At 43.9% G+C, this 144,179-nt stretch overlaps 1 protein-coding gene across 4 annotated transcripts; it reads right to left on the bottom strand.

Annotated features, from left to right (window-relative positions):
* Positions 1–62,757: 62,757 nt before the first annotated feature.
* On the bottom strand, positions 62,758–121,947 carry LOC139260339 (solute carrier family 22 member 15-like). 4 transcript variants are annotated; one of them, XM_070876835.1, is made up of 12 exons: positions 121,768–121,947; positions 115,656–115,802; positions 102,916–103,048; positions 95,039–95,203; positions 93,546–93,675; positions 89,702–89,923; positions 86,863–87,003; positions 82,738–82,823; positions 82,303–82,426; positions 74,717–74,789; positions 69,606–69,770; positions 62,758–64,214 (listed from the first exon to the last, which is right to left on the bottom strand). In XM_070876835.1, the coding sequence occupies exons 1-12, from the start codon at positions 121,849–121,851 to the stop codon at positions 64,182–64,184; spliced, it is 1,503 nt and encodes a 500-aa protein (XP_070732936.1). In that variant the 5' UTR covers positions 121,852–121,947; the 3' UTR covers positions 62,758–64,181. The 4 variants fall into 4 exon arrangements, with proteins under 4 accessions (XP_070732936.1, XP_070732937.1, XP_070732938.1 ...); XM_070876836.1 differs by having other exon boundaries at positions 82,303–82,423; XM_070876837.1 differs by lacking the exon at positions 121,768–121,947 and adding an exon at positions 116,481–116,635.
* Positions 121,948–144,179: the final 22,232 nt, after the last annotated feature.

Below are 144,179 nucleotides of genomic sequence, written 5' to 3'. Positions count from 1 at the left end.
ACTGCGGAGAGTAGTGTAGTTAAGCAGCACAACACATACGCAAGATGAGAACCTTCGAAAAACTCAAATAAGTAATGACATAACTCGAAAACCTCTAAAACAGCGGAGAGTAGTTGAGAACCCAGCACAATCCATATGCACCAGGAGAAACTTCGAAAAACTCAAAAAAGTAATGGAATAACTCAAAAACCTCTGAAACAGCGCAGAGTAGTTTACAACCCAGCACAACATATAGCCACCAGAGCAAACTTCGAAAAACTCAAAAAAGTAAAAAAATATCTCAAAATCTTCTGAAACAGCGGAGAGTAGTTTAGTGATAAACACAACCCATATGCACTAGGAGAAAGTTCGAAAACCTCAAAAAAGTATAGAAATAACTCGAAATCTTCTGAAACAGCGTAGAGTAGTGTAGAACCCAGCACAACACATATACACCAGGAGAAACTTCGAAAAACTCAAAAAAGTAATGAAATAACTCGAAAACCTCTAAAACAGCGGACTGTCGTTGAGAACCTAGCACAACACATCCGCAAAATGACAAACTTCGAAAAACTCAAAAAAGTAATGAAATAACTCGAAAACCTCTAAAACAGCGGACAGTCGTTGAGAACCTAGCACAACACATACGCAACATGAGAAACTTCGAAAAACTCAAAAAAGTAATGAAGTAACTCAAAAACCTCTGAAACAGAGCAGAGTAGTTTAGAACCCAGCACAACACATAGGCACCAGGAGAAACTTCTAAAAACTCAAAAAAGTAAAAAAACAACTCATATTCTTCTGAAACTGCGGAGAGTAGTGTAGTTAAGCAGCACAACACATACGCAAGATGAGAACCTTCGAAAAACTCAAATAAGTAATGACATAACTCGAAAACCTCTAAAACAGCGGAGAGTAGTTGAGAACCCAGCACAATCCATATGCACCAGGAGAAACTTCGAAAAACTCAAAAAAGTAATGAAGTAACTCAAAAACCTCTGAAACAGAGCAGAATAGTTTAGAACCCAGCACAACACATAGGCACCAGGAGAAACTTCTAAAAACTCAAAAAAGTAAAAAAACAACTCAAATTCTTATGAAACTGCGGAGAGTAGTGTAGTTAAGCAGCACAACACATACGCAAGATGAGAACCTTCGAAAAACTCAAATAAGTAATGACATAACTCGAAAACCTCTAAAACAGCGGAGAGTAGTTGAGAACCCAGCACAATCCATATGCACCAGGAGAAACTTCGAAAAACTCAAAAAAGTAATGGAATAACTCAAAAACCTCTGAAACAGCGCAGAGTAGTTTACAACCCAGCACAACATATAGCCACCAGAACAAACTTCGAAATACTCAAAAAAGTAAAAAAATATCTCAAAATCTTCTGAAACAGCGGAGATTAGTTTAGTGCGATGCACAACCCATATGCACTAGGAGAAAGTTCGAAAACCTCAAAAAAGTATAGTAATAACTCGAAATCTTCTGAGACAGCGTAGAGTAGTGTAGAACCCAGCACAACACATATACACCAGGAGAAACTTCGAAAAACTCAAAAAAGTAATGACATAACTCGAAAACCTCTAAAACAGCGAGGAGTAGTTGAGAACCCAGCACAATCCATATGCACCAGGAGAAACTTCGAAAAACTCAAAAAAGTAATGAAATAACTCGAAAACCTCTAAAACAGCGGACAGTCGTTGAGAACCTAGCACAACGCATCCGTAAAATGAGAAACTTCGAAAAACTCAAAAAAGTAATGAAATAACTCGAAAACCTCAAAAACAGCGGGGAGTAGTTGAGAACCCAGCACAACACATACGCAACTTGAGAAACTTCGAAAAACTCAAAAAAGTAATGACATAACTCGAAAACCTCTAAAACAGCGAAGAGTAGTTGAGAACCCAGCACAACACATAGGCACCAGGAGAAACTTCTAAAAACTCAAAAAAGTAAAAAAACAACTCAAATTCTTATGAAACTGCGGAGAGTAGTGTAGTTAAGCAGCACAACACAAACGCAAAATGAGAACCTTCGAAAAACTCAAATAAGTAATGACATAACTCGAAAACCTCTAAAACAGCGGAGAGTAGTTGAGAACCCAGCACAATCCATATGCACCAGGAGAAACTTCGAAAAACTCAAAAAAGTAATGGAATAACTCAAAAACCTCTGAAACAGCGCAGAGTAGTTTACAACCCAGCACAACATATAGCCACCAGAACAAACTTCGAAAAACTCAAAAAAGTAAAAAAATATCTCAAAATCTTCTGAAACAGCGGAGAGTAGTTTAGTGCCAAGCACAACCCATATGCACTAGGAGAAAGTTCGAAAACCTCAAAAAAGTATAGAAATAACTCGAAATCTTCTGAGACAGCGTACAGTAGTGTAGAACCCAGCACAACACATATACACCAGGAGAAACTTCGAAAAACTCAAAAAAGTAATGAAATAACTCGAAAACCTCTAAAACAGCGGACAGTCGTTGAGAACCTAGCACAACACATCCGCAACATGAGAAACTTCGAAAAACTCAAAAAAGTAATGAAGTAACTCGAAAACCTCTAAAACAGCGGAGAGTAGTTGAGAACCCAGCACAATCCATATGCACCAGAACAAACTTCGAAAAACTCAAAAAAGTAAAAAAATATCTCAAAATCTTCTGAAACAGCGGAGATTAGTTTAGTGCGAAGCACAACCCATATGCACTAGGAGAAAGTTCGAAAACCTCAAAAAAGTATAGAAATAACTCGAAATCTTCTGAAACAGCGTAGAGTAGTGTAGAACCCAGCACAACACATATACACCAGGAGAAACTTCGAAAAACTCAAAAAAGTAATGACATAACTCGAAAACCTCTAAAACAGCGAAGAGTAGTTGAGAACCCAGCACAACACATACGCAACATGAGAAACTTCGAAAAACTCAAAAAAGTAATGAAGTAACTCAAAAACCTCTGAAAGAGAGCAGAGTAGTTTAGAACCCAGCACAACACATAGGCACCAGGAGAAACTTCTAAAAACTCAAAAAAGTAAAAAAACAACTCAAATTCTTCTGAAACTGCGGAGAGTAGTGTAGTTAAGCAGCACAACACATACGCAACATGAGAAACTTCGAAAAACTCAAATAAGTAATGACATAACTCGAAAACCTCTAAAACAGCGGAGAGTAGTTGAGAACCCAGCACAATCCATATGCACCAGGAGAAACTTCAAAAAACTCAAAAAAGTAAAAAAATATCTCAAAATCTTCTGAAACAGCGGAGAGTAGTTTAGTGCCAAGCACAACCCATATGCACTAGGAGAAAGTTCGAAAACCTCAAAAAAGTATAGAAATAACTCGAAATCTTCTGAAACAGCGTAGAGTAGTGTAGAACCTAGCACAACACATATACACCAGGAGAAACATCGAAAAACTCAAAAAAGTAATGAAATAACTCGAAAACCTCTAAAACAGCGGACAGTCGTTGAGAACCTAGCACAACACATCCGCAAAATGGGAAACTTCGAAAAGCTCAAAAAAGTAATGGAATAACTCAAAAACCTCTGAAACAGCGCAGAGTAGTTTACAACCCAGCACAACATATAGCCACCAGAACAAACTTCGAAAAACTCAAAAAAGTAAAAAAATATCTCAAAATCTTCTGAAACAGCGGAGAGTAGTTTAGTGCCAAGCACAACCCATATGCACTAGGTGAAAGTTCGAAAACCTCAAAAAAGTATAGAAATAACTCGAAATCTTCTGAAACAGCGTAGCGTAGTGTAGAACCCAAAACAACACATATACACCAGGAGAAACTTCGAAAAACTCAAAAAAGTAATGAAATAACTCGAAAACCTCTAAAACAGCGGACAGTCGTTGAGAACCTAGCACAACACATCGGCAAAATGAGAAACTTCGAAAAAATCAAAAAAGTAATGAAATAACCCGAAAACCTCAAAAACAGCGGGGAGTAGTTGAGAACCCAGCACAACACATACGCAACTTGAGAAACTTCGAAAAACTCAAAAAAGTAATGACATAACTCGAAAACCTCTAAAACAGCGAAGAGTAGTTGAGAACCCAGCACAACACATACGCAACATGAGAAACTTCGAAAAACTCAAAAAAGTAATGACATAACTCGAAAACCTCTAAAACAGCGAAGAGTAGTTGAGAACCCAGCACAACACAGGAGAAACTTCTAAAAACTCAAAAAAGTAAAAAAACAACTCAAATTCTTATGAAACTGCGGAGAGTAGTGTAGTTAAGCAGCACAACACATACGCAAGATGAGAACCTTCGAAAAACTCAAATAAGTAATGACATAACTCCAAAACCTCTAAAACAGCGGAGAGTAGTTGAGAACCCAGCACAATCCATATGCACCAGGAGAAACTTCGAAAAACTCAAAAAAGTAATGGAATAACTCAAAAACCTCTGAAACAGCGCAGAGTAGTTTACAACCCAGCACAACATATAGCCACCAGAGCAAACTTCGAAAAACTCAAAAAAGTAAAAAAATATCTCAAAATATTCTGAAACAGCGGAGAGTAGTTTAGTGATAAACACAACCCATATGCACTAGGAGAAAGTTCGAAAACCTCAAAAAAGTATAGAAATAACTCGAAATCTTCTGAAACAGCGTAGAGTAGTGTAGAACCCAGCACAACACATATACACCAGGAGAAACTTCGAAAAACTCAAAAAAGTAATGAAATAACTCGAAAACCTCTAAAACAGCGAAGAGTAGTTGAGAACCCAGCACAACACATACGCAACATGAGAAACTTCGAAAAACTCAAAAAAGTAATGAAGTAACTCAAAAACCTCTGAAACAGAGCAGAATAGTTTAGAACCCAGCACAACACATAGGCACCAGGAGAAACTTCTAAAAACTCAAAAAAGTAAAAAAACAACTCAAATTCTTATGAAACTGCGGAGAGTAGTGTAGTTAAGCAGCACAACACATACGCAAGATGAGAACCTTCGAAAAACTCAAATAAGTAATGACATAACTCGAAAACCTCTAAAACAGCGGAGAGTAGTTGAGAACCCAGCACAATCCATATGCACCAGGAGAAACTTCGAAAAACTCAAAAAAGTAATGGAATAACTCAAAAACCTCTGAAACAGCGCAGAGTAGTTTACAACCCAGCACAACATATAGCCACCAGAACAAACTTCGAAAAACTCAAAAAAGTAAAAAAATATCTCAAAATCTTCTGAAACAGCGGAGATTAGTTTAGTGCGATGCACAACCCATATGCACTAGGAGAAAGTTCGAAAACCTCAAAAAAGTATAGTAATAACTCGAAATCTTCTGAGACAGCGTAGAGTAGTGTAGAACCCAGCACAACACATATACACCAGGAGAAACTTCGAAAAACTCAAAAAAGTAATGACATAACTCGAAAACCTCTAAAACAGCGAGGAGTAGTTGAGAACCCAGCACAATCCATATGCACCAGGAGAAACTTCGAAAAACTCAAAAAAGTAATGGAATAACTCAAAAACCTCTGAAACAGCGCAGAGTAGTTTACAACCCAGCACAACATATAGCCACCAGAACAAACTTCGAAAAACTCAAAAAAGTAAAAAAATATCTCAAAATCTTCTGAAACAGCGGAGATTAGTTTAGTGCGATGCTCAACCCATATGCACTAGGAGAAAGTTCGAAAACCTCAAAAAAGTATAGTAATAACTCGAAATCTTCTGAGACAGCGTAGAGTAGTGTAGAACCCAGCACAACACATATACACCAGGAGAAACTTCGAAAAACTCAAAAAAGTAATGACATAACTCGAAAACCTCTAAAACAGCGGAGAGTAGTTGAGAACCAAGCACAACACATACGCAACTTGAGAAACTTCGAAAAACCCAAAAAAGTAATGACATAACTCGAAAACCTCTAAAACAGCGAAGAGTAGTTGAGAACCCAGCACAACACATACGCAACATGAGAAACTTCGAAAAACTCAAAAAAGTAATGAAGTAACTCAAAAACCTCTGAAACAGAGCAGAATAGTTTAAAACCCAACACAACACACAGGCACCAGGAGAAACTTCTAAAAACTCAAAAAAGTAAAAAAACAACTCAAAATCTTCTGAAACTGCGGAGAGTAGTGTAGTTAAGCAGCACAACACGTACGCAACATGAGAACCTTCGAAAAACTCAAATAAGTAATGACATAACTCGAAAACCTCTAAAACAGCGGACAGTTGTTGAGAACCTAGCACAACACATCCGCAAAATGAGAAACTTCGAAAAACTCAAAAAAGTAATGAAATAACTCGAAAACCTCTAAAACAGCGGACAGTCGTTGAGAACCTAGCACAACACATACGCAACATGAGAAACTTCGAAAAACTCAAAAAAGTAATGAAGTAACTCAAAAACCTCTGAAACAGAGCAGAGTAGTTTAGAACCCAGCACAACACATAGGCACCAGGAGAAACTTCTAAAAACTCAAAAAAGTAAAAAAACAACTCATATTCTTCTGAAACTGCGGAGAGTAGTGTAGTTAAGCAGCACAACACATACGCAACATGAGAACCTTCGAAAAACTCAAATAAGTAATGACATAACTCGAAAACCTCTAAAACAGCGGAGAGTAGTTGAGAACCCAGCACAATCCATATGCACCAGGAGAAACTTCGAAAAACTCAAAAAAGTAATGGAATAACTCAAAAACCTCTGAAACAGCGCAGAGTAGTTTACAACCCAGCACAACATATAGCCACCAGAACAAACTTCGAAAAACTCAAAAAAGTAAAAAAAATCTCAAAATCTTCTGAAACAGCGGAGAGTAGTTTAGTGCCAAGCACAACCCATATGCACTAGGAGAAAGTTCGAAAACCTCAAAAAAGTATAGAAATAACTCGAAATCTTCTGAAACAGCGTAGAGTAGTGTAGAACCCAGCACAACACATATACACCAGGAGAAACTTCGAAAAACTCAAAAAAGTAATGAAATAACTCGAAAACCTCAAAAACAGCGGAGAGTAGTTGAGAACCAAGCACAACACATACGCAACTTGAGAAACTTCGAAAAACTCAAAAAAGTAATGACATAACTCGAAAACCTCTAAAACAGCGAGGAGTAGTTGAGAACCCAGGACAACACATACGCAACATGAGAAACTTCGAAAAACTCAAAAAAGTAATGAAGTAACTCAAAAACCTCTGAAACAGAGCAGAATAGTTTAGAACCCAGCACAACACATAGGCACCAGGAGAAACTTCTAAAAACTCAAAAAAGTAAAAAAACAACTCAAATTCTTATGAAACTGCGGAGAGTAGTGTAGTTAAGCAGCACAACACATACGCAAGATGAGAACCTTCGAAAAACTCAAATAAGTAATGACATAACTCGAAAACCTCTAAAACAGCGGAGAGTAGTTGAGAACCCAGCACAATCCATATGCACCAGGAGAAACTTCGAAAAACTCAAAAAAGTAATGGAATAACTCAAAAACCTCTGAAACAGCGCAGAGTAGTTCACAACCCAGCACAACATATAGCCACCAGAGCAAACTTCGAAAAACTCAAAAAAGTAAAAAAATATCTCAAAATCTTCTGAAACAGCGGAGAGTAGTTTAGTGATAAACACAACCCATATGCACTAGGAGAAAGTTCGAAAACCTCAAAAAAGTATAGAAATAACTCGAAATCTTCTGAAACAGCGTAGAGTAGTGTAGAACCCAGCACAACACATATACACCAGGAGAAACTTCGAAAAACTCAAAAAAGTAATGAAATAACTCGAAAACCTCTAAAACAGCGAAGAGTAGTTGAGAACCCAGCACAACACATACGCAACATGAGAAACTTCGAAAAACTCAAAAAAGTAATGATGTAACTCAAAAACCTCTGAAACAGAGCAGAATAGTTTAGAACCCAGCACAACACATAGGCACCAGGAGAAACTTCTAAAAACTCAAAAAAGTAAAAAAACAACTCAAATTCTTATGAAACTGCGGAGAGTAGTGTAGTTAAGCAGCACAACACATACGCAAGATGAGAACCTTCGAAAAACTCAAATAAGTAATGACATAACTCGAAAACCTCTAAAACAGCGGAGAGTAGTTGAGAACCCAGCACAATCCATATGCACCAGGAGAAACTTCGAAAAACTCAAAAAAGTAATGGAATAACTCAAAAACCTCTGAAACAGCGCAGAGTAGTTTACAACCCAGCACAACATATAGCCACCAGAACAAACTTCGAAATACTCAAAAAAGTAAAAAAATATCTCAAAATCTTCTGAAACAGCGGAGATTAGTTTAGTGCGATGCACAACCCATATGCACTAGGAGAAAGTTCGAAAACCTCAAAAAAGTATAGTAATAACTCGAAATCTTCTGAGACAGCGTAGAGTAGTGTAGAACCCAGCACAACACATATACACCAGGAGAAACTTCGAAAAACTCAAAAAAGTAATGACATAACTCGAAAACCTCTAAAACAGCGAGGAGTAGTTGAGAACCCAGCACAATCCATATGCACCAGGAGAAACTTCGAAAAACTCAAAAAAGTAATGGAATAACTCAAAAACCTCTGAAACAGCGCAGAGTAGTTTACAACCCAGCACAACATATAGCCACCAGAACAAACTTCGAAAAACTCAAAAAAGTAAAAAAATATCTCAAAATCTTCTGAAACAGCGGAGAGTAGTTTAGTGCCAAGCACAACCCATATGCACTAGGTGAAAGTTCGAAAACCTCAAAAAAGTATAGAAATAACTCGAAATCTTCTGAAACAGCGTAGCGTAGTGTAGAACCCAAAACAACACATATACACCAGGAGAAACTTCGAAAAACTCAAAAAAGTAATGAAATAACTCGAAAACCTCTAAAACAGCGGACAGTCGTTGAGAACCTAGCACAACGCATCCGTAAAATGAGAAACTTCGAAAAACTCAAAAAAGTAATGAAATAACTCGAAAACCTCAAAAACAGCGGGGAGTAGTTGAGAACCCAGCACAACACATACGCAACTTGAGAAACTTCGAAAAACTCAAAAAAGTAATGACATAACTCGAAAACCTCTAAAACAGCGAAGAGTAGTTGAGAACCCAGCACAACACATAGGCACCAGGAGAAACTTCTAAAAACTCAAAAAAGTAAAAAAACAACTCAAATTCTTATGAAACTGCGGAGAGTAGTGTAGTTAAGCAGCACAACACAAACGCAACATGAGAACCTTCGAAAAACTCAAATAAGTAATGACATAACTCGAAAACCTCTAAAACAGCGGAGAGTAGTTGAGAACCCAGCACAATCCATATGCACCAGGAGAAACTTCGAAAAACTCAAAAAAGTAATGGAATAACTCAAAAACCTCTGAAACAGCGCAGAGTAGTTTACAACCCAGCACAACATATAGCCACCAGAACAAACTTCGAAAAACTCAAAAAAGTAAAAAAATATCTCAAAATCTTCTGAAACAGCGGAGAGTAGTTTAGTGCCAAGCACAACCCATATGCACTAGGAGAAAGTTCGAAAACCTCAAAAAAGTATAGAAATAACTCGAAATCTTTTGAGACAGCGTACAGTAGTGTAGAACCCAGCACAACACATATACACCAGGAGAAACTTCGAAAAACTCAAAAAAGTAATGAAATAACTCGAAAACCTCTAAAACAGCGGACAGTCGTTGAGAACCTAGCACAACACATCCGCAACATGAGAAACTTCGAAAAACTCAAAAAAGTAATGAAGTAACTCGAAAACCTCTAAAACAGCGGAGAGTAGTTGAGAACCCAGCACAATCCATATGCACCAGAACAAACTTCGAAAAACTCAAAAAAGTAAAAAAATATCTCAAAATCTTCTGAAACAGCGGAGATTAGTTTAGTGCGAAGCACAACCCATATGCACTAGGAGAAAGTTCGAAAACCTCAAAAAAGTATAGAAATAACTCGAAATCTTCTGAAACAGCGTAGAGTAGTGTAGAACCCAGCACAACACATATACACCAGGAGAAACTTCGAAAAACTCAAAAAAGTAATGACATAACTCTAAAACCTCTAAAACAGCGAAGAGTAGTTGAGAACCCAGCACAACACATACGCAACATGAGAAACTTCGAAAAAAAGCAATGAAGTAACTTAAAAACCTCTGAAACAGAGCAGAGTAGTTTAGAACCCAGCACAGCACATAGGCACCAGGAGAAACTTCTAAAAATTCAAAAAAGTAAAAAAACAACTCAAATTCTTCTGAAACTGCGGAGAGTAGTGTAGTTAAGCAGCACAACACATACGCAACATGAGAAACTTCGAAAAACTCAAATAAGTAATGACATAACTCGAAAACCTCTAAAACAGCGGAGAGTAGTTGAGAACCCAGCACAATCCATATGCACCAGGAGAAACTTCAAAAAACTCAAAAAAGTAAAAAAATATCTCAAAATCTTCTGAAACAGCGGAGAGTAGTTTAGTGCCAAGCACAACCCATATGCACTAGGAGAAAGTTCGAAAACCTCAAAAAAGTATAGAAATAACTCGAAATCTTCTGAAACAGCGTAGAGTAGTGTAGAACCTAGCACAACACATATACACCAGGAGAAACATCGAAAAACTCAAAAAAGTAATGAAATAACTCGAAAACCTCTAAAACAGCGGACAGTCGTTGAGAACCTAGCACAACACATCCGCAAAATGGGAAACTTCGAAAAGCTCAAAAAAGTAATGGAATAACTCAAAAACCTCTGAAACAGCGCAGAGTAGTTTACAACCCAGCACAACATATAGCCACCAGAACAAACTTCGAAAAACTCAAAAAAGTAAAAAAATATCTCAAAATCTTCTGAAACAGCGGAGAGTAGTTTAGTGCCAAGCACAACCCATATGCACTAGGTGAAAGTTCGAAAACCTCAAAAAAGTATAGAAATAACTCGAAATCTTCTGAAACAGCGTAGCGTAGTGTAGAACCCAAAACAACACATATACACCAGGAGAAACTTCGAAAAACTCAAAAAAGTAATGAAATAACTCGAAAACCTCTAAAACAGCGGACAGTCGTTGAGAACCTAGCACAACACATCGGCAAAATGAGAAACTTCGAAAAAATCAAAAAAGTAATGAAATAACCCGAAAACCTCAAAAACAGCGGGGAGTAGTTGAGAACCCAGCACAACACATACGCAACTTGAGAAACTTCGAAAAACTCAAAAAAGTAATGACATAACTCGAAAACCTCTAAAACAGCGGAGAGTAGTTGAGAACCCAGCACAATCCATATGCACCAGGAGAAACTTCGAAAAACTCAAAAAAGTAATGGAATAACTCAAAAACCTCTGAAACAGCGCAGAGTAGTTTACAACCCAGCACAACATATAGCCACCAGAACAAACTTCGAAAAACTCCAAAAAGTAAAAAAATATCTCAAAATCTTCTGAAACAGCGGAGAGTAGTTTAGTGCCAAGCACAACCCATATGCACTAGGAGAAAGTTCGAAAACCTCAAAAAAGTATAGAAATAACTCGAAATCTTCTGAGACAGCGTAGAGTAGTGTAGAACCCAGCACAACACATATACACCAGGAGAAACTTCGAAAAACTCAAAAAAGTAATGAAATAACTCGAAAACCTCTAAAACAGCGGACAGTCGTTGAGAACCTAGCACAACACATCCGCAACATGAGAAACTTCGAAAAACTCAAAAAAGTAATGAAGTAACTCGAAAACCTCTAAAACAGCGGAGAGTAGTTGAGAACCCAGCACAACACATACGCAACATGAGAAACTTCGAAAAAAAGCAATGAAGTAACTTAAAAACCTCTGAAACAGAGCAGAGTAGTTTAGAACCCAGCACAGCACATAGGCACCAGGAGAAACTTCTAAAAATTCAAAAAAGTAAAAAAACAACTCAAATTCTTCTGAAACTGCGGAGAGTAGTGTAGTTAAGCAGCACAACACATACGCAACATGAGAAACTTCGAAAAACTCAAATAAGTAATGACATAACTCGAAAACCTCTAAAACAGCGGAGAGTAGTTGAGAACCCAGCACAATCCATATGCACCAGGAGAAACTTCAAAAAACTCAAAAAAGTAAAAAAATATCTCAAAATCTTCTGAAACAGCGGAGAGTAGTTTAGTGCCAAGCACAACCCATATGCACTAGGAGAAAGTTCGAAAACCTCAAAAAAGTATAGAAATAACTCGAAATCTTCTGAAACAGCGTAGAGTAGTGTAGAACCTAGCACAACACATATACACCAGGAGAAACATCGAAAAACTCAAAAAAGTAATGAAATAACTCGAAAACCTCTAAAACAGCGGACAGTCGTTGAGAACCTAGCACAACACATCCGCAAAATGGGAAACTTCGAAAAGCTCAAAAAAGTAATGGAATAACTCAAAAACCTCTGAAACAGCGCAGAGTAGTTTACAACCCAGCACAACATATAGCCACCAGAACAAACTTCGAAAAACTCAAAAAAGTAAAAAAATATCTCAAAATCTTCTGAAACAGCGGAGAGTAGTTTAGTGCCAAGCACAACCCATATGCACTAGGTGAAAGTTCGAAAACCTCAAAAAAGTATAGAAATAACTCGAAATCTTCTGAAACAGCGTAGCGTAGTGTAGAACCCAAAACAACACATATACACCAGGAGAAACTTCGAAAAACTCAAAAAAGTAATGAAATAACTCGAAAACCTCTAAAACAGCGGACAGTCGTTGAGAACCTAGCACAACACATCGGCAAAATGAGAAACTTCGAAAAAATCAAAAAAGTAATGAAATAACCCGAAAACCTCAAAAACAGCGGGGAGTAGTTGAGAACCCAGCACAACACATACGCAACTTGAGAAACTTCGAAAAACTCAAAAAAGTAATGACATAACTCGAAAACCTCTAAAACAGCGGAGAGTAGTTGAGAACCCAGCACAATCCATATGCACCAGGAGAAACTTCGAAAAACTCAAAAAAGTAATGGAATAACTCAAAAACCTCTGAAACAGCGCAGAGTAGTTTACAACCCAGCACAACATATAGCCACCAGAACAAACTTCGAAAAACTCCAAAAAGTAAAAAAATATCTCAAAATCTTCTGAAACAGCGGAGAGTAGTTTAGTGCCAAGCACAACCCATATGCACTAGGAGAAAGTTCGAAAACCTCAAAAAAGTATAGAAATAACTCGAAATCTTCTGAGACAGCGTAGAGTAGTGTAGAACCCAGCACAACACATATACACCAGGAGAAACTTCGAAAAACTCAAAAAAGTAATGAAATAACTCGAAAACCTCTAAAACAGCGGACAGTCGTTGAGAACCTAGCACAACACATCCGCAACATGAGAAACTTCGAAAAACTCAAAAAAGTAATGAAGTAACTCGAAAACCTCTAAAACAGCGGAGAGTAGTTGAGAACCCAGCACAACACATACGCAACATGAGAAACTTCGAAAAAAAGCAATGAAGTAACTTAAAAACCTCTGAAACAGAGCAGAGTAGTTTAGAACCCAGCACAGCACATAGGCACCAGGAGAAACTTCTAAAAATTCAAAAAAGTAAAAAAACAACTCAAATTCTTCTGAAACTGCGGAGAGTAGTGTAGTTAAGCAGCACAACACATACGCAACATGAGAAACTTCGAAAAACTCAAATAAGTAATGACATAACTCGAAAACCTCTAAAACAGCGGAGAGTAGTTGAGAACCCAGCACAATCCATATGCACCAGGAGAAACTTCAAAAAACTCAAAAAAGTAAAAAAATATCTCAAAATCTTCTGAAACAGCGGAGAGTAGTTTAGTGCCAAGCACAACCCATATGCACTAGGAGAAAGTTCGAAAACCTCAAAAAAGTATAGAAATAACTCGAAATCTTCTGAAACAGCGTAGAGTAGTGTAGAACCTAGCACAACACATATACACCAGGAGAAACATCGAAAAACTCAAAAAAGTAATGAAATAACTCGAAAACCTCTAAAACAGCGGACAGTCGTTGAGAACCTAGCACAACACATCCGCAAAATGGGAAACTTCGAAAAGCTCAAAAAAGTAATGGAATAACTCAAAAACCTCTGAAACAGCGCAGAGTAGTTTACAACCCAGCACAACATATAGCCACCAGAACAAACTTCGAAAAACTCAAAAAAGTAAAAAAATATCTCAAAATCTTCTGAAACAGCGGAGAGTAGTTTAGTGCCAAGCACAACCCATATGCACTAGGTGAAAGTTCGAAAACCTCAAAAAAGTATAGAAATAACTCGAAATCTTCTGAAACAGCGTAGCGTAGTGTAGAACCCAAAACAACACATATACACCAGGAGAAACTTCGAAAAACTCAAAAAAGTAATGAAATAACTCGAAAACCTCTAAAACAGCGGACAGTCGTTGAGAACCTAGCACAACACATCGGCAAAATGAGAAACTTCGAAAAAATCAAAAAAGTAATGAAATAACCCGAAAACCTCAAAAACAGCGGGGAGTAGTTGAGAACCCAGCACAACACATACGCAACTTGAGAAACTTCGAAAAACTCAAAAAAGTAATGACATAACTCGAAAACCTCTAAAACAGCGGAGAGTAGTTGAGAACCCAGCACAATCCATATGCACCAGGAGAAACTTCGAAAAACTCAAAAAAGTAATGGAATAACTCAAAAACCTCTGAAACAGCGCAGAGTAGTTTACAACCCAGCACAACATATAGCCACCAGAACAAACTTCGAAAAACTCAAAAAAGTAAAAAAATATCTCAAAATCTTCTGAAACAGCGGAGAGTAGTTTAGTGCCAAGCACAACCCATATGCACTAGGAGAAAGTTCGAAAACCTCAAAAAAGTATAGAAATAACTCGAAATCTTCTGAGACAGCGTAGAGTAGTGTAGAACCCAGCACAACACATATACACCAGGAGAAACTTCGAAAAACTCAAAAAAGTAATGAAATAACTCGAAAACCTCTAAAACAGCGGACAGTCGTTGAGAACCTAGCACAACACATCCGCAAAGTCAGAAACTTCGAAAAACTCAAAAAAGTAATGAAATAACTCGAAAACCTCAAAAACAGCGGAGAGTAGTTGAGAACCCAGCACAACACATACGCAACTTGAGAAACTTCGAAAAACTCAAAAAAGTCATGACATAACTCGAAAACCTCTAAAACAGCGAAGAGTAGTTGCGAACCCAGCACAACACATACGCAACATGAGAGCCTTCGAAAAACTCAAATAAGTAATGACATAACTCAAAAAAAGTAAAAAAATATCTTAAAATCTTCTGAAACAGCGGAGATTAGTTTAGTGCGAAGCACAACCCATATGCACTAGGAGAAAGTTCGAAAACCTCAAAAAAGTATAGAAATAACTCGAAATCTTCTGAGACAGCGTAGAGTAGTGTAGAACCCAGCACAACACATATACACCAGGAGAAACTTCGAAAAACTCAAAAAAGTAATGAAATAACTCGAAAACCTCAAAAACAGCGGAGAGTAGTTGAGAACCCAGCACAACACATATACACCAGGAGAAACTTCGCAAAACTCAAAAAAGTAATGACATAACTCGAAAACCTCTAAAACAGCGAAGAGTAGTTGAGAACCCAGCACAACACATACGCAACATGAGAAACTTCGAAAAACTCAAAAAAGTAATGAAGTATCTCAAAAACCTCTGAAACAGAGCAGAGTAGTTTAGAACCCAGCACAACACATAGGCACCAGGAGAAACTTCTAAAAACTCAAAAAAGTAAAAAAACAACTCAAATTCTTCTGAAACTGCGGAGAGTAGTGTAGTTAAGCAGCACAACACATACGCAACATGAGAACCTTCGCAAAACTCAAAAAAGTAATGGAATAACTCAAAAACCTCTGAAACAGCGCAGAGTAGTTTACAACCCAGCACAACATATAGCCACCAGAACAAACTTCGAAAAACTCAAAAAAGTAAAAAAATATCTCAAAATCTTCTGAAACAGCGGAGTTTAGTTTAGTGCGATGCACAACCCATATGCACTAGGAGAAAGTTCGAAAACCTCAAAAAAGTATAGTAATAACTCGAAATCTTCTGAGACAGCGTAGAGTAGTGTAGAACCCAGCACAACACATATACACCAGGAGAAACTTCGAAAAACTCAAAAAAGTAATGACATAACTCGAAAACCTCTAAAACAGCGAGGAGTAGTTGAGAACCCAGCACAATCCATATGCACCAGGAGAAACTTCGAAAAACTCAAAAAAGTAATGGAATAACTCAAAAACCTCTGAAACAGCGCAGAGTAGTTTACAACCCAGCACAACATATAGCCACCAGAACAAACTTCGAAAAACTCAAAAAAGTAAAAAAAATCTCAAAATCTTCTGAAACAGCGGAGAGTAGTTTAGTGCCAAGCACAACCCATATGCACTAGGAGAAAGTTCGAAAACCTCAAAAAAGTATAGAAATAACTCGAAATCTTCTGAAACAGCGTAGAGTAGTGTAGAACCCAGCACAACACATATACACCAGGAGAAACTTCGAAAAACTCAAAAAAGTAATGAAATAACTCGAAAACCTCAAAAACAGCGGAGAGTAGTTGAGAACCAAGCACAACACATACGCAACTTGAGAAACTTCGAAAAACTCAAAAAAGTAATGACATAACTCGAAAACCTCTAAAACAGCGAGGAGTAGTTGAGAACCCAGCACAACACATACGCAACATGAGAAACTTCGAAAAACTCAAAAAAGTAATGAAGTAACTCAAAAACCTCTGAAACAGAGCAGAGTAGTTTAGAACCCAGCACAACACATAGGCACCAGGAGAAACTTCTAAAAACTCAAAAAAGTAAAAAAACAACTCATATTCTTCTGAAACTGCGGAGAGTAGTGTAGTTAAGCAGCACAACACATACGCAACATGAGAACCTTCGAAAAACTCAAATAAGTAATGACATAACTCGAAAACCTCTAAAACAGCGGAGAGTAGTTGAGAACCCAGCACAATCCATATGCACCAGGAGAAACTTCGAAAAACTCAAAAAAGTAATGGAATAACTCAAAAACCTCTGAAACAGCGCAGAGTAGTTTACAACCCAGCACAACATATAGCCACCAGAACAAACTTCGAAAAACTCAAAAAAGTAAAAAAATATCTCAAAATCTTCTGAAACAGCGGAGAGTAGTTTAGTGCCAAGCACAACCCATATGCACTAGGAGAAAGTTCGAAAACCTCAAAAAAGTAAAAAAACAACTCAAATTCTTATGAAACTGCGGAGAGTAGTGTAGTTAAGCAGCACAACACATACGCAACATGAGAACCTTCGAAAAACTCAAATAAGTAATGACATAACTCGAAAACCTCTAAAACAGCGGAGAGTAGTTGAGAACCCAGCACAATCCATATGCACCAGGAGAAACTTCGAAAAACTCAAAAAAGTAATGGAATAACTCAAAAACTTCTGAAACAGCGCAGAGTAGTTTACAACCCAGCACAACATATAGCCACCAGAACAAACTTCGAAAAACTCAAAAAAGTAAAAAAAATCTCAAAATCTTCTGAAACAGCGGAGAGTAGTTTAGTGCCAAGCACAACCCATATGCACTAGGAGAAAGTTCGAAAACCTCAAAAAAGTATAGAAATAACTCGAAATCTTCTGAAACAGCGTAGAGTAGTGTAGAACCCAGCACAACACATATACACCAGGAGAAACTTCGAAAAACTCAAAAAAGTAATGAAATAACTCGAAAACCTCAAAAACAGCGGAGAGTAGTTGAGAACCAAGCACAACACATACGCAACTTGAGAAACTTCGAAAAACTCAAAAAAGTAATGACATAACTCGAAAACCTCTAAAACAGCGAGGAGTAGTTGAGAACCCAGCACAACACATACGCAACATGAGAAACTTCGAAAAACTCAAAAAAGTAATGAAGTAACTCAAAAACCTCTGAAACAGAGCAGAATAGTTTAGAACCCAGCACAACACATAGGCACCAGGAGAAACTTCTAAAAACTCAAAAAAGTAAAAAAACAACTCAAATTCTTATGAAACTGCGGAGAGTAGTGTAGTTAAGCAGCACAACACATACGCAAGATGAGAACCTTCGAAAAACTCAAATAAGTAATGACATAACTCGAAAACCTCTAAAACAGCGGAGAGTAGTTGAGAACCCAGCACAATCCATATGCACCAGGAGAAACTTCGAAAAACTCAAAAAAGTAATGGAATAACTCAAAAACCTCTGAAACAGCGCAGAGTAGTTTACAACCCAGCACAACATATAGCCACCAGAGCAAACTTCGAAAAACTCAAAAAAGTAAAAAAATATCTCAAAATCTTCTGAAACAGCGGAGAGTAGTTTAGTGATAAACACAACCCATATGCACTAGGAGAAAGTTCGAAAACCTCAAAAAAGTATAGAAATAACTCGAAATCTTCTGAAACAGCGTAGAGTAGTGTAGAACCCAGCACAACACATATACACCAGGAGAAACTTCGAAAAACTCAAAAAAGTAATGAAATAACTCGAAAACCTCTAAAACAGCGGACTGTCGTTGAGAACCTAGCACAACACATCCGCAAAATGACAAACTTCGAAAAACTCAAAAAAGTAATGAAATAACTCGAAAACCTCTAAAACAGCGGACAGTCGTTGAGAACCTAGCACAACACATACGCAACATGAGAAACTTCGAAAAACTCAAAAAAGTAATGAAGTAACTCAAAAACCTCTGAAACAGAGCAGAGTAGTTTAGAACCCAGCACAACACATAGGCACCAGGAGAAACTTCTAAAAACTCAAAAAAGTAAAAAAACAACTCATATTCTTCTGAAACTGCGGAGAGTAGTGTAGTTAAGCAGCACAACACATACGCAAGATGAGAACCTTCGAAAAACTCAAATAAGTAATGACATAACTCGAAAACCTCTAAAACAGCGGAGAGTAGTTGAGAACCCAGCACAATCCATATGCACCAGGAGAAACTTCGAAAAACTCAAAAAAGTAATGAAGTAACTCAAAAACCTCTGAAACAGAGCAGAATAGTTTAGAACCCAGCACAACACATAGGCACCAGGAGAAACTTCTAAAAACTCAAAAAAGTAAAAAAACAACTCAAATTCTTATGAAACTGCGGAGAGTAGTGTAGTTAAGCAGCACAACACATACGCAAGATGAGAACCTTCGAAAAACTCAAATAAGTAATGACATAACTCTAAAACCTCTAAAACAGCGGAGAGTAGTTGAGAACCCAGCACAATCCATATGCACCAGGAGAAACTTCGAAAAACTCAAAAAAGTAATGGAATAACTCAAAAACCTCTGAAACAGCGCAGAGTAGTTTACAACCCAGCACAACATATAGCCACCAGAACAAACTTCGAAATACTCAAAAAAGTAAAAAAATATCTCAAAATCTTCTGAAACAGCGGAGATTAGTTTAGTGCGATGCACAACCCATATGCACTAGGAGAAAGTTCGAAAACCTCAAAAAAGTATAGTAATAACTCGAAATCTTCTGAGACAGCGTAGAGTAGTGTAGAACCCAGCACAACACATATACACCAGGAGAAACTTCGAAAAACTCAAAAAAGTAATGACATAACTCGAAAACCTCTAAAACAGCGGGGAGTAGTTGAGAACCCAGCACAACACATACGCAACTTGAGAAACTTCGAAAAACTCAAAAAAGTAATGACATAACTCGAAATCCTCTAAAACAGCGAAGAGTAGTTGAGAACCCAGCACAACACATAGGCACCAGGAGAAACTTCTAAAAACTCAAAAAAGTAAAAAAAACAACTCAAATTCTTATGAAACTGCGGAGAGTAGTGTAGTTAAGCAGCACAACACAAACGCAAAATGAGAACCTTCGAAAAACTCAAATAAGTAATGACATAACTCGAAAACCTCTAAAACAGCGGAGAGTAGTTGAGAACCCAGCACAATCCATATGCACCAGGAGAAACTTCGAAAAACTCAAAAAAGTAATGGAATAACTCAAAAACCTCTGAAACAGCGCAGAGTAGTTTACAACCCAGCACAACATATAGCCACCAGAACAAACTTCGAAAAACTCAAAAAAGTAAAAAAATATCTCAAAATCTTCTGAAACAGCGGAGAGTAGTTTAGTGCCAAGCACAACCCATATGCACTAGGAGAAAGTTCGAAAACCTCAAAAAAGTATAGAAATAACTCGAAATCTTCTGAGACAGCGTACAGTAGTGTAGAACCCAGCACAACACATATACACCAGGAGAAACTTCGAAAAACTCAAAAAAGTAATGAAATAACTCGAAAACCTCTAAAACAGCGGACAGTCGTTGAGAACCTAGCACAACACATCCGCAACATGAGAAACTTCGAAAAACTCAAAAAAGTAATGAAGTAACTCGAAAACCTCTAAAACAGCGGAGAGTAGTTGAGAACCCAGCACAATCCATATGCACCAGAACAAACTTCGAAAAACTCAAAAAAGTAAAAAAATATCTCAAAATCTTCTGAAACAGCGGAGATTAGTTTAGTGCGAAGCACAACCCATATGCACTAGGAGAAAGTTCGAAAACCTCAAAAAAGTATAGAAATAACTCGAAATCTTCTGAAACAGCGTAGAGTAGTGTAGAACCCAGCACAACACATATACACCAGGAGAAACTTCGAAAAACTCAAAAAAGTAATGACATAACTCGAAAACCTCTAAAACAGCGAAGAGTAGTTGAGAACCCAGCACAACACATACGCAACATGAGAAACTTCGAAAAACTCAAAAAAGTAATGAAGTAACTCAAAAACCTCTGAAAGAGAGCAGAGTAGTTTAGAACCCAGCACAACACATAGGCACCAGGAGAAACTTCTAAAAACTCAAAAAAGTAAAAAAACAACTCAAATTCTTCTGAAACTGCGGAGAGTAGTGTAGTTAAGCAGCACAACACATACGCAACATGAGAAACTTCGAAAAACTCAAATAAGTAATGACATAACTCGAAAACCTCTAAAACAGCGGAGAGTAGTTGAGAACCCAGCACAATCCATATGCACCAGGAGAAACTTCAAAAAACTCAAAAAAGTAAAAAAATATCTCAAAATCTTCTGAAACAGCGGAGAGTAGTTTAGTGCCAAGCACAACCCATATGCACTAGGAGAAAGTTCGAAAACCTCAAAAAAGTATAGAAATAACTCGAAATCTTCTGAAACAGCGTAGAGTAGTGTAGAACCTAGCACAACACATATACACCAGGAGAAACATCGAAAAACTCAAAAAAGTAATGAAATAACTCGAAAACCTCTAAAACAGCGGACAGTCGTTGAGAACCTAGCACAACACATCCGCAAAATGGGAAACTTCGAAAAGCTCAAAAAAGTAATGGAATAACTCAAAAACCTCTGAAACAGCGCAGAGTAGTTTACAACCCAGCACAACATATAGCCACCAGAACAAACTTCGAAAAACTCAAAAAAGTAAAAAAATATCTCAAAATCTTCTGAAACAGCGGAGAGTAGTTTAGTGCCAAGCACAACCCATATGCACTAGGTGAAAGTTCGAAAACCTCAAAAAAGTATAGAAATAACTCGAAATCTTCTGAAACAGCGTAGCGTAGTGTAGAACCCAAAACAACACATATACACCAGGAGAAACTTCGAAAAACTCAAAAAAGTAATGAAATAACTCGAAAACCTCTAAAACAGCGGACAGTCGTTGAGAACCTAGCACAACACATCGGCAAAATGAGAAACTTCGAAAAAATCAAAAAAGTAATGAAATAACCCGAAAACCTCAAAAACAGCGGGGAGTAGTTGAGAACCCAGCACAACACATACGCAACTTGAGAAACTTCGAAAAACTCAAAAAAGTAATGACATAACTCGAAAACCTCTAAAACAGCGAAGAGTAGTTGAGAACCCAGCACAACACATACGCAACATGAGAAACTTCGAAAAACTCAAAAAAGTAATGACATAACTCGAAAACCTCTAAAAGAGCGAAGAGTAGTTGAGAACCCAGCACAACACAGGAGAAACTTCTAAAAACTCAAAAAAGTAAAAAAACAACTCAAATTCTTATGAAACTGCGGAGAGTAGTGTAGTTAAGCAGCACAACACATACGCAAGATGAGAACCTTCGAAAAACTCAAATAAGTAATGACATAACTCCAAAACCTCTAAAACAGCGGAGAGTAGTTGAGAACCCAGCACAATCCATATGCACCAGGAGAAACTTCGAAAAACTCAAAAAAGTAATGGAATAACTCAAAAACCTCTGAAACAGCGCAGAGTAGTTTACAACCCAGCACAACATATAGCCACCAGAGCAAACTTCGAAAAACTCAAAAAAGTAAAAAAATATCTCAAAATCTTCTGAAACAGCGGAGAGTAGTTTAGTGATAAACACAACCCATATGCACTAGGAGAAAGTTCGAAAACCTCAAAAAAGTATAGAAATAACTCGAAATCTTCTGAAACAGCGTAGAGTAGTGTAGAACCCAGCACAACACATATACACCAGGAGAAACTTCGAAAAACTCAAAAAAGTAATGAAATAACTCGAAAACCTCTAAAACAGCGAAGAGTAGTTGAGAACCCAGCACAACACATACGCAACATGAGAAACTTCGAAAAACTCAAAAAAGTAATGAAGTAACTCAAAAACCTCTGAAACAGAGCAGAATAGTTTAGAACCCAGCACAACACATAGGCACCAGGAGAAACTTCTAAAAACTCAAAAAAGTAAAAAAACAACTCAAATTCTTATGAAACTGCGGAGAGTAGTGTAGTTAAGCAGCACAACACATACGCAAGATGAGAACCTTCGAAAAACTCAAATAAGTAATGACATAACTCGAAAACCTCTAAAACAGCGGAGAGTAGTTGAGAACCCAGCACAATCCATATGCACCAGGAGAAACTTCGAAAAACTCAAAAAAGTAATGGAATAACTCAAAAACCTCTGAAACAGCGCAGAGTAGTTTACAACCCAGCACAACATATAGCCACCAGAACAAACTTCGAAAAACTCAAAAAAGTAAAAAAATATCTCAAAATCTTCTGAAACAGCGGAGATTAGTTTAGTGCGATGCACAACCCATATGCACTAGGAGAAAGTTCGAAAACCTCAAAAAAGTATAGTAATAACTCGAAATCTTCTGAGACAGCGTAGAGTAGTGTAGAACCCAGCACAACACATATACACCAGGAGAAACTTCGAAAAACTCAAAAAAGTAATGACATAACTCGAAAACCTCTAAAACAGCGAGGAGTAGTTGAGAACCCAGCACAATCCATATGCACCAGGAGAAACTTCGAAAAACTCAAAAAAGTAATGGAATAACTCAAAAACCTCTGAAACAGCGCAGAGTAGTTTACAACCCAGCACAACATATAGCCACCAGAACAAACTTCGAAAAACTCAAAAAAGTAAAAAAATATCTCAAAATCTTCTGAAACAGCGGAGATTAGTTTAGTGCGATGCTCAACCCATATGCACTAGGAGAAAGTTCGAAAACCTCAAAAAAGTATAGTAATAACTCGAAATCTTCTGAGACAGCGTAGAGTAGTGTAGAACCCAGCACAACACATATACACCAGGAGAAACTTCGAAAAACTCAAAAACAGCGGAGAGTAGTTGAGAACCAAGCACAACACATACGCAACTTGAGAAACTTCGAAAAACCCAAAAAAGTAATGACATAACTCGAAAACCTCTAAAACAGCGAAGAGTAGTTGAGAACCCAGCACAACACATACGCAACATGAGAAACTTCGAAAAACTCAAAAAAGTAATGAAGTAACTCAAAAACCTCTGAAACAGAGCAGAATAGTTTAAAACCCAACACAACACACAGGCACCAGGAGAAACTTCTAAAAACTCAAAAAAGTAAAAAAACAACTCAAAATCTTCTGAAACTGCGGAGAGTAGTGTAGTTAAGCAGCACAACACGTACGCAACATGAGAACCTTCGAAAAACTCAAATAAGTAATGACATAACTCGAAAACCTCTAAAACAGCGGACAGTTGTTGAGAACCTAGCACAACACATCCGCAAAATGAGAAACTTCGAAAAACTCAAAAAAGTAATGAAATAACTCGAAAACCTCTAAAACAGCGGACAGTCGTTGAGAACCTAGCACAACACATACGCAACATGAGAAACTTCGAAAAACTCAAAAAAGTAATGAAGTAACTCAAAAACCTCTGAAACAGAGCAGAGTAGTTTAGAACCCAGCACAACACATAGGCACCAGGAGAAACTTCTAAAAACTCAAAAAAGTAAAAAAACAACTCATATTCTTCTGAAACTGCGGAGAGTAGTGTAGTTAAGCAGCACAACACATACGCAACATGAGAACCTTCGAAAAACTCAAATAAGTAATGACATAACTCGAAAACCTCTAAAACAGCGGAGAGTAGTTGAGAACCCAGCACAATCCATATGCACCAGGAGAAACTTCGAAAAACTCAAAAAAGTAATGGAATAACTCAAAAACCTCTGAAACAGCGCAGAGTAGTTTACAACCCAGCACAACATATAGCCACCAGAACAAACTTCGAAAAACTCAAAAAAGTAAAAAAATATCTCAAAATCTTCTGAAACAGCGGAGAGTAGTTTAGTGCCAAGCACAACCCATATGCACTAGGAGAAAGTTCGAAAACCTCAAAAAAGTAAAAAAACAACTCAAATTCTTATGAAACTGCGGAGAGTAGTGTAGTTAAGCAGCACAACACATACGCAACATGAGAACCTTCGAAAAACTCAAATAAGTAATGACATAACTCGAAAACCTCTAAAACAGCGGAGAGTAGTTGAGAACCCAGCACAATCCATATGCACCAGGAGAAACTTCGAAAAACTCAAAAAAGTAATGGAATAACTCAAAAACTTCTGAAACAGCGCAGAGTAGTTTACAACCCAGCACAACATATAGCCACCAGAACAAACTTCGAAAAACTCAAAAAAGTAAAAAAAATCTCAAAATCTTCTGAAACAGCGGAGAGTAGTTTAGTGCCAAGCACAACCCATATGCACTAGGAGAAAGTTCGAAAACCTCAAAAAAGTATAGAAATAACTCGAAATCTTCTGAAACAGCGTAGAGTAGTGTAGAACCCAGCACAACACATATACACCAGGAGAAACTTCGAAAAACTCAAAAAAGTAATGAAATAACTCGAAAACCTCAAAAACAGCGGAGAGTAGTTGAGAACCAAGCACAACACATACGCAACTTGAGAAACTTCGAAAAACTCAAAAAAGTAATGACATAACTCGAAAACCTCTAAAACAGCGAGGAGTAGTTGAGAACCCAGGACAACACATACGCAACATGAGAAACTTCGAAAAACTCAAAAAAGTAATGAAGTAACTCAAAAACCTCTGAAACAGAGCAGAATAGTTTAGAACCCAGCACAACACATAGGCACCAGGAGAAACTTCTAAAAACTCAAAAAAGTAAAAAAACAACTCAAATTCTTATGAAACTGCGGAGAGTAGTGTAGTTAAGCAGCACAACACATACGCAAGATGAGAACCTTCGAAAAACTCAAATAAGTAATGACATAACTCGAAAACCTCTAAAACAGCGGAGAGTAGTTGAGAACCCAGCACAATCCATATGCACCAGGAGAAACTTCGAAAAACTCAAAAAAGTAATGGAATAACTCAAAAACCTCTGAAACAGCGCAGAGTAGTTCACAACCCAGCACAACATATAGCCACCAGAGCAAACTTCGAAAAACTCAAAAAAGTAAAAAAATATCTCAAAATCTTCTGAAACAGCGGAGAGTAGTTTAGTGATAAACACAACCCATATGCACTAGGAGAAAGTTCGAAAACCTCAAAAAAGTATAGAAATAACTCGAAATCTTCTGAAACAGCGTAGAGTAGTGTAGAACCCAGCACAACACATATACACCAGGAGAAACTTCGAAAAACTCAAAAAAGTAATGAAATAACTCGAAAACCTCTAAAACAGCGAAGAGTAGTTGAGAACCCAGCACAACACATACGCAACATGAGAAACTTCGAAAAACTCAAAAAAGTAATGATGTAACTCAAAAACCTCTGAAACAGAGCAGAATAGTTTAGAACCCAGCACAACACATAGGCACCAGGAGAAACTTCTAAAAACTCAAAAAAGTAAAAAAACAACTCAAATTCTTATGAAACTGCGGAGAGTAGTGTAGTTAAGCAGCACAACACATACGCAAGATGAGAACCTTCGAAAAACTCAAATAAGTAATGACATAACTCGAAAACCTCTAAAACAGCGGAGAGTAGTTGAGAACCCAGCACAATCCATATGCACCAGGAGAAACTTCGAAAAACTCAAAAAAGTAATGGAATAACTCAAAAACCTCTGAAACAGCGCAGAGTAGTTTACAACCCAGCACAACATATAGCCACCAGAACAAACTTCGAAATACTCAAAAAAGTAAAAAAATATCTCAAAATCTTCTGAAACAGCGGAGATTAGTTTAGTGCGATGCACAACCCATATGCACTAGGAGAAAGTTCGAAAACCTCAAAAAAGTATAGTAATAACTCGAAATCTTCTGAGACAGCGTAGAGTAGTGTAGAACCCAGCACAACACATATACACCAGGAGAAACTTCGAAAAACTCAAAAAAGTAATGACATAACTCGAAAACCTCTAAAACAGCGAGGAGTAGTTGAGAACCCAGCACAATCCATATGCACCAGGAGAAACTTCGAAAAACTCAAAAAAGTAATGGAATAACTCAAAAACCTCTGAAACAGCGCAGAGTAGTTTACAACCCAGCACAACATATAGCCACCAGAACAAACTTCGAAAAACTCAAAAAAGTAAAAAAATATCTCAAAATCTTCTGAAACAGCGGAGAGTAGTTTAGTGCCAAGCACAACCCATATGCACTAGGTGAAAGTTCGAAAACCTCAAAAAAGTATAGAAATAACTCGAAATCTTCTGAAACAGCGTAGCGTAGTGTAGAACCCAAAACAACACATATACACCAGGAGAAACTTCGAAAAACTCAAAAAAGTAATGAAATAACTCGAAAACCTCTAAAACAGCGGACAGTCGTTGAGAACCTAGCACAACGCATCCGTAAAATGAGAAACTTCGAAAAACTCAAAAAAGTAATGAAATAACTCGAAAACCTCAAAAACAGCGGGGAGTAGTTGAGAACCCAGCACAACACATACGCAACTTGAGAAACTTCGAAAAACTCAAAAAAGTAATGACATAACTCGAAAACCTCTAAAACAGCGAAGAGTAGTTGAGAACCCAGCACAACACATAGGCACCAGGAGAAACTTCTAAAAACTCAAAAAAGTAAAAAAACAACTCAAATTCTTATGAAACTGCGGAGAGTAGTGTAGTTAAGCAGCACAACACAAACGCAACATGAGAACCTTCGAAAAACTCAAATAAGTAATGACATAACTCGAAAACCTCTAAAACAGCGGAGAGTAGTTGAGAACCCAGCACAATCCATATGCACCAGGAGAAACTTCGAAAAACTCAAAAAAGTAATGGAATAACTCAAAAACCTCTGAAACAGCGCAGAGTAGTTTACAACCCAGCACAACATATAGCCACCAGAACAAACTTCGAAAAACTCAAAAAAGTAAAAAAATATCTCAAAATCTTCTGAAACAGCGGAGAGTAGTTTAGTGCCAAGCACAACCCATATGCACTAGGAGAAAGTTCGAAAACCTCAAAAAAGTATAGAAATAACTCGAAATCTTTTGAGACAGCGTACAGTAGTGTAGAACCCAGCACAACACATATACACCAGGAGAAACTTCGAAAAACTCAAAAAAGTAATGAAATAACTCGAAAACCTCTAAAACAGCGGACAGTCGTTGAGAACCTAGCACAACACATCCGCAACATGAGAAACTTCGAAAAACTCAAAAAAGTAATGAAGTAACTCGAAAACCTCTAAAACAGCGGAGAGTAGTTGAGAACCCAGCACAATCCATATGCACCAGAACAAACTTCGAAAAACTCAAAAAAGTAAAAAAATATCTCAAAATCTTCTGAAACAGCGGAGATTAGTTTAGTGCGAAGCACAACCCATATGCACTAGGAGAAAGTTCGAAAACCTCAAAAAAGTATAGAAATAACTCGAAATCTTCTGAAACAGCGTAGAGTAGTGTAGAACCCAGCACAACACATATACACCAGGAGAAACTTCGAAAAACTCAAAAAAGTAATGACATAACTCTAAAACCTCTAAAACAGCGAAGAGTAGTTGAGAACCCAGCACAACACATACGCAACATGAGAAACTTCGAAAAAAAGCAATGAAGTAACTTAAAAACCTCTGAAACAGAGCAGAGTAGTTTAGAACCCAGCACAGCACATAGGCACCAGGAGAAACTTCTAAAAATTCAAAAAAGTAAAAAAACAACTCAAATTCTTCTGAAACTGCGGAGAGTAGTGTAGTTAAGCAGCACAACACATACGCAACATGAGAAACTTCGAAAAACTCAAATAAGTAATGACATAACTCGAAAACCTCTAAAACAGCGGAGAGTAGTTGAGAACCCAGCACAATCCATATGCACCAGGAGAAACTTCAAAAAACTCAAAAAAGTAAAAAAATATCTCAAAATCTTCTGAAACAGCGGAGAGTAGTTTAGTGCCAAGCACAACCCATATGCACTAGGAGAAAGTTCGAAAACCTCAAAAAAGTATAGAAATAACTCGAAATCTTCTGAAACAGCGTAGAGTAGTGTAGAACCTAGCACAACACATATACACCAGGAGAAACATCGAAAAACTCAAAAAAGTAATGAAATAACTCGAAAACCTCTAAAACAGCGGACAGTCGTTGAGAACCTAGCACAACACATCCGCAAAATGGGAAACTTCGAAAAGCTCAAAAAAGTAATGGAATAACTCAAAAACCTCTGAAACAGCGCAGAGTAGTTTACAACCCAGCACAACATATAGCCACCAGAACAAACTTCGAAAAACTCAAAAAAGTAAAAAAATATCTCAAAATCTTCTGAAACAGCGGAGAGTAGTTTAGTGCCAAGCACAACCCATATGCACTAGGTGAAAGTTCGAAAACCTCAAAAAAGTATAGAAATAACTCGAAATCTTCTGAAACAGCGTAGCGTAGTGTAGAACCCAAAACAACACATATACACCAGGAGAAACTTCGAAAAACTCAAAAAAGTAATGAAATAACTCGAAAACCTCTAAAACAGCGGACAGTCGTTGAGAACCTAGCACAACACATCGGCAAAATGAGAAACTTCGAAAAAATCAAAAAAGTAATGAAATAACCCGAAAACCTCAAAAACAGCGGGGAGTAGTTGAGAACCCAGCACAACACATACGCAACTTGAGAAACTTCGAAAAACTCAAAAAAGTAATGACATAACTCGAAAACCTCTAAAACAGCGGAGAGTAGTTGAGAACCCAGCACAATCCATATGCACCAGGAGAAACTTCGAAAAACTCAAAAAAGTAATGGAATAACTCAAAAACCTCTGAAACAGCGCAGAGTAGTTTACAACCCAGCACAACATATAGCCACCAGAACAAACTTCGAAAAACTCAAAAAAGTAAAAAAATATCTCAAAATCTTCTGAAACAGCGGAGAGTAGTTTAGTGCCAAGCACAACCCATATGCACTAGGAGAAAGTTCGAAAACCTCAAAAAAGTATAGAAATAACTCGAAATCTTCTGAGACAGCGTAGAGTAGTGTAGAACCCAGCACAACACATATACACCAGGAGAAACTTCGAAAAACTCAAAAAAGTAATGAAATAACTCGAAAACCTCTAAAACAGCGGACAGTCGTTGAGAACCTAGCACAACACATCCGCAACATGAGAAACTTCGAAAAACTCAAAAAAGTAATGAAGTAACTCGAAAACCTCTAAAACAGCGGAGAGTAGTTGAGAACCCAGCACAACACATACGCAACATGAGAAACTTCGAAAAAAAGCAATGAAGTAACTTAAAAACCTCTGAAACAGAGCAGAGTAGTTTAGAACCCAGCACAGCACATAGGCACCAGGAGAAACTTCTAAAAATTCAAAAAAGTAAAAAAACAACTCAAATTCTTCTGAAACTGCGGAGAGTAGTGTAGTTAAGCAGCACAACACATACGCAACATGAGAAACTTCGAAAAACTCAAATAAGTAATGACATAACTCGAAAACCTCTAAAACAGCGGAGAGTAGTTGAGAACCCAGCACAATCCATATGCACCAGGAGAAACTTCAAAAAACTCAAAAAAGTAAAAAAATATCTCAAAATCTTCTGAAACAGCGGAGAGTAGTTTAGTGCCAAGCACAACCCATATGCACTAGGAGAAAGTTCGAAAACCTCAAAAAAGTATAGAAATAACTCGAAATCTTCTGAAACAGCGTAGAGTAGTGTAGAACCTAGCACAACACATATACACCAGGAGAAACATCGAAAAACTCAAAAAAGTAATGAAATAACTCGAAAACCTCTAAAACAGCGGACAGTCGTTGAGAACCTAGCACAACACATCCGCAAAATGGGAAACTTCGAAAAGCTCAAAAAAGTAATGGAATAACTCAAAAACCTCTGAAACAGCGCAGAGTAGTTTACAACCCAGCACAACATATAGCCACCAGAACAAACTTCGAAAAACTCAAAAAAGTAAAAAAATATCTCAAAATCTTCTGAAACAGCGGAGAGTAGTTTAGTGCCAAGCACAACCCATATGCACTAGGTGAAAGTTCGAAAACCTCAAAAAAGTATAGAAATAACTCGAAATCTTCTGAAACAGCGTAGCGTAGTGTAGAACCCAAAACAACACATATACACCAGGAGAAACTTCGAAAAACTCAAAAAAGTAATGAAATAACTCGAAAACCTCTAAAACAGCGGACAGTCGTTGAGAACCTAGCACAACACATCGGCAAAATGAGAAACTTCGAAAAAATCAAAAAAGTAATGAAATAACCCGAAAACCTCAAAAACAGCGGGGAGTAGTTGAGAACCCAGCACAACACATACGCAACTTGAGAAACTTCGAAAAACTCAAAAAAGTAATGACATAACTCGAAAACCTCTAAAACAGCGGAGAGTAGTTGAGAACCCAGCACAATCCATATGCACCAGGAGAAACTTCGAAAAACTCAAAAAAGTAATGGAATAACTCAAAAACCTCTGAAACAGCGCAGAGTAGTTTACAACCCAGCACAACATATAGCCACCAGAACAAACTTCGAAAAACTCCAAAAAGTAAAAAAATATCTCAAAATCTTCTGAAACAGCGGAGAGTAGTTTAGTGCCAAGCACAACCCATATGCACTAGGAGAAAGTTCGAAAACCTCAAAAAAGTATAGAAATAACTCGAAATCTTCTGAGACAGCGTAGAGTAGTGTAGAACCCAGCACAACACATATACACCAGGAGAAACTTCGAAAAACTCAAAAAAGTAATGAAATAACTCGAAAACCTCTAAAACAGCGGACAGTCGTTGAGAACCTAGCACAACACATCCGCAACATGAGAAACTTCGAAAAACTCAAAAAAGTAATGAAGTAACTCGAAAACCTCTAAAACAGCGGAGAGTAGTTGAGAACCCAGCACAACACATACGCAACATGAGAAACTTCGAAAAAAAGCAATGAAGTAACTTAAAAACCTCTGAAACAGAGCAGAGTAGTTTAGAACCCAGCACAGCACATAGGCACCAGGAGAAACTTCTAAAAATTCAAAAAAGTAAAAAAACAACTCAAATTCTTCTGAAACTGCGGAGAGTAGTGTAGTTAAGCAGCACAACACATACGCAACATGAGAAACTTCGAAAAACTCAAATAAGTAATGACATAACTCGAAAACCTCTAAAACAGCGGAGAGTAGTTGAGAACCCAGCACAATCCATATGCACCAGGAGAAACTTCAAAAAACTCAAAAAAGTAAAAAAATATCTCAAAATCTTCTGAAACAGCGGAGAGTAGTTTAGTGCCAAGCACAACCCATATGCACTAGGAGAAAGTTCGAAAACCTCAAAAAAGTATAGAAATAACTCGAAATCTTCTGAAACAGCGTAGAGTAGTGTAGAACCTAGCACAACACATATACACCAGGAGAAACATCGAAAAACTCAAAAAAGTAATGAAATAACTCGAAAACCTCTAAAACAGCGGACAGTCGTTGAGAACCTAGCACAACACATCCGCAAAATGGGAAACTTCGAAAAGCTCAAAAAAGTAATGGAATAACTCAAAAACCTCTGAAACAGCGCAGAGTAGTTTACAACCCAGCACAACATATAGCCACCAGAACAAACTTCGAAAAACTCAAAAAAGTAAAAAAATATCTCAAAATCTTCTGAAACAGCGGAGAGTAGTTTAGTGCCAAGCACAACCCATATGCACTAGGTGAAAGTTCGAAAACCTCAAAAAAGTATAGAAATAACTCGAAATCTTCTGAAACAGCGTAGCGTAGTGTAGAACCCAAAACAACACATATACACCAGGAGAAACTTCGAAAAACTCAAAAAAGTAATGAAATAACTCGAAAACCTCTAAAACAGCGGACAGTCGTTGAGAACCTAGCACAACACATCGGCAAAATGAGAAACTTCGAAAAAATCAAAAAAGTAATGAAATAACCCGAAAACCTCAAAAACAGCGGGGAGTAGTTGAGAACCCAGCACAACACATACGCAACTTGAGAAACTTCGAAAAACTCAAAAAAGTAATGACATAACTCGAAAACCTCTAAAACAGCGGAGAGTAGTTGAGAACCCAGCACAATCCATATGCACCAGGAGAAACTTCGAAAAACTCAAAAAAGTAATGGAATAACTCAAAAACCTCTGAAACAGCGCAGAGTAGTTTACAACCCAGCACAACATATAGCCACCAGAACAAACTTCGAAAAACTCCAAAAAGTAAAAAAATATCTCAAAATCTTCTGAAACAGCGGAGAGTAGTTTAGTGCCAAGCACAACCCATATGCACTAGGAGAAAGTTCGAAAACCTCAAAAAAGTATAGAAATAACTCGAAATCTTCTGAGACAGCGTAGAGTAGTGTAGAACCCAGCACAACACATATACACCAGGAGAAACTTCGAAAAACTCAAAAAAGTAATGAAATAACTCGAAAACCTCTAAAACAGCGGACAGTCGTTGAGAACCTAGCACAACACATCCGCAACATGAGAAACTTCGAAAAACTCAAAAAAGTAATGAAGTAACTCGAAAACCTCTAAAACAGCGGAGAGTAGTTGAGAACCCAGCACAATCCATATGCACCAGAACAAACTTCGAAAAACTCAAAAAAGTAAAAAAATATCTCCAAATCTTCTGAAACAGCGGAGATTAGTTTAGTGCGAAGCACAACCCATATGCACCAGGAGAAAATTCGAAAAACTCAAAAAAGTAATGAAATAACTCGAAAACCTCAAAAACAGCGGGGAGTAATTGAGAACCCAGCACAACACATACGCAACTTGAGAAACTTCGAAAAACTCAAAAAAGTAATGAAGTAACTCAAAAACCTCTGAAACAGAGCAGAGTAGTTTAGAACCCAGCACAACACATAGGCACCAGGAGAAACTTCTAAAAACTCCAAAAAGTAAAAAAACAACTCAAATTCTTCTGAAACTGCGGAGAGTAGTGTAGTTAAGCAGCACAACACATACGCAACATGAGAACCTTCGAAAAACTCAAATAAGTAATGACATAACTCGAAATCTTCTGAAACAGCGTAGAGTAGTGTAGAACCTAGCACAACACATATACACCAGGAGAAACTTCGAAAAACTCAAAAAAGTAATGAAATAACTCGAAAACCTCTAAAACAGCGAACAGTCGTTGAGAACCTAGCACAACACATCCGCAAAATGAGAAACTTCGAAAAACTCAAAAAAGTAATGGAATAACTCAAAAACCTCTGAAACAGCGCAGAGTAGTTTACAACCCAGCACAACATATAGCCACCAGAACAAACTTCGAAAAACTCAAAAAAGTAAAAAAATATCTCAAAATCTTCTGAAACAGCGGAGAGTAGTTTAGTGCCAAGCACAACCCATATGCACTAGGTGAAAGTTCGAAAGCCTCAAAAAAGTATAGAAATAACTCGAAATCTTCTGAAACAGCGTAGCGTAGTGTAGAACCCAAAACAACACATATACACCAGGAGAAACTTCGAAAAACTCAAAAAAGTAATGAAATAACTCGAAAACCTCTAAAACAGCGGACAGTCGTTGAGAACCTAGCACAACACATCCGTAAAATGAGAAACTTCGAAAAACTCAAAAAAGTAATGAAATAACTCGAAAACCTCAAAAACAGCGGGGAGTAGTTGAGAACCCAGCACAACACATACGCAACTTGAGAAACTTCGAAAAACTCAACAAAGTAATGACATAACTCGAAAACCTCTAAAACAGCGAAGAGTAGTTGAGAACCCAGCACAACACATAGGCACCAGGAGAAACTTCTAAAAACTCAAAAAAGTAAAAAAACAACTCAAATTCTTATGAAACTGCGGAGAGTAGTGTAGTTAAGCAGCACAACACATACGCAACATGAGAACCTTCGAAAAACTCAAAGAAGTAATGACATAACTCGAAAACCTCTAAAACAGCGGAGAGTAGTTGAGAACCCAGCACAACACATATACACCAGGAGAAACTTCGAAAAACTCAAAAAAGTAATGAAATAACTCGAAAACCTCTAAAACAGCGGAGAGTAGTTGAGAACCCAGCACAACACATACGCAACATGAGAAACTTCGAAAAACTCAAAAAAGTAATGAAGTAACTCAAAAACCTCTGAAACAGAGCAGAGTAGTTTAGAACCCAGCACAACACATAGGCACCAGGAGAAACTTCTAAAAACTCAAAAAAGTAAAAAAACAACTCAAATTCTTATGAAACTGCGGACAGTCGTTGAGAACCTAGCACAACACATACGCAACATGAGAAACTTCGAAAAACTCAAAAAAGTAAAAAAATATCTCAAAATCTTCTGAAACAGCGGAGAGTAGTTTAGTGCCAAGCACAACCCATATGCACTAGGTGAAAGTTCGAAAACCTCAAAAAAGTATAGAAATAACTCGAAATCTTCTGAAACAGCGTAGCGTAGTGTAGAACCCAAAACAACACATATACACCAGGAGAAACTTCGAAAAACTCAAAAAAGTAATGAAATAACTCGAAAACCTCTAAAACAGCGGACAGTCGTTGAGAACCTAGCACAACGCATCCGTAAAATGAGAAACTTCGAAAAACTCAAAAAAGTAATGAAATAACTCGAAAACCTCAAAAACAGCGGGGAGTAGTTGAGAACCCAGCACAACACATACGCAACTTGAGAAACTTCGAAAAACTCAAAAAAGTAATGACATAACTCGAAAACCTCTAAAACAGCGAAGAGTAGTTGAGAACCCAGCACAACACATAGGCACCAGGAGAAACTTCTAAAAACTCAAAAAAGTAAAAAAACAACTCAAATTCTTATGAAACTGCGGAGAGTAGTGTAGTTAAGCAGCACAACACAAACGCAACATGAGAACCTTCGAAAAACTCAAATAAGTAATGACATAACTCGAAAACCTCTAAAACAGCGAAGAGTAGTTGAGAACCCAGCACAACACATACGCAACATGAGAAACTTCGAAAAACTCAAAAAAGTAATGACATAACTCGAAAACCTCTAAAACAGCGAAGAGTAGTTGAGAACCCAGCACAACAGAGGAGAAACTTCTAAAAACTCAAAAAAGTAAAAAAACAACTCAAATTCTTATGAAACTGCGGAGAGTAGTGTAGTTAAGCAGCACAACACAAACGCAACATGAGAACCTTCGAAAAACTCAAATAAGTAATGGAATAACTCAAAAACCTCTGAAACAGCGCAGAGTAGTTTACAACCCAGCACAACATATAGCCACCAGAACAAACTTCGAAAAACTCAAAAAAGTAAAAAAATATCTCAAAATCTTCTGAAACAGCGGAGAGTAGTTTAGTGCCAAGCACAACCCATATGCACTAGGTGAAAGTTCGAAAGCCTCAAAAAAGTATAGAAATAACTCGAAATCTTCTGAAACAGCGTAGCGTAGTGTAGAACCCAAAACAACACATATACACCAGGAGAAACTTCGAAAAACTCAAAAAAGTAATGAAATAACTCGAAAACCTCAAAAACAGCGGGGAGTAGTTGAGAACCCAGCACAACACATACGCAACTTGAGAAACTTCGAAAAACTCAACAAAGTAATGACATAACTCGAAAACCTCTAAAACAGCGAAGAGTAGTTGAGAACCCAGCACAACACATAGGCACCAGGAGAAACTTCTAAAAACTCAAAAAAGTAAAAAAACAACTCAAATTCTTATGAAACTGCGGAGAGTAGTGTAGTTAAGCAGCACAACACAAACGCAACATGAGAACCTTCGAAAAACTCAAATAAGTAATGACATAACTCGAAAACCTCTAAAACAGCGGAGAGTAGTTGAGAACCCAGCACAATCCATATGCACCAGGAGAAACTTCGAAAAACTCAAAAAAGTAATGGAATAACTCAAAAACCTCTGAAACAGCGCAGAGTAGTTTACAACCCAGCACAACATATAGCCACCAGAACAAACTTCGAAAAACTCAAAAAAGTAAAAAAATATCTCAAAATCTTCTGAAACAGCGGAGAGTAGTTTAGTGCCAAGCACAACCCATATGCACTAGGTGAAAGTTCGAAAACCTCAAAAAAGTATAGAAATAACTCGAAATCTTCTGAAACAGCGTAGCGTAGTGTAGAACCGAAAACAACACATATACACCAGGAGAAACTTCGAAAAACTCAAAAAAGTAATGAAATAACTCGAAAACCTCTAAAACAGCGGACAGTCGTTGAGAACCGAGCACAACACATCCGTAAAATGAGAAACTTCGAAAAACTCAAAAAAGTAATGAAATAACTCGAAAACCTCAAAAACAGCGGGGAGTAGTTGAGAACCCAGCACAACACATACGCAACTTGAGAAACTTCGAAAACTCAAAAAAGTAATGACATAACTCGAAAACCTCTAAAACAGCGAAGAGTAGTTGAGAACCCAGCACAACACATAGGCACCAGGAGAAACTTCTAAAAACTCAAAAAAGTAAAAAAACAACTCAAATTCTTATGAAACTGCGGAGAGTAGTGTAGTTAAGCAGCACAACACAAACGCAACATGAGAACCTTCGAAAAACTCAAATAAGTAATGACATAACTGGAAAACCTCTAAAACAGCGGAGAGTAGTTGAGATCCCAGCACAATCCATATGCACCAGGAGAAACTTCGAAAAACTCAAAAAAGTAATGGAATAACTCAAAAACCTCTGAAACAGCGCAGAGTAGTTTACAACCCAGCACAACATATAGCCACCAGAACAAACTTCGAAAAACTCAAAAAAGTAAAAAAAAATCTCAAAATCTTCTGAAACAGCGGAGAGTAGTTTAGTGCCAAGCACAACCCATATGCACTAGGTGAAAGTTCGAAAACCTCAAAAAAGTATAGAAATAACTCGAAATCTTCTGAAACAGCGTAGAGTAGTGTAGAACCTAGCACAACACATATACACCAGGAGAAACTTCGAAAAACTCAAAAAAGTAATGACATAACTCGAAAACCTCTAAAACAGCGAACAGTCGTTGAGAACCTAGCACAACACATCCGCAAAATGAGAAACTTCGAAAAACTCAAAAAAGTAATGGAATAACTCAAAAACCTCTGAAACAGCGCAGAGTAGTTGAGAACCCAGCACAATCCATATGCACCAGAACAAACTTCGAAAAACTCAAAAAAGTAAAAAAATATCTCAAAATCTTCTGAAACAGCGGAGATTAGTTTAGTGCGAAGCACAACCCATATGCACTAGGAGAAAGTTCGAAAACCTCAAAAAAGTATAGAAATAACTCGAAATCTTCTGAAACAGCGTAGAGTAGTGTAGAACCCAGCACAACACATATACACCAGGAGAAACTTCGAAAAACTCAAAAAAGTAATGACATAACTCTAAAACCTCTAAAACAGCGAAGAGTAGTTGAGAACCCAGCACAACACATACGCAACATGAGAAACTTCGAAAAACTCAAAAAAGTAATGAAGTAACTCAAAAACCTCTGAAACAGAGCAGAGTAGTTTAGAACCCAGCACAACACATAGGCACCAGGAGAAACTTCTAAAAACTCAAAAAAGTAAAAAAACAACTCAAATTCTTCTGAAACTGCGGAGAGTAGTGTAGTTAAGCAGCACAACACATACGCAACATGAGAAACTTCGAAAAACTCAAATAAGTAATGACATAACTCGAAAACCTCTAAAACAGCGGAGAGTAGTTGAGAACCCAGCACAATCCATATGCACCAGGAGAAACTTCAAAAAACTCAAAAAAGTAAAAAAATATCTCAAAATCTTCTGAAACAGCGGAGAGTAGTTTAGTGCCAAGCACAACCCATATGCACTAGGAGAAAGTTCGAAAACCTCAAAAAAGTATAGAAATAACTCGAAATCTTCTGAAACAGCGTAGAGTAGTGTAGAACCTAGCACAACACATATACACCAGGAGAAACATCGAAAAACTCAAAAAAGTAATGAAATAACTCGAAAACCTCTAAAACAGCGGACAGTCGTTGAGAACCTAGCACAACACATCCGCAAAATGGGAAACTTCGAAAAGCTCAAAAAAGTAATGGAATAACACAAAAACCTCTGAAACAGCGCAGAGTAGTTTACAACCCAGCACAACATATAGCCACCAGAACAAACTTCGAAAAACTCAAAAAAGTAAAAAAATATCTCAAAATCTTCTGAAACAGCGGAGAGTAGTTTAGTGCCAAGCACAACCCATATGCACTAGGTGAAAGTTCGAAAACCTCAAAAAAGTATAGAAATAACTCGAAATCTTCTGAAACAGCGTAGCGTAGTGTAGAACCCAAAACAACACATATACACCAGGAGAAACTTCGAAAAACTCAAAAAAGTAATGAAATAACTCGAAAACCTCTAAAACAGCGGGCAGTCGTTGAGAACCTAGCACAACACATCCACAAAATGAGAAACTTCGAAAAAGTCAAAAAAGTAATGAAATAACTCGAAAACCTCAAAAACAGCGGAGAGTAGTTGAGAACCCAGCACAACACATACGCAAGTTGAGAAACTTCGAAAAACTCAAAAAAGTAATGACATAACTCGAAAACCTCTAAAACAGCGAAGAGTAGTTGAGAACCCAGCACAATCCATATGCACCAGGAGAAACTTCGAAAAACTCAAAAAAGTAATGGAATAACTCAAAAACCTCTGAAACAGCGCAGAGTAGTTTACAACCCAGCACAACATATAGCCACCAGGACAAACTTCGAAAAACTCAAAAAAGTAAAAAAATATCTCAAAATCTTCTGAAACAGCGGAGAGTAGTTTAGTGCCAAGCACAACCCATATGCACTAGGAGAAAGTTCGAAAACCTCAAAAAAGTATAGAAATAACTCGAAATCTTCTGAAACAGCGTAGAGTAGTGTAGAACCCAGCACAACACATATACACCAGGAGAAACTTCGAAAAACTCAAAAAAGTAATGAAATAACTCGAAAACCTCTAAAACAGCGGACAGTCGTTGAGAACCTAGCACAACACATCCGCAAAATGAGAAACTTCGAAAAACTCAAAAAAGTAAAAAAATATCTCAAAATCTTCTGAAACAGCGGAGAGTGATTTAGTGCCAAGCACAACCCATATGCACCAGGAGAAACTTCGAAAAACTCACAAAAATAATGAATTAACTCGAAAACCTCTGAACCAGCGGACAGTCGTTGAGAACCTAGCACAACACATCCGCAAAATGAGAAACTTCGAAAAACTCAAAAAAGTAATGAAATAACTCGAAAACCTCAAAAACAGCGGAGAGTAGTTGAGAACCCAGCACAATCCATATGCACCAGGAGAAACTTCGAAAAACTCAAAAAAGTAATGGAATAACTCAAAAACCTCTGAAACAGCGCAGAGTAGTTTACAACCCAGCACAACATATAGCCACCAGAACAAACTTCGAAAAACTCAAAAAAGTAAAAAAATATCTCAAACTCTTCTGAAACAGCGGAGAGTAGTTTAGTGCCAAGCACAACCCATATGCACTAGGAGAAAGTTCGAAAACCTCAAAAAAGTATAGAAATAACTCGAAATCTTCTGAAACAGCGTAGAGTAGTGTAGAACCCAGCACAACACATATACACCAGGAGAAACTTCGAAAAACTCAAAAAAGTAATGAAATAACTCGAAAACCTCTAAAACAGCGGACAGACGTTGAGAACCTAGCACAACACATCCGCAAAATGAGAAACTTCGAAAAACTCAAAAAAGTAAAAAAATATCTCAAAATCTTCTGAAACAGCGGAGAGTAGTTTAGTGCCAAGCACAACCCATATGCACCAGGAGAAACTTCGAAAAACTCACAAAAATAATGAATTAACTCGAAAACTTCTAAACCAGCGGACAGTCGTTGAGAACCTAGCACAACACATCCGCAAAATGAGAAACTTCGAAAAACTCAAAAGAGTAATGAAATAACTCGAAAACCTCAAAAACAGCGGAGAGTAGTTGAGAACACAGCACAATCCATATGCACCAGGAGAAACTTCGAAAAACTCAAAAAAGTAATGGAATAACTCAAAAACCTCTGAAACAGCGCAGAGTAGTTTACAACCCAGCACAACATATAGGCACCAGAACAAACTTCGAAAAACTCAAAAAAGTAAAAAAATATCTCAAAATCTTCTGAAACAGCGGAGAGTAGTTTAGTGCCAAGCACAACCCATATGCACTAGGAGAAAGTTCGAAAACCTCAAAAAAGTATAGTAATAACTCGAAATCTTCTGAAACAGCGTAGAGTAGTGTAGAACCCAGCACAACACATATACACCAGGAGAAACTTCGAAAAACTGAAAAAAGTAATGAAATAACTCGAAAACCTCTAAAACAGCGGAGAGTAGTTGAGAACCCAGCACAACCCAGATGCACCAGGAGAAACTTCGAAAAACTCAAAAAAGTAATGACATAACTCGAAAACCTCTAAAACAGCGAACAGTAGTTGAGAACCCAGCACAACACATACGCAACATGCGAAACTTCGAAAAACTCAAAAAAGTAATGAAGTAACTCAAAAACCTCTGAAACAGAGCAGAGTAGTTTAAAACCCAGCACAACACATAGGCACCAGGAGAAATTTCTAAAAACTCATAAAAGTAAAAAAACAACTCAAATTCTTCTGAAACTGCGGAGAGTAGTGTAGTTAAGCAGCACAACACATACGCAACATGAGAACCTTCGAAAAACTCAAATAAGTAATGACATAACTCGAAAACCTCTAAAACAGCGGAGAGTAGTTGAGAACCCAGCACAATCCATATGCACCAGGAGAAACTTCGAAAAACTCAAAAAAGTAATGGAATAACTCAAAAACCTCTGAAACAGCGCAGAGTAGTTTACAACCCAGCACAACATATAGCCACCAGAACAAACTTCGAAAAACTCAAAAAAGTAAAAAAATATCTCAAAATCTTCTGAAACAGCGGAGAGTAGTTTAGTGCCAAGCACAACCCATATGCACCAGGAGAAAGTTCGAAAACCTCAAAAAAGTATAGAAATAACTCGAAATCTTCTGAAACAGCGTAGAGTAGTGTAGAACCCAGCACAACACATACACCAGGAGAAACTTCGAAAAACTCAAAAAAGTAATGAAATAACTCGAAAACCTCTAAAACAGCGGACAGTCGTTGAGAACCTAGCACAACACATCCGCAAAATGAGAAACTTCGAAAAACTCAAAAAAGTAATGAAATAACTCGAAAACCTCAAAAACAGCGGAGAGTAGTTGAGAACCCTGCACAACACATACGCAACTTGAGAAACTTCGAAAAACTCAAAAAAGTAATGACATAACTCGAAAACCTCTAAAACAGCGAAGAGTAGTTGAGAACCCAGCACAACAAATACGCAACATGAGAAACTTCGAAAAACTCAAAAAAGTAATGAAGTAACTCAAAAACCTCTGAAACAGAGCAGAGTAGTTTAGAACCCAGCACAACACATAGGCACCAGGAGAAACTTCTAAAAACTCAAAAAAGTAAAAAAACAACTCAAATTCTTCTGAAACTGCGGCGAATAGTGTAGTTAAGCAGCACAACACATACGCAACATGAGAACCTTCGAAAAACTCAAATAAGTAATGGAATAACTCGAAAACCTCTAAAACAGCGGAGAGTAGTTGAGAACCCAGCACAATCCATATGCACCAGGAGAAACTTCGAAAAACTCAAAAAAGTAATGGAATAACTCAATCACCTCTGAAAAAGCGCAGAGTAGTTTACAACCCAGCACAACATATAGCCACCAGAGCAAACTTCGAAAAACTCAAAAAAGTAAAAAAATATCTCAAAATCTTCTAAAACAGCGGAGAGTAGTTTAGTGCCAAGCACAACCCATATGCACTAGGAGAAAGTTCGAAAACCTCAAAAAAGTATAAAAATAACTCGAAATCTTCTGAAACAGCGTAGAGTAGTGCAGAACCCAGCACAACACATATGCACCAGGAGAAACTTCGAAAAACTCAAAAAAGTAATGAAATAACTCGAAAACCTCTAAAACAGCGGGCAGTCGTTGAGAACCTAGCACAACACATCCACAAAATGAGAAACTTCGAAAAAGTCAAAAAAGTAATGAAATAACTCGAAAACCTCAAAAACAGCGGAGAGTAGTTGAGAACCCAGCACAACACATACGCAACTTGAGAAACTTCGAAAAACTCAAAAAAGTAATGACATAACTCGAAAACCTCTAAAACAGCGAAGAGTAGTTGAGAACCCAGCACAACACATACGCAACTTGAGAAACTTCGAAAAACTCAAAAAAGTAATGACATAACTCGAAAACCTCTAAAACAGCGGAGAGTAGTTGAGAACCCAGCACAAGCCATATGCACCAGGAGAAACTTCGAAAAACTCAAAAAAGTAATGAAATAACTCAAAAACCTCTGAAACAGCGCAGAGTAGTTTACAACCCAGCACAACATATAGCCACCAGAACAAACTTCGAAAAACTCAAAAAAGTAAAAAAATATCTCAAAATCTTCTGAAACAGCGGAGAGTAGTTTAGTGCCAAGCACAACCCATATGCACTAGGAGAAAGTTCGAAAACCTCAAAAAAGTATAGAAATAACTCGAAATCTTCTGAGACAGCGTAGAGTAGTGCAGAACCCAGCACAACACATATACACCAGGAGAAACTTCGAAAAACTCAAAAAAGTAAAAAAATATCTCAAAATCTTCTGAAACAGCGGAAAGTAGTTTAGTGCCAAGCACAACCCATATGCACTAGGAGAAAGTTCAAAAACCTCAAAAAAGTATAGAAATAACTCGAAATCTTCTGAAACAGCGTAGAGTAGTGTAGAACCCAGCACAACACATAGGCACCAGGAGAAACTTCTAAAAACTCAAAAAAGTAAAAAAACAACTCAAATTCTTCTGAAACTGTGGAGAGTAGTGTCGTTAAGCAGCACAACACATACGCAACATGAGAACCTTCGAAAAACTCAAATAAGTAATGACATAACTCGAAAACCTCTAAAACAGCGGAGAGTAGTTGAGAACCCAGCACAATCCATATGCACCAGGAGAAACTTCGAAAAACTCAAAAAAGTAATGGAATAACTCAAAAACCTCTGAAACAGCGCAGAGTAGTTTACAACCCAGCACAACATATAGCCACCAGAACAAACTTCGAAAAACTCAAAAAAGTAAAAAAATATCTCAAAATCTTCTGAAACAGCGGAGAGTAGTTTAGTGCCAAGCACAACCCATATGCACTAGGAGAAAGTTCGAAAACCTCAAAAAAGTATAGAAATAACTCGAAATATTCTGAAACAGCGTAGAGTAGTGTAGAACCCAGCACAACACATATACACCAGGAGAAACTTCGAAAAACTCAAAAAAGTAATGACATAACTCGAAAACCTCTAAAAAAGCGGAGAGTAGTTGCGAACCCAGCACAACCCATATGCACCAGGAGAAACTTCGAAAAACTCAAAAAAGTAATGACATAACTCGAAAACCTCTAAAACAGCGAAGAGTAGTTGAGAACCCAGCACAACACATCCGCAAAATGAGAAACTTCGAAAAACTCAAAAAAGTAATGAAATAACTCGAAAACCTCTAAAACAGCAGACAGTCGTTGAGAACCTAGCACAACACATCCGCAAAATGAGAAACTTCGAAAAACTCAAAAAAGTAATGAAATAACTCGAAAACCTCAAAAACAGCGGAGAGTAGTTGAGAACCCAGCACAACACATACGCAACATGAGAAACTTCGAAAAACTCAAAAAAGTAATGACATAACTCGAAAACCTCTAAAACAGCGGAGAGTAGTTGAGAACCCAGCACAACCCAGATGCACCAGGAGAAACTTTGAAAAACTCAAAAAAGTAATGACATAACTCGAAAACCTCTAAAACAGCGAAGAGTAGTTTAGAACCCAGCACAACACATACGCAACATGAGAAACTTCGAAAAACTCAAAAAAGTAATGAAGTAACTCAAAAACCTCTGAAACAGAGCAGAGTAGTTTAGAACCCAGCACAACACATAGGCACCAGGAGAAACTTCTAAAAACTCAAAAAAGTAAAAAAACAACTCGAATTCTTCTGAAACTGCGGAGAGTAGTGTAGTTAAGCAGCACAACACATACGCAACATGAGAACCTTCGAAAAACTCAAATAAGTAATGACATAACTCGAAAACCTCTAAAACAGCGGAGAGTAGTTGAGAACCCAGCACAACATATAGCCACCAGAACAAACTTCGAAAAACTCAAAAAAGTAAAAAAATATCTCTAAATCTTCTGAAACAGCGGAGAGTAGTTTAGTGCCAAGCACCATCACACTGTACCCAGACACTGCTGTAATACTATACATCACACTGTATCCAGGCACCACAGTAATACTCACATCACACTGTACCGTGACAAAAAACAAATGCTCCCTATCATACTGTACCCAGACAACACACTAATACTCCATATTACACTGTACCCAGACACCACTAATACCCCCATCTCATTTTACCCAGACACCACACTAATACTCCCATCACACTGTACCCAGCCACCACATTAATACTCCCATCACACTGTACCTAGACACTGCAGTAATGCTCCTCATCACACTGCACCCAGACACCACACTAATACTCGCCATCACACTGTACCCAGACACCACACTAATACTCCCCATCACACTGTATCCAGACGCTGCAGTAATACTCCCCATCACATTGTACCCAGACACCTCGGTAATACTCCCCATCACACTGTCCCTGGGCACCACAGTAGTACTCCCCAGCACACCGTACCCAGACACCACACTAATACTCGCATCACACTGTAACCAGACACCGCAGTAATACTCACCATCACGCTGTTCACAAACACCGCAGGGATATTCCCCATCACACTGCACCCAGACACCACAGGAATACTTCCCATCACACAGTATGCTTACGCCACACCAATATTCCGCATCACACTGTACAGACACGCAGAATAATATTCCCGATCACACTGTACCCAGACACAACAGTAATGCTCCCCATCACACTGTACCCAAACACCGCACTAATAGCCCCCAATCACACTCTATCCAGTCACCGGACTAATACTCCCCATCACACTGTACCCAGACACTGCAGTAATACTCCTCATCACACTGTACCCAGACACGGCACTAATACTCACCATCACACTGTACCCAGACACCACACTAATATTCCCCATCACACTGTATCCAGACACTGCAGTAATACTCCATCACACTGTACTGACACCTCGGTAATACTCCCCATCACACTGTCCCTGGGCACCACAGTAGTACTCCCCAGCACACCGTACCCAGACACCACACTAATACTCGCATCGCACTGTAACCAGACACCGCAGTAATACTCATTATCACACTGTTCACAAACACCGCAGGGATATTCCACATCACACTGCACCCAGACACCACAGGAATACTTCCCATCACACAGTACGCTTACACCGCACCAATATTCCGCATCACACTGTACAGACACGCAGAATAATATTCCCGATCACACTGTACCCAGACACAACAGTAATGCTCCCCATCACACTGTACGCAGACATCACATTAATACTCACCATCACACTGTAACCAAACACTGCAGTAATACTCCCCATCACACTGTACCCAGACACCACATTACTACTCACCATCACACTGTCCCCAGACACTGCAGTAATACTACCCATCACACTTTACCAAGCCATCACAGTAATACTCGCCATCACATTGCACCAAGACACCGCACTAATATTCCCCATCACACTGTAATGAGACACTGCAGTAATACTCCCCATCACACTCTACCCAGGCACCGTAGTAATACCGCACTAGTACTCCCCATCACACTGTACCCAGACACCACACTAATGCTCTCCATCACACTGTACCCAGACACAGCAGTAATGCTCCCCATCACATTGTACTCAGACACCGCACTAATAATCCCCATCACACTCTACCCAGACATCGCATTAATACTCCCCATCACACTGTACCCAGACACAGCGGTAAAACACCCCATCACAATTTACCCAGACACCGCATTAATACTCGCCATCACACTGCACCCCATCACACTGTAGCCAGACATCGCAGTAATACTCCCCATCACACTGTACCCAGACACAGCAGTAATACACCACATCACAATGTACCCAGACAATGCATTAATACTCGCCATCACACTATACCTAGACAGCACACTAATACACCCCATCACACCATAGCCAGACACCGCAGTAATACTCCCCATCACACTGTACCTAGACACCACATCGATACGCCCCATCACACAGTACATAAGAACAGAAGAATTAGGAACAGGAATAGGCCATTTAGCCCCTCGAGCCTGCTCCGCCATTCAACAAGATCATGGCTGATCTGGCCGTGGACTCAGCTCCACTTACCCGCCCGCTCCCAATAACCCTTAATTTCCTTATTGGTTAAAAATCTATCTATCTGTGATTTGAATAGATTCAATGAGCTAGCCTCAACTGCTTTCTTGGGCAGAGAATTCCACAGATTCACAACCCTCTGGGAGAAGAAATTCCTTCTCAACTCTGTTTTAAATTGGCTCCCCCGTATTTTGAGGCTGTGCCCCCAAGTTCGAGTCTCCCCGACCAGTGGAAACAACCTCTCTGCCTCTATCTTGTCTATCCCTTTCATTATTTTAAATGTTTCTATAAGATCACCCCTCATCCTTCTGAACTCCAACGAGTAAAGACCCAGTCTACTCAATCTATCATCATAAGGTAACCCCCTCATCTCCGGAATCAGCCTAGTGAATTGTCTCTGTACCCACTCCAAGGCTAGCATATCCTTCCTTTAAGTAAGGTGACCAAAACTGCACGCAGTACTCCAGGTGCGGCCTCACCAATACCCTGTACAGTTGCAGCAAGACTTCCCTGCTTTTGTATTCCATCCCTCTCGCAATGAAGGCCAACATTACATTTGCCTTCCTGATTACCTGCTGCACCTGAAAACTAACTTTTTGGGGATCTCAAAAAGAGTTTCATGCACAAGGACGCCCAGGTCCCTCTGCACCACAGCATGTTGTAATTTCTCCCCATTCAAATAATATTTCCTTTTACTGTTTTTTTTTCCAAGGTGGATGAACTCACATTTTCCGACATTGTATTCTATCTGCCAAACCTCAGCCCATTCGCTAAACTTATCTAAATCTCTTTGCAGCTTCTCTGTGTCCTCTACACAATCCGCTTTCCCACTAATCTTTGTGTCATCTGCAAATTTTATTACACTGCACTCTGTCCCCTCTTCCAGGTCATCTATGTATATTGTAAACAGTTGTGGTCCCAGCACCGATCCCTGTGGCACACCACTAACCACTGATTTCCAACCCGAAAGGACACATTTATCCCGACTCTCTGCTTTCTGTTAGCCAGCCAATTCTCGATCCATGCTAATACATTTCCTCTGATTCCGCGAACCTTTATCTTCTGTGTGGCACCTTATCGAATGCCTTTTGGAAATCTAAATACACCACATCCATCGGTGCACCTCTATCCACCATGCTCGTTATATCCTCAAAGAATTACCATAAATTAGTTAAACATGATTTCCCCTTCATGAACCCATGTTCCGTCTGGTTGATTGCACTATTCCTATATAGATGTCCCGTTATTTCTTCCTTAATGACACCGCACTAATACTCCCCATCACACTCTACCCATACTCCACAGTAATACTCCCCATCACACTGTACACAGACACAGCAGTAATACACCCCATCACACAGTACCTAGACACCAAACTAACATTCCCCATCACACTGTACTCAGACACCACAGTAATTCTCCCCATCACACTGTACCCGGATGCCTCAGTAATATTCCCCATCACACTGTACCCAGACACCGCAGTAATTCTCCCCATCACACTGTCCCTGGATGCCACAAAAATACTCCCCATCACACTGTACCTAGACACGACACTAATATTCCCCATCACACTGTACTCAGACTCCGCAGTAATACTCCCCATCACACTGTACCCAGACACAGCAGTAATACACCCCATCACACTGTACCCAGATGTCACAGTAATACTCCGCATCACAGTGTGCCCAGACGACACTCGCCTGAGCACTGTACCCAGACACCACACTAATACTCCCCATCACACTGTAACCAGATACCGCAGTAACACTCCCCATCATACTGTATCCAGACACCACAGTAATACACCCCATCACACTGTACCCAGACACCTCACTAATACTCCCCATCACATTGTTCCCGGGCACCACAGTAGTACTCCCCAGCACACTGTACCTAGACACCACACTAATACTCAACATCACACTGTCCCCAGACACTGCAGTAATACTCCCCATCACACTTTATCAAGACATCTCAATAATACTCCCCATCACATTGCACCAAGACACCGCACTAATATTCCCCATCACACTGTATCATAGAAACATAGAAAATAGGTGCAGCAGTAGGCCATTCGGCCCTTCGAGCCTGCACCGCCATTCAATGAGTTCATGGCTGAACATGCAACTTCAGTACCCCATTCCTGCTTTCTCGCCATACCCCTTGATCCCCCTAGTAGTAAGGACTACATCTAACTCCTTTTTGAATATATTTAGTGAATTGGCCTCAACAACTTTCTGTGGTAGAGAATTCCACAGATTCACCACTCTGGGTGAAGAGGTTTCTCCTCAACTCGGCTTGCCCCTTATCCTTAGACTGTGACCCGTGGTTCTGGACTTCCCCAACATTGGGAACATTCTTCCTGCATCTAACCTGTCCAAACCCGTCAGAATTTTAAACGTTTCTGTGAGATCCCCTCTCATTCTTCTGAACTCCAGTGAGTACAAGCCCAGTTGATCCAGTCTTTCTTGATATGTCAGTCCCACCATCCCGGGAATCAGTCTGGTGAACCTTCGCTGCACTCCCTCAATAGCAAGAACGTCCTTCCTCAAGTTAGGAGACCAAAACTGTACACAATACTCCAGGTGTGGCCTCACCAAGGCCCTGTACAACTGTAACAACTCCTCCCTGCCCCTGTACTCAAATCCCCTCGCTATGAAGGCCAACATGCCATTTGCTTTCTTAACCGCCTGCTGTACCTGCATGCCAACCTTCAATGACTGATGTACCATGACACCCAGGTCTTGTTGAACCTCCCCTTTTCCTAATCTGTCACCATTCAGATAATAGTCTGTCTCTCTCTTTTTACCACCAAAGTGGATAACCTCACATTTATCCACATTATACTTCATCTGCCATGCATTTGCCCACTCACCTAACCTATCCAAGTCACTCTGCAGCCTCATAGCATCCTCCTTGCAGCTCACACTGCCACCCAACTTAGTGTCATCCGCAAATTTGGAGACACTGTACTCACACACCGCACTAATACTCCCCATCACACTGTTGCCAGACACTGCAGTAATACTCCCCATCACACTGCACCCAGTCACCGCAATAATTCTCCCAATCACACGGTACACAGACACCTCACTAATACTTCCATCACACTGTAACCAGACTCCGGAGTAATACTCCCAACACACTGTACCATGACATAACCCTAATACTCCCCATCACACTGTACCCAGACAACACAGTAATACTCCCTATCACATTGTACCCAGACACCACACTAATACTCCCCATCACACTGTACCCAGACACCACACTAATGTTCCCCATCACACTGTACGCAGACACCACACTAATGCTTCCCCATCACACAGTACCCAGACACCGCAATAATACTCCCCATCACACTATACTCAGACACCGCTATAATACTCCCCATCACACTCTATCCAGTCACACACTTATACTCCCAATTACACTGTACCCTGACAACAAACTAATACACCCCATCACACTGTACCCAGACACCGCACTAATACTCCCCATCACACTGTACCTAGACATCACAGTAATACTCCCCATCACCGTGTAGCCAGACACCACACTAATCCTCCACATCACATTGTACCGAGACAACACACTAATGCCCCACATCACGTTCCACCCAGACACCACACTTATAGTCGCCATCACACTGTTCCCAGAGACTGCAGTAAAACTCCACATCACACTTTACCCAGACATCGCAGTATTATTCCACATCACACTGTACCCAGGCAACACACTAATACTCCCCATCACACTCACCCAGATACCACACTAATACCCCCCATCACACTGTACCCATCAACAAATTAATACTCCCCATCACACAGTACCCAGACATCGCAGTATTATTCCACATCACACTATACCCAGGCAACACACTAATACTATCTATCACACTGTACCCAGACACCGCAGTAATACTCCGCATCACACTGTACCCATACACCACATTAATAATGCCCATCACAGTGTAGCCAGACACCACACTAATACTCCACATCACATTGTACCCAGACATCACACTAATACTCCACATCACACAGTACACAGACACTGCAGCAATAATCCACATCACACTGTATCCAGGCACCACAGTAATACTCCCAACACACTGTACCATGACATAACACTAATACTCCCCATCACACTACCCAGACATCACACTAATACTCCCCATCACACTGTACCCAGACACCACACCAACACACCCCATCACACTCTACCCAGAGACCACAGTAATACTCCCCAGCACATTGTACCCAGACACCATACTAATATTCCCATCACACTGTAACCAGACACCGCAGTAATACTCCCCATCACACTGTACCCAGACACCACACTAAAACTCCCCATCACACTGTACCCAGAGATCACATTATTACCCCCGTCACACTGTACCCAGTCACCTCACTAATACTCCCCATCACACTTTACGCAGACACCACACCAATACTCACCATCACACTGTCCCCAGACACTACAGTAATACTCCTCATCACACTTTACCAAGACATCACAGTAATACTCCCCCACACATTGCACCAAGACACAGAAACAGACACAGAAACATAGAAGTAGGAGTAGGAGTAGGCCATTCAGCCCTTCTAGCCTGTACCGCCATTCAATGAGTTCATGACTGAACATGCAACTTCAATACCCCATTCCTGCTTTCTCGCCATACCCCTTGATCCCCCTAGTAGTAAGGACTTCATCTAACTATTTTTGAATATGTTTAGTGAATTGGCCTCAACAACTTTCTGTGGTAGAGAATTCCACAGGTTCACCACTCTCTGGGTGAAGAAGTTTCTCCTCATCTCGGTCCTAAATGGCTTACCCCTTATCCTTAGACTGTGACCCCTGGTTCTGGACTTCCCCAACATTGGGAACATTCTTCCTGCATCTAACCTGTCTAAACCCATCAGAATTTTAAACGTTTCTATGAGGTCCCCTCTCATTCTTCTGAACTCCAGTGAATACAAGCCCAGTTGATCCAGTCTTTCTTGATAGGTCAGTCCTGCCATCGCGGGAATCAGTCTGGTGAACCTTCGCTGCACTCCCTCAATAGCAAGAATGTTCTTCCTCAGGTTAGGAGACCAAAACTGTACACAATACTCCAGGTGTGGCCTCACCAAGGCCCTGTACAACTGTAGCAACACCTCCCTGCCCCTGTACTCAAATCCCCTCGCTATGAAGGCCAACATGCCATTTGCTTTCTTAGCCGGCTGCTGTACCTGCATGCCAACCTTCAATGACTGCTGTACCAGGTCTCGTTGCACCTCCCCTATTCCTAATCTGTCACCATTCAGATAATAGTCTGTCTCTCTGTTTTTACCACCAAAGTGGATAACCTCACATTTATCCACATTATACTTCATCTGCCATGGGAGTATTACTGCGGTGTCTGGGGACACTGTGATGGAGAGTATTAGTCTGGTGTCTGAGTACAGAGTGATGGGGAATATTACTGCATTGTCTGGGTACTGTGATGGGGAGTATTAGTTTGGTGTTTGGTGCAGTGTGATGAGGAGTATTAGTGTGGTGTCTGGGTACAGTGTGATGGGAAGTATTAGTGTGGTGTCTGGGTACAGTGTGATGGGGAGTATTAGTGTGGTATCTGGATGCAGTGTGATGGGGAGTATTACTGCAATGTCTGGGTTTAGTGTGACGGGGAGTATTAGTGTGTTGTCTGGCTACAGTGTGATGAATTATATTATTGCAGTGTCTGTATACACTTTGATGGCGAGCATTACTGCAGTGTCTGGGGACACTGATGGAGAGTATTAGTGTGGTGTCTGGGTATAGTGTGATGGGGAGTATTAGTGTGGTGTCTGGGTACAGTGTGATGGGAAGTATTAGTGTGGTGTCTGGGTACAGTGTGATGGGGAGCATTAGTGTGGTGGCTGGGTACAATGTGATGAGGAGTATAAGTGTGGTGTCTGGGGATAGTGTGATGGGGAGTATTACTGTGGTATCTGGATGCAGTGTGATGGGGAGTCTTACTGCAATGTCTGGGTACAGTGCGATGGGGAGTATTACTGTGGTGTCTGGGTACTGTGTGATGGGAAGTATTAACTTGGTGTCCAGGTACAGTGTGATGGGGAGTATTAGTGTGGTGTCTGGGTACCGTATAATGCAGAGTATTAGTGTCGTGGCTGGGCACAGTGTGATTGTTAGATCTCTTAATTTCCAATGAAATACGAACTCCGATGGTAGTTTTAACTTTTTAATCTTGGCAGAGAGTAACAAGCTGCTGGCTGATTGCCAGTTCCTTTGTCTTACTGAAACCACATGGCCAAAATGGCTGTATTTATACCTGGATCAATTTACAGAAAAGAACTCGCCTTCTTTGACCTTATAGGCTCACTACCCAAGGCCCGAAAATGTCAAGTTGATTGATGGCTTAATGCAACATGCTACCACTCACGTAGCATCTCTGACTTGTTGTCTGTGAATTTTTACAGCCTGTCTAAATGCAGCCTGTTTGAATTCTCTATCAATCCCCCCTTTGATTCTTTCACAAACTGAATCATAAAACATCAGGTATCACTGGTTAAACATTCTACAAAATAATTTCATACATGTTAATCGAGTTTCCTTCTAAAATTTGTTGATGTATTTCGCCACATGTCCGGACTAGTAGCTTCCACACAAATTTACACCAACCCGAGTTCCATCGTGGCCACAATGGAAGTCTGGTTTTAGTAGGTTAATTAACCTTATTCCAATTTAATCCAAATCAGTATCTTAATTCAACCAGTAAACAACCTTTCCTTAAGCATAACATACCCCTGTGCCACGTACAGATGGTCTGCTGGGACCTGCAAGGTGTCTCACCTGCGGGACAGCAGCTACAGCCGCCTGGTCGCAACAACATTTAATCAACATAAACAAACAATATAAAAGTAAAAGGTATTTACATGTAATTCCCTTGCTACCCTACTATTTCCCTTTGGTGCAGAGGGTCGGCTAGTAAGAAGTAGGCCTATGCCTAGAATACCTACAATCAATAATACAGTAAATTTATACATTTTCGCAAAAAGTAATTGTCCTTATTAGATTTCAGCTTCAGTTACGGGTGCTCGTTTAACGTGTGAAGCGTGGATCCAGGCTTTCTTTCCTTGGACTTTAACAGCTGCCTGGGTGGTCAATAACACTTGATAAGGTCCTCCCACTTGGCAGCCAAAGATTCTTTATGCAACTTTTTCACATAGACCCAGACTCCCGGGATGATGTCGTGTCCTCCTTCGGGTGGATTACCCCAAGCTGCCGATACCTGTCGGGAAACAGAACTAATAGCATTGGTTAGGTTCTGACAGTATGATAACAGAGTGTCACTCATTAAGTGAACATCAGCTTTCCGTAAATCGATAGTTCCTGGCAGCGACATGGGTCTTCCTGTTATAATTTCAAATGAGCTTAGACCTGTAGTTCTGTTCGGGGTTTCCCTAATGCTGCATAGCACTATTGGTAGTGCCTGGGGCCATGGTGTTCCTTCTTGGTGATATTTGGCAAGCCGTTGTTTCAGAGTTCGATTCATTCGTTCTACTTGTCCTGATGATTGTGGATGATAAGGACAGTGTAAATCCCATGTAATGTTCAGTAACCTGCAGACTTCTTGGCAGACAGCACCTGTGAAGTGTGTTCCCTGATCTGAGTCAATACTACTCGGGACTCCCCATCGGTCCTTACACAAGACCTTTGCAGTGTGATTGGCTGTGGCTCTTTTAGTTGGGACAGCTTCTACCCATCTAGAGAATCTGTCGACCATGACAAGAATGTTAGTGTATCCTTCGCATGAAGGAAGATATATATAATCAACCTGCAGATGCTGGAATGGTCCGACAGGGGCAGGGGGCCTCAGTTGGGGCATTACCATGATGGGTCCAGAATTATTTTTCTGGCAGACCACACAGCAGTCTGTTACCAGCTGGGCATGTTTTTTAAATCCCCGACCCCACCAGCTTTTCTGGAACCATGCCGTCATCTGTTGTGAGGCCAAGTGTCCCCACGAGTGGATCTGTTGGGCTAAAAAAGGCATAAGCACTTGTGGCGCGACTGGCTTGTCGGTAACTCTGTCTCCAGACACAATCTTCGCATAGCTTAATTCCTGCCTCAATCCATGTCCATTTTTCCTCTCGGGAGCACTCGCCTTGCATTGTTTGAAGGTCTCATGTCAGAGTCCTGAGTGCTTTCAATCTGCACATCTGTGTTGGTTCTTCTGGAGGAACGTCCTGTGAGGTGGCATAAAGAGCTGACTGGTCGACTAGGACATTTCCCTGTTCTTCTGTGGTATAGGTGTACCAGCAGCAATTCCGCCATAACATACCAAAGTCGTGAGCGACTCCAAAAGCATAACATGAATCTGTGTAGACATTAGCTGTCTGTCCTTCTGCTATTTGACATGCTTCTGACAGGGCCCGTAACTCGGCCTGTTGTGCTGACGTTCCTGAGGGTAAACATCCTTTTGCCACTACCTCATATAAGGTTGTAACTGCCCATCCTGCTTTTCTGGTACCATTGTCAACAAAGGAGGAACCATCTGTAAACAGGATGAGGTCTGGGTTGTGCAGAGGCTCCTCTGCTGCTTCTTCTGTTTCTTTTAAAATCTCCACGCAGTCATGCTCTTCACATTCTCCCCCCTCTTGCTCCCTCGATTCTGACATCGGGAGTACAGTTGCGGGATTAACCGGGCTGGCCCGGACGATATGGAGATTAGGAGCTTCCAAAACTGCTGTCCAGCGGGTCCATCTTGCTGCCTTCACCTGAGACATTCTATTCATAGACAGCAAAGCATGTACGGTGTGGGGACACTTGACAATCAGCTTTTAGTCAAGGACTAGACCCGCAGTGATCATTACCGCTCGACATGTAGCTTCCATGGCCCTTAGGCAACTTCCCCATCCGAGGGCTACCGCATCCAGTTTTGCCGAATAATAGCCAATAGGTCTTTACCGATCCCCATGTTTTTGTGTCAGTCTAGCTGTCATATATCCTTCTTTCTCATGAACAAACAGGGTAAATGGCTTACCACTGTCAGGGATTTCCAGAGCTGGTGCCGAACACAAAGCCTTTTTCAAACTCAGGAAGGCCTCTTGCTGTTCTTTAGTGAGGGTGATGGCTTCTTTAGAGGCATGTTTCCCCTTTAAAATATCATTCAGCGGCTGAGCAAGCTGTGTGAAGGAGTCAATCCAATTTCTGTTAAAGTTACACAATCCCAAAAAAGACCGTAGTTCCTGAATAGTGGTGGGCTTTTTAGCAGCCCAAATGGCTGCAGTTCTATCCTGGGTAAGTTCTCTCTTTCCTTGTGAAATCTTTTGTTGATGCTGGCTTTATGTCCTTTCAGCCGAAGGTGATCCAGCAAAGCTCGTAAATCTTGTTCATGCTGTTCTTCCGTGTTTGAAGCTAGCAGGATATTGTCTACATATTGGATGACTGTGGATGACAGGGGAGGTAATTCTCGCAAATGGCTTTGTAAAGCCATGTGGAATACCGTAGGGCTGTTGTGGAAACCCTGTGGTAACCGGGTCCAAGTATACTGTTGTCCTTGGACAGTGAAAGCAAACCACTGTCGAACCTCCGGTGCCAGAGGCACCGACCAAAATCCGTTGGCCATATCTATAACCGAGAAATATTTATGTTCCGGTTTGAGGGCATTAAAAATGGTGGAGGGATCTGCGACCAAAGGAGCTTTTTGATCAATACACTGGTTAGCTTTCCTATAATCGACAGTCAAATGCCAAGTCTCATTAGATTTCTGTACCGGCCACACGGGGCTATTGGAGGAGCTATGCGTTTTAATAAGCACCCCTTGTTTCTCCAATTGCTGAATAACCGGTAAGATTCCCGCGATGGCAGTTGGACTGATGGGATACTGTTTAGTGCATGGAGGCTTGGTCCCTGTAAATGACGCAGGCTCCATCTGGAGCAGGCCACAATCGTTCTTATCTATTTGGAATAGAACGCCCATTCCCAAAAGGGTTTGATCTACTGGGCCTACCCAGACCGGCGTGGTTAGTTCATGTGGACCCAGCCCTATAAGTACCGGTGTTGTCCTTTAAATTTCCATTTTATGGCCCCCAACTCCATAGGCTGTACGTGCCCTACCATCCAACGGCAAAAAGTCTCCATATTGTAGAGGTAAGCATGTTAATTCCGCCCGTGTCTAAAAGACAGTCCACATCCTTATCGCCCACCCTCAGTTATACAAAGCCCATCTCCCCTTTGTTGTATTAGTGCGAGGAGGGGGGCCAGGGTGGGATCTAATCGTTTTTTGCTATCCCAAGTAACTCCTTCTGTTGTTGTATTGTCAGTCGCTTAAATGCTTCTATGAGGTCGTTATCTTGTGACAAGCCTGGCTTGTTGGCTGAATTGTATCCCTGGCTGCGTCCTCTTCCCCAGCCACGACCTTGCTGTTTTGCCCTGCACGTCTTGGCCCAGTGACCTTCTTTCCCACAATAATGACATTTTCCGGGTCATTTTCCTAATGACTGTTTATCGGAATCCTGGGATTTCCATCCCATAGCCTGTACAGCTCAGACTTTAGCTCCCATATCCCGATCTAATTGGTTACATCGATCCACCAATGCTGCAAAGGTAGTTCCTCTACCTTCCCAGTCTGGTAACACTACCTTAAGCATTTTGGATAGTTCTGGCTTTAGACCTGCCACGAAAGCTGCTTTCAGGGGTCCAAACACTTGTTCATCCATTTCCTCATCCGTATTATTCATACCTGAATGTTCTAGCCACGTGCATCTAAACCACTCGTCATACTCCTCTGTTCCTTTCTGTTGGCAGGCTGCAATTTTTCCCCACTCTGTCTTAGCTGGACTGAAGGCTTGCAGCCAGTGTTTAATCGCCTTCCATCCTGCATCTAATTCTTGCTCATTCTGCCCCAAAGCTTCATCTACCTTGTCGTGCAATTTTCTTCCCTGTGTTCTTGGCACCATTATGGTCAAAATTTGCACTCCGTCCCAGGGATGAAGTTGATATATATTTCTTAAGCGGTCCAATTGGTCCCATGTTTTTACTCCCCCTTTCTTTGGATTGGGCAATTCCTTGGACCATTTATCAATTTTCTCTGGGTCTGCCGGAGCATGAACTAAGTATTCTGCATGCACCCTTCTCTTTGTTTTTTTGGTTCCGCCCTCATCCGCAGTCTCTTCTGATTTGACAACTCGTCTTTTTTTAAACGGGGCAAAGCGCACCCCTAATTCGTCATCCTCCGACACTGTATTGTCGGAGGATTCAGAATTCGTATCTATTCCTCGGTCGTGTCTTCGGGTTTGCGCTTTTAATTTATCCAAACATGGGTACCCTGGGAATTGATCAATATATTTTCCTTTTCCTATTACTGTCTCTTGACCTAATGATTTTTTCTATTCTTTAATTTCACCTTTAAGATCTTTAACTTCCGCTTCCAGCTTTTCAAGTTCAAGCTTTTTCTGTCGCAGCTGCGCACAAACTGCTTGCAATTGATCCTTTGTACTGGTCAGTTCTCGATCATGTTGGGAACGCATTATAATTTCATTCCGGTTTCGAATCTGTCCCATAACCGCTAGGAACCATCTAGTTCGCTCTTTATTTTTCATACGGGTCATTTTTCCCAGACCCTTTTAATCTCGTCCAAGGACCATTGTCCTTTGGAGGTTCCGTACTTTTGTTCGATCTTAATACAAGTTTTAGATAAGTTGAATTGTTGCTCTATGTATTCTTTCAACTGTTCGAGAATTAAATCTAGCAAAACTTCAGATGGTGCCTGCCCACCTTTAACAGTTGTAGGCAATTCTTTGCTCTTATCTCCTGCTGCCATTTCTTTACTGAGTTCTTTACTGGGGTCTCGAGTTGTAGGCTTGCTAGCCGATCAATAGGTCGGTGATTAATTAACTAACACACCGCCGAAGTTTAGACATCTATGGGATCTCGAGCCGACTACCAACCTGAGGGTTCGCAAACTGGAGGCTTTCGGAATCGCGTAGGAGAGGCGAATTTAGACTTTTGACCGAGGACTTTTTAAAAAAAAAAGAGGTGTCCTTACCTCAATATGTAGGTCCGATGTCCAAAATTCAGTTTCTTTCCTCAGCGATCCTGTTCGCAGCGCCAAAATTGTTAGATCTCTTAATTTCCAATGAAATACGAACTCCGATGGTAGTTTTAACTTTTTAATCTTGGCAGAGAGTAACAAGCTGCTGGCTGATTGCCAGTTCCTTTGTCTTACTGAAACCACATGGCCAAAATGGCTGTATTTATACCTGGATCAATTTACAGAAAAGAACTCGCCTTCTTTGACCTTATTGGCTCACTACCCAAGGTCCGGAAATGTCAAGTTGATTGATGGCTTAATGCAACATGCTACCACTCACGTAGCATCTCTGACTTGTCTGTGAATTTTCACAGCCTGTCTAAATGCAGCCTGTTTGAATTCTCTATCAGTGATGGAGAGTAATACTGCAATGTCTGGGTAGTGTGTGATGGGCAGTATTACTTGATGTCTGGGTGCAGTTAGATGGGGGTATTACTGTGGTGTCTAGGTGCAGTTAGATGGGGGTATTACTGCGTTATCTGCGTACAGTATGATGGGGCGTATTACTGCAGATTCAGGGTACAGTGTGATAGGGAGTGTTAGTCTGGTGTCTGGGTACAGCGTGATGAGGAGTGTTCGTGTGGTGTCTGGGTACACTGTGATGGGGAGTATTACTGCGGTGTCTGGGGACACTGTGATGGAGAGGATTAGTCTGGTGTCTGGATAGAGTGCAATGGGGAGTATTAGTGTGTTGCCAGGGTACAATGTGATGGGGAGTATTAGTGTGCTGTCTGAGTACAGTGTGATGGGGAGTATTACTGCAGTGTCTGGGGACACTGTGATGGAGAGTATTAGTCTGGTGTCTGGGTACTGTGTGATGGGAAGTATTAGCTTGGTGTCCAGGTACAGTGTGATGGGGAGTATTAGTGTGATGTCTGAGTACCGTGTGATGCGGAGCATTACTGTCGTGGCTGGGCACAGTGTGATGGGGAGTAATACTGCAATGTCTGGGTAGTGTGTGATGGGCAGTATTACTGTGATGTCTGGGTACAGTGTGATGGGGAGTATTACTGTGGTGTCTGGGTACAGTGTGATGGGGGTAATACTGCATTGTCTGCGTGCAGTGTTATGGGTTGTATTACTGCAGATTCTGGGTACAGTGTGATGGGGAGTGTTACTGTGGTGTCTGGGTGCAGTTTGATGGGGGTATTACTGCGTTGTCTGCGTACAGTGTGATGGGTTGTATTACTGCAGATTCTGGGTACAGCGTGATGGTGAGTGTTGGTCTGGTGTCTGGGTACAGTGTGATGGGGAGTATTCGTGTGGTGTCTGGGTACAGTGTGATGGGGAGTATTACTATGGTGTCTGGGGACACTGATGGAGAGTATTAGTCTGGTGTTTGGGTAGAGTGCAATGGGGAGTATTAGTGTGTTGTCTGGGTACAATGTGATGGGGAGTATTAGTGTGGTGTCTGGATACAGTGTGATAGGGAGTATTAGTGTGTTGTCTGGGTACAGAGTGATGGGGAATATTACTGCAGTGTCTGGGTACTGTGTGATGGGGAGTATTCGTTTGGTGTCTGGTGCAGTGTGATGAGGAGTATTACTGTGGTGTCTGGGTATAGTGTGATAGGGAGTAATACTGCGGTGTCTGGGGACAGTGTGATGGCGACTATTAGTGTACTGAAACAAACATAATTTACGGTAATAAAATCACTAAGTCTTATTACAGTAACATTAACTCTAAATTACTGAATCAAATATCACGTGCAAAATTGCATTTAAATAAGGAAACATTGCCTGCACTCGCCCAGTTGTTCCCTTTTTCTCCTATTCTCGTCCTTTTATAAAACTTTACATCATACTCTTGTTTCAACCAATTCTCCTCTGTCCTATCATGGAGGGTCTGATTCTTGGACTACAGTACCATCGGGTCAAGCAGCCTGCCAAGTCACCACCCAAGTCGATATCAAGTAGACAGTCCTCACCAGTAAGCTCAAACACTTGAGCATTGGTCAGCAATTCAGTCATGAAGGGCATCACAGCCAAGCCTGATTCTACATCCAGTGTCCATTCGTGCTCTTTTCAGCAGGAGTCACTGGATAGGACCAGGAACCGTGGCTAATTTACCCCCTTCCGAGACCATTTGTCATCTCCTGCTGTTGCCCCAGTTGAGATCAGCCACATTAGCTCAGGCTGAGATTTCCTACTCACACTGCCTCATCGCACTATCTTTCTACTTTTTAAAAAAAATTTTAAGCTTAAAATCTTTCTTCGTTGGGCAGCTCCCACTCTTTCTTTAACAAGATCATTGCGACTTTTTAAAAAAGGGTCTCATTGGCTGAGAAAGGTTCCTACAACAGAAAACCCACAGTCTACTCCTAACAAAATATCTTTCTTGCGCTTAAAAAGGCAGTATCCAATGATTTAATTAAACACTGGAAATGGCGCAGCAAACTAGGAATTTAGTGCAAAGACACAATAATCAGTTACATTGAATGAAACAACTTTCAATAATGAGTAGATTGTATCTGTGTCAACACACAGTGTAAAATGAAAGTTATATCCATAACTATGAAGTTTTGTCATTGCCCAGGCAACTGCAGCCGAACAGACAGATGAGTAAATTCATCCACAGACCTGCAGGATTAAAATTTATGCACAAATCATCTTTTGATTGAACCCTGGTAAAATGCAAAATACTTCATTTTTTGCATTATCCCTTTGAATAGCGCCTTGCACGGTATTATGTTTCTTCTAAATAACTACAGACGTCTAACAGCACTGACAGGAGAGCTCCGGGCCTTTCAGCCATGTGGTCAGGGGCAGGGTCCTCAAGCTTCCCTTCAACTCCAATCGGATCGTGCTGCCGGAGTCAAGAAGTGGGGTTTGATCACCGGATCATCCTGCCAGAGTCGGCAGGAGAGTGGAGTTTGGTCACTGGATTCACCTGCCTGAGTCGGGAGATGGGGGAGTTTGGTCACCGGATTTATTTGCCAGAGTCAGGATGTGGGGTGTTTGGTCATCAGATCATCCTGCCAGAGTCGGCAGGAGTAGGGGGGAGGGTGGAGTTTGGTCACTGGATTTATCTGCCAGAGTCGGGATGTGGGGGAGTTTGGTCACCGGATCAACCTGCTGTGACGGGAGGTGGGGGAGTTTGGTCACCGGATCATCCTACCAGAGTCGGCAGGAGGGTGGAAGGGGGGAGGGGGGTGGGGGGAGGGGGGATGGAGTTTGGTCACTGGATTTATTTGCCAGAGTCAGGATGTGGGGGAGTTTGGTCACCAGATCAACCTGCCGTGACAGGAGGTGGGGGAGTTTGGTCACTGGGTCTCGGTGCACCTGTCAGTGAATCAGGAATGTTTCACAATGCATCATGGGCAGAACGTGCAAGAACAGAATGGGTTTTCCTTTCTGCAGGAATATTCCTACGCGTCGTCCTTGCACGTCTGATGGTTATGGACCAATCCTACTTACCACTCAACCCATCATCAAACCTCAGAAGAAATTGCACAACACAGAAAATGGGAGCAAAGGGAATGAAAATGTCTCAGAACAGGTGACACTGAAGTGAGTTAGTATCCTGCGGCTGGGTGCTGTCCTTACATGCTGCAGAATATATATTTAACATATTTTTTTACGGTAAATATTGCACATGAAATGTGGACCATTGGCAAAGCTATTAAAACACATTCGACATCTAAAGGGGCACATGTGGAAAGGCGTCACACAAGTTGATGTGCACAGCACACTGATGGCAAGTATAACAATACACAGACTGAATATGAGGGGTGATGGTTTATGGTTCCAGAGATGAAGTACATTTGAAAAGATTTCATATTAACTATCAATTTTTGAAATTTTAAAGATTTATCTTTTGGTTTTATTAAAAATGTTGGAACAGTAAGTCATTAAAAATGGACGTCATAATTCAAATTGCTTGAAACTACACAACTTTTGAGACTCCAGCAGCAAAGGAAAGGGTAAATGCCGAGACACATATTGCACCTGCAGTACAAGTAATTTTATCTGGGGACTTTTTTCTATAAACTACAGAGCTGTAGCATTTAGGGGTGCTTAGCACAGAAAGTGCAAGATTGAAGCACAGCAGAATGAATGGAAACACAGGTCCTTAAAATGAGGTCCTGTCAGAAATGAGGAGTGTCTATATAGGGAGTCTTCAAGGAACAGAGAGTTGAAAGTATGTCCAATACATACAACTCTCATTGTAAGGCTGTCATAATGAAAGTTGTATTAAAAGAAATACCACCAATGATGTCTCCGCAAGATCCTGCAAATCCCCTGGGAGGACAGATGCACCGTTAGCATCCTCGACCAGGCCAACATCCCCAGCACTGAAGCACTGACCACTCTTGATCAGCTCCGCTCTGGGCAGGCCACATTGTTTGCATGCCAAACACGAGACTCCCAAAGCAAGTGCTCTACTCGGAACTCCTTCACGGCAAATGAGCCAAAGGTGGGTAGAGGAAACGTTATAAAGACACCCTCAAAGCCTCCCCGATAAAGTGCAACATCCCCAGCGACACCTGGGAATCCCTGGCCAAAGACCGCCCTAAGTGGAGGAAGTGCATCCGGGAGGGCGCTGAGCACCTCGAGTCTCATCGCCGAGAGCATGCAGAAACCAAGCGCAGGCAGCGGAAAGAGTGTGCGGAAAACCACTCCCACCCACCCTTTCCCTCAACGACTATCTGTCCCACCTGTGACAGGGACTGTGGTTCTCATATTGGACTGTTCAACCACCTAAGGACTCATTTTTAGAGTGGAAGGAAGTCTTCCTTGATTCCGAGGGACTGCCTATGATGATTAAAAGGCTAATAGAGTTTAGCTCCCAGGTTTTTGAAATTACGTTTTATGTTGGCTCCTAAGGACTTATGAAAGGTTTGTGAAAAAATCCAATGTACCAAAATGTTGTCGAAGAGATTATATCACTCAGATAATGCAGCACTATTACATTTTTAACAGAAGGTCACAAAAGGTAAAAATACTTGCAAAACTGTACAATTAGAAATGTAAAAAAATAGCAATTCTCAGTTCCTTGTTAGCCAACAAATGTTGAGAAATGAATATCTTTCTGGCTTAAGGAAGTCACCTTGAACAACCAACTAATCTTAAAATGCACCATTTCAAAGTCGCTTTGAACTGGTTACAGAACCTCTTGTAGCATCTTCTACAATGTCCACGTGCAACTCTGACACCTCATCTCAAAACACTTTCCTTACACCTGTTGGAAGCATTCTCTCAGTCCCACCGATCTTCATGACCGAGTGCCTTCCTGAGATCCCACTCCCTGTCAAATCAATAGAAAGCACGCAAATAGTCACTAACCAACCAGAATTTGACGGAGTTTAAAATTATCGCTTCACGACAATAACAATTTGCATTTATATAGCGTCATTAACGCAGTAAAACATCCCAAGGCATTTCACAGGAGTGTTACCAAACAAAATTTGACATAAATGACAAGATAAGTTTTAACGAGCATCTTAAAGGAGAGCGAGGTAGAGAGGCAGAGAGGTTTTGGGAGGGAATTCCAAAGCTTAGGGCCCAGGCAGTTGAAGGCACGGCCACCGATGGTGGAGCAAAGAAAATCAGGGATGCGCAAGAGGCCTGAATTGGAAGGGTGCAGAGATCGCAGAGGGCTGTAGGAAGTTAGAGAGCTAGGGAGGGGCAACGCCATGGAGGGATTTGAACACAAGGATTAGAATTTTAAAATCAAGATGTTGCCAGACTGGAAGCCACTGTCAGTCAGCGAGTGCAGGAGAGATGTGTGAGCGAGACTTGGTGTCGGTCAGGATATGGGCAGCAGAGTGGGAATGCTAATACGTTACACACAACAGTATAAAAAGCTAAATGAAAGTCAAGAAAACCATTAATACACTGTTCAAACATTTAGTAGTTGCATGTCGAGCAGGTGCCATTGCTTGGAGCGAGAGTGTTGCCACGATGCCTTGTATCTGTCCCTCTGGCGGATGACAATTTCATGTTCTAGACATTTTGTCAGGAGTAGGGTACCGCTGGAGTTGGCTTTCCCTAGCCCCTCTCTGCCAATCACGCCTTCCCAGAGGTCTGTGTCCTTACCGATCCTGGCGTTGAAGTCACCGAGGAGGATCAGTTTGTCATCCGCTGGGACGCAGGACAGGGATTTTGCGAAGTTGGGAGTAAAAACTCTCTTTGATCTTATCTGTTGCATCGAGTGTTGTGGCGTATGCACTGATGACCGTGGCGCATAGATTCCGGGATAGGGTGAGTGGAAGAGTCACAAAGCGTTCGTTAATCCCTGAGGGGGAGTTGTTGAGGAGATCAACCAGCTCATTTTTGATGGTGAAGCCGACTCCATGGAGGAGGCGTTCTTCTTCTGGTTTTCCTTTCCAGAAGGTGTAATCTGCACCTTGTCCCTTGAGCTGGCCTTCCCCTTCCTGCCGGGTCTCGCTTAGGGCGACGATGTCGATATCAAAGCGCCTAAGTTCCCGGGCAACTATGGCGGTGCGGCGTTCCAGCCTGTCATTGTTGGAGTCTTTAAAAAAAGGGAACAAGTCCGACTGCGGCAACTACAGAGGAATCTCCCTGTTATCAACCACTGGGAAAGTTGTCGCTAGAATCCTCCTCAACTGTCTTCTCCCTGTGTCCGAGGAGCTCCTCCTGGAGTCGCAGTATGGATTTCGTCCCCTACGGACATGATGTTTGCAGTGCAACAGCTGCAGAAAAACTGCAAGAGCAGCTCCAGCCCTTATACATGGCCTTCTTCGACCTTACAAAGGCCTTTGACACTGTCAACCGCGAGAGCCCATGGAGCGTCCTCCTCAGTTACGGATGCCCCCCAAAGTACGTCACCATCCTCCATCTGCTTCACGATGACATGCAGGCCGTGATCTGTACCAACAGATCCATCACAGACCCACGTCCAGATCGGGGTCAAATAGGGCTGAGTCATCGCCCCAACCCTTTTCTCAATCTTCCTTGCTGCTAAGCTCCACCTCACAGTTGACAAGTTCCCCGCTGGAGTGGAGCTAAACTACAGAACCAGTGGGAACCTGTTCAACCTTCGCTGTTTCGAGGTCAGGCCCAAGACCACCCCAACCTCTATCGTGGAGCTACAGTACGCGGACGACGCCAGCGTCTGCGCAAATAGAGGCTGAACTCCAGGTCATAGTCGACGTATTTACTGAGGCGTGCAAAAGCATGGGCCTTACACTAAATATCCGTAAGACAAAGGTCCTCCTCCAGCCTGTCCTCACCGCACAGCACTGCCCCCCCAGTCATCAAGATCCATGGCATAGCCCTGGACAACGTGGACTTCGGGAGTCTCCTATCAACAAGAGCAGGCATTGATGACGAGATTCAACACCACCTTCAGTGCGCCAGTGCAGCCTTCGGCCGCCTGAGGAAAAGTGTGTTTGAAGACCAGACCCTCAAAACTGCCACCAAGCTCATGGTCTACAGGGCTGTAGTAATACCCACCCTCCTGTATGGCTCAGAGACATGGACCATGTACAATAGACACCTCAAGACGCTGGAGAAATACCACCAACGATGTTTCCGCAGGATTCTACAAATCCCCTGGGAGGACAGACGCACCAACATTAGCGTCCTCAACCAGGCCAACATCCCCAGCATTAAAGCACTGACCAAACTTGATCAGCTCCGCTGGGCAGGCCACATAGTTCGCATGCCAGACACGAGACTGCCAAAGCAAGCGCTTTATTCGGAACTCCTTCACGGCAAACGAGCCAAAGATGGGCAGAGGAAATGTTACAAAGACACCCTCAAAGCTTTCCTGATAAAAGTGCAACATCCCCACTGATATCTGGGAGTCCCTAGACAAAGACCTCCCTAAGTGGAGGAAGTGCATCCGGGAGAGTGCTGAGCTCGAGTCTCATTGCCGAGAGCATGCAGAAACCAAGCACAGGCAGCGGAAAGAGCGTGCGGCAAACCTGTCCCACTCGCCCCTTCCCTCAACGACTATCTGTCCCACCTGTGACAGAGACTGTGGCTCTCGTATTCAGCCACTAAAAATTCATTTTAAGAGTGGAAGCAAGTCTCCCTAGATTCCGAGGGACTGCCTATGATGATGATGAATAGTTGCATGTAAAAAAAACAATACTGGATTAGAGTTTCCGCTTTGGGCGCAGTTGGCAATCTGGGTCCAAATTGTGCTCACAATTGCGCTCGTTTTCTGATTTGACTTTTTTGCTCAAGCTTCAATTAATTTGCATATCGCTAAATGTATAATCTTCCACGAACCAGTGCAATCAAGGAGCGTTTTAGAACGTAATTGTTTTATGCTCTTGCATTAAAAAATATTCCTTGATATATTTAAGAGTGGTAACCTGGCGCAGTTTGATTAATACAACTGAAAATGAGTTTATCATAAAAATAACCATTTTTAATCAGTGTCCAGTCCAATCCAATTTGAAATAACTGAAAATGGCTTTAAAAAAAGCTATACAGAACCATTTACTACTTTCAGTGGCATGCAGTAGTAAATGAACTGTTTTTAATATTTAAAAGCTTTTCAAACGGTCCCTATTAGTACCCATTAGTGAAGACAAACATAGGTCTCTTGCAGTCAGATTCAGGTGAATTTTTAATGCAGAACAAAGAAATGGCAGACCAGTTGAACAAATACTTGGGTTCTGTCTTCACGAAGGAAGACACAAATAACCTTCCAGAAATACTAGGGGACCGAGGGTCTAGTGAGGAGGAGGAAGGATATCCTTATTAGGCGGGAAATTGTGTTAGGGAAAGTGATGGGATTGAAGGCCGATAAATCCCCAGGGCCTGATAGTTTGCATCCCAAAGTACGTAAGGAAGTGACCCTAGAAATAGTGGATGCATTGGTGATCATTTTCCAACAGTCTATCGACTCTGCATCAGTTCCTATGGACTGGAGGGTAGCTAATGTAAAACCACTTTTTAAAGAGAGGAGGGAGAGAGAAAACGGGTAATTATAGACCTGTTAGCCTGACATCAGTAGTGGGGAAAATGTTGGAATCAATTAAGATGAAATAGCAGCGCATTTGGAAAGCAGTGACAGGATCGGTTCAAGTCAGCATGGATTTTTGAAAGGGAAATCTTGCTTGACAAATCTTCGAGAATTTTTTGAGGATGTAACTGGTATAGTGGACAAGGGAGAACCAGTGGATGTGGTGTATTTGGATTTTCAAAAGGCTTTTGAAAGGTCCCACTCAAGAGATTGGTGTGCAAAATTAAAGTACATGGTATTGGGGGTAATGTACTGACGTGGATAGAGAACTGGTTGGCAGACAGGAAGCATAGAGTCGGGATAAATGGGTCCTTTTCAGAATGGCAGGCAGTGACCAGTGGGGTGCCGCAGAGCTCAATGCTGGGACCCCAGCTATTTACAATATACATTAATGATTTAGATGAAGGAAATTGAGTGCAATATCTCCAAGTTTGCAGATGACACTAAGCTAGGTGGCGGTGTGAGCTGTGAGGAGGACGCTAAGAGGCTGCAGGGTGACTTGGACAGGTTAGGTGAGTGGGCAGATGCAGTATAATGTGGATAAATGTGAGGTTATCCACTTTGGTGGCAAAAACACGAAGGCAGAATATTATCTGAATGGTGGCAGATTAGAAAAAGGGGAGGTGCAACAAGACCTGGGTGTCATGGTACATCAGTCATTGAAAGTTGGCATGCAGGTACAGCAGGCGGTGAAGGCGGCTAATGATATGTTGGCCTTCATAGCTAGGGGATTTGAGTATAGGAGCAGGGAGGTCTTACTGCAGTTGTACAAGGCCTTGGGTGAGGCTTCACCTGGAATATTATGTTCAGTTTTGGTCTCCTAATCTGAGGAAGGACTTTCTTACTATTGAGGGAGTGCAGCGAAGGTTCACCAGACTGATTCCCGGGATGGCAGAACTGACAGATGAGGAGAGACTGGATCGACTGGGCTGTATTCACTGGTGTTTAGAAGGATGAGAGGGGATCGCATAGAAAATTCTGACGGGACTGGACTAGAAAATTCTACTAGATGCAGGAAGAATGTTCCCAATGTTCGGGAAGTCCAGAACCAGGGGACATATCTAAGGATAAGGGGTAAGCCATTTAGGACTGAGATGAGGAGAAACTTCTTCACTCAGAGAGTTGTTAACCTGTGGAATTCCCTACCGCAGAGAGTTGTTGATGCCAGTTCATTGGATATATTCAAGAGAGAGTTAGATATGGCCCTTACGGCTAAAGGGAGAGAAAGCAGGAAAGGGGTACTGAGGTGAACGATCAGTCATGATCTTACTGAATGGTGGTGCAGGTTCGAAGGGCCGAATGACCTACTCCTGCATCTATTTTCTATGTTTCTGTGTTTCTATTAAAAAAAACAGCTTAATTTTAAGTGCCTTCTCAAAGGCCTGTAAACGGTTGCAATTAGTGATGGCAACCGTGGTGATTAATTCGATTTGGGGGTGAGAACTGGCTTCCAGCACGATGATTTTTTAAACCTAGCCCAAAAGATCGCGGGAACTTGATTTGGGCTGGATGTAACTTGTGCTGAAATTCCGCGATCTTTTGCGCTGGTTTGAACTATTTGGGGGGAATTGTGTGCGCAGAAACCCCACTGTGTCGAGAGCAATGTGGTCGATAGATTCAACCCAGAGACAGCTAGAACAGAAAGTTTCACCTCATCTGAACTAAAAGAAAATACAAATAAAAACTGGAACTCACTTTTTTCCTTTTGTCTTCCAGCCTATGGTAGGCCGGAGAGTGAAGATCTTCTATCGACTCTGCAATTGGTTTATTTAATGTTTCTGGGAGAAGGAGTCCCAGGAATCCTCCTGACATTCCGGCAATCCCAAACACGATGAACGGCATAGATGGATTTAGCGACTTCTGTAACACAGAAATCCTCACTTCAATACACGCTTGAATGCACAGTGTTAAGGAAAGACAGGTTATAATTAATACAGAACATGCTGCAGGTCATAGCTGTTACCTTAAGAGTAATTTGGTAAACAATATTGTATTAATGCCTGGTATATCTCAGAAATAATTCTAACAGTAATGCTTCGAAGGGGACATTCCTCAAACAATGCAGGAGTTACAAAGCAACAATGAAATATTTCATCAGTGGTATTACAAAGATCTTTACAAAATGAATTAAACCAGGTTATATTATTTTCCCTGCAAGATTAAAATCCAGCAAAAATGACAGAACAAATATAACACCAACGTTTATCAACTGAATAGAACTTCCGCCCAACAACACTGGTCAGGGACACACTGCTGAGAGGGGGAATCGGGACTCTACAGATGGTAACCTAATTAATAAGCAACTGCCATGATTGCATAGATTTTATGTAATAAAGCTGCGAGTGGGAGCGATTACAATGAAATGAATCTGCTCTCGAGTATCAAGTGTTCAGGAGGAATAAACTGCTCAAAGTTCACTCATGCTGTTTACCATGTTATCAAAACCGCTTGAGGGAATTTTTGAGTTACACCGAAGTACATTATTTGATTAAGCGGCAGCATTTACCGTGCAACGGTTAACTTGTCCTGACTTTATAATAGATCTCAAGTAAATAGGAAAACTGCAGCAGACTGGCGCACTCCACAAAAACTTCAAGGTCTGTGAGGTGCGTGTGAACACGATGCATTTTCCTGCTGAATTCCAGGATCTTTTCCTGCTTTCCTATGATATCACTTGCTGACCTCTGGGCCTCCCGCTCCCCGCCGGCCTCCGGGCCTCCTACTCCCCGCCGGGCCTCCCCGACCTCCAGGCCTCCCGCATCTCACCGGGCCTCCCGCTCCCTCCAGGCCTCCGGGCCTCCCGCTCCTCGCCGGCGTCCGCCCCTCACCATCCTCCCCGGCCTCCTGCTCCCAAGTGCATTACTCCCCTGCGCCCCACTGATTTCAGATTCAGCTCCAAACTGCATTTCAGACCTCTGCCCGCTCACAGCCCTCGTCCGGGCTGGTTGATTGATAAGTATCTCTTTTAAAACAGATAAATCTAACTAGAGGGATGGCAGGGCAGCTCAGTCCTGTGGCGTGCATGTCCTGTGGCATGTGGGAAGTCCTGAACGTTTCACGCAGCCTAGACAACCATGTGTGCAGGAAGTGACTCCAGCTTCAACTACTTGAGCTCCGTGTTTCAGAGCTGGAGTCAATATGGTACATCTGCGAGGCTGAGAGCTACGTGGATAGCACGTTTCAGGAGGGGGTCACCCCGCAACTTAAAAGTGTGTAGGCAGAGGGGAAGTGGGTGACCACCAGACGAAGTAAGAATGCTAGGTAGGTAGTGCAGGAGTCCCCTCGTGAATCCATCCTCTTTTGAGCACCGGTGAAGTTGAGTACAGCCAGGGCCAATTCCAAGGCACCACTGGTGGCTCAGCTGCACAGTGGGAGGGATAAATAGTAAAAGAGCTTTAGTGGTAGGGGATTCAATAGTTAGGGGAACAGACAGGCGTTTCTGCGGCCGTAGACGTGACTCCAGGATGGTATGGTGCCTCCCTGGCGCCAGGGTCATGGATGTCACAGAGCGGATGCAGGGTATTCTGGGGGGGGGGGGGCGGGGGGAGAGGGTGAACAGCCAGAGGTCGTGGTTCATATTGGGACCAATGATATAGGTAGAAAGAGGGATGATGTCCTGCAGGCAGAATTTAGGGGGTTAGGAGAAAAATGAAAGAGTAGGACCTCAAAGTTAGTAATCTCCACGTTACTACCGGTGCCATGTGCTAAGAACAGAAGGATAGAGAGGATAAATGTGTGGCTGGATAGTTGGTGCAGGAGGGAGGGCTTTAAATTCCTGAGGCATTGGGACCGCTACTGGGGGAGACGGGACCTGTACAAACCGGACGGGTACACCTCAACATCGCCGAGACCAATATCCTCGCGGGGAGTTTTGCTAGTGCTGTTGGGGAGAGTTTAAACTAGCTTGGCAGGGGAATGGGAACCTGAGAACAAATTCAATAGGGAAGGAAGTAAAACTGAAATTGGAAAGCAATAATTTAGAAAATGAATCTGTAAGGCAGAGGATACAAGGCTTAGTAAGAAGTAATCAAAGTCTTCCTGTGCTAAATGGTATATACGTTAAAGCAAAGAGTATAGCGAATAAGGTGGATGAGCTAAGAGCACAGGTAGACACTTGGGAGTATGACATTATAGCTATTACAGAGACATGGCTGAAAGAGGGGCAGGTTTGGCAGCTCAATATTCCTGGATACAGAATTTTTAGACAGGATAGAGAGGGGGTTAAAAAAGGGGGGGGTCGTCACAGTACTGATTAAAGTATTACAGCTGTGAGGAAGGATATGAGGTTAGAGGGATCATCAAATGAGACCATGTAGGTCGAACTGAAAAATAAAAAAGGGGCGATCACACTGCTGATTATAAACAGTGGGAGGGAAATAGAAGAGCAAATATATAGGAAAATTGCTGTGAAGTCCAAAAACCATAGGGCAGTAATAGTAGGGGATTGATTGGGACAAATATAGTGTGAAGGGTGCAGAATTCCTAAAATACATTCAAGAGAATTTTTTTTAAAGTCAGTATGTAACAAGCCCAACACGGGAGGGCGGTTTTGGATTTCGTTTTGGGGAATGAAGCTGGGCAGGTGGAAGGAGTATTAGTGGGGGAGCACTTGGGTGCCAATGACCATAATTCAGTCAGATTCAAGGTAGTTATGGATAAGGATATGGATAAAAGTCCCAAATTGGGGAAAAGCTAACTTTGCTAAGTTGAGAAGTGATTTGGCCACAGTGGACTGGAAACAACTACTGGTGGGTAAATCAGTGTGGAGGCATTGAAGGAGATCAGAAGGGCTCAGGCCAAACATATGCCCTTAAAAAAAAGGGTGGGAATAACAATTCTAGAGCCCCCTGGATGTCGAGGGACTTACAGGGGAGGATAAAGAAAAAAAGGGAAGCTTATGTCATAAACAGACGGCTAAATACCGTAGAATCTCTGGAGGAATATAGAAAGTTCAGAGATGGAATTAAAAGGATATTAGGAACGCTAAGAGAGAGAGCACGAGAAATTTTTGGCAAGTAAAATCAAGGAAAACCAAGGAAAGATGTTCTATAAATATATTAAGAGTAAGAGGGTAACTAAAGAAAGCCTATTAGAGACCATGAGATAATCAGTGTGGAGACGGAAGATGTGAATATGGTTCTTAATGAATACTTTGCAACTGTTTTCACAAAGGGGAAATGCAGATACGGCTATCGAGGAGTGGTGTGAAATTCTGGATGAAATAAACAGAGAGGAGGTATTAAGGGGTTTAACAGCCAGCTTTGAAAGTGGCCAAGTTCCCAGGCCCGGGCTGTTGAGCGAAGCAAGAGGAAATTACAGAGGCCTTGACCATCATTTTCCAGTCCACTTTGGATTCAGGCATGGTGCCGGAGTACTGATCATGTGGTACCCTTGTTTAAGAAGGGAGAAAGGGATAGGCTGAGTAATTACAGGCCTGTCAGCCTAACCTCAGTGGTAGGAAAATTATTGGAAAAAATCCTGAAGGACAGGATAAATCTACATTTAGAAAGGCAAGGATTAATTAGGAACAGTCAGCACGGATTTTTTAAGGGAAGATCATGTTTGACTAACCTGATTGAATTTTTTGAGGAAGTAACCAAAAGGGTCGATGAGGGCAGTGCGTATGATGTAGTGTATATGGACTTTAGCAAAGCTTTTGATAAGGTCCCACATGGTAGACTGGTCACGAAGGTAAAAGCCCATGGGATCCAGGGCAAAGTGGCTAGTTGGATCCAAAATTGGCTTGGAGGTAGGAAGCAGAGGGTAATGGTTGATGGATGTTTGTGTGACTGGAAGGATGTTTCCAGTGGGGTTCCGCAGGGCTCAGTACTGGGTCCCTTGCTATTTGTGATATACATCGATGATCTAGATTTGAATATAGTAGGTATGATTAAGAAGTTTGAAGATGACACTAAAATCCCCACCCCCTCATCCCTTCTGGGGGGGGGGGGGGTCTGGGGGGAAAGAGAGGCAGGGGCCAGGGGGGGAGAGAGAGGGGCTAGGGGAAGAGAGGGGCTGGGGGGGGGGGAAGAGAGAGGGGGACCGGGGAGGGAGAGGAGACACAAGGGTTGGGGGGAGGGGTGAGGTATGGTCATTCACTTGTGCTGATGTAAGGAGGGACTTCGGCTGGGGGAGGCAGGCACTTGGACTGGCGTAAGGCACTTCGGCTGGGGGAAGCCGGCGACTTGGACTGGGCTAAGGCACTTTGGCTGGCCCTTGCTGTCTTCTGGGGAGTTCTGTTCTCTGTCGCTTTAGGAAGTCAAAGTGGATAGAGTTGAAATTTGCAAAGTCAGTGAGACCTTGTGATGGGCAGTTCCGGTTACACATTCCAGTGAAACTTGAGAGTGTGGCTTATCCTCCAAGGGGACCAATCATAGACAAAGCGTGGAGCATGGCGGCCATTTTCACAGTATAAATAAACGCGTCCTTAAATTTGTGTCCTCTGGCCTTTCTGCCCATGAAAACAGTTTCTCCCTTTCTACTCTCCATAATTTTCAACACCTCTAATTAAATCTCCCTTTAACCTTCTCTGCTTCAAGGAGAACAATCTCACCTTCTCCAGTCTCTCCACATCACTGAAGTCCCTCATCCCTGGTACCATTCTTGTAAATCTCCTTTGTACACTCTCCAAGGTTTTTACATGCTTCCTTAAGTGTACTGCCCAGAATTGGACACAATACTACAGCCTAATCACCAACCCATTTATTTTAAAGGAATTTAAATAACTGAGTTCAACACCCATAAGCTAAGGCCCCACAGAGCAAGTTCAGGGCAATTTCTGCATATAAAGAAAAGGTAAGACTAACCAGCGATGGTACAAATGGCGCCAGAATCCCACCGACTCTGCATGACATTGAGCAGATTCCTAATCCAGCATTCCTGTATCAAAGAAACCACATCAGCTCAGTGCAGGCTCAAAAATCAAACTGTACGAAGTGTCAGGTCGGTTGCAAATCAGATGGGAGAGTGCACGGCCCTCCCCAGTGGGCAAAATCAATCACCTTTCTGGCTTCAGAATCTTGCTAGAAATTTGATCAGTAATTCATGTCTCTAACCAGATACTTATTGTGGGTCATGTTTCAGGCATCTAGGCTTGAACCCCTGCATGAAACTAAAAGCTAGTTAAACTATCTCCCCTAACCCGCACATTAAATTATAAATAGGATGTCCAGACACTTCAAAATGAGAATGCCTCTTGCTTCATATATTTCCCTCTTCAACCACTAAAAGTACTTGCGAAAAACAAGCGGACTCCTGAACTACTGCACTGTCAGTCTGGCAATCATTCCACTCTCTAACAAGTCCTTCCCCAACATAAATCACACGAAGAAACTTTAATGGCCTATCGTCAACCAAAGGGCAATTTTTGAGTGCAAGAACCTGGATGAATTGGACTTCAAGAGAAGCTTTTCAATAAAACCCGATCAACAGGAAATGTTGCTTGAAAAGTAAATGGCAAACCAGAAAAAATACTTTTGGGACCTGAAATGCTATTTTGAACCGCTGGGAAGCAGCGGAACATCTAGCTTGTTGCCTGAATTACAACGTTGAGGGAAAGATCACCACCTCTGTGATCCCAGCGGGGAACTATACTCAAACGGGACCACTGGTCAGAAAATTTGTGCCATGATGGTTCGATCCACTCTACGACACGTAATGCATTCAAGCGCAGCCCCCATCTCCCTCTCCCCTCCCCTGTTGGGAGGATGGGGGTCGACAAATTGACTCTTTAATTCCCTTCCAGTCTCCACATGGAGAAACTACAGAGTAACAACTTGAAGGGGGGGGGGGGGGGGGCGGTGAGGAGGAGAGAAAGAGAGGTGAAGAATAAACGTTGCCAGACCATCCTGACCATTAAGGAAAGCTTTGTCAAACCAGCTTGTCTATAGTGCGAATTTGGTCAGTGCTTTAATCTTGCTGCTTCTATGGGTAAGTTTATATGTCGAGAAATCCGTTGAGGTAAATTCAACCTGTCTGGTCCAATTGGTGAGGTAATTTCCACCTTGTGAGCTAATGGTAGAACATGGTGGGCACCCCACATGTTCTCTTCCTGCTCCCACACCATTATTTCTGGAGTCTCTCAAGGATCTATTCTTGTCCCCATCATATTTCTCATCTACATCATCTAAAAACATAAGATCAGATTCCATGTGCAGACTGAAGACACCCAGCTTCATTGTCTGATTTGTCACACTGCTTGGCCGACATCCCGTACCGGATGAGCAGAATTTTCCTGCAACTAAATATTGGGAAAACCAAAGCCTTTGTCTTCGGTCCCCACCACAAACTCCATTCCCCAACACTGACTCCATCCCTCTCCCTGGCAACTGTCTGAGGGTGAACCAGACCGTTTGCTACCTTGGTGTCGTATTGGACCCGAGGTGAGCTTCCGACCACATATCCGCTCCATCACCAAACACCTACTTCCATCTCCATCTCCGTAACATCGCCCGACTCCATCCCGCCTCAGCTCATTTGCTGCCGAAACCCTCAGCCACACCTTTAATATCTCCAGACTTGACTATTCCAACACTCCCCTGGCCAGCCTCCCATCTTCTACCCTACATAAACTTCAGCTCTTATAACTTGCACCAAGTCCCATTCACCCATCATCCCTACACTGGCTCCCGGTCCCGCAATGCCTCATCCTGGTTTTCAAATCCCTCCATGACATTGCCCCTCCCTATCTCTGTAGTAGTCTGCACTAACACCGTATTCCGCCAGAGGGACAAGTATAAGGCATCGTGGCAACACCCTCGCTCCAAACACTGGCACTTGCTCAACTATGTCATCGTTCAAACCAGGGATCGCAAGGATGTGTGCATCACCCACGCCATGACAGGAGCTGACGATTGCTGGATGGACCACCTCCTAATCTGTTCCATCATCAACATTTTGCCCAAAAGCAGCGATGGCATTGCCGCAAAAAAATCAATGCCGGGGCACTCAAAGACCCAGCTAAGAGAGCCCTATACAGCCAGCTAACCTGTCGACTGTTGATGACTGAGACGCAGAGTGCCCACGGCTCTTGGTCTGCCCTCCAGGCCACCATAACCAGTGTCTGCGAAGAGATGCTCGGTCACTCAACCAGGAAACACCAGGACTGGTTTGATGAGAATGACCAGGAGATCCAAGCACTAATAAATCGTAAGCGCAGGGCATTTCTGAGCCTGAAACAACAACCTAACTCGGGAGCAGCAAATCAGCATTACAGATGACTTAAAGCCGAGGTCAAACAAAAAACCTGCAACCTAAAGAATAGATGGTGGGTGGAGAAAGTGCAGGAGATTCATCAGCTGGCTGACAGCCATGATGTGTGAGGATCCTTCATCGCAGTCAAGGTCACCTATGGTCCAAACACCCAAGGCCCCACTCCACTGCTGGCCAAGAACGGGGAAACACTCATCAAGGACACCGAGGCAGTCAGAACCTGCTGGAAGGAGCACTTCGAAGATCTCTTTAACCGAGACTCTACCTTTGACACGAGTGTCCTCGACTACATCCCGCAGCATGCTACCCACCACCATTTCAGCAAAACCCCAGCACTGCACGAGGTAGAAAAGGCCATCTGCCAGCTCAAGAACAACAAGGCATCGGGAACGGATGGAATCCCTGTTGAGGCACTAAACTATGGCGGAGAGGCACTAAACTATGGCGGAGAGGCACTATTGGCACGAATGCATGAACTCATCTCTCTCATCTGGAAGGAGACCACCATGCTGGGAAGTCTCAGAGATGCTGTAAGCGTGATCATCTTTAAAAAAGGGGACAAGTCCGACGGCAGCAACTACAGAGGAATCTCTGTTATCAGCCACTAGGAAAGTCGTTGCTAGAATCCTTCTCAACCGTCTTCTCCCTGTGGCTGAGGAGCTCCTCCTGGAGTCACAGTGCGGATTTTGTCCCCTACGGGGTGCAATGGACATGATCTTTACGGTGTGACAATTGCAAGAGAAATGCAGGGAACAGCACCAACCCTTGTACATGGCCTTCTTTGACCTCACAAAGGCCTTTGACACTGTCAATCGCGAGGGTCTATGGAGCGTCTTCCTCCGTTTCGGCTGCCCCTAAAAGTTTATATCATCCTCCGCCTGCTCCATGACAACATGCATGATCCTGATCAACGGATCCATCACAGACCCAATCCACGTCCGGACCGGGGTCAAGCAGGCTACGTCATCGCACCAACCCTCTTCTCGATCTTCCTCGCTGCAATGCTCCACCTCACACTCAACAAGCTCCCCGCTGGAGTGGAACTAAACTACAGAACCAGTGGGAACCTGTTCAATCTTCATCATCTCCAGGTCACATCCAAGACCGTCCCAATCTCTGCTGTTGAACTACAGTACACGGACAACGCTTGCGTCTGCGCACAAAGACTGAACTCCAAGTCATAGTTACCATCTTCACTGAGGCGCAAGAAAGCATGGGCCTTACATTAAACATCCGTAAGGCAAAGGTCCTCCACCAACCTGACCCCACCACATAGCACTGTCCCCCAGTCATCAAGACAGCCCTGGACAACGTGGACCACTTTCCATACCTCGGGAGCCTATTATCAGCAAGGACAGACATCGACGACGAGGTTCAATACCGCCTCCAGTGCGCCAGTGCAGCCTTCGGCCACCTGAGGAAGTGTGTGTTCGAAGATCAGGCCCTCAAATCTGCCACCAAGTTCATGGTTTACAGGGCTGTAGTAATACCCACCCTCCTGTATGGCTCAGAGACGTGGACCATGTACAGTAGACATCTCAAATTGCTGGAAAAATACCAACGATGCCTCCGCAAGATCCTGCAAATCCCCTGGGAGGACAGACGCACCAATGTTAGTGTTCTCGATCAGGCCAACATCCCCAACATTGAAGCACTGACCACACTCGACCAACATTGGTCGCATGCCGGACACTAGACTCCCAAAGCAAGCGCTCTACTCGGAACACCTACATGGCAAGCAAGCCCCTGGTGGGCAGAGGAAACGTTTCAAGGACACCTTCAAAGCCTCCTTGATAAAATGTACCATCCCCACCGACACCTGGGAGTCCCTGGCTAAAGACCGCCCTAAGTGGAGGAACAGCATCTGGGAGGTCGCTGAGCACCTCGAGTCTCGTCGCCGAGAGCATGCAGGCAGCGGAAGGAGCGTGCGGCAAACCAGACCCGCCCACCCTTTCCTTCAATGACTGTCTGTCTGACCAGTCAGAGACTGTGGTTCCCGCATTGCACTGTTTAGTCACCTAAGAACTCACTTTTAGAGTGGAAGCAAGTCTTCCTCGATTTCGAAGGAATGCCTATGATGAGTAGTCTGCAGTCTATGATGGAGCACTTGGCCACTTCCAGCAATCTGGGCCCAGCAACAGGAGCCTGAGGAACCCGCCTTTCTAGCTTTGATGCAAGTTCAAATGGCTGCCATTCAGACCCCTACGATCTGAATTCTTGTGCCTGACTACACCCTTTTAAATAACGCTTCCAGTCAGCCTTTGAAACCAATCCCGTGAGGTGTTAATCAATGGATCGGATGCTGGGTGGCACTTCCGGGGTCCGAAAAACATGATAGGGCCCCGATTTGCATGTATTCGTGAGGCGCCCACCTGCTTCCGGCAAGTGCCTCAGCCACCTATAAAACAGCACGTGATTAAAACAGGCGGGAACGGGTAGTAAGTTTTCAGAGATGATTTTAACAGTGTACCCACCTGGCAAATAGGGTTCAAATCACTCTTTTATATTAGTTCGCAGCTACTATAATGACTGCCATGCAAGGGGACCAAGATAGCAGGAACCTTGCCTATTGTAGCAGCTTTGCTTTGTGCTGAAGGTACATGAATGGCTAGAATCAGGCACCCACGAGGCAGTAATTGCTTTAGTTCACTGTTGAGATTCACACATGGTGCTTAAACCCCATGTCTGATGCATAACGTTAGCTAAAGGACTCTGCAAAAAAGACCAAGGATCACCAAGCGTTGTGTTATGTTGAACTCAGAAGACAGTTGAAGATTAAGCATTCCTATCTAACCTTCTAACTGATTGTTACTTCTGTATGATTTTGCTTCTTAGAATAATAACAATTAGTCATTTTAGGTGCACTACAAGGGCCATCAGCTTGATGCTTTTCTGCTGATTCAGAAAGGTCAGGATATACAGTGCTATCCTTCATCCCTTGCGTTACGAGGGATTTCCGTGTAGTACACTATCCATGAATGGTATGTGGGAAAGTTGCACTTCATAGGAAGTGCAGGCCTGTCTCTAAAGAACTTGAATAAAATATTGGAGAAAGAGGCTGTAGGAGGCAAATACCACGAGCAGCAAATAACCAGCTTTCTAAGTTATCATGGAATCATAGAAATTTACAGCATAAAAAGGAGGCCATTTCGGCTATTCGTGTCCATCCCAGCCGTCCAAGAGCTATCCAGCCTAATCACACTTTCCAGCTCTTGATCCGTAGCCCTGTAGATTACGGCACTTTAAGTGCACATCCAAGTATTTTTTAAATGTGGTGAGGCTTTCCGCCTCTGTCACCCTTTCAGGCAGTAAGTTCCAGACCCCCACTATTCTCTTGAAGAAATTTGCCCTCATAAACAACCCCCCCCCCACCACCCAATTACTTCAAATGTATGTCCCCTGGTTGTTGACCCCTCTGCCAAGGGAAACAGGTCCTTCCTATCTACTCTATCCAGGCCCCTCATAATTTTATACACCTCAATCAGGTCTCCCCTCAGCCTCCTCTGTACCAAAGAAAACAGACCCAGCATCTCCAATCTTTCCTCATAGCCAAAATCCTCCAGTCCAGGCAACATTTTTGTAAATCTCCTCTGCACCCTTTCCAGTGCAATCACATCTTTCCTGTAATGTGGTGACCAAAACCGTACACAGTACTCCAGCTGCGGCTAACCAGTGTTTTATACAGTTCAAGCATAACCTCCTTGCTCTTGTGTTTTATGCCTCAACTTATAAAGGCAAGTATTCCATATGCCTTCTTAACCACCTTATCTACCTGGCCTGCTACCTTTAGGGATCTGTGGACCTGCACTCCAAGGTCCCTTTGTTCCTCTGCACTTTTCAGTGTCATACCATTTAATGTGTATTCCCGTTAGACCTCCCCAAATGCATTACCTCACATTTCTCCGGATTGAATTCCATTTGCCACTGTTCTGGCCACGTGACTTGTACATTGATATCTTCCTGCAGTCCGCTGCTTTCTTCTTCCACACAGCCATTTGCAAACTTCTTAATCATACCCCAACATTCAAGTCCAAGTCATTGATATATACCACAAAAAGCAAGGGACCTGCACTAAGCCCTGCGGAACCCCATTGGATACAGGCTTCCAATCACAAAAACACCCTTTGCTTCCTGCCTCAGCCAATTTTGGATCCAACTTGCCACTTTGCCCTGGATCCCATGTTTTTGTGACCAGTCTGCCATGTGAGGTAATGCATTTAGCTTTGCTAAAATCCATATACACATCATATGCACTGCCTCATCGACCCTCCTGGTTACCTTCTCGAAAAATTCAATCATGTTTGTCAGACACGACCTTCCCTTAACAAATTGATTAATCCATGTCTTTCCAAATAAAGATTTATCCTGTCCCTCAGAATTTTTTACAATAATTTTCCCACCTCTGAGGTTAGACTGACTGGCCTGTAATTACTTGGACTATCCCTTTTCTCCCTTTTTAAACAATGGTACAACATTAGCAGTCCTCCAGTCCTCTGGCACCAGATCTGTAGCCAGAGAGGATTGGAAAATGATGGTCAGAGCCTCTGTTATTTCCTCTTGGATAGTTATTTTCACAACCATCAGTTTCAAAACTATTGCCATTTCCTCAGTGGAGCTCTACAATTCCTCAGAAAGGACTGAATGTGCTTTGCAACATCAGCTGAAAAGGATTCCCATTGAAATATATCCATTAATCATCAGTGTGCTCAGGTTGGGAGCACTGTTTATCTTTCAGTTGAAGTGCAACAGAAAAAGCTTTGGTGAAGACTTGGGACCAACTACTGTGATCAGCTGAAGATCATGATAAATTATAACCCGATTATCTAATGTGGCTGGTGCATCACCGTACTCTTGTCAGTGACCGGAGGTAAATTCTTATATTTTTGAATTCACCAACATTCAACTTAAGACCAGGCAGGCTTCTCCCCGTTGTCCTGGCCAGCATTTATCCCTCAACCAACATCACTAAAACAGATTATCCGGTAATTTATCTTATTGCTGTTTGTGGGAGCTTACTGTGCGCAAATTGGCTGCAGCGTTTCCTACATTACGACAGTCACTACACTTCAGAAGTACTTTATTGGCTGCACGAAAGGAGCTAAATAAATGCAAGCCTTTCTTTTTTTAAAGTCAAAGGAAAATGGGCTTGACTGATGTAATCGCCAAGAATGAAGAGTATTACCTGATCACAGTTGGATAAAGCTCTGCAGTGAAAACATACACAATGTTAAAGGCAGCGCTGACAGCCAACTTTCCACACAGCGCTAATGAAGTGACGTTCACCAAGAACCCCATGTTAAAGTCTGCTAGAAGAAAAAGAAACAATTTAAATTTAGATATGGGGCAATGGAGTTAGGTTGCAGATCAACTGAATGGCGGAACAGGTTCGAGGGGCTCAGAGGCCTGTTCCTGTGCTCCTATATGATAATGGTAAATGAAACAATCATATTAATCTTTCAAGAGAGTACAGCAATACATAATACCTCAATGACCAGATACAGAATGCCAAACCCATTGTTAACTGTCTTAAGGGAATTTGATCAATTTTGAACGTGTTATATTTTATTATAGTGATCATTAGACTACAGAGTATTAAAATTATGGTATGTCCTCTTACCTGGGAGCCGAGGTAAGAACATGGTACTTATGCAGGCAACCCCTGCAAACAACAGGAATGCTGCCATTGTCTTACGTCTTCCTGACCTGGAGGGATCATCGGAGGGGGGAGAGAGAGAGAAAGAGGAAGAGAGTAGAATAATACCTGTATTATAAGAATATAATCCACCAAATCACAATACATGGAGTGGCTCCTGAAATGGAAAGATATGCACAAGTTTACCCAGTACTAAATATCATCACTCAAACTGAAAGTGCTGCTGTGTAAGTCATACCAGACTTCAATCATTCAATCCTTTAAAATTGCTGTATAATACAATACAGCAGAAAACCAACATCTGTCTGATTCTTAGATCAAGCATCTTAACATTTAATTGACATGATTAAAATCATCGACTGGCTCAGTGGGTAGCACTCTCATCTCTGAAGGTTGTGGGTTCAAGTCCCACTCCAGAGACTTGAGAACAAAAATCTAGCCAGACACTCCAGTGCAGTGCTGAGGGAGTGATGTACTGTCAAAGGTGCCGTCTTTCGAATGGATGTTAAATCGAGGCCCATCTGCCCTCTCGGGTAGATGTAAAAGATGCCACGGCACTATTTCGAACAAGAGCAGGGGAATTATCTCAATCTCTCAAACAACATCACAAACAGATTAACTGGTCTTTATCTCAGTAGTCTTTGTGGGAGCTTGCTGGGCACAAATTGGCAGCTGCATTTCCTACATTACAACCTACATTACACTTCAAAAAGTACTTTATTGGCTATAAATTGTTTTGCGATGAAAGGCACTGTATAAATGCAAGTCTTTCTTTCTCATATGCTCCAGACTAAGTTATTCCGTAAAAACGGGGAGGGGGAAAGAACGTCTAGGGGAGAATTTCCTGGTCAAAATATTCTCCCTTCTCAGGGAAGAAAAAATATGGTCTCATCATAAATTTCTTATACTTGCTTTTTTTTTTTAAAAAACTGAATTTTCTTGCCTACATTTTCCTGTTCACCCATCACCCTGTGGTTCCCATTCCAACGCCTCCAATTTTGAATTCTCATCCCCATATTTAAATTCCTCCATGGCCTCGCCATCTCTGTAACCTCCTCCAGCCCTACAACCCTCCTTCCCCGGCCCCCCCCGAACCTTCCATTCCTCCTATGCATCGCCTACTCCCCACTTTCACCCCGCATTGACAACCATGCCTTCAGCCTCCTATGCTGCACTCTCTGGAATCCTCTCCCTCCCCCTCCTCCTTCAAACACACCTCTTTGATCAGGTTTATGGTCACCACTCCTAATATCTCAACTTTTGGCTCGGCGTCCATTTATCTTTGATTACGCCGCTGTGAAGCACCTTGGGGCGAGTTTCTTAAAGGAATACAAGCTGTTGTTTTTGTATATGGAGCGCTTTTTGAGTCAGGTCTCCTTTCCTGCTCGGCTGTTCCAGTGACATTAAAAGGAGTAACCCAGAGCAACCCCACTGTTAAAAGGCAGAGGCCATGATTGTAAAACCCATCTTAGCGCAGCTCAGGTATCGCTTTCCTCAGCCCCCACATCCACTGGAAACCAAGCGACAGACTGTAGCATTCAACGATTCAGCCGTCACTGATTGGGACAGTCCCAAACTGGTATTGCCAGAGCAACTAACAGCACAGAGAGAGTCTCCTGCTCAATGCAGAACCAATATTTTGGCAGAAAACAGAAGGTAAAAATTCGCCGACCTTGCGCCCGTTTTTTGGCAATATTTTGCAGTTTTTGGCAGAAAACAGCGAACTGGGAAATTCGGAGAAGGCTTGCACTGGCGGTTTTTAAGTACTGCTGGGAAGAGGTCTTGAATTAGCGCTTTCGCCAAAAATTTGGCTCACAGCACACCCATAGTTAGGACGAAAAAAAACACCCAGGAGAAACCTGCGTTGCAACTCTTGGGACAGCGGTAGGTATGTTGAAGACCTGCAAAAAAGGGAAGTTAAAGTTTTATTTTTTAATTCTTTAAAAGGGATTCGATAGTTAAGTGTCTTGTGAATGTTTTGTGATTTTTTTGGGGGGTGTTTTCCGCCCTCCCAAGGCCTCTCTCGCAGCGGTATCAGCCTCGGAGAAAAGTTCCAGAAAATTCGCGCTGCAACGCCGATTTTTACCGCTGTGCGAACTGAAGCCCAAATTTTAGGCCTCGTAGCAGTAGTGGAGTCATAGCGGTATTTTTGGCGAAAAAATACTGCTATCACCAAAAATTGAATTTCTAGCCCAGAAACTGCCGGATCGTCCACTGTCCTGCTTAACTGCAAAGTAACTGCTCAAGAGTTCTACCGTGTGAGAAAGAAGATTATTGCCGCCATAGGACTTCAAAACTTAACAGTTTCCTGGCAAGTAGCTAAACCGCTGAATATTTTTAAAGTGCATATTCAATGTTAAATAGAACTCTCTGCATTGTACTTTACTGATAGAAGGATAACCTGGAATATCGACATACAGTCCCACACTGGACCTGGACTTCAGGACCAGACCAGAGCCTCGAAGTTGCTATTGCTACTGATGGGAGTCAAGAACAACCCAACAGACTACACCAACAACACCAACAACTTGCATTTAGACAGCACCTTTTCACATCCCAAAATGCTTCGCAGAAGCAGAATCAGACAAAAACTGACACCGACATTAGGAGGGGTGACTAAATATTTGGACAAAAATGTAGGTTTGATAGAAAGAAAGAACTTGTATTTATAATATTTATAAAGACGACTGTTTGGATATTGTGAGCGACCCCTTAATACAAATACAATTCAAATATGGCAGCAGCAGTTAACCTCTGCTCCCCCAATGGCTTAGTGGGAAGAACTGAATGTAGAACTGAGCTGTACAGGAAGTCCCAGGTTCGATTCCTGGTCACTGCTGAGTTCCACGAGGGCTTCAAATTCCTGAAAAGTGCAACTGTGCAGACATTGACGGACACTTGGAAATGTGTTCATTTCATGTGATAAGGTCAGACTGGTGCAGGGCAAGATAACAGAAGTCTACTGGCACCCCACCATGACTCATCAGGTTTAGGAGTGGAGTGAAGCAAATAACACCTTTATATATGGAAAAAAAGAAAAAAAAAGACTTGTATTTTTACAGCTCCTTTCACAAGCACGTCACAACCAATGAAGTACTTTTTGAAGTCAAGTGACCGTTGTAATGTGGGAAACGCTGTAGCCAATTTACACAAAGCAAGCTTCCACAAACAACAATGACTTGATAATCTGTTTTTGGTGAGGTTTGTTGAGGATAATCTGTTTTTGGTGAGGTTTGTTGAGGTATAAATAATGGCCAGGACATCAAGGAGAACTCTGCAGCTCATCTTCAAAATAGTGACCTAGATCTTTTACATTCTCGAGGGCAGACAGAGGGCTCCAAGTTTAATGTCTCATCCAAAAGACAGCACTCCCTCAGTACTCTTTTTTTTTTTCCTCAATCCTAAAATCAAATTGATAAAAGAAATACACTGCTGGTCCTGCCAGTGACTGAAGCCGCTGAAGGTTGCAGAAATCAAAAATACTAATGGCGTATACTGCGAGATGCCCTGCTGGCCAATGACGTGGCTTTCACTGTGAAACCTGCCCTGGAGAATTCCTGTATCTTAAATGGCCCACAATGACCTTTTCAGATGGCAGGTGCTCAGATCGAGTGCTTTTTAAAATAAAAAAAACAGGAGTCAATTTGAGCACTTTGAGAACACACTCAGATAACCAAGCGTGAGCTGGCAGGGTTTTGTGCAAATTCTAAGGAATTGCAAAATAGGCATGGATCTCGGATGATCCCATCACCATCACATGGCTGATTCAGGAGAGGATGGGCAGGGATATTTTCCTCTCACCAATATCTCTAAACAGTGCCCTCTCAAGTTGCTATTGTGAACTGCACTGACTTTAAAATAAAAACCAAGTCTTTACGTTTCTTGTATGTCAAAAGCCAGCCCAGTGAATAAACACACGGAATTCAAGTCCACCGGTTCTTGCTTTTCCCCCCTCAGCAGGCCGTAAACAGCAGATATTTACCAAGGCTGTGTGAGATGTGTTCCATTGTTGAATGTTTACAAATTCATTGCCTCCAACATGTATCAAACACCACAATTCAACAACGAGGCGGTCGGTGTAATTCTTACCAGGACTTGTCAATGAAATAGAGGCACAGGGGAAATGCAGGCACTTCCACAAGGCCATACAAAGCGATGTTCAGGTAGCGATTGCCTTTCAATTCCCCGGCATTCAACGTCAGGCCGTAATACACAAGGCTGCAAACATACCTATTCAAAGAAAGAACATTCCTTTCTCACCAACGTCCCATTTCTAGCGCGGGCTTCATTGCTTTGGGGGGGCAGGATGGGGCAGGAAGGAGAATGAAGATGAAGGGGGCGGAGGGGGGACGGCGGAGGGGGACGGCGGGGGGGGCGGCCGGGGGGCAGAAGGGGGCGGCGGGGGGGGCAGAAGGGGGCGGCGGGGGGGCAGAAGGGGGCGGCGGGGGGGCAGAAGGGGGCGGCCGGGGGGCAGAAGGGGGCGGCGGGGGGGGGCAGAGGGGGGCGGCGGGGGGGCAGAAGGGGGCGGCGGGGGGCAGAAGGGGGCGGCGGGGGGGCAGAAGGGGGCGGCGGGGGGGGCAGAAGGGGGCGGCGGGGGGGCAGAGGGGGGCGGCGGGGGGGCAGAGCGGGGCGGCGGGGGGGCAGAGGGGGGCGGCGGGGGGGCAGAGGGGGGCGGCGGGGGGGCAGAGGGGGGCGGCGGGGGGGCAGAGCGGGGCGGCGGGGGGGCAGAGCGGGGCGGCGGGGGGGCAGAGCGGGGCGGCGGGGGGGCAGAGCGGGGCGGCGGGGGGGCAGAGCGGGGCGGCGGGGGGCAGAGCGGGGCGGCGGGGGGGCAGAGCGGGGCGGCGGGGGGGCAGAGCGGGGCGGCGGGGGGGCAGAGGGGGGCGGCGGGGGGGCAGAGGGGGGCGGCGGGGGGGCAGAGGGGGGCGGCGGGGGGGCAGAGGGGGGCGGCGGGGGGGCAGAGGGGGGTGGCGGGGGGGCAGAGGGGGGTGGCGGGGGGCAGAGGGGGGTGGCGGGGGGCAGAGGGGGGTGGCGGGGGGCAGAGGGGGGTGGCGGGGGGCAGAGGGGGGTGGCGGGGGGCAGAGGGGGGTGGCGGGGGGCAGAGGGGGGTGGCGGGGGGCAGAGGGGGGTGGCGGGGGGCAGAGGGGGGTGGCGGGGGGCAGAGGGGGGTGGCGGGGGGCAGAGGGGGGTGGCGGGGGGCAGAGGGGGGTGGCGGGGGGCAGAGGGGGGTGGCGGGGGGCAGAGGGGGGTGGCGGGGGGCAGAGGGGGGTGGCGGGGGGCAGAGGGGGGTGGCGGGGGGCAGAGGGGGGTGGCGGGGGGCAGAGGGGGGTGGCGGGGGGCAGAGGGGGGTGGCGGGGGGCAGAGGGGGGTGGCGGGGGGCAGAGGGGGGTGGCGGGGGGCAGAGGGGGGTGGCGGGGGGCAGAGGGGGGTGGCGGGGGGCAGAGGGGGGTGGCGGGGGGCAGAGGGGGGTGGCGGGGGGCAGAGGGGGGTGGCGGGGGGCAGAGGGGGGTGGCGGGGGGCAGAGGGGGGTGGCGGGGGGCAGAGGGGGGTGGCGGGGGGCAGAGGGGGGTGGCGGGGGGCAGAGGGGGGTGGCGGGGGGCAGAGGGGGGTGGCGGGGGGCAGAGGGGGGTGGCGGGGGGCAGAGGGGGGTGGCGGGGGGCAGAGGGGGGTGGCGGGGGGCAGAGGGGGGTGGCGGGGGGCAGAGGGGGGTGGCGGGGGGCAGAGGGGGGTGGCGGGGGGCAGAGGGGGGTGGCGGGGGGCAGAGGGGGGTGGCGGGGGGCAGAGGGGGGTGGCGGGGGGCAGAGGGGGGTGGCGGGGGGCAGAGGGGGGTGGCGGGAGGCAGAGGGGGGTGGCGGGGGGCAGAGGGGGGTGGCGGGGGGCAGAGGGGGGTGGCGGGGGGCAGAGGGGGGTGGCGGGGGGCAGAGGGGGGTGGCGGGGGGCAGAGGGGGGTGGCGGGGGGCAGAGGGGGGTGGCGGGCGGCAGAGGGGGGTGGCGGGCGGCAGAGGGGGGTGGCGGGGGGCAGAGGGGGGTGGCGGGGGGGCAGAGGGGGGTGACGGGGGTCAGAGGGAAGTGGCGGGGGGGCAGAGGGGGGTGGCGGGGGGGCAGAGGGGGTTGGCGGGGGGGAGCAGAGGGGGGTGGCGGGGGAGCAGAGGGGGGTGGCGGGGGGGCAGAGGGGGTGGCGGCAAGTGGGAGTGGCGAAGCATAGATAGTTAATGCTGAGGTGAGTGAAGTTTTAAGAATTTAAGGATTAAATGGATGATTCAGAAGAATAGGTGATCGGACTGTAAGATGGTGAATGGGTAGTGATCAAGGTGTCGGAGCATGATGGTGTAACAAGAGTGGGAGGAAGCACATGATCAGGAGAAAGGATAGCAAGTGAGCAACTGGGGGTATTTGCTTGCAAGTCCACCGCAAACACAGCCTGCAGTCGCTCCTTTCCCTGTCGCACCGCCCCTACCCAAAAGGAAAGAAGCCCAAGACAGAGAAGCAGCATTGGGGAGGGAAAGAGAGCAGAGAGATTGAGAAACATGAAATCAGAGACAGTTAGCAGAGTGCAATTCCTCAGATATCAGAAAGGAGTAACCACAGCAAAATTTCTGCCACTGCTTGCAATGCTCCGTTTTGTGTCATCCCAGTACAAGGGAGCATGGCCTTAATTTACACTGGACATTTCAAACAGGACACCGGATGAATTAATGAACTTGGGACTATTAGCAATTTGCGAGGCGAGACCTCATTTACATTCAATAAAAGATTACTTCGATTTAATGTGATCTTAATTTTCTTCTGCAAAGTTATAAATATAAGTGGAATTGCAAACTGATAAATGATCCTCAAGAACAGTCGATCAAGGTACCTTCGCCTTTTGAAGGGTTTATGACATGCTTCAGAATTGGAAAATCTTTGCACCCTCCTTTTTATGATCACTTACCACACATACATCAAGATGGCAGTCCTCCAGCGTAATGTAGGATGCCTCACCAGGTCCATAACTCCATGAGCTGGTCGACCAATTTTTGTTGTTCCAGCGCAGGGGTTTAGTTGTACAAAGGTCTTCTCGTTCCCATTCCTTTGTGCAATATATTGCAGCACCTCCTCTGCTTCCTCAGTCCTCCCCTGAGAATATAACCACCTTGGCGATTCTGGAACTGTACTGCATCAGAAAATCGGCACCGTGAAACTCGACTCATATCACTGAATTATACGTCACTTAATGGAGCTTTCGTCAGTTTCAACCTGCCCTATTGAATGTGTGCTCCACCTTTCGCCTTTTTGTCATCTCAACAGCACTTCATTAGTGATAATAATCGGTTTGCTATAGAAGCACATGCATTATACGATGGCAATGTTAATCGGAAGCTGTATTTTTTTTTCAGAGCTACTAGGAATCCTGAAGATAAAAATGGAAAATCATATTGGGATTTGTCAGTCAAAAACAAGTACACTTTAACTGTAAGTGCAAAGCAGTTAACGTCCAAAATGTGTCACGCTGAGAAACCCAATTACTGCCCTTCCTACCCACATCATACCCTAGTTGGAGTAGAGACACAAGTGCTGCTGGTGATTGTGTTTATTAAAACTAACTAATCTGATGATTGCCTTCACTGTTTGACACATTAACAACAACAACTTGCATTTATATTGCACCTTTAGCAGTAAAATGTCCCAAGGTGCTTCTCAGGAACATTATCAAACATCATTTGACACCATGCCATAAATGGAGATCTTCAGACAGGTGACTGAGAGAGGTAGGTTTCAAGGAGCGTCTTGAAGGGAGAGGTAGAGATGTGGAGAGGTTTAAGAAGGGAATTCCTGAGCTTACGGCCCAGGCAGCTGAAGGCACGGCTGCCAATGGTGGAGTGATGAAAATCAGAGATGCTCAAGAAATCAGAATTAAAGAATTGGAGGAAGCATTGAATCTTTGCAATAGATGACTTTGCATAGTTAATGTACTCAAAATGTAAGCAGATTCCTTAATTTGTGTGGCAATGGTGTCACCTTCTGCAGTAGTCATTTCTCTCACGGCTGTTTGCAAGACCTTGCTACACACAAATTGGCTGTTGTGTTTGACTGTGTAACAGCCGCCACTGCATTTCAAAAGTAATTAATTGTTCAAAGCGCCTGGGGGAGTCCCAAGAATACCATAAGGTGCTATATAGATGCAAATTCAATCTTTTAATACAGACTTATGAAGAATTTCCACTGGGTTTGCAAATACAGACTACCTTAGAAGATTAAGGGGTGATCTAATTGAGGAGTTTAGGATGATTAAAGGAGTTGATAGGGTAGATAGAGAGAAATGATTTTCTCTGGTTGGGGCGGGGGGGGGAGAAATCCAGAACAAGGGAGCACAACCTTAACATTGGAGCTAAGCTGTTCGGGGTGATGGCAGGAAGCACTTCTTCACACAAAGGGCAGTGGGAATCTGGAACTCTTCCCCAAAAACCTGTTGAGGCTGGGGGTCAATTGAAAATTTCAAAACAGAGATTGAGATTTTTGTTATGCAAGGGTATTAAGGGTTATGGAACTAAGGTGGGTAAATGGAGTAAAGATACAGATCAGCCATGATCTAACTGAATGGTGGAACAGGCTCAAGGAACTGTGTCAGAAATATGTCGCAACTCTAGAACACACAAAACATTATCGCTATTTCTAATACAAGGTCTGAACGGGATCCTGGGAACAATAGATCTGTTAAGTTGACATCTATAGTACAGAACATGCTAAAATTCATTATAAAATTAAGTGATTCAAACCCAAAGCAATAAGAATATAGCCAATGTGGCTTGATAACTTGCTAAGTTAAATTTATTTGCATTGAGGGTGTATAAAAATTGTGGACAATTAGATATCTTGACACAAACTATGTTCTCTGGAAGTTTTTTTTAGCTGAAGTAAAAATTTATGACAAAAGAGGAAATAGTGAATTGGATCATAATTAAGTAAATGGGAAACAAAGTGACGGAAGCATGTTGTAACCAGCAGAGTACCTGAGGGGAAAATCCTGGGACCTCTTACTCACATTTACAAATGATAAAGATGAAGGTATGAAAATTAGGGAGTTAAGGTTGCAGATACAGGTTGGACCTCTCTGGTCCGGCACCCTTGGGACCTGACCAGTGCTGGAACAGAGAATTTTTCAAACCATGGGAGATCATGCCGAGCCTCGGTATAACCTGTAGACAGCACCTGGGCTCCTGAACGCCTCCACCACGCTCAGGCTGCAAAGCTCGGGCCTCGCTCTCTCTCTGTGGAAATCTCTCAGCCACATTTGTTAATTAACACGGTGGTTTGGTGCTCAACTATAGTTTATAAACCCTCCTCTCCTTCAGGAAGCGTGGGAAACTGATGCCGATACCTAAGCCGAACCACGGATGTTTCCGGACCTGAGAATACCAGACCAGAGAGGTCCAAACTGTACCATCAAGTTATGTAAAAAGGCTGGATGCTTTGAGGGAAGTGACAACATTCAGAGAGATCATCTGATGTCAAGCATCTGGCAGATCAATTGCAGGCGGAATTTAATTGAGAAATGTGTAGGAATAATAGGACTAAAATTGGTTACCAAATGAAGTATATTTTTGGTTTAACAACGGTTCCTTTTCTCCGTCATAATATCACTCATCTTGTTCTCAACCACTTCAGGATTCACCTCTACTCTCGCAAAGACCCAATGAAGAATATAAAGTTCTGGTTAGACCCCATCTGGAGCACTGTGTTCAGTTCTGGGCACCGCCCCTCAGGAAGAATGTATTGGCCTTGAAGAGTTGCAGCTCAGATTCACCAGAATGATAGTGGGTTTAAATGATACCGGTAATGTCAGCTGTGGCTCAGTGGGTAGCACTCTCGCCTCTGAGTCAGAAGGCTGTGGGTACAAGTCCCACTCCAGGAACTTGAGCACAAAATAAAATCTAGGCTGACACTCCAGTGCAGTGCTGAGGGAGTGCTGCACTGTCAGAGGTGCCGTCTTTCGGATGAGACGTTAAACCGAGGCCCCGTCTGACCTCTCAGGTGAACATAAAAGATCCCATGTCATTATTTCGAAGAAGAGCAGGGGAGTTATCCCCGGTGTCCTGGTCAATATTTATCCCTCAATCAATATAACAAAAACAGATTATCTGGTCATTATCACATTGCTGTGTGTGGGAGTTTGCTGTGCGCAAAAGTACTTAATTCTTTCTTTAAGCTATAAGGACTGTTGCAATTTAAAAAAAGACTTGCATTTACACAGCGTCTTTCATGACCTCAGGACGTCCCAAAGTGCTTTACAGCCAATGAAGTACTTTTGAAGTGCAGTCACTGTTGTAATGTAGGAAACGCAGCAGCCAATTTGCGCACAGCAAGCTCCCACCAACAGCAATGTGATAATGACCAGATAATCTGTTTTAGAGATCTGACTTTATTACTTGTGCTTGCTCAGATGCCCAATGTTTTAGGCAAACCCCTCAAATGACACTATTTGTAGGCAAACCCCTCAAACCCAGTGTTCTGGAGATTTGACTTGGAAAGCATGATACCAATTACTTGATGCGATTACTTGATAGTGAAACCAAAACAATCCAAATGAGTGTGACATGCACAATTTCCAGTACAGATGAGAAGTATCACTACACAAAGCCTTTGGACGGAATTACGTTTAATTATGCTTTGTCATCAATAGTCAGATTTATTCCAATTGTGCTTGCATCCAATTCACTCATGATCATTCATCAATATACGCAATGCTAGCTAAATTTTTCGGTAAAGTCCTTTTAAGCATTTAAATAAAAACTTACATGAAGAGGAGGAAAAACAGCACTCCAGGACAATTGGCGACGGCAGCAAGAGTACGCCAGTCCCTGATGTAATAGCCAATAACAGAGAAAGCAGCAATTCCAACTGCAAACACTAAATTGGTGAGCGACCCTGAATTATAAAATATATTCCAGTTATTTAAAATGCAATGCAATTCCTTTCCATTACGAACTGCATACTTTAGATGAGTGAAGCATCAATCTACCAAAGCTTCTGCATTTTACAACATTAATATTAAATAATCCTCCCCAATTATTATAAAATAAGGGAGATTTAGAATGATCCATCTGGATCTGCAACTGCCAGTACCTTTGATCATTAAGGCCCATGAATAACTCATGTTTAAAAAAAAATCTGCCAAACTGTTACAAAGTCAAACATGTTCAATCTTCATCAAATAAGAAATACAACATGGAATGTGTTGAGCAAAACAAATCAGCCTTCTTCATCTACAAGTCAACCCAACTGTGAAGTGTTCGCCACATGTTGAGAGAAAAATTACCCATTACAGGATTTGTAAAAATATATTTTTTCAGAATGTCCAATTGCAGCACTGCAGGACCTGATCAGTGTGCACACCTTCAAAGGACAAATGCTGACATTTGGAGGAGACAGAAATGATCCACAACTTTCCCACTTCTGCAGCTTAAAGTAAGAAGCTAAACTACGGGATACAGACTATGCGGAAATGGTCAAATGCTCATGATCATTGAGAGACGATCTACAAATGATATATAGATTGACTGCCCTGGGTCTTTTCTCTCTTGAAAAGAAAAGACTCAGACGGGATAGGTTAGAGATGTTGATAATGATGAAGGGTTTGGACAAATTGAATCCAAGTTACCTTTTCTGCCGTGTACAGAGCTTAAGCACAAAGGGTCATATTAAGGGCAACAAAAGAAAATAGGAAATGTAGGAAGAACTTATCTTTTTAAACTAGAAGAGTGATCAGTATGTGGAACAGATTTATGGCACAGGGTGAACACGAAACCTTAGTGGGTTTTAAGAAGGAACGACACAGGTTCTTATCAACAAATGGGACTTCGGGTTATTAGAAATGTTAGAAAAAGGAATACTGTGGATCGGTGGCCTAGATCAACCAACGGTGTTCTCCTGCCTGAAAACTGTCTTGCTGGGTAGGTTTGAGATACTGTTCAAGATGCAAGTGAGAACATGTTCATAGCACAACGTTAGACATTGGTCAGGGAAACTCAAGTGACGATGAGAGAGCAATACATTTCAGAAATGCTCTGCATTACTGCCCTCTCTTACTCCCAAACATTTCAAAACAGAATAGCAAGCAGTTGGGCAAATTCATGTGGACCTGATTGACATGAGCTGCTATAAGCAAATTTACTTTATTGGGATAATCAGAGTTAATGTTAAAAATAGCAAGCTGCGTTATATTACACTTGATCCTAAAGCTCCTCATCTATCAGCAGACCCAATCGTCAAAGAGCGGCAGTGCACCCACCTGTCAAAGCCCAATAGGATTTTCCCACAAACTCCTGTGTTAGTACAAAGGCCACCAGGGACATCCCACCATTCACAAGCCCAACAAGAAGTCGTGTCATGGCAAAGATTTCATAGTTCGGAGCGATCGCTGTAAGAAACCCGAACACCACATCGAAAAACAAGCCTGGAAGAAATATAAAGGAATAACGTTTGAAACATTTCTTCAAAGAGACCAGACCATTCAAGAGTTAAGAGGCGGCCCATTATCAATTTCCACTCCATCTGTAGATGGTTGAATTTTCTGTGCTCAGTACACCTTTTATGTTGAAATACGGTGATTGATGGCTGGTGTCATCACCAATAAGACAACAACCAATAAACCGCAAATTAAACCAAATTTAAATGAAATTTAACAAATCAAATCAAAATGTTATTTCTGGAGGTGATGACGCACTCCAGCTCCTCCGGTACCCAGCGGCCGTGAAAGTCCTCAAGTCCCAGCAGCGTGTGCTCAGTACATCATTTCTCAATGTGTACCCATGGAGTGTGCCACGGCTTAACCAAAACTGGGACATCAGGAGTAGTCCAATGGGGTGAAGGGCAGACGGAGGAGGTGTGTGGCAGCAACTGTCACCCACTCCCGACTTCCTGTGGAGGGCGCACTGGTTAAGGATAACTCAATGTTTCCCTTAATATTACTCCAAACATTTATTCCACTAATTTTTCCAATTGAAAAAGCTGTCAATCAGCTTCAGTTCCAGCAGGTCAGGACTCCAACCATTCATCTAAGGAAGTGTCTTAACTTTTTTAAAATTGATAGTGACTAAGATATAATTTAAGTAACATAATTATATATGACACCTCTTAAATAAAAGGTATCATTTGCACCCTTACTTTTGATTGAAACTTTCTCTCAATTTCTCTTGACAGCAGAAAGGTAACTTTCAGAAAGAGACCACCCATGTGTATGCTGTAAAAGGTACAACATGCCTGGAGCGGGGACGGTGAGGTAATTAAGGCATAATACATCAAAAGGCCATCAACATGTTTCTGACCTAATCCAATCAAACCATTTCTTTCCAACTAAAACGGAGTTATTTTTATTTACAAGCAGGATAATGGCTAAATTAGCTGCTGTGTTTGCCTATATAACAGTGGCTACACTTCAAAAGTAATGAATTGGTTCTTTGGGGTGCCGCGAGGATGTGAAATGCGCTATATAAATGCAAGTTCTTTCTTTCTATCTAGAATTGCACAGGATAAAGACACAGCAAATTACTGGTGGCGCAAGTATTTGGAAAATAATAAAGCTAAGAACCTTTCAGAGACCCTTAATGGCACAAGGTGATACACTGGTGCATGTGATTCCTACATGGGGACAAAGTGTCAATTCCAGAAATTGAACTGAAGATGCTAAGAAAAGTCTGCAGTACATATTCCAAACTATAAGGCCTCCAACTGACTGCCAGTCAATCAAGCTCAAAGGCATAAAGTGGACAGACGTTTGCATTCCATGCTAATGAGAGACGGCTGTTTACTCACCACCCAGTGAGTGGTGAATCTGTGGAATTCTCTACCATAGAAAGTTGTTGAGGCCAATTCACTAAATATATTCAAAAAGGAGTTAGATGAAGTCCTTACTACTAGGGGGATCAAGGGGTATGGCGAGAAAGCAGGAATGGGGTACTGAAGTTGCATGTTCAGCCATGAAGTCACTGAATGGTGGTGCAGGCTAGAAGGGCTGAATGGCCTACTCCTGCACCTATTTTCTATGTTTCTATGTCTACTCAGGACTTCTTAATGCTTTAAACAATGTACATTTTTGAACTTCTACTAGAAAAAAAGTCTGTTTGCCAAGTTTGGTCTGTTAAAATGCAATCTGTAAACTTGTATACTTTTAACACTTATCAACAACCAAACTGTCCCTATGTCTGACTGGCATGGCTTACCTACAAATAAAATATCCATGGCCCTTCAGAAGTCCGATCATTTCACTAACACCTAGAGCCCAGCTTCTGCATCTTGGCTACAGATCAGAGAAACTGACTGCTACTTTCTGAAATTTAATGAGGAAAGACAGCCTACTTTTAAAATCTAGCCATTTCCAAACCACATTTATCCTTATATCAGTCTCCGAAATCATTGCACCTTTTAATTGGACAGGCATGTATCGATGTACAAATTCCAGAATAATCTGCGACAGATCTCAATCAATCTCCTAAACTCAGGAACGTCAAGCAATGTGAAACACCTCTCAAGAGCATATTGAATATAAAAATTATTTATACTCTTGCCTGCATATCTACAACAAAAAATGTTGGATATTGTATCTAAAATGTTTTGGGATATTTGAGAGATGTGATCAGGTGCAGCACAAATCCAAACCTTTCTTTCCTTTTTAGTTGTTATCGTATAGCTGAACTCTGCATCGTTTCAGATCAAGTGAACCTATTTCCACATCCGTAATATCACCCGTCTCCACATCTGTCTCTGTCTCAGCATATCTACTGCTGAAACCCCATTCATGCTTCTAGACTCGACTATTCCAATGTTTTCCTGACTGGCCTCTCATTTGCACCCTCCATAAAACTTCACCTCATCCAAAACTCTACTGCCCATATCCAAACTCGCACCTCGTCCCATTCACACATCACCCCTGTGCTCGCTAACTTACATTGCCTGCCGATTCAGCAACGACTCGATTTTAAATTCTCATCCTTGTGTTCAAGTCCCTCCATGGTCTCGCCCCTCCCTATCTTTATAATCTTCTCCACCCTTACAACCATGAGATCTCTGCGCTCCTTCGATTCTGGGCTCTTGCGCATCCCCAATTTTCATCACTTCACCATTAACGGCCATGCCTTCAGCTGCCTCGGCCCTAAACTCTGGAATTCCCTCCCTAAATCTCTCTGCCTCTCTCTTCTCCTTAATACATACCTCTTTGACCAACCTTTTGATCACCTGTCCTTATATCTCATTATGTGGCTTGGTGTTAAATTTTGTTTGATAACGCTCCTGTGAAGCATGTTAAAGACGCTATATAAATGCAGTTGGTGTTGTTGAAATCCCAGTCTTTACATTTAATTAAATTGGTTAAGTAGACCAAGTATAAAATAAATCTCACTTTTATACTTACACATGGTATGATTAAGCTAGCTTAGTTAATTGGGCAGCTAGTAAAAACTGGTTCCCTAAATAGGCCAGTGAGTCAGCCAGGAACAGTATAAAAAGAGGGTGCTTGGTGCAGTCTTGCTCGGAATGCAGTGGCAGTTCAGAGTGCAAAGGTAAGAGTTTGGTAAGTGGGAGAGTTTGGGCAAGTGGGAGCGGGAGGTGTTGCTTTGTCTTGTTTTTCCCACCAGTGCTGACTTCCCGACCTGGGAGGAAAAGAAAACCAAGTGTGACGCCACAGCAAGAGGTTTGGGGATGTCGGAGAGGCCTATAAAGGCCAGCTGGTGCAGCTGCAGCAGGGAGAGAAGGCAAAAAAGTAAAAAGAAATCGAAAGCTGATGTCACAGCCAAGGGGGTAAGTGATTGGCTGGTGATTGGTGAGTAGATTTTTCTTTTTCTTTTCTTTATCAGTAAGTAATCTTTAGCATTATTGTTGCCAAATTAAGTTAATCTAGGGGTTAAGTCATGGCAGGAGAGCTCAGACATGTGTTATGCTCCTCCTGTACTATGTGGGAAGTGTATCCGGTTGCAGCTCCTGACAGATCGCATTGCGGCACTGGAGCTGCGGGTGGATTCACTCTGGAGCATCCACAATGCTGGGAATGACGTGAATAGCATGTTTAGTGAGTTGGTCTTACACAGCCAGATAGGGGATGGGTGACCAACAGGAAGGGCACTGGAAGGAAGGTAGTGCAGGGGTCCCCTGCGGTCATCCCCCTGCAAAACAGATACACCGCTGTTGAGGGGGATAACTCATCAGGGGAGGGCAGCAGCAGCCAAGTCCACGGCACCGTAGGTGGCTCTGCTGCACTGGAGGACAGGAAAAAGAGTGGGAGAGCTATAGTGATAGGGGATTCTATGTAAGGGGATTAGATAGATGTTTCTGCGGCCGCAACCGAGACTCCAGGATGGTATGTTGCCTCCCTGGTGTGCAAGGGTCAAGGATGTCTCGGAGCGGGTGCAGGACATTTTGAAGGGGGGGTAAACAGCCAGTTGTCGTGGTGCATAGGTACCAACGATATAGGTAAAAAAAACGGGATGAGGTCCGACAAGATGAATTTAACTAGGAGCTAAATTAAAAAGTAGGATCTCAAATGTAGTAATCTCAGGATTGCTACCAGTGCCACGTGCTAGTCAGAGTAGGAATTGCAGGATAGCTCAGATGAATACGTGGCTTGAGGAGTGGTGCAGAAGGGAGGGATTCAAATTTCTGGGACATTGGAACCGGTTCTGGGGGAGGTGGGACCAGTACAAACCGGACGGTCTGCACCTGGGCAGGACCGGAACCAATGTCCTAGGGGGAGTGTTTGCTAGTGCTGTTGGGGAGGGGCTAAACTAATATGGCAGGGGGGATGGGATCCTACGCAGGGAGAAGAGGGAAGTAGAATGCGGGCAGAAGCAAAAGATAGAAAGAAGAAAAATAAAAGTGGAGGGCAGAGAAACCCAAGGCAAAAACCAAAAAGGGCCACATTACAGCAAAATCCTATGAGGCAATGGGTGTTAAAAAGTCAAGACTGAAGGCTCTGTGCCTCAATGCGAGGAATATTCGGAATAAGGTAGACGAGGTAACTGTGCAGATAGCAGTTAACAGATATGATGTAATTGGCATCACGGTGACATGGCTCCAGAGTGACCAAGGCTGGGAACTCAACATCCAGGGGGGTATTCAACATTTAAGAAGGATAGACAGAAAGGAAAAGGAGGTGGGGTGGCGTTGCTGGATAAAGAGGAAATTAATGCAATAATAAGGACATTAGCTTGGATGATGTGGAATCTGGGTGGAGCTATGGAATACCAAAGGGCAGAAAACGCTAGTGGGAGTTGTGTACAGACCACCAAACAGTAGTAGAGGATGGGGACAGCATCAAACAAGAAATTAGGGATGCGTGCAATAAAGGTACAGCAGTTATCATGGGCGACTTTAATCTACATATTGACTGGGCTAACCAAACTGGTAGCAATGTGGTGGAGGAGGATTTCCTGGAGTGTATTAGGGATGGTTTTCTACACCAATATGTCGAGGAACCAACTAGAGGGCTGGCCATCCTAGACCGAGGCCCCTTGGGAAGCGTGACCATAATATGGTAGAATTCTTTATTAATGACAAAGTTAATTCAGAGACTCGGGTCTTGAACTTGGGGAAAGGTAACTTCGATGGTATGAGACGTGACTTGGCTAGAATAGATTGTCGAGTGATACTTAAAGGGTTGACGGTGGATAAGCAATGGCAAACATTTAAAGATCACATGGAGGAACTTCAACAATTGTACATCCCTATCTGGTGTAAAAATAAAACGGAGAAGGTGGCTCAACCGTGGCTAACGAGGGAAATTAAGGATAGTGTTAAATCCAAGGAAGGCCAGAAAAAGCAGCAAACCTGAGGACTGGGAGAATTTTGTAATACAGCAGAGGAGGACAAAGGGTTTAATTAGGAGGGGTGAAATAGAGTATGAGAGGAAGCTTGATGGGAACATAAAAACTGACTGCAAAAGCTTCTATAGATATGTGAAGAGAAAAAGATTAGTGAAAACAAACATAGGTCCCTTGCAGTCAGATTCAGGTGAATTTATATAATGGGGAACAAAGAAATGGCAGTCCAGTTAAACAAATACTTTGGTTCTGTTTTCACGAAGGAAGACACAAATAACCTTCCGGAAATACTAGGGGACCGAGGGTCTAGTGAGGAGGAGGAACTGAAGGATATCCTTATAAAACGGGATATTGTGTTAGGGAAATTGATGGGATTGAAGGCCGATAAATCCCCGGGGCCTGATAGTCTGCATCCCAGAGTACTTAAGGAAGTGGCCATCGAAATAGTGGATGCATTGGTGATCATTTTCCAACAGTCTATCGATTCTGGATCAGTTCCTATGGACTGGAGGGTAGCTAATGTAACACCACTGTTTAAAAAAGGAGGGAGAGAGAAAACAGGTAATTATGGACCGGTTAGCCCGACATCAGTAGTGGGGAAAATGTTGGAATCAATTATTAAAGATGAAATAGCTACGCATTTGGAAAGCAGTGACAGGATCGGTCCAAGTCAGCATTGATTTATGAAAGGGAAATCATGCTTGACAAATCTTCTGGAATTTTTTGAGGATGTAACTAGTAGAGTGGACAAGGGAGAACCAGTGGATGTGGTGTATTTGGACTTTCAAAAGGCTTTTGACAAAGTCCCACACAAGAGATTGGTGTGCAAAATCAAAGCACATGGTATTGGGGGTAATGTACTGACATGGATAGAGAACTGATTGGCAGATAGGAAGCAGAGAGTCGGGATAAACGGGTCCTTTTCAGAATGGCAGGCAGTGACTAGTGGAGTACCGCAGGGCTCAGTGCTGGGACCCCAGCTCTTTACAAGATACATTAATGATTTAGATGAAGGAATTGAGTGTAATATCTCCAAGTTTGCAGATGAGACTAAACCGGGTGGCAGTGTGAGCTGTGAGGAGGACGCTAAAAGGCTGCAGGGTGAGTGGGCAAATGCATGGCAAATGCAGTATAATGTGGATAAATGTGAGGTTATCCACTTTGGGGGCAAAAACACAAAGGCAGATTATCTGAATGGCGGCAGATTAGGAAAGGAGGTGGTGCAACGAGACCTGGATGTCATGGTTCATCAGTCATTGAAAGTTGGCATGCAGGTACAGCAGGCAGTGAAGATGGCAAATGGTATGTTGGTCTTCATAGCTAGTGGATTTGAGTATAGGAGCAGGGAGGTCTTACTGCAGTTGTACAGGGCCTTGGTGAGGCCTCACCTGGAATATTGTGTTCAGTTTTGTTCTCCTAATCTGAGGAAGGACATTCTTACTATTGAGGGAGTGCAGCGAAGGTTCACCACACTGATTCCGGGATGGCGGGACTGATATACGAGGAGAGACTGGATCAACTAGGCCTTTATACACTGGAGTTTAGAAGGATGAGAGGGGATCTCATAGAAACTTACAAGATTTTGACGGGACTGGACAGGTTAGATGCGGGAAGAATGTTGCCGATGATGGGGAAGTCCAGAACCAGGGGGCACAGTCTTAGGATAAGGGGTAGGCCATTTAGGACTGAGATGAGGAGAAACTTTTTCATTCAGAGAGTTGTTAACCTGTGGAATTCCCTACCGCAGAGAGTTGTTGATGCCAGTTCATTGGATATATTCAAGAGGGAGTTAGATATGGCCCTTACGGCTAAAGGATCAAGGGGTATGGAGAGAAAGCAGGAAAGGGGTACTGAGGGAATGATCAGCCATGATCTTATTGAATGGTGGTGTGGGCTCGAAGGGCCGAATGGCCTACTCCTGCACCTATTTTCTATGTTTCTATGAACATATTCTGTGCAAGAGCACTTCAGCTAGTCCCACTCCCCTTCTCCTTTAAACCTATCTCTTTGTCCAAGCTTTTGGTCATCTGCTGTAAGTTCTTAAGTGGCTCGATATCAAATTTATTTGTTTTGTCTTATAACACTCCTGTGAAGCACCTTGGGATGTTTTACTATGTTAAAGGTCCTATATAAATGCAAGTTATTTTTGTTGTTGCCCTTTCCACATAGCCCTGATATTTCTTTTTGAAAGCCATAATTGAATCTGCCAACACCACCCTTTCAGGCAGTTCATTTCAGATCATAACTATTATGCTCATAATAAAGGATGAAACTGCGTACTATATGCAATGAGTAAGTGTGTCCTTAGCTCTTTTAATTGAACTCCAGAATGCAGATACAGCGTGGGAGGCCTGCTTACCTGTAAGGAAGATTGGTTTCCTGCCAAATCGGTCAGACAAGGGCCCAAACAAGATGTTACCGATGAGCAGTCCCACGAAGAACAAGGACCCAGCCAAGTTCACTTTGTACGCTTCACGTCTGATTAAGTACCACTATTGGTATATTAAAAAAACAGCAAGTTATTTTTCTTGAAAGCAAACGGTTCATCAGCAATTTAAAATCAATAATTCCAAAGTTTCTCCGAAAGGGATTGGTGGGGGCGGAAACATTTCTGAAAATATGTCACACTGAGCAGGGAACAAGAATTTCTCAGCAGAAGTGCAAAATTACCAGAAAAATCCTAGAACGTGCCACACACAAGGCTGGATGTGTTAGGCAGGCTGGAAAGGGCTGATTTTAACCACTGCCACCCACCCATTCTTGCCAACGGGAAGCCTGAGATATTTAAGAGGCCTGGGCCTCATTTACGTTGCACCACATTCAACACTGCTTCAACCATAGCCCCATAAAGGCATATGCGCCATTGCAAAGGATAACTGAACATAGCACATCAATACACACGCCAGGTAACTGAGTGTGTACCAGAGCGTTCAGCATTCGTTTTCTGGACTTTTACCTGTGCAGGTCTGTGCCAACACAGCACGAGATTGTTGGACAAACATCAACAACCCCGCTGGCCTTAAGAAGCAAAAGTATTTAATAACTGTTTCGGAACATAGGCATAGTAGTAGGCCATTCAGCCTCTCGAGCTTGTTCCACCATTGCCTCAACTCCTTTTACCCACCTTAGCTCTATACCCTTTGTAAGAATTCGTCGAAAACACTTTTTGGACATTGCTACTATATTCACAGTACAGCAGAAGAGCTGGCTGGGGCAGGTCCAAACATGTTTAACTTGAATACACATCAGCTGGGCGAGAATGAGAATGGCTGAAAGCAGGAACATCATGGCTGATAGGCACCGTTTGTCATGGAATGGGAACCCATCAGTGAGACATTAAGTAAAGTGACCGGGGTTTCAGGCCATCGAAAGACAAAGGAAAGCTATTCGACCAGACTTGTTGGAGCCACACATCGAGGTACAGCCCAGTTGACAAAGGAACAGGCACAGACTTGCGTTTGCTTTTCAGTTGCACAGCCTCAGGGGAAGGACAGTCGGACTTTTGACGCGAGAAGAAGCAGTCTTGCAGGTATAAGAGAACGGCAGTTGCAGCCAGGTCTCGCTCTCTCCCCTCTTCTCCTCCTGCTTGCAACGCACAAGGACTGGGCACTCTGTCTGGGACGGAGAGAAGAAACCACCCTCTACGAGCCAAGAGAGCCTTGCTACTTCGACTGGGAGGCTGACCTTGAGACTGGACTTGAATACCAGAGTTTGGTACGGACCCAGAAGATATGCCTCGTTGGGAGAAACAGCGAGTAAGCCAGAGGGGTAATTGGTGAGCATTTATCCCAGCCCACGCATCTTTAAGACCACCGCATAGTGTGAAAGGGTGTCATGTGTCCCAACCAAGCCTTAGGGGTTTTAGTGGGGAGGTTTTTGCAAGGATCATAAGGGACAGATTTCAGTGGTGCAATTTTGAATCCGAGCAGGGATGTTTTAGTCGTGGTTATTCGCGTTAAGGGCCTGTTTAGACAGGCCAGACCTGTGTGTTGTACTGCGTTTGTTTGTATTACACTACCAGGGTGTGTTTACATGGTGCAGGTGTGTTTTAACTTGAATAAAAACATTGTAATGGTGGAGACCGAAAAGATCTGACTATTATTGTATATTACTGTTCACCACTATAATTCCGGTGTCTAGAACTATTGTCAGAGGGGTGATTCGAAACCACCAGGGGCAAAACCATTTACACCTTAGCTAGCAAAAATCTATCGATCCGAGTCTTGAAAACTCCAGCATCCATAACCTTTTGGGGAATAGAGTTCCACTAACTTTTGTGTAATAAAGTGCTTCTCTCATTTTAAGATGGTGCCCCCTTGTTCTAGATTCCTCCACCAGAGGAAATATCTGCACCTGCCCTATCAAATTCTATAATCAACTTAAACACCTCAATTAGACCACCCCTTAATCTTCTATACTCAAGGAAATAGGAACATAGGAAGTTGGGAACAGGAGTAGGTCAATCAGCCCCTCGAGCCTGTTCCGCTATTCAATCCCTCGAGCCTGTTCCGCCATTCAATGAGATCATGGTTGATCTGCAACCTAACTCCATGTATCTACCTTTGGCCCATATCCCTTAATATTGTTGGTTAACAAAAAGCAATCAATCTCAGATTTAAAATTAACAATTGATCCAGCACCAATTGCCATTTTCAGAAGAGAGTTCCAAACTTTTACCACCCTTCATGCGTAGAAGTGTTTCCTAATTTCACTCCTGAAAAGTCTGACATGTTGAATAATTACTTTGCATCGGTATTTACAGTAGAAAAGGATAGCATACCTGAAATCCCAAAGAAAGTAATGTTGAATCGGAGGCAGGGACTCAATTAACGCAAGTAAAGTAACAGTAATGAAGAAAGTAATGGCACTAGAGTGACAAATCCCCAGGACTAGATGGTTTCCATCCCAGGGTTTTAAAGGAGGATGAGCATATTTCAAGTGCCTTAATTATAATCTTCCAAAGTTCTCTCAATTCAGGAACCCCTCTGTATTCTAGTCCTCTAGATACAAAGCTATAAATACAAAGGCCTGTTATTCTACTTACATTAGTCCCTGTCCCCGATTCAATAATCGTTTCCTTGGGATTTTTGGCATGCTATTCTCTTTCTCTACTGTAAATACTGAGGCAAAGTAATTAGTCAACATGTCCGCCATTTCCTTCTCATTGACAATATTACCGCTATCAGTTTTTAAGGGGCCAACATTGCCCCTGCCTACTCTCTTTTCCTCATGTAATTGTAATAATTCTTAATATTGATTTTGATATCCTTGCAAGTTTCTTTTCATACTCCATTTTTGTAGCTCTTGCTATCTGGTTTGTGACCCTTTGCTGTTCTTCGTATCTTTCCCATTCGCCGTGGTATTTTTTGCATTTTTGTAGGCTTTTTCTTTTAGTTTTATGCTGTCCCTTACCTCTTCAGTCCTTCCATGGCTGTCTTTTTTGGCAAGTAGAGCTCTTGCCCCTCAGGGGTATAAACTGGTTCTATATCACATTAAATTCTTCTTTGAACATCTCCCACTGATCTTCTGTCGTTTTACCCATTAACAGATTTGCCTAGTTTATTGTGGATAGTCTCGGTCTCTTCTCATTGAAGTCGGCTTTACCTAAATCTAGAATCCTGGTAGTTGTTTCGCGTTCTCCCTTTCAAACGCTACATTCAGCTCAATCCGATTATGATCCCTATTAGATAAATGTTCACGCACCATTAGGCTATTAACTAAATCTGGTTCATTACTCATTACTAAATCTAATCTGCCTGTCCCCCTTGTTGCCTCTAGGACATATTGTTGTAGAAAACTATCCCAGACACACAAGAAATTCACTACCTTTCTGACAGGTGCTAGTCTGCTTATCCCAATCTATATGAAAGTTAAAATGCCTTAACTACATGTTTGTCTAATCTCTGCATTTATACAATCTAGCACTTCATAACTACCACCTGGGGGACCATACACATCTCCCACTACAGTCTTAAATCCTTTTCTATTTCTTAATTCTACCCAAAATGTCACCACTGCCTGATTATCTCGTTATTTCATAGAAACATTGAAAATAGGTGCAGGAGTAAGCCATTTGGCCACTCGAGCCTGCACCACCATTCAATATGATCATGGCTGATCATGCACTTCAGTGCTCCATTCCTGCTTTCTCTCCATATCCCTTAATCCCTTTAGCCGTAAGGGCCACATATAACTCCCTTTTGAATATATTTAACGAACTGGCCTCAACAACTTTCTGTGATAGAGAATTCCACATGCTCACAACTCGGAGTGAAGAATTTTCTCCTCATCTCGGTCCTAAATGGCTTACCCCTTATCCTTAAGACAGTGACCCCTGCTTCTGGACTTCCCCAACATCGGGAACATTCTTCCTACATCTAACCTGTCCAATCCCGTCAGAATTTTATATGTTTCTATGAGATCCCCTCTCATTCTTCCAAATCCCATGAATATAAGCCTAGTCGATCCAGTCTTTCTTCATATGTCAGTCCTGTCATCCCAGGAATCAGTCTGGTGAACCTTTGCTGCACTCCCTCAATAGCAAGAATGGCCTTCCTCAGATTAGGAGACCAAAACTGTCCACAATATTCAAGGTGTGGCCTCACCATGGCCCTGTACAACTGCAATAAGACCTCCCTGCTCCTATACTCAAATCCTCTCGCTATGAAGGCCAACATGCCACTTGCCTTCTTCACCGCCTGCTGTACCTGCATGCCAACTTTCAATGACTGATGTACCATGATACCCAGGTCTCGTTGCACCTCCCCTTTTACTAATCTGTCACCATTCAAATAATAATCTGCCTTCCTGTTTGTACCACCAAAATGGATAACCTCACATTCATTTACATTATACAGCATCTGCCATGTATTTGCCCACTCACCTAACCTGTTCAAAGTCACCCTGCAGCCTCTTAGCATTCTCCTCACAGCTCACACTGCCACCCAGCTTAGTGTCATCTGCAATCCTCTCAGCATTGATGTGATTTCATCCTTAATCAGAAAGGCTACTCCTCTCCCTCTGCCATTTCCTCTATCTTTCCTGTAGACCTTATAACCTGGTATATTTAGTTCCCAGTCCTGATTGTCTTGCAGCCATTTCTCAGGAATGGCTATCATGTCGTACTCTCCAAGTTGAATTTGTGCCTGCAGTTCATGCAATTTATTCTTTATACTCTATGCATTTGTATAAAGAACGCTTATTTTGGCCACACAGCCTAGCCTGTCCTTCCGCTCTAATGTTTTACTCACATGTTTCTTATTTCTCTCCTGGTTTAATCACTATATCTTTCAGCTTTCCCTTTACCTGCAGTGCCTAATGCACAATTTCTGACTGTTACTCTACTCTCTTCCCTTTAGTTTGATTTTGAACTACAATTTCCACCCAAGTCCCCCACCCCCTAACTATTTACGAGTTTAAAATCCTTGTGACCATCCTATTTATCCTTTCCGCTAGGACCCTGATCCCAAACCGGTTCAGGTGGAGCCCGTCTCAACGGTACATTTTCTCCCTGCCCCAATTCTGGTGCCAGTGCCCCATGAAATGGAACCCCTCTTTCCCACACCACTCCTTTATCCCTAATCAGCTTATCCCTGTGCCAATTTGCACGTGGCTCAGGTAATAATTGAGATTATAACCCTTGAGATCCTGATCTTTAATTTAGCTTCTAGGTCCTGGTACTCCCCAAACAGGACCTCTTGCCTACACTTCCCTGTGTTGTTGGTCCCAATATGGACCACAACAACTGGATCCTCCCCTCCAATATCCTTTCAAGCCGATTCAAGACGTCCCTCACCCTAGCACCAGGTAGGCAACATACCAGGCGGGACTCTTGATCTGTCCCCCTAATTATAGAATTCCCTACAACTACCTCTCCTCGTCCTCCTCCTTCTTTATAACAGCCTCCTGCTCCAAAGTGCCGTGGTCCGAATTTTGGCTGTCCTACCGACAGTCTTTATCCTTATCCTCATAGGTAGCAAGTACATTGTACCTGTTGGGATAGGATCAGTTTCTGTGGGCCCTTGTTCCCTTCCTTACCTGGGTTCCCCTTACACTTCACTCTATCAGTCACAACAACCCCATTCTGATCATGCACCTCTCTACGAGGTGTGACCAAAGTTTGAAGCAAACTGTCCAGATACTCATCCCCCTCCCTCATGTGTCAGAGTGTCTCTAACTCGCATTCCAGCTTAATGACTCTGAGCCGGACAGATTCGAGTGGGAGACATCTACTGCAGACTGTCCACAAACTCCCACATACTGCAGTCCAGACACACAACCTGCCCTGCCATATCATAGTCTAATCTTCTTATATTTATTTAATTAGTTCGTCTTTATTCAACAATTATTTATAGTTATATTAATTAGTTTAACTAGTTGAGTTATTAATTTAATAAAATTCATTATAGTTTCCCACCTCTTAGTTTAACCCACTGCCTGGCTTAGAGAGAAAAATTGTTGCTGCTCACCAACCAATCACCTACCTGGTGTCCTGAAGACACTCCTTAGTTTTTGTTGTTGTTGTTGAATTAGCTGGATTTGTACTGTCGGTGCTGTCGACTCCTTGCAGGTCCACACTGTCCTCGCCTCCCGCTGTATTTATCTGCCTCAGGATCTGCCAAATTCAATCCCTCATACAACATCCTCATAGCTTAACCCTCTAAGCCACAATCATTCTGGTGAATCTGCACTGCACTTCCTCCAAGGCCAATATATCCCAGAACTGAACGCAGTACTCTATTTGGTGGCTCGCCAGAGCTTTATACAATTGAAGTATCTCTTTCTTTCCTTGTAAAAGCTTAAAAGTTTGCATTAAAAGTTGTGACAGAAGATGCTGAAGCATCACAAGAGTAAATCTCTGCCTTGACCAACATTCAGCCAAACTACAGATCAGCTGGCAGTCCACAGTGTAAGTCTCATATCCAGCTGCGGAGTGGAACTGTCTGTGACCTCCAGTGGTGGGAGGAAGCAGTGCAACAAAAAGTGCTGCACCACCACAGCCAGTCCAGAATACATCTGCCACGATCTGGCTCCAATAATCTCATCAAACATGCTTCTCTCTCTTTTTTCTGCTGCATTTCTCCACCACCCCGAACTTCATTGAAGGAGTTGCCTTCTCGCTATGGTTCAGCCCCAGAGGTCTGTTCGACACTGGCACCTCACTTAAGTGTCAGAAGGTCATGCGTCCAAGCCCCACTCCAGCGACTTGAGAACATAATGGCCCATATTTTGCTGCTCCTACGGGTGCGTACAAGCCCATAAGGACCACGCAAGTTTTGGGTTTTCACACGCAAAGCGCTCGAGTGAAAACTTGGAACTTGAGATCTGTCAAGAATCTTCTTGACAGATCATTCGCATCCCCAGGAGAAGGCCACCCGCAGGAGGAGAGTTTGCCCAACTTCTGCCCAGCGAATACCCGTGAAATTCTTACGCCTGGTAAAAGCAGTCATAAGGCCTAAGAGTTTAAAAAAACATTAAAATAATTTTTTTTCAATAATTTAAAAAACCTGTGCAATAAGGTAGTTATTTTTTAGCCCCATTAAAACATTTACATTTATTTTTCAAAAAAATGGCATTTTAAATATGTAATTTGTTTTTATTTATTTGGTGTGTCGATGTATTTTGGGGGGTATGCCCATTCATGCTTATGGGGTTTCCGTACATACACAATCCCCAAAAGCATGAATGGGGATCCCCTTCTTTCATTGGTTGGGCCGCCCATGCAAGCCGCCTGCACCTCTGGGATATGTGGGCCTCTACCCACAGGTACCTGGAGAGGCCCAGGACTGCGAGTCGCCGTACATCCTGAACCACCAGGTACGTGGGCATTTTATTTGCGGATCAGAGCCATTTCCCCTCGGGAATCCTCCGACCGCAAATTCAAGGCCAATCTAAACTGACACTTCCAGTGCAGTGCTGAGGGAGTGCTGCACAGTTGGAGATGCAGTCTTTCGGATGAGGCCCCCATCTGCCCTCACAGATGGATCCCATGGCAGTATTTCGAAAAGAGCAGGGGAGTTCTCCCCAGTGTTCCAGCCAATATTTATTCCCAAAACTTCTTTATCATACAAAGAGTAGTGGAAATCTGGTACTTGATTTTCCCAAACAGATTATCTGGTCATTGCTGTTCGTGGGACCTTGCTGTGTGCAAATTGCCTGCCCTGTTTCCAACCTTACAACAGTGACTACACGCCATTTCAATGGCTGAAAGCACTTTGGGCCATTGAGGTCATGAAAGGCACTATATAAATACAAGTTTCACTTCTTGTATAATAAGCCCATGAAAGTGAGTGTTGGAAAGCCAATGTTGTCCACATGTACACACTTTTCAGTGACAGTGGGAACCCCAGACCATTTTGTCCCTCCTTCCCCTTAGCCCAAAGGCCCATTCAGGTCGTCCCACCTGCTGAAATCCGCTAACCAGGAATCGAAGCTGGGACATTCTGCTCTGTATGGCTTTGCGCTTTGCTTGTTCATCGGGAGGGGGGGGGGTTAGGCGACTCAGAAGTCACAAGCATTCCTGCTAACTGCTTCGAGACATTACGAAAAGCAGAGCTTCCCTTACGCCCATTGATTGGTTAAAATACCTGACAATCAGGGCTGAAGGTCCGCAGAAATAACCAACCAGACCGAGAGGGGCAGCAGCTGCTAGGACCCAAAAAAGGTATCAGATAAGTTTGGAGTCGCTTGAAATGTGCGATGTGGACCTTTCATGCAGCAACTTTTCATTCAAGAAAGGATCAAGTCATTCAATGATCATACAAAATGTTCAGGCCCTGGTTGGGGGGGGGGGGGCTAGTGATTAATGCAAAAAGTTTAAATGCCTCTTGTTCAACCGCATCAATCTTATTACGCTGTAAAGCTTTGAGTGCGTAACCGTTTCTGACCAGCTTTCTATTTGTACTGATGTTACTACACATTTATGTCAATGCTCTGCATTCACACACCTATTGTTCATCTCTGTGCAAAAAAACACATACACACCTGAAAACAAACACAATCGTGCCACTGTACCACTAATAGATCAGGTTCAATCCCTAGTCTGTTTCGATGCCACTAATCTCAACTGTCAGGGCTGTGCAACTAGCCCCAGGGTCTTGGAATTGAGGGCAAGAAAATTTCTAAAAATCAACAAACAATTCCCACTATCTCTTCCTGAAGGTGAGCATGACAAATACAAAATCAGCTCTGGCTGTAACATAAGAAATAGGAGGAGTAGGCCATATGGCCCCTCGAGCCTGCTCCGCCATTTAATACAATCATGACTGATCCAATCATGGACTCAGGTCCACTTCCCCGTCCGCTCCTCATAACCCCTTATTCCCATATCGTTTAAGAAACTGTCTATTTCTGTCTTAAATTTATTCAATGTCCCAGCTTCCACAGCTCTCTGAGGCAGCGAATTCCACAGATCTACAATCCTCAGAAGAAATTTCTCCGCATCTCAGTTTTAAATGGGCGGCGCCTTATTCTAAGATTATGCACCCTAGTTGTAGTCTCCCCCATCAGAGGAAACATCCTCTCTGCATCCACCTTGTTGAGCCCCCTCATAACCTTATGCGTTTCAATAACAGCACCTTTCATTCTTCTGAATTTCAATGAGTAGAGGCCCAATCTACTCAACCTTTCTCATAAGTCCCTCATCTCCGGAATCAACCTTGTGAACTTTCGCTGAACTGCCTCCAAAGCAAGTATGTCCTTTTGTAAATATGGAAACCAAAACTGCACGCAGTATTCCAGGTGTGGCCTCACCAATACCCGGTACAACTGTAACAAGGCTTCCCCTTTGCAATAAAGGCCAAGATTCCATTGGCCTTCCTGATCACTTGCTGTACCTGCATACTAAACTTTTGTGTTTCATGCACAAGTACCCCCAGGTCCCGCTGTACTGCAGCACTTCGCAAACTTTCTCCATTTAAATAATAACTTGCTCTTTGATTTTTTCTGCCTAAGTGCATGACCTCACACTTTCTAACATTATATTCCACCTGCCAAACTTTTGCCCACTCACTTAGCCTGTCTATGTCCTTTTGCAGATTTTTTTGTGGCCTCCTCACACATTGCTTTTCCTCCCATCTTTGTATAGTCAGCAACGTTACACTCGGTCCCTTCCTCCAAGTCGTTAATAGATTGTAAATAGTTGGGATCCCAGTACTGATCCCTGCAGCACCCCACTGGTTACTGATTTCCAACCCGAGAATGAACTATTTATCCCTACTCTCTGTTTTCTGTTCGTGAGCCAATCCTCTATCCATGCTAATATATTACCCCCAACCCCGTGAACTTTTATCTTGTGCAGTAACCTTTTATGTGGCATCTTGTCAAATGCCTTCTGGAAGTCCAAAATACACCACTGGTTCCCCTTTATCCATGCTGTTCTTTACATCCTCAAAGAAATCTAGCAAATTTGTCAAACATGACTTCCCCTTCATAAATCCATGCTGACTCTGCCCGACCGAATTTTGCTTTTCCAAATGTCCTGCCACTGCTTCTTTAATAATGGACTCCAACATCTTCTCAACCACAGATGTTAGGCTAACTGGTCTATAGTTTCCTGCTTTTTGTCTGCCTCCTTTTTAACTAGGTGCGTTACATTTGCAGTTTTCCAATCTGCTGGGACCTCCCCAGAATCCAGGGAATAAATTACAACCAATGCATCCACTATCCCTGTCGCTACTTCTCTTAATACCCTAGGATGCAAGCCATCAGGTCCAGGGGATTATCCACCTTTAGTTCCATTATCTTACTGAGTACCACCTCATTAGTGATTGTGATTGTGTTAAGTTCCTCTCCCCCTATAGCCCCTTGACTATCCACTGTTGGAATATTATTAGTGTCCTCTACCATAAAGACTGATATAAATATTTGTTCAGAGTTTCTGCCATCTCCATGTTTCCCATTACTAATTCCCCGGTCCCGTCCTCTAAGGTACCAACATTTACTCTAGCCACTCTTTTCCTTTTTATATACCTATAGAAATTCTTGCTATCTGTTTTTATATTTCGTGCTAGTTTACTTTCATAGTCTATCTTCCCTTTCTTAATCATTTTTTTTAGTCATTCATTTAATAACGCCTCTCACATTCAAATAAAACCTATCGACACTCACTACCCAAGCTCGTGAAGAGTTAGAACCATATTTTAACACAGATCACTGCCTTAAGAAAAGTAAGGGTGGGATAAAAGAAAAGGTCAGCAGACAGAGCTGACTTGACTTACTGAGGCACATTACACTAGAAGTCAATGACTGCTTGTGCCAAGGTAGTTAGATAGAATTCACACATAAACACTGTTCAGGTGAACCTCCATGACCACTTTTCCATATGGAAATAGCTGCAAGATATGGAAAGAATAAAGACAACCTTTTACAGAAATTTAATTCATTATCCCAATCCTGTCAAATCTACAGAATCTACAGATTCTGCCAAACATCCACTACTCAAGTCATATTAACAAAAACCAGCCCCTCTCACACAAGACCCTATAAATGTTGAGGCCCCCCGATGCCTCAGCAGATTTACACAATTATTAGCTGAGCTATACAGGCCAATTAGGTCACAGGTTTGATCCCAGTCTGCTACAATTGGTCTCAGCAACCCTGGGTTAGCAAGGAGATAATCAGCCACGGTTACTGTCAGTTAGTTATCCAGTTACCCACTGATGGAAATTACATTGAGTGTACAGCACAGAAACAGGCCATTCGGCCCAACAGATCTGTGCCAGTGTTTATGCTCCACACCAGCCCCCTCCCACCCTACTCATCTAATCCAAACAAAATATCACTCTAGTCTGATTGCCATTTTCCGGTTGGCAGTGACTAGTGGGGTGCCGCAGAGATCGGTGCTGGGTCCTCAACTATTTACAATCTATATTAATGACTTGGAGAAGGGACCGAGTGTAATGTAGCTAAGTTTGCTGATGATACAAAGATGGATGGGAAAGCAAATTATGAGGACACAAAAAATCTACAAGGAGATATAGACAGGCTAAGTGAGTGGGCAAAAATTTGGCAGATGGAGTATAATGTGGGAAAATGTGAGGTTATCCACTTTGGCAGAAATAATAGGAAAGCAAATTATAATTTAAATGGAGAAAAATTGCAAAGTGCTGCAGTACAGAGACACCTGGGGGTCCTTATGCATGAAACACAAAAAGTTAGTATGCAGGTACAGCAAGTGATCAGGAAGGAAAATGGAATGTTGGCCTTTATTGCAAGGGGGATAGAGTATAAAAGCAGAGAAGTCCTGCTACAACTGTACAGGGTATTGGTGAGGCCACACCTAGAGTACTGTGTACAGTTTTGGTCTCTGTATTTAAGGAAGTATATACTTGCATTGGAGGCTGTGCAGAGAAGGTTCTCTAGGTTGATTCCGGAGATGAGGGGGTTGACTTATGAGGATAGGTTGAGTAGGCTGGGCCTATACACATTGGAGTTCAGAAGAATGAGAAGTGATCTTCTCGAAACATATAAGATAATGAGGGGGCTTGACAAGATGGAGGCACAGAGGATATTTCCACTCATAGGGGAAACTAAAACTCGGGGACATAGTTTCAGAAATAAGGGGCCACCCATTTAAAACTGAGAGGTGGAAGTTGCAAATCTAAGGAATTCTCTGCCCGAGAGAGCTGTGGAGGCTGGGTCATTTAATATATTAAAGGTAGAGCTAGACGGATTTTTGAGTGATAAGGGAGTAAAAGGTGATGGGGAGCGGGCGGGGAAGTGGAGCCGAGTCCATGATCAGATAAGCCATGATCTTATTGAATGGCGGAGCAGGCTCGAGGGGCCAGGTGTTCCTATTTCATGTTCTTATGTTCAAGTCCTTTCTCCTTCATGTACTAATTTAGCTTCCCCTTACTTGGTCATGTGGGCATCACACAAGGTCAGGTTCTGGCTCAGCTATGATGCCTCTGCAGTCAACTAGCGTGCTGACATTCACTGTAAAGGAATAATGGACTGTGTGGCGAAGTACAGAAGGGTGACCAGCAGATGTGGACTCCACCCCTGGCAAGCAAGGAGAATGCTGGTGAGGAATTAATATTTCTGACATATCACACAAGAGACTCTACTATAAAACATAAACACCTGGCGCTGCTCACTTACCTCAGTTGCAATGGAGGTGAAATCTTCCTCAAATATGACATGCTTGACAAGCTCTTCATGCGTGCTGGGCACTTCCACTGTGTTTATCTTGTACTCGGGCTGGGCTCCCACTAGTACAATCAGCATTGACTGACAGGCCACGTAAATCTGCAAAGTAAACACTTTATGTGAACTCATTATATTGACCGTAATGAATGTTATCACCCATTAACCCCCAGGAGAAGCCACTGAATACCCATCTGCTCGTGTGGTATCCCACGCTTCAGATGTGGCAGGAAGTATGCAAGGTCCTCCTCACTAACATCTGAAGACTTGTGCCAAATTGGGAGGGCTGTCCCACAGACTAGTCAAACAACAGGCAGACAGTCATTCTCTCAGAATACCTTTCAGCCAATGTCCCATACTCCTCCATCACCATCCCTGCGTATATCCTGTCCCACCAGCAGGACAGACTCACAGGTGGTGGCACAGTTGTATACAGTCAGGAGGGATGGCCCTGGGAGTCCTCAACATTGACTCCAGATCCCATGAAGTCTCATGGCTTCAAATCAAGCATGGGCAAGGAAACCTGCTGATTACCACCTACTGCCCTCCCTCAGCTGATGAATCAGTACTCCTCCATGTTGAACACCACTTGGAAGAAGCACTGAAGGTAGCAAGGGCACAGAATGTACTCTGGTTGAGGGACTTCCATCACCAAGAGTGGCTCAGTAACCACTACTGACCAAGCACTGAAAGACACAGCTGCCAGACTAGGAATGTGGCATGTGGTGCGAGAATCAACACGAGGGAAAAACCTACTTGACCTCGTCCTCACAAATCTACCTGTCGCTGATGCATCTATCCATGACAGCATTGGTAGCAGTGATCATCGCACAGTCATTGTGGAGACGAAATCCCGTCTTCACACTGAGGACATTCTCCATCGTGTTGTGTGGCACTAAGTGTGATTAAAAAAAAAGGAGGCAGACAAAAAGCAGGAAACTATAGACCAGTTAGCCTAACATCTGTCGTTGTGAAAATGCTGGAGTCCATTATTAAGGAAGCAGTATCGGGACATTTGGAAAAGCATAATTCAATTAAGCAGAGTCAGCATGGTTTCATGAAAAGGAAATCAGGTTTGACAAATTTGCTGGAGTTCTTTGAGGATGTAACGAACAGGGTGGATAAGGGGGAAACCAGTGGATGTTGTGTATTTGGATTTCCAGAGGGCATTCGATAAGGTGCCACATAAGAGGTTACTGCACAAGAAAAAAAGCTCATGGGGTTGGGGGTAATATATTAGCATAGATGGAGGATTGGCTAACTAACAGAAAAAAATAGTGATAAATGGGTCATTTTCCGGTTGGCAAACAGTAACTAGTGGGATGCCGCAGCGATTGGTGCTGGGTCCTCAAGTATTTATAATCTATATTATTGACTTGGATGAAGGGACCGAGTGTAATTTAGTCAAGTTTGCTGATGATACAAAGATGGGTGGGAGGAGGACACAAATAATCTGCAAAGGGATATAGACCAGGCTAAGTGAGTGGGCAAAAATTTGGCAGATGGAGTATAATGTGGGAAAATGTGAGGTTATCCACTTTGGCAGAAATAATAGAAAAGCAAATTATAATTTAAATAGAGAAAAATTGCCAAGTGCAGCAGTACAGAGAGACCTGGGGGTCCTTGTGCATGAAACACAAAAAGTTAGTACGCAGGTACAGCAAGTAATCAGGAAGGCAAATGGAATGTTGGCCTTTATTGCAAAGGGGATAGAGTATAAAAGTCGAGAAGTCCTGCTACAACTGTACAGGATATTGGTAAGACCACACCTGGAATACTGCGTACAGTTTTGGTCTCCGTATTTAAGGAAGGATATACTTGCATTGGAGGCCATTCAGAGAAGATTCACTAGGTTGATTCTGGGGATGAGGGGTTTGATTTATGAAGATAGGTTGAGTAGGATGGGCCTATACGCATTGGAGTTCAGAAGAATGAGAGGTGATCTTGTTGAAACATATAAGTTAATGAGGGGGCTCGACAAACTGAATGCAGAGAGGATATTTCCACTCATAAGGGAAACTAAAACTAGGGCACGTAGTCTCAGAATAAAAGGCCGCCCATTTAAAACTGAGATGAGGAGAAATTTCTTCTCTCGGAGAGTTGTAAATCTGTGGAATTCTCTGCCCCAGAGAGCTGTGGAAGCTGCATCATTGAATATATTTAAGGCGTAGACAGATTTTTGAGCAATAAGGGAGGAAAGGGTTATGGGGGGCTGGCAGGGAAGTGGAGCTGAGTTCATGATCAGATCAGCCATGATCTTATTGAATGGTGGAGCAGGCTCGAGGGGCCAAGTGGCCGACTCCTGCTCCTATTTCTTATGTTCTTATGTATTCAGAACAGATCGAGCGGCTCAAAACTGGGCATCCACGAGGCGCTGTGGGCCATCAGCATCAACAGAATTATATTCCACCACAATCTGTAACATCATGGCCCAGCATATCCCTCACTCTAACCCTGGTTCAATGAGGAGTGCAGAAGGCATGCCAGGAGTAGCACCAGGCTTACCTACAAATAAGGTTCCAACCTAGGGAAGCTGCATGCTATAGACAGAGTTAAGCAATCCCACAATCAACGGATCAGATCAAAGCTCTACAGTCCTGCCACATCCCATTGTGAATGGTGGTGGACAATTAAACAACTAATGGGAGGAAGAGGCTTCATGAATATCCCCATCCTCAATGATGGCAGAGCCCAGCACACAAATGGAAAAGACAAGACTGAAGCATTTGCAACCACCTTCAGTCAGAAATGCCAAGTGGATGATCCATATCGGCCTACTCCCGAGGTCCCCACCATCATAGAAGCCGGTCATCAGCCAATTTGATTCACTCCACGTGATATCAAGAAACAATTGAGCGCACTGGATACAGCAAAGGCTATGGGCCCTGACAACATCCTGGCTATCATGCTGAAGACTTGTGCTCCAGAACTAACCATGCCTCTAGCCAAGCTGTTCCAGTACAGCTACACCACTCCGCTCCACATCTGATTACAGCCTTGGTCCAAACATGGACAAAAGAGCTGAATTTCAGAGATGAGGTGAGAGTGACTACTCTAGACATCAAGGCAGCAGTTCCTCAGGACAGTGTCCTGGGCCCAACCATCTTCAGCTGCTTCATCAATGACCTTCCCTCCATCATAAGGTCATAAGTGGGAGCGTTTGCTGATGATTGCAGTGTTCAGTTCCATTCACAACTCTTCAGATAATGGAGCAGATCATGCCTGCATGCGCTGATGTGGCAAGTAACATTTGTGCCAAACAAGTGCCAGGCAATGACTATCTCCAACAAGCGAGAGTCTAACCACTGCCCCTTCACATTCAATGGCATTACCATCGTCGAATTCCCCAACATCAACATCTGGGGTCACCATTGACCAGAAACTTAACTGGACATAGAAACATAGAAAATAGGTGCAGGAGTAGGCCATTCAGCCCTTCTAGCCTGCACCGCCATTCAATGAGTTCATGGCAGAACATGCAACTTCAGTACCCCCTTCCTGCCACATAAATACTGTAGCTACAAAAACAGGTCAGAGGCTGGGTATCCTGCAGCGAATGTGTCTCCTCCTGACTCCCCAAACCCTTTACAAGGCACAAGTCAGGGGTGTGATGGAATACTCTTTACTTGCCTGGATGATTGCAGCTCCAACAACACTCAAGAAGCTCGACCCCATCCAGGACAAAGCAGCCCGCTTAATTGTCACCTCATCCACCCCCTGCACTACCGGCACACGGTGGCTACAGTGTGTACCATCTATAAGAGGCACTGCAGCAACACACTAAAGCTTCTTTGGCAGCACCTCCCAAACCCACGACTTTTACCACCTAGAAGGACAAGGGCAGCAGGTGAATGGGAACACCATCACCTGAAAGATCCCCTCCAAGTTACACACCATCCTGACTTGGAAATATATCGCCGTTTGTTCATCGTCAATGGGTCAAAATTCTGGGACTCCATGCCAAACAGCACTGTGGGAGCACCTTCACCACACGGACTGCAGCGGTTCAAGGCAGCAGCTCACCACCACCTTCTCAAGGGCAGTTAGGGATGGGCAATAAATGCCAGCCTTGCCAGCGATGCCCACATCCCAGGAACTAATTAAAAAAGTTTGTGACACAATACAGCCACATAACTGCTGCTGAAATAACTCACTGCAAAATAATAACTTTAGAAGGTTGAGGGGTAATCTAATCAAGGGTTTAAAATGATAAAGGGATTCAGTATGGGTAGACAGAGAAAATATGGGCTTAGACAGTTAAATCACAAGTTGCATAAACTTGGCTTGTATTGCCTTGAGGTTAGAAAGTTGAAGGATGATCTGATTGTGGTGTTTAAAAACTTAAAAACTATTCGATAGGGTAGATTCCGAGAAGCTATTTGCTCTGGTAGGGGAAATTTAGAACAAGGCGGCATAATCTTAAAATCAAGGCTGGGCCTAAGGAGCAAAATCAGGAAGCAATTTTTCACACACAGGATAGTGAAAATCTGGAACACTCTCCCTTATTCCCCCACCCTCCACCCAAAACAAAAGCTATGGGTGTTGGGGCAAGGGAATAAGGGAGAGTGTTCCAGAGTGTTGTTGAAGCTTTCAAGACTGAGATTTATAGATTTTTTGTTAGGTAAGGTCATCAAAGGATATGGAGCAAAGCAGGTAAATGGAGTTGAGGTACAGATCAGCCATGATCTATTTGAATGGCGGACAGGCTCAAGAGGCTCCTATGTTATTATGATGCTTCGGTAGTCCATCACTGCTACATGAAAGCACAGGAGAGGGTCCCCTATCCCCTACCATAACTTTGTACCAACCACTGCCCCAACTCACCAACATGGAGGTCCAGGCTGGTCAATCCTCTATTAAACTGTTTTGTACCAATTTTCCATCATAGTTATACTCAATTCATTCCACGTGATAGATACCTTAGAAAAGTGGGACTTATTATAATCTGGGAACCACTTGCAGACCACCTCCCCTCAACCTGTGGCAGTGGCTGCTCCATTCATGGTCTAACCAGATATCAGATGTCACTGGAGCTGGGGTTATCCTCCTCCATAGAGACAAAGCAATGGTATTTTTTTTAAGGCATTGATATCTAGGCACCCACAGAGGAAGGGAAGCAATCCAATTACATCTGTAATTTCATTGGAACTCAGTCCTGCAGTCCCCCATGCTCCACCAAAGAAAGGCCTCCATTTGACATCATCCTAATTCTCATATTTCAAAATCAGACACTCGTCTGTAGAGTTGTTTTTATTTGCGTGCATAAGAGGATTAAAAAAGCACAGCCAACAACAGATGCATCATCACATTATGTTACAGACAAGAGGGAAGGAACAAACATTGCATTTATATAGCACCTTTCACAACCTCAGGACATCCCAAAGTGCTTTACAGCCAATGAAGTACTTTTGAAGTGTCACTGTTGTGATGTAGGAAACAGGGCAGCCAATTTGCGCATAGCAAGCTCCCACAAACAGCAATGAGATAATGATAAGAAAATCTGTTTTAGGGATGCTGGTTGAGGAATAAATATTGGCCAGAATGTTACACAGCTGCTGATTATTGCACATACTTGAAGCAGAGCACCTGAATTCCCAACCAGTCCACCAAAACGCTATAAAAAGCCTGTGCAGTGAGTATTCTCTGTAGCTTGTTGGCAGGCCATTGGCTCAAGCTTGGCAACAAGAACATGCCAGCTGTCCAATCCTCCCTCTAAACCTCAACGCAGTTCTTTCAGTTTATTCCTCAACCAAAATGTGGCCGATCCAAAAATATTTCGCTAGTACCGGTTTGTGAATTCAAGTCTCCATCCTGTCCTGATGGAGCCAGAGCTGCCCTGTGTAGGAGACTGAACTGTACCAAGGTATAATGGGCACTTGCATCGGCGGCAAGGCAATTCATATTCAGACCCTCCCTGACCGACATCTCGACACCGTCCTGCAACCCCTCCCGGGACATCCCACTGGCAGGAAGGGTTTGGGGGGGTCTTGTCCCAGCCCGGGGAGGCCTAGTCTGCCCGCGCCGCCGCTGTGAATGTCCGGGCCTGCCCCGGCGCCGCAGCGCCCACCTGCAGCAGGACGAATGTGCACGTCAGCTGTTTCTGGTAGCGGCCGAATTCACCGACCGACAACAACGCCCCGTCCACATCCATTTTCCGGCCGCCACCAACCACGGACTAGGAGTCACCGGTTGGGCTATGGTTCCTACACAACGCCACGCCCGGCCCGCCAGCACTCCCTGCACAGCGCTGCCCCCGGCCCGGCCCGGTATCACACCCACACAGCTCCGCCCCCGGCACGGCCCGGTATCACACCCACATAGCTCCGCCCCCGACCCGGCCCGCAGCACTCCCTGTACAGCGCCGCCCCCGGCCCGGCCCGGTATCATCATCATAGGCAGTCCCTCCAAGCGAGGATGACCTGCTTCCACGCCAAAAAGAGATGAGTTCACAGATGTTTCAATGAAGAACCTAATATTGCAGGTTCCGAACTGCATCCTGAAGGGTGGAAGATGCCTGTGCGTGAATTTTTTTTAACGTGGAGTGACCGTTGCACACCAGCTGCCACACGGGCTTGACAGAGTCTTGGTCCAGTGCAAGGGTTAACCAAGATGACTGGAGACCAGCTCTGCTGCACGGACCTAATGCACGCACATCGCAGTGTGGGCTGGCCCGTGCTGCCCTTGGGCCCTCGTCTCTTCTGGGCCCCAATCTCACGCCTCTCCTAGTCCCTCTACGAACTCTCGCCGCACATACGCCCCAACTTCGCCGATCCTGCTGTACATGCCCACAGTGCAATCAGCCATCACCCTTCTGCAGCAACACGCGCTGTTCCCTGAAGTGGCATGCCGCCGCACATTGCTCCCTCAAATGGTCCCGGCCTGCTGATGGTCCTGCAGGCCGGGAACGCGCCAATTTCCGGGCCAGGCCGCTGCACATTGCTCCCTTTAATGGCCCCGGCCAACTGATCACTCCCAGTATCACTCCCCACACAGCGCCTCCTCTGGCTGGGCCCGGTATCACACCAACACAGCACCTCCTCCGGCCAGGCATCACACCCTGACCCCACACAGCACCTTCCACGGCTGGGCCTGGTATTATGGAAACATAGAAATTTATAGCGCAAAAGGGCGCCATTTCCGCCCATCGTTTCCGCGCCGGCCGACAAAGAGCCACACGGCCCTCGGTCAGCAGCCCTGAAGGTTACATATAAACCTATGAACAATGTACAATGGCGGACAGGTAAAGAGCATCTGGCCCAACCAATCTGAGCGCACATAACCACGACACCCTACATTTTACGGCATCGCAACATTTTACACCCTACCCCAACTGGAGCCATGCAATCTCCTGGGAGAGGCAAAAAAACAGATAAAAATCCAGGCCAATTGGGGAAAAGAAATCTTGGAAAATTCCTCTCTGACCCATCCAGGCGATCAAAACAAGTCCAGGAGATCACTCTGGCCGCATAAGATTCCTTGAAGTACTTACCATCATATCAGCGCCAGCCAAAAAGAGGTTATCCAGTCCAATCTCACTTACCAGCTCTAGGTCCGTAACCCTGCAGGTTTCGGCACTTCAAGTGCACATCCAAGCACTTTTTGCCTCTACCACCAGTGAGTTCCAGACCCTCACTGTCATGTATGTAAACATCTTGCAATGGTAATCCTCATGTAACTGTAACCTTCATGCAACTCCTGTACGCTGTACTTATACCCTAGAAATGCAAACCCCGACCACAGGGGGTGAACTTGCGGGAGACACTCCTCACCTGGGTTTCCAGGTATAAAAGGGGAGGTCCCACCCAGGGTCAGCATTCCTTGGTCCTGGGAATAAAGGTTAAGGTCACAGAGTGACTGTGTCTGCTATACATGCCTCTTGTGAATTTATAGTAAGGTGCAGGGACACCACATTTGGCGACGAGAAACGGGAATCACCGAACCACGAGGATGGCCACCGGTAGCACAGAGGAACATTATTGTGTGGGTGAGGACTGGAACAACTTCAAAGATTCCAGCAGAGCTTTGTCATGAAGAACTGGCTGGGAGCGACAGCGGCTGACAAGCGGAGGGTGCATCTACTGACCAGCTGCGGACCACAGACCTGCTCGAACCCCAAAAGCCAGCGGTCAAGTCCTTTGAAGAGCTCAGCCAGCTGATCAGTGAGCATCTCAAGCCGGCGAGTAGCGTACACATGGTCCGGCACTGGTTCTACACACACCGGCATCGGGAGGGACAAAATGTCTCGGAATTCGTTGTGGACCTGCAGCACTTGGCCAGTCTCTGTAAATTCACAGACGCCTGCAGGGGGGAGATGTTAAGGGATTCTTTTCATCGAGGGCATTAATCATGCCGGAATTTTCCGGAAACTCATAAAGACCAAGCACTTGACTTTAGAAGGGGTGGAGTTAATAGCTCAGACCTGCATGGCAGGGGAAGAGGAGACCAAGCTAATTTACGCACGCAGCCCTGGTCCCAACGTGGCGATGGACCAGGGAGTTAACATGGTGAATGCAGGCTCAGGACCCCGCAGACAGGCAAGGGCATTTCGAAACCGCCCAGGCAGCAACAGGCTCTAGGGTGGGCCCGCAACAGGGACAATGGAAAGGGGATCGGCAGTTCACGCCATCACGAGGAACAATGCGTCCCACGATGGGACCATTAACATCCATCATCAGAGTGCTTAGAAACAACCAAATGGGCAATCAGAGAGGAATGCCTGGTAATAGTCCCTTTGTTAACAACAATCTCAGCTCATGCTGGAGGTGCGGGGGTAGACACACTGCGAAAAGCTGCAGGTTCCAGCAATATACCTGTGGGATTTGTAATGTCAGTGGACACTTGGCCAGGATGTGCAAAAAGGCTAGGCTAATCTGCAAGACAGAGGAACCAGACGAGGGGTCTGCAATGCAGGATGAGGCCTGGGGGAAAGCCATGGATGCTGAAGTTCAGTGGGTTCATGTGGCTGACGTCCACAGCTCATACACTAAAACGCCACCCATGATGATGAAAGTCTTATTGAATGGCATCCCAGTGCGCATGGAGCTGGATACGGGAGCTAGCCAGTCACTTATGAGTGCCCAACAATTTGAGAGACTAAGGCCACACAGAGCTAGCAGGCCCAAACTGGAATGCATTGAGACGTAGCTACGGACGTACACCAAAGAGATCATCCCAGTGCTGGGCAGTGCAAACTTGGTGGTAATACATAATGGATCACAGAACCGGCTGCCACTCTGGATTGTCCCGGGAAATGGCCCCGCATTCTTGGGGAGGAGTTGGCTAGCTGAGATGAATTGGAAACGGGGGGATGTGCACGCCATTTCATCTGTGGAGCGAAGTTCATGCTCATAGGTCCTACAAAAATTTGGGTCACTGTTTCAACCCAGTATCGGAATGTTCAAGGGCACCAAAGTAGTGATATGCATCACTCCGGACGCCAGACCAGTGCACCACAAAGTCAGAGCGGTGCCATATGTGATGCGAGAAAAAATTGAAAGTGAATTGGACAGGCTGCTCAGAGAGGGCATAATTTCGGCCATTGAATTCAGCGACTGGGCAAGTCCCATCGTTCCTGTCCTTAAAGCAGATGGCTCGGTCAGGATTTGTGGCGACTACAAAGCCACCATCAACCGAGGGTCGCTGCAAAACCAATACCCGCTCCCGAGAGCGGAGGACCTTTTTGCCACGCTGGCAGGTGGCAGGCTGTTCACGAAGCTGGACTTCACTTCGGCCTACATGACTCAGGAACTGGCTGAAGAATCCAAGCTTCTGACCACCATAACGACGCACAAGTGATTATTTATCTACAACAGCTGTCCATTTGGCATTCGTTCAGCGGCAGCTATCTTTCAGAGAAACATGGAAAGCTTGCTCAAATCCATTCCTGGAACAATCGTATTCCAAGACGACATTCATATAACAGGTCGAGACACCGAGGAACGCCTCCATAACCTGGAGGAGGTACTACGCCGACTGGACCAGGTAGGCTTGCGGCTGAAAAAGGCCAAGTGTGTGTTTTTGGCCCCAGAGGTCGAGTTTTTGGGCAGGAGGGTTGCGGAAGATGGGATCCGGCCCACTGAATCAAAAACAGAGACGATCCGCCGGGCGCCCAGGCCCAGCAACATGTCGGAGTTGCGATCATTCCTGGGACTTTTGAACTATTTCGGGAACTTTCTGCCGAACTTAAGCACATTGTTGGAGCCGTTACACATGCGTAAAGGTTGTGAATGGCTTTTGGGGGGACTGTCAAGAACAGGCTTTCAATAAGGCAAGGAACCTGCTGTGTTCTAACAAACTGTTGACTTTGTATGACTCCTGTAAAAAAACTGGTTTTAACATGCGATGCATCATCCTACGGGGTTGGGTGTGTGTTGCAGTAGAGTAATGATGACAGCCGACTCCAACCAGTGGCTTATGCCTCCAGGTCACTCTCCCAGGCAGAGCGTGGATATGGCATGGTCGAAAAGGAAGCACTCGCTTGTGTTTACGGTGTGAAAAAGATGCACCAGTAACTTTTCGGTAGACGGTTCGAGCTAGAGACGGACCACAAGCCGTTAACATCCTTGCTGTCCGACAGCAAGCCAATGCATCAGCTCGCATACAGTGATGGGCCCTCATGCTGGCTGCGTATGACCACACCATACGGTACTGGCCAGGCACCAAAAATTGTGCTGACACACTCAGCAGGCTCCCACTGGCCACCACCGAGGGGGCGTCGGAGCAGAGCGCTGAGATGGTCATGGCCGTTGAGGCTTTTGACACCGCAGGCTCCCCCATCACAGCCCACCAGATCAAACTCTGGACCAACAGAGACCCCCCCTCCTACCCATGATAAAGAAATGTGTCCTGACTGGGGATTGGGCGCCCGCACACAGGATGTGCCCCGAGGAGGTCAGACCGTTTCAGAGACGGATGGATGAGCTCTCCATCCAAGCTGACTGCCTGCTATGGGGCAGCTGGGTAGTCATGCCCCAGAAAGGAAGGGAAGCATTCATCAGGGAACTCCACAGCGAGCACCCTGGCATTGCCCAGTCATATGTATGGTGGCCGGGGATTGACTCAGACCTGGAACACTGGGTTCGCAGATGCACGACGTGTGCCCAGCTGGGCAATGCCCCCAGGGAGGCCCCACTCAACCCGTGGCCCTGGCCCACCAAACTATTGTCACGTATTTACGTAGACTATGCAGGCCCGTTCATGGGAAAAATGTTCCTGATCGTTGTCGATGCATACTCGAAATGGATCGAGTGCATTATATTAAACTCGTGCATGACATCCATCACCGTGGAGAGTCTGCATATGGTTTTTGCGACCCGCGGCTTGCCGGACATCCTGGTCAGTGACAATGGCCCGTGTTTCACCAGCCATGAATTCCAGGAGATTATGTCGGGCAATGGTATCAAACACGTCCAGACAGCGCCGTTCAAGCCGGCTTCCAATGGCCAGGCGGAACGTGCGGTCCAAGTCATAAAACAGGACATGCTACACATCTAAGGATCCTCCCTTCAGTACCGCCTATCGCGCCTCCTGCTTGCCTACAGGTCCCGCCCGCATTCGCTCACGGGAGGCCCGCCCGTGGAACTCCTCATGAAATGCGGCTTAAGACACGGCTGTCCCTCATTCACCCAGCCCTGACAGACATTGTTCAGGGCAAGCGCCAGTCCCAAACTGAGTTCCATGATCAAAACTCAAGGGGGAGGTGTATAGAAATGGATGACCCGGTATTTGTTCTTAACCATGCTTTGGGACCCAAGTGGCTTGAGGGCACTGTAATTGGCAAAGAAGGGAATAGGGTCATAGTGGTCATACTAAACAATGGGCAGATATGCCGCAAACACTTGGACCAAGTAAAGAAAAGGTTCAGCATAGACACGGAGGAACCTGAAGAAGAGCATGAGATGTCACCCACACCACTGCCAGTGGATGAGCAACAAGGACAGTCCACAGCATGCACAGTCCCTGTGGCCAGCCCGGACAGGCTGGAATCACTTCAGGTGACAGAGACACATGCTGAGGCTCAGCCACCAGAGCCACAACTGCGGCGCTTCACGAGAAAGCGTCGACCAACTGAAAGACTTAACCTTCGAGACAAAAAGACTTTAGGGGGGAGGTGATGTCATGTATGTAACCATCTTGCAATGGTAATCCTCATGTAACTGTAACCTTCATGCAACTCCTGTACACTGTACTTATACCCTAGAAATGCACACCCTGACCACAGGGAGACACTCCTCACCTGGGTTTCCAGGTATAAAAGGGGAGGTCCCACCCAGGGTCAGCACTCCTTGGTCCTGGGAATAAAGGTTAAGGTCACAGAGTGACCGTGTCTGCTATACATGCCTCGTATGAATTTGTAGTAAGGTGCAGGGACACCACACTCACAACTCTCTGCGTGAAGAAGCTTCTCCTCAAATCCCCCCTGAACCTTCCACCAACCACCTTAAACGTATACCCCCTCATAATTAACCCTTCCATAGTGGACAAGGGAGAACCAGTTGATGTGGTGTATTTGGACTTTCAAAAGGCTTTCGACAAGGTCCCACACAAGAGATTAATGTGCAAAGTTAAAGCACATGGGATTTGGGGTAGTGTGCTGACGTGGATTGAGAACTGGTTGGCAGACAGGAAACAAAAGAGTAGAAGTACATGGGTACTTTTCAGAATGGCAGGCAGTGACTAGTGGGGTACCGCAAGGTTCTGTGCTGGGGCCCCAGCTTTTTACATTGTACATTAATGATTTAGACGAGGGGATTATGTTCAGCCATGAACTCATTGAATGGCAGTGCAGGCTCGAAGGGCCGAATGGCCTACTCCTGCACCTATTTTCTATGTTTCTATGTTTCTATGTAGTATCTCCAAATTTGCGGATGACACTAAGTTGGGTGGCAGTGTGAGCTGCGAGGAGGATGCTATGAGACTGCAGAGTGACTTAGATAGGTTAGGGGTGTGGGCAAATGCATGGCAGATGAAGTATAATGTGGATAAATGTGAGGTTATCCACTTTGGTGGTAAAAACAGAGAGACAGACTATTATCTGAATGGTGACAGATTAGGAAAAGGGGAGATGCAACGAGACCTGGGTGTCATGTACATCAGTCATTAAAGGTTGGCATGCAGGTACAGCAAGCGGTAAGAAAGCAAATGGCATGTTGGCCTACATAGTGAGAGGATTTGAGTACAGGGGCAGGTAGGGGTTACTACAGTTGTACAGGGCCTTGGTGAGGCCACACCTGGAGTATTGTGTACAGTTTTGGTCTCCTAAATTGAGGAAGGACATTCTTGCTATTGAGGGAGTGCAGCGAAGGTTCACCAGACTGATTCCCGGGATGGCGGGACTGACATATCAAGAAAGACTGGATCAACTGGGCTTGTATTCACTGGAGTTCAGAAGAATGTGAGGGGATCTCATAGAAACGTTTAAAATTCTGATGGGTTTAGACAGGTTAGATGCAGGAAGAATGTTCCCAATGTTGGGTAAGTCCAGAACCAGGGGTCACAGTCTAAGGATAAGGGGTAAGCCATTTAGGACCGAGATGAGGAGAAACGTCTTCACCCAGAGAGTGGTGAACCTGTGGAATTCTCTACCACAGAAAGTTGTTGAGGCCAATTCACTAAATATATTCAAAAAGGAGTTAGATGTAGTCCTTACTACTAGGGGGATCAAGGGGTATGGCGAGAAAGCAGGAATGGGGTACTGAAGTTGCATGTTCAGCCATGAACTCATTGAATGGCAGTACAGGCTCGAAGGGCTGAATGGCCTGCTCCTGCACCTATTTTCTATGTTTCTATGTTTCTAAGGGAAATAGGCCCTTGCTATCCATTATATCCAGGCCCCTCAAAATTTTATCCACCTCTATTCCAAGGAGAACAAATCCAGCCAATCCAATCTGTCCTCATAGCTAAGATTTTCCATTCCAGGCAGCATCCTCGTAAATCTCCTCTGCACCCTCTACAGTGCTTCCTATAATACGGTGACCAGAACTGCATGCAGTATTCCAGCTCTGGCCTAACCAGTCTATTATACAATTTAAGCATAACCTTCCTGCTCTTGTATTCTATGCCTCGGCCAATGAAGGCAAGCATTCCGTATGCCTTTTTAACCACCTTATTCACCTGTCCTGCTACTTTCAGGGATCTGTAGACAAGTACTCCAAGGTCCCTTTGTTCATCTGCACTTCTAAGTGGCCTTCCTTATTATCCCTTTCCAAGTGCATTACCTCACATTTCTCTGAATTAAATTCCATTTGCCACTGTTCTGCCCACCTGTAGATTGATATCCTTCTGCAGCCCATGACATTCCTCTTCATTATCAACCACACAGCCAATTTTAGTGTCATCTGCAAACTTCTTAATCACACCCCCTATATTCAAATGTAAATCATTGATGTATAGAAACATAGAAAGATAGAAAATAGGAGTAGGCCATTCGGCCCTTCGAGCCTGCACCGCCATTCAATACCCCTTTCCTGCGTTCTCTCCATACCCCTTGATCCCCTTAGCCATAAGGGCCATATCTAACTCCCTCTTGAATATATCCAATGAACTGGCATCAACAACTCTCTGCGGTAGGGAATCCCATAGGTTAACAACTCTCTGAGTGAAGAAGTTTCTCTTCGTCTCAGTCCTAAAAGGCCTACCCCTTATCCTAAGACTATGTCCCCTGGTTCTGGACTTCCCCAACATCAGGAACATTCTTCCTGCATCTAACCTGTCCAGTCCCGTCAGAATCTTATGAGATCCCCTCTCATCCTTCTAAACTCCAGTGAATAAAGGCCCAGTTGATCCAGTCTCTCCTCATATGACAGTCCAGCCATCCGTGGAATCAGTCTGGTGAACCTTCGATGCACTCGCTCAGTAGCAAGAACGTCCTTCCTCAGATTAGGAACCAAAACTGAACACAATATTCCAGGTGAGGCCTCACTAAGGCCCCGTACAACTGCAGTAAGACCTCCCTACTCCTATACTCAAATCCCATAGCTATGAATGCCAACATACCATTTGCCTTCTTCACCGCCTGCTGTACCACTTTCAGTGACTGATGAACCATGACACTCAGGTCTTGTTGCACCTCCCCTTTTCCTAATCTGCCGCCATTCAGATAATATTCTGCCTTCGTGTTTTTGCCCCAACAATGGATAACCTCACATTTATCCACATTATACTGCCTCTGCCATGCATTTGCCTACTCACCTAACCTATCCAAGTCACCCTGCAGCCTCACAGCGTCCTCCTCACAGCTCACACCGCCACCCAGTTTAGTGTCATCCGCAAACACTCATTCCTTCATCTAAATCATTAATATATATTGCAAAGAGTTGGGGCCCCAGCACTGAACCCTGCGGCACCCCACTAGTCACTGCCTGCCATTCTGAAAAGGACCCATTTATCCCGACTCTCTGCTTCCTGTCTGCCAACCAGTTCCCTATCCACATCAGTATATTACCCCCATTACCACGCGCTTTGATTTTGCACATCAATTTCTTGTACGGGACCTTGTCAAAAGCCTTTTGAAAGTCCAAATACACCACATCCACTGGTTCTTCCTTGTCCACTCTACTAGTTACATCCTCAAAAAATTCCAGAAGATTCGTCAAGCATGATTTCCCTTTCATAAATCCATGCTGACTTGGACCGATCCTGTCACTGCTTTCCAAATGCGCTGCTATTTCATCCTTAATGATTGATTCCAACATTTTCCCTACTACTGATGTCTGGCTAACCGGTCTATAATTACCTGTTTTCGCTCTCCCTCCTTTTTTAAAAAGTGGTGTTACATTAGCTACCCTCCAGTCCATAGGAACTGATCCAGAGTCGATAGACTGTTGGAAAATGATCGCCAATGCATCCAATATTTCTAGAGCCACTTCCTTAAGTACTCTGGGATGCAGATTATCAGGCCCCGGGGATTTATCGGCCTTCAATCCCATCAATTTCCCGAACACAATTTCCCGCCCAATAAGGATATCCTTCATTTCCTCCTTCTCACTAGACCCACTGTCTCCTAGTACATTCGGAAGATTATTTGTGTCTTCCTTCGTTTGTCTTCACTAATCTTTTTCTCTTCACATATTTATAGAAGCTTTTGCAGTCCGTTTTTATGTTCCCAGCAAGCTTCCTCTTGTACTCTATTTTCCCCCTCTTAATTAAACCCTTAGTCCTCCTCTGTTGAAGTCTAAATTTCTCCCAGTCCTCAGATTTGTTGCTTTTTCTAGCCAATTTATATGCCTCTTCCCTGGCTTTAACACTATCCTTAATTTCCCTTGTTAGCCATGGTTGAGCCACCTTCCCCGTTTTATTTTTACTCCAGACAGGGATGGACAATTGCTGAAGTTCATCCATGTGATCTTTAAATGTTTGCCATTGCTTATCCACCGTCAACCCTTTAAGTATCCTTTGCCAGTCTATTCTAGCCAATTTACGCCTCATACCATCGAAGTTACCTTTCCTTAAGTTCAGGACCCTAGTTTCCGAATTAACTGTGTCACTCTCCATCTTAATAAAGAATTCTACCATATTATGGTCACTCTTCCCCAAGGGGCCTCGCACAACAAGATTGCTAATTAGGCTCTTCTCATTACACATCACTCAGTCTAGGATGGCCTGCTCTCGAGTTGGTTCCTCGACATATTGGTCTAGAAAACCATCTCTAATACACTCCAGGAAATCCTCTTCCACCGCAATGCTACCAGTTTGGTTTGCCCAATCAAAAATAGAATAAAGTTGCCCATGACAACTGCTGTACCTTTATTGCACACATCCCTTATTTCTTGTTTGATGCTGTCCCCAACCTCACTACTACTGTTTGGTGGTCTGTACACAACTCCCACTAGCATTTTCTGCCCTTTGGAATTCCGCAGCTCCACCCATACTGATTCCACATCATCCAGGCTAATGTCCCTCCTTACTATTGCATTAATTTCCTCTTTAACCAGCAACGCCACTCCGCCTCCTTTTCCTCTCTGCCTAAATATTGAATATCCCCTGATGTTGAGTTCCCAGCCTTGGTCACCCTGGAGCCATGTCACCGTGATGCCAATTACATCATATCTGTTAACTGCTGTCTGCGCAGTTAATTTGTCCACCTTATTCCGAATACTCCTCGCATTGAGGCACAGAGCCTTCAGGCTTGTCTTTTTAGAATTTTGCTGTAATATGGCCCTTTTTGTTTTTTGCCTTGGGTTTATCTGCCCTCCACTTTTACTATTCTCCTTTCTATCTTTTGCTTCTGCCTCCATTTTATTTCCCTCTGTCTCCCTGCATAGATTCCCATCCCCCTGCCATGTTAGTTTAACTCCTCCCAACAGCACTAGCAAACACTCCCCCTAGGACATTGGTTCCGGTCCTGCCCAGGTGCAGGCCGTCCGGTTTGTACTGGTCCCACCTCCCCCAGAACCGGTTCCAATGTCCCAGGAATTTGAATCCCTCCCTTCTGCACCACTCCTCAAGCCATGTATTCATCTGAGCTATCCTGCGATTCCTATTCTGAATAGCACAAAAACTAAGGGACCCAGTACTGAGCCCTGCGGAACATCCAGTGGAAACATACTTCCAGTCACAAAAACATCCATCAACCATTACGCTTTGCATCCTATCTCTAAGCCAATTTTGGATCCAACTTGCCACTTTGCCCTGGATGCCATGGACTTTTACCTTTGTGACCAGTCAGCCATGTGGGACCTTATTAAAAGCTTTGCTAAAGTCCAAATTCACTACATCATACGCACTACTCTTGTCGATCCTCCTGGTTACCTCCTCGAAAAATTTTATCAGATTAGTCAAACACGATCTTCCCTTAACAAATCCATGCTGACTATCCCTAATTAAACCTTGCCTTTCCAAATGTAGATTTATCCTGTCCTTCAGGAATTTTTCCAATAATTTTCCCACCACTGAGGTTAGGCTGACAGGCCTGTAATTACTCGACCTATCACTTTCTCCCTTCTTAAACAAGGGTGCTACATTAGCAATCCTCCAATCCTCCGGCACCATGCCCAGATCCAAAGAGGACTGGATTCAGAGGACTCCCCACACAGCGCCAGCGTCGGCCAAGCCCGATATCACACCCTGACCTCAGTGCACCGAAGGCTGCACTGACACACTGTAGGCGGTGTTGGATTTTGTCATTGATGTCTGCCCTCGCTGACACGAGGCTCCCAAGATATGGAAAGTGGTCCTCACTGTCCAAGGTCTTGTCGTGGATCTTGATGACTGGGGGACAGTACTGTGAAGCGGGGGCAGGTTGGTGGAGAACTTACAGATGTTTAATGTAAGGCCCAGACTCTCATACGCTTCAGTGAATGTGTCAACGATAGTTTGTTCAACCTCTGAGTGTGCCCAAATGCAAGCATCATCTGCATACTGTAGTTCAATGACAAAGGTTGGGATGACCTTGGTACTTGACTGGAGGCAACGGAGGATGAACAATTTCCCATTTATCCTGTCGATTAGCTCCACTCCAGCGGGAAACTTGTTGGAGGTTAGGCGAAGTATTGCAGTGAGAAAGATTGAGAAGAGCATTGGTACAACGATGCAGCCTTGCTTGACCTGGGTCTGCACTTGTCATCATCATCATAGGTAGTCCCTCGGAATCAAGGAAGACTTGCTTCCACTCTTAAAATGAGTCCTTAGGTGGCTGAACTTGTATTGAGTCTGTGGTGGATCTGTTAGGATCACGGCTTGCACATCATCGTAAAGCAGGCGGAGGATGGTGACAAATTTTTGAGGCCAGCCGAATTTGAGGACAACACATCCCTCCCGGTTGACAGAGTCAAAAGCCTTCATGAGGTCAAAGAAGGCTATATAAAGAGGTTGATGCTGCTCCCTACATCTTTCTTGGATTTGTCGCGCGCTGAAAATCATGTCCGTTGTGCCTTTAAGTGGGAGGAATCCGTTTGCGACTCTGGGACGAACTCTTCAGCACTGTGGCCGGTATCACACCCACATCCAGCACCCCCTCTGGCCAAGCCTGGTATCACACCCTGACCCCACACAGCGTCCCCTCTGGCCAGGTCCGTTATCACACCCTGACCCCACACTGCGCCCCCTCCAGCCAGGCCCAATATCACACACTGACCCCACACAGCGCCCCCTCCGACCAGGCCCGGTATCACACCCTGACATCACACAGCGCCCCCTCTGGCAGAGTCCAGTATCACACCCTGACTCCACACAGCGCCTCCTTCGGCCAGGTACGTTATCACACCCTGACCCCACACAGCGCCCAGTCTGGCAGGGTCCAGTATCATACCCTGACCCCACACAGCACCCCCTCCAGCCAGGTCCAGTCTCACACCCTGACTCCACACAGCACCGCCCCTGGCAGGGTCCAGTATCACACCCTGACCCCACACAGCGCCGCCCCTGGCCACGTTCAATATCATACCCTGACCCCACACAGCGCCCCCTCCGGCCGGGCCCGGTATCACACCCTGACCACACACAGCACCATCCCCAGTCGGTCCCGGTATCACACCCTGACCCTACACAGCGCCCCCGGCAAGGTCCAGTATAACATCCTGACTCCACACAGCGCTCCCTCAGGTCAGCCCTGTATCACACCCTGATCCCATACAGCGCTGCCCCCGGCCAGGCCCGGTGTCACACCCTGACCCCACACAGCGCCCCCTCCGGCCAGGCCCGGTATCACACCCTGACCCCACACAGTGCCCCCTCTGGCAAGGTCCAGTATCACACCCTGACCCCACACAGCGACGCCCCTGGCCAGGCCTGGTATCACACCCTGACCCCACACAGCGCCTCCTCTGCCAGGCCCAGTATCACACCCTGACTCCACACTGCGCCGCCCCTGTCAGGGTCCAGTATCACACCCTGACCCCACATAGTGCCCCCTCCGGCCGGGCCCACTATCGCAACCTGACCCCACAGAGCACCCCCTCTGGCCGCACCTGGTATCACACCCTGACTGCACACAGCGCCCCCTCCGGCCGGGCCTGGTATCACACCCTGATCACACACAGCGCCCCCGCCGGCAGCTTCTGATATTTGACAAGGTCACTAACATCATAAATTGCATGTTGCTGTTAAGTTAACGCTCACAAGAACTTAATATACAAACTAATCGGGAGCATAGGTGAAACCCAACATAAAAACAAAAATTGCTGTAAATACTCAGCAGATCAGGCAGCATCTGTGGAGAGAGAAACAGAGTTAACGTTTCAGATCAGTGACCTTCAATCAGAACTGGAAATTGTTAGTAAAGTAATAGTTTTTAAGCAGTTATAGACACAGGGAAAGGTGGGAGGGGAGGAAAGTACACAAGAGAAGGTCTGTGATAGGTGGAAGGCAGGAGTGGTGAGCAATGCAAGGCAAAATGAGGTGGTAATATGGCAGATGGGTCTTTTGTTACGTTATTGCCTCATTTCCACCCCCCTTTGCCTTGCACCATCGGCCCTTTTGTCATTTAATCACTCATGTCTTCCATCCTGAAACATTAACTCTGTTTCTTTCCACAGATGTTGCATAATGAGTATCTCCAGCGTTTTCTGTTTTTATTTCAGATTTCTAGCATCAGCAGCATTTTGCTTTTCTTATAGGTCCGACACATTTGTTGGACCTAGATGAATTGGCTGGCAGAATTGTGTTCCTCACATACCATATCAGTTTGAGACAATGAGATTTAGAATCATAGAATGGTTACAGCATGGAAGAATTCCATTCGGCCTGTCGAGACCATGCCGACTCTCAGTTAGTCCCACTCCACCGCCCATACCCCATAGCCCAGCAAAGCCGTGGTTGAGTCTGCCTCCACCATCCCTTTCAGGTAGTGCATTCCAGATCTTAACCACTCGCTGCGTAAAAAAGTTTTTTCTTATGTCGCCTTTGATTCTTTTGCCAATCAATTTAAATCTGTGCCCTCTGGTTTTCGACCCTTTTGCCAATGGGAACAGTTTCTCCCTATCTACTCTGTCCAGACCCCTCGTGATTTTGAACACCTCTATCAAATCTCCTCTCAACCTTCCCTGCTCCAAGGAGAAAACCACTAGCTTCTCTCATCCTTGGAATCATTCTCCTAAATCTTTTATGCACTCTCTCTAAGATCTTCACATCCTTCCTAAAGTGCGGTGCCCAGAATTGGACACCACAGTCCATTTGGGGCTGAACCAATGTTTTACACAGGTTCATCATAACTTCCATACTTTTGTACTCCATGGGGGAAGAAATTGGGCTATTTTGCGCCTCCCGTTAGCATGGGGCACAAATTGTTTTATGCCCGGGCGTGGAAAAAACAGCGCCCCCCCACTAAATCCAATAGGGGTTTTGCGGCACCCGTAACACATAACGCCCCACTCAGCTGTACCCAGCGATGTGATGTCATTGTCATACGCAGTGCTTCAAACAAAAATTGTCCCTCATCCCTTGAGTTAGCACCTGGCGCTAACAATGACAGCTTCAGCTGTCGTGTTTCAGTTGGATGTCGCCCGGAGGAGTTCTATTTAAAGGCGTCAGCATCGGGTAAAGTTTTAGTCAGCCAATAATGATTGCTGCTTAATTCCACATAGGCAGGCTTTTTGACAGATTTCACCAATTGAAGGAGTGTTCTGGCTGTTAAAGATTCGCGACTTTCATTGAGGGCAGATTTGAAAGTTCAACATTTATCTTGATTCATGGGGCTGTGTAGGCACTCGGCCCCCCGCTCAGACATCACCATCAGAGGCAAATTAGGCAGAGAGGAAGACAGCAAAATGTGGCCAGAGGACAGCAAAATGGGAGGCCTTACCTCTCAGGGTATTCCAACAGCAGTTCTCCTGCATCAATTTCACTGAGGAACAGCGTGTTCAAAGGCTACGCTTTACCAAGGCCATGATCACAGAGCTCTGTCACCTCCTGCAAACAGACCTTGAGCCTCAGACCAGGGTGAGGAAGACTCTCTCAGTGTCAGTCAAGGTCACCATTGTGCTCAATTTCAATGCCAGCCGATCCTTCCAGTGTGCAACAGGTGACATCTCCAACATCTGCCAGTTTGCCATCCATTGCTGCATCTGCGAGGTCAAAGATGCTCGCTACAGAAGGAAAAGGGACTACATTTGCTTCCCCATGATCGGAGAGAAGCAGCTGGAGCGTGCATGTGGTCTTGCCAGGATAGCGGGCTTCCCCATGATGCAGGGCACCATTGACTGCACCCAATTCGCTTTACGGGCACCGCATCACAATCCTGAGGTTTTCTGTAACCGCAAAGGTTACCACTCACTAAATATGCAATTGGTGTGCAACCACACACACTGAATCCTCACTATCATTGCAGCAGTGTGTCCCCAGTGGCTGCAGTATGGCTGCTGGAAGGCTGCTGAGTGTCGGTGCCAGAGACTACAGATGGCCTTGCAGGAAACCCTCGACCAGCTCTGGACCTGGAAGGCCCGGCTGTAGACTGCACCACCTCAGGCTGTGCAGCAGCAGTCTGGGCTGGCTGGATGACAGGCAGCGACAAATGCGATGGCGGAGTGACAGTGGTTGGATCAGGAATGCTGTCATGCTGAGAGAGGACAGCAGGTTCCTGCTCCATTGACCCACTGCCACTCCCTCGGGGCAACACCTCAGCATCCCTCCCAATCTGCTGGAGCACAGATAGGTGGCCTACCTCAACACTATGTGATCCCTGGCGGACTGTGGACCCAGACGACGATGGCAGCTGTCAGAGCACAAGCGGCATCAAGCTGAGACTGTATGAGAGCAGTCTGAGCTTCCATGTCAGAAACCATAGATACATTACAGCACTAAGACACTGCGTGGCATCCGCCTGTGCTGGCATGGAAGCTGCCACATCAGCCATGACATGCCTCATGAGGTTTGGGGCTTCACAGTTTCTCTGGGAGTCCAACATCTTCTGCAGACTGGAAATGATGGGCTCCATGGTGTGCGCAGAGCTCTGTGCAATGTTGGAGGCGGACTCCTCCACGCTCCTTACCATTGCCAAGAGGCTCTCAGGCGCCCTTTCCATTGCACCTATCATGCATGGCCATCACCCTTCTGTGAACGCCTCCCCATCGAGAGCCTCATCTCAGTCCTGTGCAGCAGGACTCATGCACAAACTCTCCCTCCGGGGAGGTGGCTCCCGAGCTACCCTTTCCCTTTGACCTTGCTGCAGCCTGCTCGGCCCTGGTGCAGACCCCTCTATTAAGCTAGCCTCTAACAAAATGTAGTGCCAGTCTTTGAGCTGGTGCTTGTGGGTGAGAGATGCAGTGACGTGTAAGTGGTTTTGCCCCTGGTGGTTTCGAATCACCGCTCTTACAATAGTTCTAGACACCGGAATTACAGTGTTGAACAGTAATATACAGTCATAGACAGATCTTTATGGTTTCAACCATCACAATGCTTATATTCCAGTTAAAGCACACACCTGCACCAGAATTGGCTATGTTAAACTCAGTCCCTTCTTTCAAATCGTTAATATAGATTGTAAATAGTTGGGGTCCCAGCACTGATCCCTGCAGCACCCAACCAGTAACTGATTGCCAACCCGAGAATAAACCATTTATCCCGAATCTCAGTCGTGGGGAAAATGTTGGAATCAATTATTAAAGATGAAATAGGAGCGCATTTGAAAAGCAGTGATAGGATCGGTCCAAGTCAGCATGGATTTATGAAAGGGAAATCTTGCTTGGCAAATCTTCGAGAATTTTTTGAGGATGTAACTGGTAGAGTGGACAAGGGCGAACCAGTGGATGTGGTGTATTTGAACGTTCAAAAGACAAGGTCACACACAAGAGATTGGTGTGCAAAATTAAAGCACATGGTATTGGGGGTAATGTACTGACATGGCTAGAGAACTGGTTGGGCAAACAGGAAGCAGAGAGTCGGGATAAACAGGTCCTTTTCAGAATGGCAGGCGGTGACTAGTGGGGTGCCGCAGGGCTCAGTGCTGGGACCCCAGCTTTTTACAATATACATTAATGATTTAGATGAAGGAATTGAGTGTAATATCTCCAAGTTTGCAGATGACACTAAGCTGGGTGGCGGTGTGAGCTGTGAGGAGGGCGCTAAGAGGCTGCAGGGTGAATTGGACAGGTTAGGTGAGTGGGCAAATGCATGGCAGATGCAGTATAATGTGGATAAATGTGAGGTAATCCACTTTGGTGGCAAAAACACGAAGGCAGAATATTATCTGAATGGCGGCAGATTAGGAAAAGGGGAGGTGCAACGAGACCTGGGTGTCATGGTACATAAGTCATTGAAAGTTGGCATGCAGGTACAGCAGGCGGTGAAGAAGGCAAATGGTATGTTGGCCTTCATAGCTAGGAGATTTCAGTATAGGAGCAGGGAGGTCTTACTGCAGTTGTACAGGACCTTGGTAAGGCCTCACCTGGAATATTGTGTTCAGTTTTGGTCTCCTAATCTGAGGAAGGATGTTCTTGCTATTGAGGGAGTGCAGCGAAGGTTCACCAGACTGATTCCCGGGATGGCAGGACTGACATATGAGGAGAGACTGGATCGACTGGGCTTGTAGTCACTGGAGTTTAGAAGGATGAGAGGGGATCTCGTAGAAACATATAAAATTCTGATGGGACTGGACAGGTTAGATGCAGGAAGAATGTTCCCGATGTTGGGGAAATCCAGAACCAGGGGACATAGTCTAAGGATAAGGGGTAAGCCATTTAGGACTGAGAGGAGGAGAAACTTCTTCACTCAGAGAGTTGTTAACCTGTGGAATTCCCTACCGCAGAGATTTGTTGATGCCAGTTCATTGGATATATTCAAGAGAGAGTTAGATATGGCCCTTACGGCTAAAGGGATCAAGGGGTATGGAGAGAAAGCAGGAAAGGGTTACTGAGGTGAACGATCACCCATGATCTTATTGAATGGTGGTGCAGGCTTGAAGGGCGAATGGCCTACTCCTGCACCTATTTTCTATGTTTCTATGTTTCTCTCTGTTTTCTGTTTGTTAGCCAATCTTCTATCCATGCTAATATATTACCCCCAACCCCGTGAACTTTTATCTCGTGCAGTAAACATTTGTGTGGCACCTTGTCAAATGCCTTTTGGAAGTCCAAATGCACCACATCCACTGGTTCCCCTTTATCCACCCTGTTTGTTACATCCTCAAAGAATTCCAGCAAATTTGTCAAACATGACTTCCCCTTCATCCATGCTGACTCTGCCTGACCAAATTTCTTTATCCAAATGTCCTGTTACTGCTTCTTTAATAATGGACTCCAATATTTTCCAAACCTCAGATGTTAGGCTAACTGGTCTATCGTTTCCTGCTTTTTGTTTGCCTCCTTTTTTGAATAGGGGCATTATATTTTGCAGTTTTCCAATCTGCTGGGACCTCCCCAGAATCCAGGGAATTTTGGTAAATTACAACCATTGCATCCACAATCCCTGCCGCTACTTCTCTTAAGACCCTAGGATGCAAGCTATCAGGTCTACGGGATTTATCTGCCTTTAGTCCCATTATCTTACTGAGTATCACCTTCTTAGTGATTGTGATTGTGTTAAGTTCCTCCCCTCCTATAGCCCCTTGACTATCCACTGTTGGAATATTGTTAGTGTCCTCTACTGTAAAAACGGAAACAAAATACTTGTTTAGAGTTTCTGCCATCTCCATGTTCCCCATTACTAATTCCCCAGTCTCATCCTCTAAGGAACCAACATTTACTTTAGCCATTCTTTTTCTTTTTATATACGTATAGAAACTCTTGCTATCTGTTTTTATATTTTGTTGTAGTTTACTTTCATAGTCTATCTTCCCTTTCTTAATCATTTTTTTAGTCATTCTTTGCTGGTTTTTAAAAGCTTCCAATCTTCTGTCCTGCCACTAGCTTTGGCCACTTTGTATGCCCTTGTTTTTAATCGAATACCTACCTTTATTTCTTTAGTTAACCACGAATGGCTTTCTTTTCTCTTGCATCCTTTCCTCCTTACTGGAATATATTTTTCTTGAGAGTTGTGAAATATCTCTTTAAATGTACACCACTGTTCATCAACCATCCTACACTTCAATCTGTTTTCCGAATCCACTTTAGCCAACTCTGCCCTCATATCTTCATAATCTCCTTTATTTAAGCTTAGTACACTGGTTAGAGATCCAACTTTCTCACTCTCCATCTGAATTTGAAATTCAACCATGCTGTGGTCACTCGTTCTAAGTGGATCCTTTACTTGGAGATTGTTTATTAATCCTGTCTCATTACACAGGACCAGATCTAAGGTAGTCTGCCCACTGGTTGGTTTCGTTACATACTGCTCAAGGAACCCGTCCCTTATGCACTCTATGAACTCTTCCTCAAGGCTACCCTGACCAATTTGATTTGTCCAATCAATATGGAGGTTAAAATCACCCATGATTATTGCTGTTCCCTTTTTACAAGCCCCCACTATTTCCTGGTTTATGCTCCGACCAACGGAGTTGCTACTGTTAGGGGGCCTATATACTACGTCCTTTTCCCCTTGTTATTCCTTATCGCCACCCAAAGTATTTCAACATCCTGATCCTTTGAGCATATATCATTTCTCACTATTGCAGTGATTCCATCCTTTATCAATAGAGCTACCCCACCTCCTTTTCCTTTCTGTCTGTCCTTCCGGATTGTCAAATACCCCTGAATATTTAATTCCCGGTCCTGGTCACCTTGCAACCACGTCTTTGCAATGGCTATCAGATCTTACCCATGTCTCAATTTGTGCCGCCAATTCGACTATTTTGTTACAAATGCTACGTGCATTTAGACAAAGTGTCTTTAAATTTGTTTTTTTACCCTTTTTCCTGCTTGTTTCCTCTCTCCTTCAAACTCACTTCCTTTATTTTTGCTTTCCAATTCCAGTTTTTCTCCCCTCTCTACTGAATCTGCTCTCAGGTTCCCATCCCTCTGACAAGCTAGTATAAACCCTCCCCAACAGCACTCGGAAATCCCCCCTGCGAGGATAGAGGATATTGGTCCCGGCTCTGTTGAGGTGCAACCCGTCTGGCTTGTGTTGGCGGCCAGCTTGGGCTTACTCAGGCCTTGCACTCTCAGATGCATCTGTGAGAGCAATAAAGTCCATCAGGCAATGCGAGCACTGCGCACTGTGCCGTCCTTCATTCGCCCATCTAATAACATTTCAATTGGGTTAGTAGAACGATCTGGGACGATCCCGTAAAGAGCTGGGAGTGCTTTACGGCCCAATGCGTGGCTAGAAGATGCCTCTCACAATTGGAATATCCCCATTCTACATCTGTGAGGACTCTTGAGGAGTACACCATGGGCCTCAGTTTGCCGTGCCGCTCCTGGAGCAGCACCGCGCTCAAACTGTCCCCGCTGGCTGCTACTTCCAAAAACAAATCTTCCCCACCATTAATCGCCCCCATGCGGGAGCCATCTGCAGGTCTCCCTTGAGACGATTGAAAGCTGCCGCGCAGCCCTCATCCCACTCCCATCCTTGCGGAGGAGCCGAAGCAGAGGGGCTGCCGTGGCGGCGTAATCCTCAATAAAATCCCGGCAGTATCCCATGAGCCCCAGGAGGGATCTCACCCCCAGCACGGTATTGAGGGTTGGTAACTCCTGTACCGCCTTCTGTCTGGCATCATCTATAGCCCTTTTCCTAGCCCTCATGGTCAGCCTGAGAATTTTACTCCTCACTGACCAATCTGAGCTTTCTTGGGATTGACCTTCAACCCTGTCTCTCTCAGCAGCTCCAGCAGCTCAGCCAGCAGTGGACCATGCTCCTCCTCCTCATCGTCCACATACTGCACCAACTGCTGGGGTCTGCTGACTCCCTTTAAGGCGTCTGCAATGCACTCTTGGAATACTGAGGGGCTGTTATGAAATCCCTGGGGAAGGCATGTCCATGTGTACTGCTGTCCTTTAAAAGTGAAGGCAATCTTGTACTGGTCTTCCCGTTTCAGGGGAATCGACAAAAACCCGTTTGAAATGTCCAGCACCGTAACTGTGGTCACGGATGCTGGAATACTCCCTATCAGATCAGCTACGGCTGCGACTGTGAGCGTGCAGGCTGGAATGTTTTTGTTGAGCACCCGATAATCCACAATGTCTCTGCACAACTGGTCTGGTTTCCTAACCGGCCAAAGTGGCGAGTTCACGTGTGTGGCTATGGGCCTCAACACTTCCTGTGCTACCAGGATCCCAGTGCCATCTCCAAATCAGCCTTTGCCTCTCTGGGGAAACTGTACTGCTTCTGTGGCCGTGACACAGGGTCCCCCTGTACTCGGACTTCCACCCCCCGTCACCCTACCACAGTCATGCTTGTGTGCGGTGAACGATGTGAGGTTGTCCCGCATGTACGCCTGGTACTTCATCAGGTAGTATTGACCAATTGCTCTAGGTCGTACCTACCCTTCGGCTTCATGATACACATGTTGCCTTTTCCTTCCCCTTTCCTTTGGATCACTCCAACCTCTTTCTCCTTATCGGAACCCATTGCTCCCCACAGGCAGTGATTCCTCAAGTCTACAATAATCCTGTGGGCTCGAGGACTCCTGACCCGGCTGTTCTCACTTTATTAGGATGCATTCCCACCTGGTGTTGA

Source organism: Pristiophorus japonicus, chromosome 3, assembly GCF_044704955.1.
Source record: "Pristiophorus japonicus isolate sPriJap1 chromosome 3, sPriJap1.hap1, whole genome shotgun sequence".
Taxonomy (NCBI): domain Eukaryota; kingdom Metazoa; phylum Chordata; class Chondrichthyes; family Pristiophoridae; genus Pristiophorus; species Pristiophorus japonicus.
Note: the sequence above shows the minus strand (reverse complement) of the source record. Positions and strands in the feature narration are given on the sequence as shown.

Coding starts and splice junctions, on each gene's coding strand:
- LOC139260339 (XM_070876835.1), bottom strand. CDS start 121,851: ATGGATGTGGACGGGGCGTTGTTGTCGGTCGGTGAATTCGGCCGCTAC. Junction 69,771..74,716: donor CGCCATTTGTACCATCGCTG/GTTAGTCTTACC, acceptor TCTGTGTTACAG/AAGTCGCTAAATCCATCTAT. Junction 64,215..69,605: donor TGGAAGACAAAAGGAAAAAA/GTGAGTTCCAGT, acceptor TTGATTTGACAG/GGAGTGGGATCTCAGGAAGG.